This window comes from Alligator mississippiensis, chromosome 5 (genome assembly GCF_030867095.1).
Source record: "Alligator mississippiensis isolate rAllMis1 chromosome 5, rAllMis1, whole genome shotgun sequence".
In the NCBI taxonomy this organism is placed as follows: domain Eukaryota; kingdom Metazoa; phylum Chordata; order Crocodylia; family Alligatoridae; genus Alligator; species Alligator mississippiensis.
The window spans coordinates 145,127,396-145,271,574 of record NC_081828.1 but is presented as its reverse complement, the minus strand read 5'-3'; the positions used below and the strand labels follow the sequence as shown (position 1 = coordinate 145,271,574).

Here is a 144,179-nt window from a genome sequence, read left to right as displayed (position 1 = left end):
TTTTACATGATTTACTTCACTCTTTGAAAGCACTTCTGCATTATGCATGTGCAATTCAGCATGTCTTCTTACATCAGGTGTCCTCAAGAGGAAGACTATTTCCTTCTAGCAGCCCTGATCAGCAGATTGGAGAAAGTATCTTTTAATCTAGAGTCACATAGGAAAGAAGGTACTTGTACTCTGGGGGCTATGTAGCAATTGCACAAACAGTCATGTGTCTATTTCTTCCCTCTACCACTGCCTATTTCTGGGATCTAGTTCTTCCCCAAGAAGACTCCAGTAGCTTTCATTGACTTCAGAAATATGGCCTCTAATGGGTTTTTTTGTGCTTGTTTCCTGTTATGACCCATGTCTTGGGCTGGACACAGATATGCCAGTGTAATTTACACAAATCGCACACCACTGGTTATGACGTATCACCCATCCCTTGAACCTGTACAGAAAATCCTCAAAAAATTGCAACCTATATTAGAAAGAGACCCTATTCTTAAAAAGATCTTCCCAGAGCCACCCATCCTAGCCTTCAGACAAGCACCGAACCTCGCCAACCTCATCACCAGAAGCAAACTTCCTCAGCCCCAGAACACACTAAAAGGATCCAGACCGTGCCATGACAAGAAATGCAAAACCTGCCAACACATCTCCACCATCCTCACTATTACTACACCCCACAACAGAGCCATCTGCATCCCAGGATCTTACAGCTGCACCTCCAGAAATGTGATATACCTCATCCAATGCACCAAATGCCCTGATGGAAGATATGTAGGAGAGACCAGACAACAACTGCGCACCAGAATGAATGCACACTGGAAATCTATCAAAGACAGAAACACTCAATTACCGGTGGGGACACATTTCTCACAGGAGGGCCACTCTCTCTCCAATCTCTCAGTCCTGATCCTCAAGGGAAACTTACACAACACTTCCCAGAGATGAGCCTATGAGCTCCATTTCATCAACCTGCTGGATACTAGAGATCAGGGACTAAACATAGACATTGAATTTTTGATACATTACAATCTGCCTGGCAACTGACTCCCCAGCCCAGCCCAGCCCCTGGCTTGTTTACTTTTCATTCCATCCAGGAAGAGCACACACCAACTGCTGAAGCTTCCTTAGCCTGACGAAGGGTTTTTGAACCCGAAAGCTTGCTTAATAACTATTCTCCAACCATTTGGGTTGGTCTAATAAAAGATATCAAATTTACCCAAGCAACCTTGTCTGTAATTTACATTGAATTTGTACACTAATGTAAATTATACCAGTATCCAAGAGCGGACAGATGCCCAGCTATTCCAGGTTAACTGCTTGCAATAGGTGCTATTATAATACCTTATCACTAGGTGTCAGGAGAGGCTGTTTTCCTGTAGCAAATGGCTATTTTGGGATAATTCCAGACTCATGAAACTTACAGTAATGTAAGTTTTACACCTGATTTTTCCTAGACAATTCTACACTGGATCCAAGCATGTTATTAGCTAGCATAGGGTTAAAGGCAGGGTAAGGTGGCACCTTAGAAACTTTAGAGAGGAGAGAGGCATAAGCTTTCATAGTTATCAACCTACTTTGCCAGATGCAACAACTTCTTCAGATACAGCCTTAGACTGTAGGCCATGTGTCCACTTCTTGTTAAAGGCTGATTACATAAACATAAACATGCTATATGTCCAAGCCTTCCTACTGCCATAGCAATCTTCTAATTCGAGTTCTTCTGAAAGCCAAATTTTCAGAAGCGCTTAGTGTTGGCCTTCATTTCCTGCCCTGAAATCAATAAGGGTTTTACAGATGACTTCAGTGGAAAATCAGTTATGTCAACGAGTGCCTTGGAAAATCTCTCTGAATCTGTTGTGTTTTTGTGTTCTGTCTCTGTCTCTTTGTTGCCTCTCCTCTTGAAACATGCGAGATAGCAAGAGTCAATGGATGAACAGTGAGTGCACCAAAAAAAACGTGAACTCTTTGCTCCACCCATTTTAAAATCACTTTTCTCATCAATGCTGCAGCATGTTGCTGATGATTTTTGTTGCTTGGAGTTCCAGTGATTTTTGTTTCAAGCACCATATTTACCCTTTTGCATTGCTCTTCTATTTGTGGCATTACTTAACATGGAATGGAATAGTTCTAATGGGTTCTTGATTTTAAAAAAAATCTGTCTTTTTATACTCTCCCTATTCAGACAAGGGATACAGTGAGACATATAATAGAAGAAAATGTTCCTTTCCTATTTCAGGAATACTTGTCACATTTTATCTTGGTATCATCTACTGTGTGTACACTGGTTTCTAGATATCTGCAATATAAGAGATAAGAGGTGCTTTAGTTAATATATTAATTTATCCTTTTTCCCATGCACTCTCATTAATCCTTTTCAAATGGTCCTCATCCCGGCTTTTTCCACATCAAAAAAAAAGAAAGAAACAAACAAAAACAGAATGAAAGTAAAAGATGAAAACCTGGTCTGAATTATGCCATTGACTTTAATTTAGCCATGATTTCACCAATTTTACAGTAGTGTAAGAGTGATGTTGTAGCCATGGCGGTGAGACCTGATGAAGAGTGTCTTGCAGAACGCTTGTCCGACTATATCCCAACTGCATAGTTGGTCCAATAAAAGATATCACGAAGTATTCATACATATATGCACATACAAATCTAATTAGCTAACTAACTCTTATCCAAGGTTCTCATCTGCTTCAGTGTCACAATAGTGTCTGAGGGCCTCACAATAACCACATGACTGGATACTTGTAATGAGAAAAAGAAAATTAAATTATGATATTATAGCTAAGGGGCAATGTGGTCTTTGTTCCATAGGAGCTTTCTGGGCTAGTCTTTCACTGACAGTAGTGTACCCTCCTCCTCTTACCAAGTGCTTGCCTCTTTGATAATTCTGACCATATAAGTAAGATTTAGAACAAGAATGAGGAATACAGCAAATTGTGAGCTTACAGTTGTGAGCTTCTATGAATAATTCAGTCTCTTAAAGACTCTGTATTCGAACCTTGACCTTGCACTCTCTCTTTGGTTGTGCTAAGCTATTTTTAGTTCCTTTGGCTGAACTGATACCAGCAAAAAGTGTCATTTCCTCTCCTGCCATTCAAGGAAATGAGGAAATAACATGCTTTGTCAATTTTTTTGTTATTCAAACATGCTTTTGTACAAGACAGAGAAGGAAAAGACTGGAGTCCCTGATATCAGCTCACTAGAAAGCCTGTTATCAGAATGGTCTAAAGCACTGTAGCTTACAACAGTATTACTTATAAAGGACACTAGCTTCCACCTTGGGGGGGGAAAAAAACTTGCATCACACTTATAGGCTCAGTAATGCTACACTTGCTAGCACCATGACTGAAAGAGACTTGGGGGTCATGATTGACCACGAGATGAACATGAGCCACCAATGTAATACTGCATCTGACAAAGAGAACAAAACCCTGGATTGCATCTACTGATGCATCTCAAGCAAGATCCAGGATGTCATCCTCCGGCTGTACTCGGCCTTGATGAAGCCACAGCTGGAGTACTGCATCCAATTCTGGGCTCCACAATTCAGGAAGGATGTGGAGACTCTTGAAAGAGTCCAGAGGAGAGTCACATGCATGATCAGAGGGCAAGAGAACAGGCCTTATGAAGAGAGGCTGCAGGCTCAGGGGTGAATGGTGGCAGCCTATAAGTACATAAGGGGTGTGCATCAGGATCTGGTGGAACACCTGTTCACCAGAGCACCCCAAGGGATTACAAGGTCCAGTGGTTACAAACTCCTGCAAGACCGTTTTAGGCTGGACATAAGGAAAAACTTCTTTAATGTCTGAGCCCCTAAGGCTTGGAACAGACTCCGTCAGAGGTGGTGCAAGTACCTACTCTGGACACTTTTAAGAAACATTTGGATACTTATCTTGCTGCAGTCCTTTGACCCTAGCTGACTTCCTGGCCCTTGGGCAGGAAGCTAGACCCAATGATCTTACGAGGTCCCTTTCAGCCCTAATGTCTATGAAATTTATAAAATCTTAAGGCTATCACATTTTCTTGTGAACAAGTTAGAGTCTCCTTTTCAGAGATTTTCCCTTCTGTTCCCTCATTTTCTGAGATCTTGTCTGCCCCCTACCTTTCTGTTCCTGATGCTTCAGTTGCTGTTGGGGGGGGGGGGGGGGGGGGGGTTGAGAGCACTGTTTTTTGCAGTCTTTATTTTGTTTTGTTTTTTTCCTACATTAGCATAAGCTTTGGGGCATTCTTAAAAGACATGCCCCTATTTTCCACACTGATTGCACCACCACTCTAGCTCACAGTCCCTGGCTTCATGTCCTTTTTCCTTGTCCATGGCACAGATTTTGGTTGTCCATTGTGCAATCAGGTGTCACTCCTCCCCACATTTCCTGCAGACCTGATAGAGGATGAAACCCCTATGGCAGTGCTTCCTAAACTTTTCCTCAATGTGATCCCATTCATGACCCAATGTCTTCAGCATGACCCCTCACTCCCAACCTGCAGCCTCCACAACCCCAGGTCTCAGAACAGAGTGCAGAACCCCTTCCCCCACGGGCAGTGCTGCCAGCACAGAGGCCATGGGGCAAGGAGGATGTGGGCTGTTCACTGCAGGATTAGGGCTCCCCACCCTCCTGCCCTCCTCCCAGGGACTCTGCAGCCCAGCCACCATGGCTGCCAAGCTGAGGCACCCCCTGCTCATGTAGCTGCTGTGTTGGCACAACTGTGTGCTGCTGCCGTGACTCACCTTGGCAGCCATGGTGGTGAAGCACTCCCTCCCACAATGCATCCCACCTGCTAGGTCACAGAGGCAGCTCCTGCCCAGCTGCAGCCCCGCACCCCACTGGGGGTGCAGAAAGTTCAGGGAGCTTGTTTATTGTGACCCCATCTGCTGATATTGTGACCCCATTTGGGGTCGCAACCCACAGTTTGGGAACTGCTTCTCTAGTTGAAACTAGGCTAACAGTTAGTAGTTCATGGTGGTCCTCAGCATAAAGGTGCTTGTAACTGATCTTCATGGATGGATCTAATTTTCTAGAACTCACTTGGCAAAGGAAGAAATAAATTTGGGAGAGAATCACACACGCAAGATAAATCCTGCCTAAAAGGAGTGTAATTTATAGAATGGTTTTATGAAACAGTTCTCAGAAAACAATCCTGTACATGTTATCCAATGAAGCCCTCACAATAAAATAAAACCTATCTAGTCTGAAGAGATGTTCAAGTAGTCAGGTTCTAGTGTTTTTCATTACATTTCTTTAATATTTTCCTATTTCCTTTATTTGTTCCTCAGGTCTTTCCTAAACTTGAGTTCAAGTTAAGTAGAACAGGATACAAACTTTATAAGTTTAGGCAGAGTAGCCTCTAAATGGGCAGAAATGCCTCTTCTGTAACTCATTACTATTAATCATTTACTATAAGTGCATATGGGAGACGCAGACGGCAAAGTCCCACCGTTCACGCAGGTTTCTAACCTGTGTACAGGACCTCCACCTGACACAGAAGGTACACAGTCCCACTAGGGGGAATGCCATACTGGATCTGGTATTGGCAATGGGGGATGACATGGTAGGGGACCTACAGATCGGTAGCCATCTGGGGGACAGTGATCACCTAATAATAGAATTCACCATAAGACGTCGAGTGGGTAAGGTAACTAGTAGGGTGAAAGTGCTAGACTTTAGGAAAGCTGATTTCAATGAACTCAGGTGATTAGTCAAGGATGCACTGCGGAGTAGGAGTTTTGAAGTGATGGGAGCCCAAGAACGGTGGCTGTGCCTTAAGGAAACGATCCTTTGGGCACAAAGCGAGACGATCCTGATGCGAGGAAAAAGAGGGAAAGGGGCCAGGAGGCTTCTTGTCCTAGTGGACTCCAAGATGAACATGAGTCGGCAGTGTGACGAAGCCATCAGAAAAGCCAATGGCACTTTATCGTGCATCAGCAGATGCATGACGAATAGGTCCAAGGAGGTGATACTTCCCCTCTATCGGGCACTGCTCAGACCGCAGTTGGAGTACTGCGTGCAATTCTGGGCGCCGCACTTCAAGAGGAATGCAGATAACCTGGAGAGGGACCAGAGAAGGGCCACTAGTATGGTTAAGGGCCTGCAGACCAAGCCCTACGAGGAGAGACTAGAGAAACTGGACCTTTTCAGCCTCCTCAAGAGAAGGTTAAGAGGCGACCTTGTGGCTGCCTATAAGTTCATCACGGGGGCACAGAAGGGAATTGGTGAGGTTTTATTCACCAAGGTGCCCCCGGGGGTTACAAGAAATAATGGCCACAAGCTAGCAGAGAGCAGATTTAGACTGGACATTAGGAAAAACTTCACAGTTAGAGTGGCCAACGTCTGGAACGGGCTCCCAAGGGAGGTGGTGCTCTCCCCTACCCTGGGGGTCTTCAAGAGGAGGTTAGACGAGTATCTAGCTGGGGTCATCTAGACCCAGCACTCTTTCCTGCCTATGCAGGGGGTCAGACTCGATGATCTATTGAGGTCCCTTCCGACCCTAACATCTATGAATCTATGATCATTTGTAGAAGTACAGAATATCATAGGAAGATCTGTGATACATGTTCATATGGTTGTATACAAAACATTGCAAATCCAGTGGGCTGATTTATTTTTGTTTCATCACATTCCTGATATACTTGCTAGATGTAAGATAATCTATATTAGTGTATACCAGACTCTCATGCTTCTTAATTACTTTAAATATGAATATATTTAGAATATATTTAAGAATAAGTAGCAACCATTTTCACACATAACATACAGTGACCAAAATAATTCTGATTATTCATGTAAAGATACTCAAGCACTGAGGCTGCTGCTTAAAAGCAGGTAGCCCAGCCCAGCAGGCGATTGGAGCCAGGTTGGGGTAGTTAGGACCCTGACAACCAAGCTAACTCAGGTAAGTAGAGCCAGCTGGTGGCAATCTGGCTAGCCTGTCCCTGGCACCTGGCACAATGTATTGTCACTGATCAAAAACTGGCAAGAAAAGCAAAAAGCAGGATTAAAGCAGCAATTTTCATCATGGTAAAGGTTAGCAAAGAGTTACTCCCAGCTTTTGCACCACATCTCATTTTGTTTATGATATGTATTAATAGTCTGAAAAGGAATCTAGTAATGAGAAAGTAAAATTAGCCAATGATACTTTAGCTTGTCAAGACTAGAGGACGGACAGACCTAACAAGCTATGTGAATGGGCAATATAATAGCTATTGAAGTCCTATACTGTTAAACACAAATAACATACATTAATTCACCTGCCAATCTGTATATTTTACAAAGTTCTAATGTGTTATGGTTCAATTGCAATGTTTGGCTTCAATATGGGTTGCTAGGATTGAGGTTATTATTTTGCCCATTGCAAACTGACACTGTTTAATGATTTCTTATAAACAAAGAAAGAAAGAAAAAAATTACTAACAGTCCTGCCCTGACATGGAAGCTCTAGCCAAAAGCAAAGGAATTATATCTATTCATTCTTACTCATCCACAGGTCCCCACCTTCTAAAATAAGTAACTTGCATGCTGTTAAATGCTTAGAAAATCTGAAGGTTAAAGGGAAAACCACACACATTTACACTGGCAACTTTATTTTGTGAAAAGCTAGAAGTCTAGGCAGAGTCTGAAGTCTATTTACACTTGAAGCAACAGAACAATTGGTTTGGAAAACAGAGCCTAATGTGTGATCTGGCAGCTGGCCAAGAACCCCAGAAAGATGTTCATTTTCTCTGCTTGCAGATTTCCTTGTCTCTTCCTGCAGGTCATTGTTTAATAGCACAGCAAAGGGCTGCTCAATCTTACCTCTCACCAGGTGAGGCTATTTGTGTTAGGAAACTGTCTTCAGCTGAGGCTTGCAGGTTAAGGTATATGCTTTGTTTTGATTCCAATATCATCTGTTCCTGAGTTGTGGGGATAAATTAGCTGTGAAGCTGAATGTACATATCAGTTTTGCCTTCACTCTTCCAGATATCATCTTTTTTTTAACTTCACTTGCTTTCTTTACCCCTTACCCAAGTGCTTCCTTTTCTCTATCAACCTTTCCTTTCCTAGGCATATTATTTCTGACAACATTTGATTAGGATTTTAAATCTGATATTGTCTGTCATTTTCCTTTAACAGTTAACCTGATGTGTGACCTCAGCTTTCCTAACTCCTATTCCTATGAATTTATAATGTGTTCACATTATAGTGCAATTTCAGAGTGTTGGTAAAACCATTTGTCATACATATTATTATATGTACACCTCTTCTGACAATACAGCATCAAATTAACCTCCACTTTTACACCATAACTTTTATGTCCCAATGAATTGTTTATAACTGTATCCTAGTCTAGAGAGAGGTAGTTAGCCATATTAGCCTGAAGTCATGCAGAAGGCAAGGTAGAGTAACACCTTGCAGACTAACTAAATCAGAGATGCACAAGCTTTCGTAAGCAACAGCTCACTTTATCAGATGCTGTGAAGGGACTGCAGGAAACAAAGCTTTTAAATAGAAGCAGTGATTTGAATACAAAGGAAGGTGAAGTATCTTCATCCCTGTGAAGTTAAACTACATGATATTCCAAGAGAATTGGCTACCAATGAATATGGATTAAAACACTGGCTGAAGTTGCCTCTTTGAAGATGTTAGCATTCCAGTTTATGTGAACTGGGTAGCCAGATCAGAATCTGATATAGCAGCTATAGGGAGCAAAGAACTATCATGTGCCTTCATATAGAACAAGTGTCCATTTAAACACTAGCTTATCTATTAACTCCAGTGGCACCTTTTTACCAAAAATAACTAGTAAGGTTGTATGTGTTAGAACATTTCCCTCCTGTTATTTCATCTCATCTTTGTTTTACATTCTCCAAGTCATGATTTTCTTCTTTCTATTCAGTAAGCCAATGTTCAAGGGGAAGAACTTGGAGAAGGGGGAGTATAGCAAAGAAAGGACTTGGGTCAGTTCATTCATATTAAGAACATGTAAATATATCAAAGAAAGTGGGGAAGGTTTTATGCCCCACTCTGTTCAGGGCTGCCCAGACAGCAAAGACTGAGGCCACTGACAAACATGTAAATAAAGACACCAAGGGATGATATGTACAATGTTCACAATCACACTTCCTGCCATGCCTATCACAGCTTATTGCTGGTGCAAGGGGAGCCAAGGATCATGATCCCGGGCTTCACCTGCAGCAGCAAGCAGCAAGCTTCCACAGGTGGGATCTCTGTCAACTGATGGGGCTTTCCCTGTCTGGGAGCCCCAGCCTGGCCACTCTTTCAATTAATAGCATCATAGGAACCTTATTACACATTTTTTGTATAATAATTTTGTGGCTTATTCCTTGTTTTATCACACCATTAATTGACTGAACATGTGGCTAGGTAACAACATCTTAAGTATGTGTGCCAGGGGCCCATCAGTACATTTTCTTCTAATAAGCACTCCTCCATAGGCAATAGATCCAGTGGAGACAGTTCCTACACCTTGTCTTCTGTATACTACAGCATAAAAGATGCAGGAAAGCAGGGCCGGTCCAACCATTAGGTGAACTAGTCAGTCTCCTAGGGCACCAAAAGTTGGGGAACTCTAAAATTATATGCAGAACAAAATAATAGGAACATCATTCTAAATAACAGCCCTGGCCGGCTATGGCTCCTCCTTGGTGTAAGACCTTTGGTTCAGTAAGGGAAGAAAGACTTCTGAAAACATCTCAGAGGTAAAAGTTTATTCTAGAGTTCTTACTTTACTCTATTTTAGAAATGGTGGGGGTGCCAAGGTACAAAGTTCGCCTAGGGTGCCAATTACCCTTGGACCAACAGGACAGGAGGAACTGTCATCATATAATGCAGTTGGAAAATCCATAGCTATTGGTAAGTTCTTTCAGACTGCTCCCCCCAGCCTGCTCAGACATGAATCCAGGGGTAAAGGACACAGTTCAGTGGGGAGGGGCATAGCATGCCAGGCAGGCAGGCAGGCACTGGTGCTGCTGTATGGAAGCAAGGCAGGAGGACTGGAGCAGGTGCCACCCCACCTACACATGCCTGGGCCGACTCTTCCTGAGGAGTGGCTGGAGGTGGCGGGTTGGCTAGGCACCACTCCTCCTATCTGTGGTAAGGATCATTTGGGGCGGGGCAGGGCAGGGTGGGGAAAGAGTGCTGCTGTGAGTATGGGCTGCTCTCGTGTGTGTGTGTGCGTGTGTGTGTGTTTGGTGCTCCCCTGACCACTGTGCCCTGGGTGGTAGCTCATGTCACCCACCCCTAAGGCTGGCTCTCAATTTACATTCCCCTGTTGGGAAATGATTACAACAATTTGAAAATGGCGCATCATCAGTAAAACTGGCCAAAAAGATTTTTTTCCTTTCTGGTACTAGAAAACTTTGCTCAACATTCCTTCCTCGATGTGAGATGTGAGTTGCATCTTACTAATTCACAGTTGGCCTTTTTGCAGAAATAGGAGATAGAGACACATTAGGAAATAAATTGCACCTTTGTGTACCGTCATTGCCATCATATCATTTGTCTAAAAAAGTGATTTTCACAAGATATGTAATAAGACTAATGAAGAAAACCAAAAAAGAACCAAAACAGTTGCCCCATATATTGCTAATACATACTGCATTATCATGTCAAACTTATGTACATTTTTCTTTTGGTGCTGTGAGAAACCAAGAAGAACCCTTTAAATGATCACTTAGCTGTTTGAGAGAGTATAGCATTAGCTCTATAACAGGTAAGTTGGTCATTGTTCCACTATTTTAACATCTCTTTATGATGGGGGATTTAAATTTGGCCATTTTCAGCTTTTATTCAGGGGTATTACCTACACCAGTGGGTTTAACATCAGTACAGCTTCACCAATGTAGTTGTGCTTATAAATACTTCTAATTTAGAAACAATTGCACCAGGGTAAATCAATCTGAAAACATGGTCCAAACGTGCAAGTCACTTTTTACAATAATGCAACATGACCATACTAAGGGCTTGCATTAGTAAAACTGTATTGGAGGAAATACACCAGAAGCTAAAAATGTAATGTAGACAAGATCTGAATCTTAAGCCTGAGTAGCTAGCATCCAACAAGAGTCTTGAACTCTGCCTAGGAAAATGACAGCCAAGTTTCTGAAGTACTCTAGAATGGAAGAATCAAAATACTCTCTACTAGTATTTGGTTGTGTGATTACAAAAATTCTCCTAATTTCTCCTTCATGTAGGCCAGTTATTAGAAGTATATTCCTTTATCAGGTAGAAATAGATTAAGACTCAGGAGGAATGAAGACCTAGGTATCCAGATGAGAGAATCCCAGGAAAAATCAGCAATTCACAATATTGAAACATGGACAATTGATCTTAGGCTTAGTATTATACAACAACAAATCTTCTTTATCTGCACTGGGCTCCATCTAGAGTTAAAAAATATACTTCCACATTCCTCAATGTGGATACACATTGGAGATGTTATGCATTGGAGGCAATGCTTAATACCATGTTCTGTCAATCTCTACTTTTATTTTGGAAGTAAGATAGAACTCGTTTTGAATACAGCACCTTTGGCAAATATGTATGTTCTTGGGCATATCCCTAAGGAATTCAAATTGAATCCTGCCCAAATTTCACTTAGATTAGGCCTTATTAGAGATACATAGGATTATATTATTACATTAGAAAAGCAGGACATCTCCAAAGGTCATAATCTGGTATAGTGAGACAGCACAGCTGGGATCTATAAAGGAAGTCATGTTTTGCAGGCTTAACTGCTTCGAAAAGTTTGATGTAGTTAGGAAAGCATTCTTATAATATTTTGGTAAAAAATATTACTCTTTACACTTTTTCTATTCCTCCCTCTTCTGTCCTTTTTGGTTTTCTTTTTCCTTTTATTACTTTTTTTTGGACAGATATGCGCATAAATCAGGGTGTATCATCATTTGTGAAACTGTGGCCAAAATATATATATTTTTCTCTCTGGTATTGGAAACCTTTGTCCAATATTTCCTCCTCAATGTGAGAGGGAAGTACATTTGGCATATATATGTTTCTGATTTTTATGTTGCATTAAAAAAAATCAACAAAAATATATTTTTTAAAAGGATTGCCTTAATGCTAAACAATAAGCTTTGTTTATAATATTTTGACACAAAGGGGGAAAAAAACAACACACCAGACCCTCTTTTTAATTTTTTCCCCCCATTATCCAACTGTGTCTACTAAACAATGACTAAACTAAAAGAAAAAGGCGGGATTCTATTTTTGCTTGAATATTTTTAGGATGAGAAAAAAGGGTCCACATATTCTACTCTTGTGGCACTATTTAAAGATAAAATATCATTTGCTTGTGCCAAGAAATATTTAATTTGATAAGCTGCTTTTTCTAGGTTTGACTTTCCAATGGATTTTTCTACAAACCACTGGTCTTTATCAAGAAATTCAAGAAGAACAGCTATCCAGTGGTGTATCTAGGAAATAGGTGCACTATAAGAACCTAGATTCAGTGGCTGCCTATAAAATGTTTGCAAAAGATATGCTATTCAGAGAAGGGGAAATATGAGAAAAAAAAAATGTAAAATCATTCAAATTGGTGAAAGCTTTCAATGTAACCACTGTAGATTACTTTGACTAGACTAGATTACTGGAGAGAGATGATACCTGGATAGGTGGTGGCCATTCATCCCAATATTAAAATAATAATTTAATCTCTGTTGGGAATTGGAACTGGCTGCTTCTTTAAAACACAACATACTATCATATGCTTCCTTCATTCTACTGAAAGGTAATATGAGCATATCTCTTGGAAAAGTATGTCATGACAAATGTGCATAAGATAAGAAGGCACAACAAGTGCGCACACTTTATTTTGCATCCGACCTAGTTACCATGAATCTTTCTTCTGAATTCTAACTTGTATGAACTCAAGTAGTGTCAGAGGCAGTAGAAAAATGTCACATTGATCTATAACAATACAAGGGCATGGAGTGTAGACTCTGAACAGTGCAAATATGAACTTTAAGCCACCTTTTTCACACAGCCTCTTAGACTCATATTCTCTATATTTTGATTATACTCAAGAGTCTTGCCCAAGCAATTATAGAGTCCCTTCTCTTTTTAGTTGATCAAATTTTAGCTTCTTGACTTTTGTAACTGCACAGTTTTCAACTCAACACAAAATCTTCCATGACAGACAAGACCTGAATATCAAATGTGGGATAAAAATTAACTGACCACTTCTCATGTTTCCCTTCAGCGATAGTTAAGAAACAGAAAAGGGCACAAACCCATTTTATCTTTTATAGCTCACCTTTAATGCTACTTTCTGGCTACTGTAGTGAGGAAACCAGGGTGATAACTACAAGTTTTTTAAAGAAAAATAATTTCTTTCCTTATATCCTTATGCTGGTATGGTATAAGGGTAAAACACATGACCTGGGGATTATAACAAGAAATTCAATTTTATCCATGCATTGGTTGCTTCAAAATATTTTCTGTTTACAATGCTTTGTGATTGAGCCTGGGATCGTGTCTACATGCACATTCCCTTAATGCACATTAAAAATGGCAAATTTAGGCTATTTGTGTGCCAATTTGATTCCTGCAAATGCAGGTATCAAATTTAGACACAAATAGTTAAAGTGCATTAACAAATGTGTACAAGTGTTGAAGTGCATTAACACTGTTTGTGTGGGCAAGTGACTAACTAACTTTAGTCCCAAGTCAGTCCACACACAGCAGTAATGCACTTTAACACCTGCACATGTAGATGCCTGCCCTGAGTCCAGTGACCTGACATATTTACGCCAGTCTAAAGGTAATTCTAGTAGAACTAGGCCTCTATGTGGCAACAAACTAAAGTATATGCTCAAGTAAATGGAAAATCCATTTTAAATGCATTTAAATATTCATTTCTTAGAGAAAAGCAAGTGGTTTACTAAATTAGAGTCTTGGTGCAAATTAATAACTTTCCTTCCATTTTATCTCATGTTCCAGTTTTCACTTTAATCACCCACAAAGCCAGGATGAGACATCAATTTCAGTGAAGACCCACAACACTGCTATGTCCACCCTTTATTCATCAGAAGATTGTTTAAACATGTCTCCTAAAGATCTATTGATGTGATGTTCCACAAACTGTCCAGAAATAACACCATGCTTGCATCATAGCCCTGTGCTATCAAAAGCTCCTACCAACCTAGGAACAATACCTCAGTTCCACCATGCAGGAAGCTCTGGGGTGGGTGCCCGTTGAGTGCACTCTGATTTTACAAACTGTCATATGGCGAGATAGTGGTGGGTTTCAATGCTGTCACCTATTCAGTCAGCCCAGATGAACTAGAATCACCATTTCAGTTATATCATAGCTTGGGGCGAGAACATGTCACCCTCTTTATTTCCAGCTCAGAACAAGCTGCTTAGGCAGATGCTAACTGTGGTCCTCCCTGCCATGTTCTGTAGAGTGGCCTTTGTCTGGGTTAATTGAGCCCCCACTCTATTTAATAGGCTGTTGAAGTCTTATTGAAACAGAGCTAGTGCCGCAGGTTAAATACATTGCAGTGCTCTTGTTAATCCCCTCATTAATGGAGCTGTAAAGCTTGTTGAGAGCTGTGAGTTTGCATATATTAACAGAGAGTTCTTCACTCAAGTGCTATCAATAAAATGACAAAGCCAGTTTGCAAATAGTGAAATCAACAGTGACACAAAGCTAGATACCTTAAAAAAATAAACAGCTTAATAACTGATAAATCTTATTTTCACACTAAGAGGATAAAAAAAATAGGTTGGAGAAGCTGTCTTTTATTGGGTGAACTTAAAACATGAATTATACAAATGTGATTTTTTTTTGAGGAGAGAGCAACTGAGAAACTTATCACCTCTTTAGCAGAGGCTACTAGCTGAGGCTTGGCTGTAGCTGTTTTAGAAATGATTTAATGAGCCATGCAAGCTAGTCTGCACTTATCAGAACCAAAAAAAACCAAATGAGTGGAAAATAGAAAATAAGATGTAAATTTAGATATAAAATACAATGGCTTCTATAAAGAGAGTGTATTATGGTCTCCAAGTAAAATAAAGCAAAGTGGGCTGGGTAAAAGAAAGGTGGGTGGTAATAGAAAGGCATTCAGCTAAGTTATAGATGTAACATGCCAGCGTGGATGGGGACATAAGAAAAATTATAGATGCCTGGCTCCTATGAAATAAGCAAATAGGAAAGGGGAACCCGAAGTGTAGTCCAAGAGGAAAATATACTGCATGGAGCCTCTTACTAAAGCAATGAAAGGGCAAAGCAATTTTGCAGTCAACCCTCCTCCAGTTAAGACCAAAGAGAGTTTTAGTGCTAATTTTAACTCAAGCCAAGGTATGCTCTCAGTTGCAGGTTTTATTGCTGCTGAAGTCAAATAGGAAGCAATCTTCTATTCCTACAGCAACTTTGAGAAGATATTTGGTTGTGTGAATTTATTTTTTATTTTAAATCTGTATGTGAATTTGAATGCATGTTAGGTGCGACTCCTAGAAGCTCAGAAAAAGATGAGGAATGCCCTAAAGAAACCCATGAATAAAATCAAAACTAAATTGCCCTCCCCACAAGTCAGAAAATTTGGAGGCATGGTGTGGGAAATCAGCAGAAATTTCCCTCTCCATGGTTGAGTAATATCATTATGTTGCATCTTCTCCACCCTCTCATTTCTTTCTCACCTTGCTTTTCTTAAGAAACAAAAACAGAATAAGATATTGAAAGGTTAAAGTGAAAAAGTCACTGCATAAGGGATTGTTCACCCAGAACATTCAGCCTTGATAAGAAATTAAATAAAAAAACCACTTTGGATGGGAAATTGCAGAACAAGAAGTTTCCCATGGAATGGATTGTGTCATCCACGGAGTGGATGGTGTTAAGTATGGTTTAAACTATGGACCACAGCTTCTTATCCTGTTACTTGTATTAGCTTTTGTGACCTCTTTGTTCCTATTGGTTCTTCACTTGTAAGACTCCCCCAGCACTATCCACCCTTCCCCTTTCCTCTCCTTCTTCCTTTCCCACCTTTTATATTCAAATATTTAATTCCACTTTATACGCTGCTCTATGTTGTTCTTTCACAGCACCTGATGAAGTGAGCTAGAGTTCACGAAAGCTTATGTTCTCTCTATATATCTTATTTAGTTAGTCTATAAGGTGCATACCTACCCTGCCTTCTCCAAGAAATATAATTCTCATTGGTTTTCTCTTACTGAAAAATTGGAGCATTTGAACTGGAAGGGACACCTAGTCTGGACAATAATTCTTTTAATTTCCCACAAATCAGCTCTAATAGGCACTCTAATAGGCTCAAGGAATCTCCAGTGGGGACAATTCATAAACCTAATAGTTCCTTTGTAGAAGCATACAAACTTAGTTTTTCTAGTGTCTAACTATAACTTGAGTTTTCCCTACTGACACTTAAGTCTACTTCTTCTTGCTCTGTCCTTATTGGCTTATTAGAAGAATTACTATGATCTTTTCATAACTTCCTTTAAGTGTGTGTATTGTTACTTCTCTGTCCAGTCCTTCTGCCTTCATGTGTTATTTCCTAACTTCTCATAACTCATTTTCTAAACCATTGCTCATTTTTGTGGCTGCTCCCAGCCTGTTTTTTTTTAAATGATATACTCCAGTTGAACCAAGAGAAGATGGCTTGACTGAAGTTAATACTTCAGACTTAGAGGCCATCTATGTACCTTGTTTTTCAACTTTATGTATTACAGTTCTCAAACTAAACTATCCAGATATGTGCAACTTACTGAGACACCATCTTACCTATTGATGTGAACTTTTTTTTCCTCCCTATTCCTGTTTTAGACTGTACAGCATCACATCACATTTAAGCTTTGATTATACTAGTAATCTGTTATGCTTACAGACATCAGTGGTCAGTCAGTGATTTAGCTGTACTTTTGAAGCTGCCAGTGTCTGGATATAAGTGGTTGTACTTGAAGCAAATCTACATTATAGACAAGACCTTAGATTAGTGGCTGGCAGCCAATAGTCCATGGACTAGATCCAGCTCTCCAAGATGAGAAGTCGCAGTGATTCAGTGGCAGATCAGCACAGTAGGGGGAGAACAATGGGAATCGACTTGCGTGGGGGACAGCAGCCAAGGTGTCACTGTGGTCAGAGGTGAACCAAGCAGGGTGTGGGGCCTGGGACAAATCAGGCTGTGCAGGGCCCTGCCCCCAGATGCGAAGAAACCAGCATTGGATTCAGTGGCGGGGGGGGGACACGATGACAAAGAGCAGCTGGAGGCGGTGGATTTGGCGGCAGATTCGGTGGCAGGGGGAGAGCCGAGCAGCCGGATGTGAAGTGAATCCAGGGGCAGTGTGAAGACATTGCGGCTGCTCCTCCTGGCTCTGCAGGGCTCCCCAAAGCGTGGGGCCTGGGGCAGTCGTCCTGATTCACCCCCCCTTAGGGACGACCCTATCTGTGGTAGCAGCCAGGTTGAAAGCAGTATCCCACCTTTGTTAAAGCAGCCCACTGCTCCTAAAAGCTTTCTGACACCCATCTTACACCATATGTTCTTCAAGGCAGGTTTATATTTGCAATTGAAATGAGTAGATTGTTTCTGGGCACTTAAAGTACAGTACAATTAATAGAGAAATAAAGTATATTTCTGTAGAATTATTCCAAGGTTTTCAAAAGTTAATAGTGATTTTGGGTGCTCCACTTCACAGGTACATAACATGATGCACCTGATTTCGAAGGTGTTGGAGTCTGCACCCTGAAATCCATTCTTAAGATGGATACCAAGATCTGAAACCCTTCAAATCACAATTCACTCTTGGAAATCTTACCATGACAGCTTTTCTGAAGCCAGGGCCCTGGGAAAAGGAATTCCTCTTGAGCACACTTGTAGCTAAATGAGGCTTTTATACAGTTAGTTTATTGTAACTTGAGTTTGAAGTTTTTATGTTTGAAAACCACCAAAAAGTATTTTTCTGGAAAATGTGAAGTAAACTTTTTGGCTTTTTTTAGTTGCTCTCATTATAGCAGTGGTTATAAGCCTACAGTTATCTTATACAGTTACAATATATACAATGTACCATGCTGTATCCAGGGAAGGGCACCAAGTGGTTTCTTTAGCTATTTCTATTTCAGTTCTTCCCTCTTGACTGCCACAGATTGTCTTGTCTGTGGTATCAGCTATTTTTGTTATCGCTCAAGGTACAGCAGTGTGGAAATCTGATTGCGAATACTTGAGGGTAGGAGTTAGCAGATGCTTTTTTTTTTTTTTTTACTTTTATCATGATACATACCAGAGCTAGACAATGCTCAGTTTAAACTAAGGCTAGTTTGTCTGCCTAAGATTTCTCTACTCGGGCCTGGGTTCAAGCCCACTGAACTCAATGGAAAGATTCCCATTGACTTCAGTGGACTTAATTCAAGCCTGTAAGGTAAAAGAAGTTTAATATATTTAATGACTTGTATTTCCTCACAGGCAGCTCCTAATGGAGCTAATGAATATAAAGAGGAATTTTTCTAAAATATTAGTTGTTAGGGGTGTGCAAAGTGGGCCCTATTCGATTCAGATCTGGATTTGGCCTGAATCAGGGACAGTGATTTGATTCATTGATTCGGATCACTGTCCCTAATTTGATTTGGCTGAATCCAAATCTGAAGATTCGATGCTGATTCGGGGAATCAGAGATTCAGATATAGAGATAGCTTTAAATGTTTTTTCTACATACCTCAAGGTACCAGGCACAGCTTGTGAATGCTGCAATGCTGGGGTGAAAGGAGCATCCCAGAGGAGCATGGCCCCCCCCCCCCCCCGCATGCTTGGCAGCAAACCCAGAAGTGGACTGGAAGTACTTCCGATCTACTTCCAGGTCCACTGGGGAGTGCACAGCTCCCCCCCCAGTGCCCCACCAGCTTGGCAATTGGCTGCATGGGGACACCAGGTGCCCCCCAAGACCCAGGAGGCACCAGTCACTGAGCTGTGGGGTGCAGGGGGGGGGCAGGCACTCCCCAGTGGATGCAGAAGGGGACCAGAAGTGCTTCTGGTCCACTTCTGGGTCTGCTTCTCAGCATGCTGGGGAGCCCCCTACCCTCTTGTGGGACACTCCATCCACCCCAGCATCGCAGCATTCATGAGCCACCTGCTACCTAGAGAAAAAAACATTTAAAGCTGTGTCTATGTCTGAATCGCCAAATCTTACTGACTCTCTCTAAATCAATTCAGAGGGTTCCAATTCGATTTGGATAGATTCAAGGGTCCTCTGATTTGATTCAGATTTGGAGATTCAGCCACTGAATCGGGCCGAATCTCCGCCGAATTGAATCAGGGACTGAAGCTTTGCACAGCTCTATTAGTTATATGTAGCATAAATTGTGTGCGAGTTTCTCAATCAAAAAGTTGCCTTCCCTGCAGAAGCCCCTCTCTCACCTGGATATAGAATTTTGATGCTGATGCCTTAGTTAGTTAACTGCTTTTCTTAATTGTAGGTACCATTTCTTGTACATGCATAGCTTGAGGGGCAGTCTAGTGTAATGCTTTTCTTTTTAGATTCCCAAGACTTTGTAAAGAAAAGTCTGCTACATGCCCATCTCACAAAGCAGCTTAAAAATCATATTTCACTTTGTAACATCTTGTTTTTTCACTTGTAGCAAAACCAAAAGTAGTCATTTTCCTTCACCATGCCCTACTCTGAGGTTAGAGTCCTCCTCTGCTGTTTATCATATTCACTGTGTCATAACTGAAATTTAGAATATCAGCTTTTAAGGCAGGGAGCAGGTTTTTGCTGAAGTACTTAGGAGACTTTTAAGGTCAACAAGATAATCAATTGTAATATAATCTTTTTTGGGAAGGAACCTGCCTTTCTGTTATATAAATGTATATTATGTCATGCAATAGCACCCTGCTATCTGACTAAGACCGAAAGAATCCAGTGTTGTTTTAACATCAAGTGCACTGCTCTTTATTATAAAAAAGAACCAGTACTCTGTTTATTCATTGCATCCCTTTTCTTTGCCTGTTATTCGTCTGCCTGTTTAGTTTGTAGGCACTTTGGAGTCAGCACCATTCACTTGTCCATAAACTCCCTTTCATGGTATATTACAAATGATCAGACTATCATTAGGAAAACTAATACAGGGCACATCTACACAAGATGCTATGGCGCCATAGTGTCCATTGACCAGGACCATGATGCCATCGATACATCGCCGCATTGATGCGCTCCCTCATTAAAGAGCATCACTACAGCAACATAGTGGCCAAAAATAACCATGCATGGCCAGCACAGCACAGTACAGGCTGTTACTGCACTATCATTTAGTACTTTCGAAAGGAAGCACTAAACGATAGCACAGTAACAAAGGCACCATACAGCCATGTGTAAATGCACTCACAGAAGATCATCAATAGTTTAGTCTTACCACCCCAAAACCACATAAAGGCACTTCACAGAAACAACATCCATTAATTTCTGCTCTATCAACCCCCAAAAATAAAGAACATTTAATTTCCCAATCCATTCATGGTTCATCAACATCATGATTGACATTATTGCTATACTATATGCTAGTAGCATGCTACTATTATGTATAATGCTATGATGTATAGTATACTACATATGTATAGTACATATGTACTATATAGTACTCTGTTCTAGGACCATGCTACCGCTTATGCTGCAATATAAATAGCAAAGTCCAGTGATCCTCAGCTGGGGTGATGTAGAACCCTGAAATCCTGTAAGATCCCTTTAAGAGTGCTGTGCCACCCAGCCTGTGTGAGGAGGTAAATTGTCTCCTCCTCCATCTGATGCCCTGTATCTGCTGCAGCTACTCCAACAGCACCTGCAGCTTCTCTGAAAAATGTTGCCACTGCTGCCGTCCCCCAACCTAGAGGCAGCCTCTGTGCCAGCTGCCCCCACACTCCCAGCAGCATGCTCTACTGCAGGTGGCTGGGTGGATGCATGGATAAATCCCTGCTGCGCAGCCTGGCTTATTCCCTCCACTCCTCCCATGCTCCCGAGGACAGCAAATGAGACACTGCAGGATGAGTCTCAGCAGTGGGCACCACCCTTGCCTTCTCAGGAACAGACCAGGGGTATGGAAGGGAGCTGACAATTGGAAGAACAGTGTTAAATCCTGCCCACACTGCTCTTACCTGGCACTAGCTAGATCAGTGTTCCTCAACCTTCTGAGCCTCAAGTCCCCCTCCCTAACTGTTTGAATGTATATTCTAGCTCAGTAATTCTCAACTGGGGTAACAAAATATTCATAAAAGTTATGGAGGGATACTCTGATGCAAAAAAGGTTGCGAACTACTAATGTAGTATATAAGAATATGACTTACAGCATATATATGTGCTTGTACAGCATAAAGCTTAATCTAGTTTATATAGACTCTCTACAGCTTGGGTTAAAAAAACAGGCTCCATAGCTGAGAGCTGTAACAGACTCACAATGGGATTTAGCACAGACGGGAACATGTAGCACACAATGACCTCTGGGTTACATGTGCACTGAGTGTTTCTATATCAGGCAGCATGCCAACTGCAGACAGTGTTAATATAAGAATCAGCCTCAGATGCAGCAGCTTGTCTGTCTGGCTGTATTAATGTTGCAGCAAGCTCTGTTGCATTTAAGGCTGATTATCATTTACACAGAGGTACCTTTACCTTGGTTAGGGAAAGAGCATGAACTTTATGTCACCTTTGCTATTACAGAAATTACACAGAATTAATCTGGCCAATATTATAATTGCTATATTAATTATTCAACTGGCAAAAGAGGCACTCCTACTAGTGTACATGAGGCCCTGCTAAATTAGACCTGAGAGATATACAACTATAGTAGCAAGAACTCCAATAACTGATGGTCTTTAGCTTCCCACAGATACCACCAGAACAGTCTCCACAAACTAAGTCGCCACACAACTGGTGTCTAGCTCTAGGCAAGGGCTGGAGAAAATAAAAAGGATTTTTTGGTTGATGTAAGAAAGGTTTTCTTAATATTTTGGTAAACTGCCATAAGCGGTCTCCAAAGATAATTTCCTTTGGAGGTTTAGAAACTCAAGATTGGCCTGGAGAAATCAAGTTTTTTAAGGCAAAAGTAGATCACTGTGATCATCTAGGCTGGACCTCCTTCATAACACAGGCCCTTATGAAAGAAAGTCAGTATTTCTTTTATTAAACAAAACCAGCTTCTGACTCCCCAGAATACCAGCCAGAACTCTCCATACTTGATTAAAATGGGACTTCTGGAAGACATGGGAGACCATTCTATTCCTCCAATTTCCCTTTTCCTTCTTCCAACTGCGGTGGAAGTTTAAAATCTTCTGTTAGACATCCTATTTTCTTAGCTCTTCCAAACCTCAAACCATCTAGGCAGGTAATGGATATATCGGTAATGGTATATTTCAAGGTTAACTAGGGACCAATGGAAACATGAACTAGTGTCCATATTTATCTGCATACACCCTGTTTTTCCCTTGTAAACTAGAAGCTGTCAAGTCATATACAGGAGGAGTTTTATGTCTGACTGTTGATCCAAAACGGAGGGGTTTCCTGTTTCTGGAAGTCTTTGGCTAATCATGATCTTCAGAAAAGGAAAATCAAAGCAGAAGCAGTTTATTAGCCTGGTATTTGAAATACTTATTCAGGTAAGATTTTGGGCAAAGCAGTCTTTCTAATCATATTTTACTCACTACCTGACAAAATGACCTGGGATTTTATCCAATGAGGCACATGTCTAGTAGTAATCAATAAAGCAGTTTGTGAGTATTTCAGAACAACTCTTTCTACCAGCAGCTTCTCAGTGCAGCTCTGGCAAGCAAATAACACTGTCCCTTCAGCTTTATCTAAACTGCATTAACTTTCTGATCTAGAGAAACCCATGTGAGATGATTTCTCTTCAGTGTTGTGTTCTGCTGTTACACACTGATGGTTATTGCTCAGATTCTACTCATTCACTGAGTTAATATCCAATTTGCCATTCCACATAGTTTCCATAACTTCACAGATAGACAGTACAGCTACCTGCACCTCAGGGGCTGTCAGCTCATTTACTAAGCAACAGGAGGCATGCTGTTAGCTGGGTAAATGCTATGTCATCCTTTCTGGTTTCAGTCACGGACATCAGTAAGACTCAATACCAAGTGAAACCTCTTCTAGGAACAGTATAACTGCAGTAGAATAGGCCAACACTTTATTCTGTAGTTCCTGAATATAACATTTTTAGCTTTTTTATGCAGTTCCTTTTTTGGTAATTCCCCCAACATCATAATGAATGCATTTGCCAAGCTAGTCCTTATCATTCACTCATTTGACTCCAAAGTTATCTGAGTCACTGCAAAGTCTATAGGAAAAAAAACAAATGTCTCCCCTATGGCATGCAAAGAACATATTTCAGGAAATGCAGTTTTTCAACTACATTTTCCCTCAACATTTCTAAATAAGAAAACTGGTAGATATGATTAGCAAACCATTTTCTGGTGGCAGACACACAAACTCCTCTAAATCTTTGTCCAGGATGAAGAGACAATGCCCAGAAGGAGAGCCATTCGCTAACAAACTCTGCACTTAGACTGAGGCTCCCATGCTAATTGTTTCTCCCTAAAGTCAACAGAGAGATTTCTTTGGCTAAATGTAGAAAGCGAACAGCTGGAAATAAAACAATGAGAAGAGAATCAGTGAGACACTAGCTCTTCGCTTTTGATACACTATTTGCTGGCTCTGAAAAAAAAGCTATGTTCACCTTATGCGCAGGAGGAGATCGTGGCAAATTATTTTCCTTGTCACTTCTTGCAGAAGCCATAAAATGGTCTGTATTGATTGCAGTAAACCAAAAAAGGGATAATAGAGTTGGGATTCTAGCTGACAAGCCCGGGTTTCTCCCCCTCTGTTAAGAGCTACCACTGACTATGTGGCTTGACGGTTCTAATTGCCCATGGCCAGGTTCCACTTCAGAAGCCCAGGGCCCCAGCAGACCCCATTGCATCGGCTCGATGCACAACATGACAAGGCCTTGACTCCTCATCTCTCCATTTCACTTGAGCAAATGTGTTAATAGGTCTAACGCCATCTTATTTTCTCACTTTGATTCGATAGAAGGTGACCAGGCATGAGTGTGAGGCTGCTTTGGAATGAGGAGGATTACTGAGGTGAGGGTCACTGAAGAGGCAAGGTGCAGAAGTTCAGGAGCTCGCCTGCTGGGAAAACTGAAGTTCACACTCTGGTTTGTACATTTTGATGGGTTTCTACTACTGAGATGTGTCTCCCTTTTTCAGAGCCATCCATCTTCCCTTTTAGCTACCCACTCTCCTTAGTCTGATGCACAGTAGTAGAGTTTTCCTTTATAGGAAGACCACAGTTTGTATCAATATTCTTAATTATGTTCAGTGCTGGCAGAAACTTATGATGCAGGTGCCCAATGTTACCAGTGTTGTTTCTAATTTAAACACAAGGACCAGATTCTTGGCTGCAGCTGAGTGCTTGTTACAGCTGAGGAGACATTATCAAGACCCTTGGATTTTCTATTCTGAGCTGATTTCCTGTCTTGAGTTAGAGCCACTTGAATTTGCTCTACTTACAGCCCCATAGGAACTGTTACAGAAGCTGGAGATCTACCGGATACATATAAAATAAGCCTCCCTAAGCCAGCAGCTTAATGTGGAGTAGCACAAACGATAGAACAGTTTTGTGCCATGCAGGAGCAGAACCTACTTGCTTTAGAGTGACATTTCAACAGTGAAGAAGTTCTATTTAGCCACGGACTGAAACCATGAACTAACAAACAACCAGCCCTCTGCATAAGGCTGCTTTTTCACTACATTCCCAACAGTTTTACTGAATACTCTTTTGCCCATTATTTGCATATATCCTCAAGTCCAGTGTGCACCTCTGTGGCATGATGGTAGCAGTTCTTCCTTGTCTTCTATATGGAAGAGATCTACAGCCCCCCAATCCCACCCTAGCTGAGTTAACTTAACTGGAGTTAATCAGTGTAGTTCCAGTAAAGTCAAGTCAAAGGAGCTTCACCAATTTGGCCATTTGCAAGCATCATCTCTAAAACCTTATTGCAGGGAAGGATGATATAACAGCTGAGGTCCTCAGTCATCATCCATGTACAAATATCTTGCTATCCCATACACAAGAGCAGCAGAGAACCACCTCCCACTTTGTGAAAATGGAAGTGCCAGAGAAGCAGAAGATCAGAACCTCAAATGCTGTAAACCAGTCAAACTATATATCAACATCTGAATCCTGTTGATTTACGCTAACCAAGGATTTCTCACAGAAAGTTGATTCCTTGCAACAAAGAGTACATGGAATTTCCTATGATCTTTGCTGGATGCAAAGACGCACACACTGAGAAGCTACAGAAGAGACACTGGTGATATTGACTAGGGCTGTCCAACTTCAGTGCAGCCAGGGTCACACATTATGCAAGGCATACACTGAGACATCCTCCTCCATGTGGGCAGTGCTGACAGCCTATACTCTCCCGGGGTACCCCCACTGCACAGGCAATACCAATGGTATCCATCCTGCTCATGGATGTCTTGTGAAACACCACCCACTACTGTGCAAGCTGCACTCACAGTGAGTGGTCTCTCAGTGCATGGGCAGTGCTGGCATTGTGCAGCTCCTCCCTGGGCTCCCTTTCACCACCCAGCAGTAGGAGACATGGCTGCAGGGGTTCCTGGACAGCCAACTGGACAGCTCTGATATAGACTAAACAAAGCACTGTGTGCATCTACATGTTCATTAGTGCACAGTAGTTACTGAACATTTAATTTAGTACTTGCTTAATGAAGTACTAACTAAATGCACAGTAGCTAGAGTTACTGCATAGTAGTGCCAGCGCACAGGTTTTTAGTGATGCTTATTGTACAGTAGCCTAATACTACTGCACAGTAACATATTAGCACAGTTCTTGCCTGGCACGCTACTGCACAGTGTTATTAGGCTACTGTGCATTAAGCATCTCATGTAGACATGCCCACGGTATTTAAGTGGATCAGAGCCCTGCTGGAAATAAAGAATTATGAAAACTACTAGGGTATCATGGTTTGTGCAGATTCTCTGCTGGGGTAATTTTTGGCCTATGATTAAAGTTATGCCAGCACAAAACTTGAGCCCAAGTTCTTCTATTCTTGTAGCTACTAGTAGCCTAAGCACAATTCAGCTGTTATAAAACAATACAATATGGCTACAGGGGTGAATCTAGGGAGGAATGCACCCCCATCACTGCTGTGGCACCTGCACACGTCAGCACAGCTCCTAAGAGCTCCTCAGGTCCAGAGTGATCACTGCTGCCACTCATCCCCTCCCACTCATCCCCCGCCCTTTTCCCCTGACACTGAATTCAGTGGGAAGAGAGGAAAGAGGGCAAATAGTGGCAGTGTTCACCCCCTGGGCTTCTGAGCTATGTAAAAACTCACATTGTGAGCTCAGAAAGTTCACTGCACACATGGAGTTCCAGCAGGAGCTGTACTAACAGGCTGGTGATCTCAGAGACCTCAGTGTACATGTGCCATAGAGCTGCAGAAGGTATGACTATACCTCCCTCCTGGGTCCACCCATGGGCGTAAAAGAGAGGAGTATGTGAGAATCATAAGAAAGGAGTATACTTTTCAGTACCAAGATATACATTAGCTGTCCACAGTGATGTCCATTGTGTTGATGCAGTTGATAGAGAGTTGATATAGCTAGTTTAAAAAACAGCACAGTAACTGAGCAGTTCAGATTATTCCCTCAAATGTGCACTACTTTGCATTTGTCAGCATTCCATTTCACCTGCCATCATTTTGTCCATTCCCTTACCTTGTTTAAATCTCTCTGAAGATCCTCTCTGTTTTGTCTTGCCTCACCTCTCTACTCTCTACTCTTTGTTTACTGGTTCTCCACTAGTTTCTGATCCCCATGAGAATTGTGTACTTCATTCCCTGACGACTTAGTCTCTCTAGCAGCAGGTAGTAAGAGACCTGGACAAAGACATTTTGAAAGTCTAAATAAATTATGCCACTTGTTTCTATTTTATCTACTATTTTAATGACACACTGTAAAATGTTAACAGATTAGCAAGGTTTGATTTTTCCTTGCAGAAGCCTGGATGATTAGACCTTTATATAGCATGATCTTTTATTTGTAGACAGTGGAGAAAAGTCCTTTGCTCAATATGCAGCAGTGGTGGAAAAACAAATGAAATATAAGGATGCATAAGAAATTGGATGGATGAAAGGTCAGAAAATATTATAATTTTATTATTTAAATAAATGTAATGTCCTTACCTGTAACTGTGTGCAATTATAATAATCAAAAAGGGTGTAGCAGAATTAAAAGAAGCTTGTAGAAGGGTGAGTAGAATGATTAGGAGCATTAAAAATGACAGTAGAATGGTTAGGAATATGCTCACCCAAAAGAAAAGAGGAATAAGAAGGGTCATAATAAAAGAATTCACCTAACATATGGCAAAATTTTCACAGTAAAAGAACAAGGATTCCATTAAACTGAAATTGAATGGCAATTTCTAAAGTGATATCAGGAAGTACTTTTTTTTTTTTTATACAACATAAAATTAGCTTGTGGAAATCACTGCCAAGATATATCATTGTAGCCAGCACCTTAGCAGGATTAAATAAGTGTTAGCTATTTATATGGATAACAAGAATATACAGAATTATAACAGTAAACATTAAACATAAAGTGGTTTAGAAACATAAACCAATCTCTAAAACATTGCATTTAGACAGAAATCCTTCTCTAGGTGGAGGTTATTACCTACAGGCCAACTGCAAAGCTCCTCTCATTGTTTTTCAAGTATCTGGTACTACAGGTAGGATAATGGAATAGAATGACCTCAAGTTGTTGGGTGCTGACAGATGCAGAGCTCCCCACTGTAACTCATGGCGCTTCACAGAAAGTGCCATGATTTACAGTGCTCCCTGACCACAGACATTTGTTGTTGGGTTGTGGAGGGTAGGAGGGAGGGGATCAAGCTCCACTTTGGAGCTGATTCAGGAGGAGCTACATGTCTGCAGCCTTTCTCTCCTAATCACGCCCTCTCCCCCCAGCTTTGGTGCTGTCTCCAGAATGAGAGGGCAAGAAGGGATGGAAGGGAGCTCCAGTTTGAGGTTTGCCTAGCTTGCACTGGAGTGGGGGGTGCAGGTAGACTGGAGCCCTCTACCTCAGGGGGTCTCCAATCTACCCACCCCCCTTCAGTGGGGTTTGGCAGGCTGGCCAAACTCCAGACCGGAGCTCCCTTCCCTCCCTTCTCCCCCTACCATCCTGCAGACAGCTCTGGGGGTGGAGAAGGGGGTTAGGGGAGAGAGGCTGGAGACATGTAGCTCATGTGCAGTGACAAACAGAGGTTAATGAAGGCAATTGACTTTGGAGTACCTTCTTCTGAACCCTCATTAAATGAGGGTTAATTTGTTGTGTGATCAGGCACTTTTAAAGTGCCCTGTAATTATGCAATTCTGCCAGGGCATGGCTGGAGAGCACTTGCAAGGGGCTGATTGTGTGACAAACATCACTTCTGCCAGTGCCCACAATGGCAATTCCTATGTCCAATCACTGAAATAATGATGTAATGATTGTTAGTGCTGTAATTACATAATGTAAATATGTATATAATTAATTCTCTCTCATTAGCTAGTAGGGCTGTGTGAAACTTCGGTTGCCGCTTCGGTGAAGATTTGGCCCAATTTGGCAGCCGAATCTCTGAATCCAAATCAAATCAGGAGACACTTTAATCTCACTGAACTGAATCGGAACCCTCCGAATCGATTCGGAGAGATTTGACAATTCGGACACAGACAGCTTTAACTGTTTTTTCTACATACCTCAAGGTACCAGGTGGCTTGTGAATGCTGAGATGCTGGAGCAGATAGAGTATCCCGCAGGAGTGTAGGGAAGCCCCAGTGCATTCAGCACAAGAGCCAGAAGTGAACCAAAAGCACATCCAGTCCACTTCCGGGTCTGCCAGGGGGCGTGCTGGGGGGCGCACCCACACTCGCTCAGCTCAGCAACTGGTGCCTCCTGGTTCTGGGGAGGCACCCAGGGTCTACCCGCGGCCAATTGCCAAGCTGGGGGGTTGTAAGGGGGGACTCCTGCACTCCGGTGGGATGTTCCATCCGTGCCACCATCACAGCATTCATGAGCCATGCCTGGTACCTTGAGGTATGTAGAAAAAACATTTAAATCTGTGTCTACGGCTGAATCACTGATTCTCTGAATCAGCATTGAAATTTCAGATTCAGATTTGGCTGAATCCAAATTGGGACAGTGATCCAAACTGAATCACTGTCCTCGATTTGGGCTGAATCCAAATCGAATATGGCCCATTTCACACACCCCTATTAGCTAAGTACTAAAAGATTGTAAAGTGCTTTAATAATTCTATCTAGCTCTGTCTAACTATTCCTTATATGAAATGATGATACTCAGAGGAGTAACCTGAATTCCAAGCATCCAGGGCAACAGAGACTCAGGAGGCAGTGTCAACAGAGACTCAGTGGCTGTGTTTCTGACAGGATGCTGGCGGCAGGCAGCTGGTACAACTGCTTCAATTTTTCCGTGCCCCTCTCCCCAGTTTTGTTACAAAAATGAAACCAGTCTCAAGATTCCAGTGGGGGAGGAGGAGGACAAAAAGTTGTACAACATTAGCAGAACAATTGTGCAGCTATAAGCTTCCCTGTGCCCATGCAATTTTGAGGATACACAAGTATCAGGCCAGCAGATTAAATCTTCCCTAAGGTACTCAAAAACTATGAGGAAGAGAAGATACCATATTTACTTGAATATTAGATGATCCTGATTATAAGATTAACCCCCCACCAATAATTAGATTCTATATATGGAAAATTTATAAATTTGTTATAATTTTCCAGGTATAGAATCTAATTGTTGGAGGTTTGCCTGGAATTTGTCCCCCTCCCACTGCTACAGCAGGGAAAATAAATGGGGGAGGGGTCAAGTGGTCCCCTTGCCCTCTGCACACCCTTCTTCTCCTCCTTACTGTCACACCCAGCTCTCTCTGAGTCACGGAAGTAAGGGGCAAATTTGAAAACACTGATTTGAAAAAAAAACATGAAGGTAGTAATTTGCATGCAGGCAAATTACTATGCACACCCATAGACTTAATTCATCCAAAATTAATGCATTTTACCTTTTTGGAAACTGCTAGAAGTTTAGCACAAGTACTCCATAAACACACTATTAACTAGTACTTTGGCTCCCCCTTATATACAGTAGAAACTTTAAAAAAAAAATGGTTTCAAGGGCCAAATCAGTTCCAGATTCAATTGGGCAAAGCGCAATAGTCAAGTTCCAAAATTTGACTGAGCAGAGCTCAACCATCAAGTTTGTGTAGCTCTATCATCAGATAAGTATTCTTCCTCTGAGAACCATTGGTCTGGGCCATCAGATATTCCCCAAATCCAGGAAGGAATCCTACATGCAAGCCCCAGGCCCAGAGACATGGCGGTTCAGATGCCCCAAAGAAGCTATGCATGATATTAGTTCAAAGTCAGAAGGCTCAAGATTTACCATAAAAGTCAGGGGCGGGCAATTATTTTGAGTGGAGGGCCGCTTATCGAGTTTTGGCAAGCTGTCAAGGGACACATGGGTAGCCCCATCCCTTGACAGGTGCCCTGCCCCCTGGTCACCATCTTGGGCCCAGAAGTCCCACCCTGTCACCCCCAACCTTTGTCACCAGAAGTCCCTTCCCTTGCCCCCAGAAATGCTCCTTTCAGCAAGGGGTTTTGCCATCTCAGAACCAGAAAAATACCAAATTATATTCTAAAAATCAAACATTTACATTCATTAATTTGATTAAAAAATTTTTTTTCCTGATTTACATGTGTTTGTGTAGTGCACACAAAGCTGATTGCACAATAGCTTAAAATGAAATCTTACTCTTGTATACTGTGGAGGGGTTGAGGGCATGGGGGGGTGGGTATCAGTTTGTGGGGGACTGTGGGTGTGTGGGTATGTGGGGTGTGGGAGTGTGGGGGGGTTTGTGGGGATGGATAGGTGTGGGGGGTGCAGGTGTGGGAGCATGTGGGTGTGACGGGGAGGGTGGTTAGGGTATGTAAGGCAGTGCGAGGTGGGTATGGGTGCATGTGTATGGTGGAGTGTCCATGTGGGACTCACCCTATGAGTGCATGCACACACGCACACACACACACTGTGCCTCCCTCACCACACACACACACACTCTCTCTCTCTCCTTCCCACATTGCTCTCTTTGTCTTTTGCTCCCCCACCCTCATTGCATGGATTCACACACACAGACACATACACCCTCCTGCTCCTAGCACTGGCGTACCGGTGCGACCTCATGCTCCCACAGTCCGGCAACACAGCCTGAGGCCATGTGGTTTTGGAGTGGGCATGCAGGGAAGCAGTGAAAGCCAGCGCAGGCAGAGGCTTCTGTTTGGTGGGGGCCAGCCTGGTCTCTCTCCTGAGTCTTGCTGGCTTCCCCTGGGTCCTGCTGCCCCTGGCTCCTGTCATCTTCGACAGGCAGTCAGCAGCATATAAATATTAAATTTTCTAAACATTTTAGGTGTCCCATGGGCTGAACAGAATGGCCTGGTGGACTGGATCTGGCCTGGAGGCTGTATTTTGCCTACTCCTGATATAGGTCATTTGACTGGGCCCCACCAGAGTCACCAGTGTTGAAAGTCATGCTGACCCCACAACTCAGCTCTGCTCAGTATATGTGCTAATTAGCTTTCTATGTGTGCATTATCTCCCCACTGATGACTGGAACAGGGTGTACATGTCACAAGTCCTGGGTTCCTCCAAAAATTTATATATGAGGTGCAGGGCAACCTGGTTTGGTTCCAGCTCATGGAGGGTGGGGCCAAACTAATCATGTGTGCAGGCTGAGAGAGGGGGCAACAGAGGGTTTCTGGGTGAACTGTTTGGGGCCACATTTGGTGATGTTTGCCAGACATTTAAGGCTGGTGAAGAAACAGGAATAAGTGTAAATGGGAAAGAAAGGCACAGTACAACTATAGAAGTGAAAAGGAAGTTGAAAGATATTCTATTTAGTGGCTCACATTGACTTGAAAATGAGTCAGTGCTGAGAGGGACTGAGCACAATGGGTACTACTACATATCTTATTTAGATGGGCTGCACTAACCTATCCTTGTTAGGCCTATTCTTGGCCATTTGGGTCTCATCATGTCTATTTCTTATTAGTTCAGATAGTGTGACTTGACTTACCTCTGTGCTTGTGGAGGAGGGAACCCCAATTCCAGGAGTCCCAGGACCCTGAGTCAGGAGCCAAAGCAAAACATGGCAGTGAGAAGAAAAACCTACCCAGTGAGGTTCCAGGTGAAGTCTGGATACCTACACCCAGGAAAGACGCCAGATAGAATGGCGAGAGAGTACTTTGCACTCAAGATCATGAGAAACCCGATTAAGGTAGAGATGAAGAATTTGCATTATCTAATTTGCATGCTGAGTGGATCAGAACAGCAACTGAGTTTCAGGAATCCAGAAAGCAGATCCAGTAATGCCAACTCTTGCAGAAAAAAGTTACAAGACTCCTGACTTCCAAGTCAAACTAACTATCTATCTCATGATCACTGGATAGAGAGATCAAACCTTCAGATTTTTCCTTCTGACATGTGTAGAGCAGCACCATGCTGCTAAGTCTATGGTGGGAGCAGGGGGCGCAGATCAAGGATCCACAGTGTGGGAGGGAGTGGGGCAGTGGCTGGGATGAATGGGGCCCCAGAGCCATGGTGGCTTGTGCAATGGAGCCAGAGGTGGCTCGTCCAGGTGCACAGGGTGGGGGGGCATGGTTCTCTGCTGCTGTATGCACCCCCAGAGGAAGGGGCATGTGGCCCCTAGATTTGTGCACAGGGCAGAGGTGGGCTGCCTTTGCTTTGGGAGTCATATGCTGGCTGCACCATGCCCCCTGCCCACCCAGCAGCATCACACAGCTCCTGGAGCAAAGGCAGCCCCAGCCTAAAGCCTTCCTCTGCCCCATACACAAATCTGGGGGGCATATGCCCCCCATGCCTCCCCTGGGGGTGCATGCAGCAGCAGGGAGCCATGCCCTGCCCTGCACTCCTAGACAAGCTGCCTGCAGCTCCACCTCATGACCCACCCCAGCTGGTCTGCGTGTGTGTCTGAGTCTGTGGCTGCCCCTCACTCCCAAGCCACAGCCCCCCATCATTGCTGCTGCCCCTCACTCCTGACCCACAGTACCCCACATCCTGCCAGGGTGTACAGGAACCCCACCCCTTCCCCAGGCTCTAGCCCCCCCCCACATACACTCACAGCCCCCCCTCCACACACACAAACACACACACTTCAAAAATAGCATCTCATGATTTACATTCCAAATCTCTTGATTTTTAAGAGTTTGTCTCATGATTTTTGACATGGTGGGGCTGGTAATACTGCAACTCAGATTTCTGGCAACTGCTTAAATTGGTTAGGGGAGATCCCCAAATGGAAGCTTTTGAATTTGCTAGGGGGAAAGGATGGGAATGATCTAAATTTTACTGGTGAGATAGGAGAGGAGGACATGCAATATTTGGCTCCAAAGACACTGTAAGGAAATGGGGAGAGTGGAGGAAGTTTTAAACAAAGTGGGAGCTTGGAAGGTTAAAGTAATGCTGAAAAGCAAACCTGAAAACACAGGCATGCTGCAACACCTCCCCTCCAATGATCTCCCTGGACCCCCACAGGGGCTTTGTTTACTATCAAGGGAAGCACAAGCTCTGCTGCAAATGTGGGGACCAGGGGCATCTGGTAGTAGTAGCGACACATAGGGGGCTCATGGGGGTGCACCTGCACCCCCTGAGAGTTCTGGTGCACCTCCTGAAAGCCAATGTTTCCAGATGGGAGGGGGCAAGTGAGCACACTGAAGCCCCGCCCCCCCCGAGAGCACTGGCTGGGGAGCAGGGGCACCAGGAGAAGCAGTCCCCCAACAGTCGATCCCACTGATCCAGAAGTGCCAGTGGCACACCCAGAAGTGCTAGCAGTGCTCTGCTACTAATTGTGGGTTGGCAGGATCAGCCGCGGTGGACCCCCCCCCGCCAGTCACTGACTGTCCGCTGGGAGGGCAAGTGCCCCCCTGACTCAGGAGGCACCAGTTGCCCATGTCTGGTAGCAAAATGCAAAGCAAAACTATGCATCAAATGCAAGGACAAAGGATATGTGGCTGAGGAATGTGAGAAAGCATGGCACTGAAACCTGTGCAGGGAGGAAGGACTCTTTAAAGAATGCCCCAAAGCTACATGAACAAGGCAAAAAGAAAAAAAGAGGAGAGTGCAGCAGGCCCAGTGCCTCCTCTGCCCCCCCACCCCCATCCACCTGGCAGTAACAGAGAGCAAGGGGGAAGAAGGAGATTGCAAAGGGAAAGAAACAGGAAGTGGAAATGCCTCAGAAGAGAAAGGCTTGTCCCCCTCCCAAGACTGCAAAGAAAACCTGAAATGTTTGCAGCAAATGACCAAAGACCTGGCAAGTCCAATGATGGAGCAAGGTAAGGAAAAAGGGGATTTCAACTGTATTATCAATGAGGGAGACAGAAGAAGCAGAACCCAAAAGATAGGCTTGGGCAGGTCTCTCCAGGCTGCTGAAGCAGCTCATCAATGACCACAGTCTGGTAGATGTGGGCAAAGGAGCCCAGGGCCCTGGGGTAAACTTCATCCAGGTAGAGCCCGCTGGGAACACAGAATCACAGATAGATTTTGTTTTCCTCCCTGAAGGGTGGAAGGTGGTGAAAGCAAAATCTACACCCATCTACTTCTTGGACCACTGCTTCCTAACAGTACAGGCAGAGATAAGGGGGGGGGGGGGGGGGCAGCCCAAGAGGGGCAAAGAAGTCTGGAAACTAAATACCAGCCACCTGGAAAATAAAAAGACCCAGCAGAACTTCAAGCAGTGCTACACAAGATGGAAGCCAGGCACTGGAACCACATACAGTGGTGGGCCAGCATCAAGGAGAGAATTAGGACCTTCTTCCAGCAGGCCAGGAAGAGGTGAGGCTAGTTCCAGAGGAGGTACCACAAATGTGTAAACCACAAGTTATAGAGCCTGTGCAAACAGGTGGCTAAGAGATGGGACATGAGGAAAGCCATATGGGAGGTAAGACTCAGATCAGAGCCTGTTATAAGAAGCAGGCCAGGAAGAAGATCTTTCGGGCCTGTGTCCCCTGGGTGAAGGAGGATGAGGAGTGGGAGGAGTAGTCTGCTTACTTTAGCAGGTTGAAGGAGACCAAAAGGGAGGCCATGAACAGCTTGATAGATGGATGGCTGCGGAGCACCAATCGAATAAGGGATGCTAGAAGTGACAGTGGTCTTCTACTGAGAGCCCAGAAGCCCTGAGGGGCATGCAGGAATGTGTGCAGAAGCTCACCTGGGCCCTCAGAGAGAATGAGACAGAAACTGGTGAAGGAGTAGATGCTGGAGGAGATCTGCAACACCCTCCACAGTTTCAAGAGCCATAAGACTCCTGGAGCAGACTGATTGCCCAAGGGGTTCTATGTCACCTTCTGGAGGTCTTTAGGGACCAACTGTGGAAGGACCATCTAGGGGTGGGCATGGGCCAGGGCATCACAACCTTTTTTTTTACATGAAGGGGCTAAGGGAAGACCTAAAAAACTGGAGGTCCATACTACTCCTAAACATCAGTTCTAAGCTGCTGGCCAAGGTCTTTGCCAAGTGTTTCAAATCTGTCATAAGGACAGTAATCCATGAGGACCAGTCACACACAGTGCCCGGGCAACAGATTCATGGAGCCCTGTTACAGCTACGAAATGTGCTATAATAACTTGACCTAGAAAAGACTGAGTATTCCACTGCTTCCTGATCAAGGTGCTGAAGAAGATGGGGGTCCTCCCAACTTTCATTGCCTGGATAAAGACACTGTCCACTGATGTTAGCAGCAAGGTACTACTGAATGGGTTCCTGACTGTGCCAATCACAATGGAGTCTGGCATCTAGCAGGACTGCTCTCTCTCCTTGATCCTGTTCATTTGCGCAATGGAACCACTCGCCCAGTGGCTCGGGCAGAATCTTGGGATTAGCAGAGTGCCAATTCCTGAGAGCAACGAAGATGACACAAGAACCCTGGCCTACATGGATTACCTCAATGCCATGAGCAGGGACAAGTGGTCAGTCAAAAGAGTGTTGAAACACACTCAGGTATACAAAGCGGCAGCAGGGTCCAAGCTCAACATGAGAAAAAGCACCTAGATGTCAAGATCCTCAAAGTAGAGTTCAACCCAGAGCTGACCAGACAGAGAGTGTGGGAAAAGGCAGAGGCCAAAGTGAAACAGAGACTGGGACTGTGGTACATGCACCATCTGTCAACTGGGGGCCCGTGGCAGTCATGAGGGTGGTGCTGTTACCAGTACTTCTGTATACCACACTGGGCTCTCCTCCCCCTCCATCAGAGGTGATAGTCCACAGAATTCAAAGGGACATGTCTGTCTTCTTCTGAGGCTCCAGATAGGAGAAGGTCTTGAGGAAAACCTTGTACAGAACAAAATGGATTGGGGGAAAAGGAATGCTAGACAGCCTGCTGTTCCTCTGGGCCAAGTTGAGCCAGATCTGCAAACTGCAAACCAAAGCAGAGTCCAAAACAGCCTGCTTCATAAAGTTCTACACAGGGTATCTGATGTGATGCTGGTAGCTGTACACACTATCCAAAGGGAGACCATGAACCACAGAACAGCTGTGGTTCTACAAGGTCCTAGAATATTTCCAGAACAAATACAAACTGCACAATGAGGCCCCAGTGACCATGACCAACCACTGGAAGATACGGGAGGCCACAAAGGCAAGAGACAGCCTGATGACTGTGGACTTACTACCTAGTGATGACTGCCAAGCTGTGTGGACACAGATCTCCAAAGACCTGAAGAAGCAGCACAGAAACATGAACTGGCAAGCAGCCTACCAGGCACTCCCTGTGCAGGCACCAAGATGCAAAAGGGGCAGAGAAGCCAATCAAACTGCCCCAGGGAAACCCACCCAAGGAAGGCAGAAATAATCAACCACCTCCTTTGTTACTGCCCATATGCCTAGGAGGAAGGTAATCCTACTCCTCATGATGGTGATGGAGTCAAAACCATGACCAGAGAGGTGGCACTGTACAGACACCTGAGCAGGCAGCAGGGTACCCCAACCATTTTGTCTGGTCCTGTAGAAGACCAGGAACCTGCTCATGTACAGGCACACATCTGTTGAGGATTGTGTCCGGATGGGACTGCATGAGCTGTAACTGTACTACAAAAAGTCAGTATAGGATAACAGGGAGGAGATGGCAGACATCATATAGGAAAGAGGTGAGCAGCCCTCAGTGGCAAAAGAACAGGTTAGGAACTACTTAGAAAAGCTGGACGTGTACAAGTCCATCCACCATCTTTGAAAACTCATGGCAGCAGGACATAGCCCCCACTCCCAGCAGTGCTGCACCCCTCGCCCCGTGCTGCCCTGTGCCAACTGGGCAAGCGGTGGCAGCACCCACCCTCCTACGCCAGCTAGGCAAGCAGCAGCAGGGCAGAGCCCCCACTCCTGGCACTAACGTAGGCACGGCCACTTGCTCAGCCAGGGTGGTGAGGGGAAAGATGCAGGTGCAGCAGCACTGGGAGCGGGGGCTATGCCCAGCTGCTGCTTGCCCCCTTCCACCCGGAGTGATCTGTGCCTGCATTGCATCCCCTGCCCCAACCTTAGCTGTGCAATCACCAGCAGTGCATAGCCCCCGCTCCTGGGGCTGCCATGCCCGCATCCTGAGCCCCACCGCCCCCCTTCCTGAGTCCCGTGCTCCCCGCTCCAGCTGGGCAGCTTGTCCCAGCCCCAGCCCCAATCCCTCCCTCCCCTCCCACCTCCACCCACTATGTGGCCACCGGGTCTCGAACACTCAGTCACGTGCAGCCTTGGCTCAAGCACTGGGTGGTGTACGCCTTGCAGCTTCCTGCAAACTGCCGAGTAGATATTCCCTCCGCGGGTAGTCTTTCCCTATCTCTCCTGCCACGACTTTGAATGTTCCTCAGTGGAGGGGTGACTACCTGGGGACCTTCTGCAGTACGCGATCTGCCCGATGGTCACTAACGGGGCTCCACCATCCCTACACCCAGTCCTCACACCATCTCGATGGATTGCTCAATCTTCGTGGCCATGTACCCCTTCTTACACTACTAAGGAGCCCCTCGAGTTCCTTCCTGTCCTGAATATCAGCACCCGAGGCTGATTTGCTTACTCTGCCTTGGGTTGTCCACGTTTGGAGGTTTTGATCATGGAACCTGTACTCACCTAGGGTGAACTCTTGCCTTAAGGCCTTGATCCAATACGAAGCCCTATGGGCCCTACACCATCTATTCTATTTCTATAAGACCCTCCTGTCTCTCAACCCCTTCACACAGGGAAACACAAAAGAAAAACATAAAAGGAAAGCACAAGACAACACGTCTGATGTATCACTAGGAATCTGGGTAACTCCCTCCCCTGGTCCCTTGTGTCAGGGTACCAGGTGCCGCATTCCCTACGGTCTAGCTAAGCGCTGACCTCCGTTTGGGGTCGTGTACTCGTGGCCTCCTGCTTGGGTTGTCCCTTCGCCCCTTTCCATTTCCTCAGTGTGCCCAGTGTTGCCCCACTTCTCTCCCTTCCAGAGCATCCCAATCTGCATGCCTCGCAGTTCCCCCGGCGTGTGGCTGGCTATTTTCTGCGTTCGGGGTCAGTGCCCCACTTCTCCATGGCCCTTCCTGCTGCTCCTGTCAGGACTCTCCCAGTGGGGAGAATTCCTCCTCCTCCCCACTGTTCCCACTACTCCCACCTATTATGTTGAGGGTCTCCGCATGCCCTTCACAGCCTCTCCTGATGCTGCTGCCCTCACAGACTGCAGGGGCTGCTTCTGGCTCGTCTCCAGTGTTGGCAATTTGTTCCCTGCCACTATTGCCATGGCTGGCATCAGGAGCCTCCTCTGGCTCCTCATCCAATGCGTCTTCCTCCCTGAGATAATCCCGGAGTGGGTCCAGCATCCCCACACTCCCCGGGTCTGTTCTCCCTCTCCCCCTTCCTCCTCTGCCAGCCATTTTTATTGCTGCTGGTCGGTGATTGCCAGTGACATCATCGGCCAGTCTCAACTGAATAAAGACATGGCTAACGAGCCGCGCAGGTTTCTCTCTCTGCTCCTGCTGTGTTGCGGCTCCTGCTGAGGGTAAGTAGTTTTTCCTTGTTTTAACTTCTATGTTTGTTTGTTTCTCTTTCTCCTGTCCCTTCTGTCTCCTGTAACTTTCCTTTCTTGTCCCCCGTTCTCTTCCAGGTTTGGTGTGTCCCCCATTCTGTCCCGGGACACACCACAACAGACTTACCAGCTGGAAGCAGCTGTGTCCAGCGTGGTGAGGATTGCTGCCTGTTTAGTCTAGGACGACTCTCCAAATCAGCCAAATCTTTTCCGAATCAATTAGGAGGCCTCTGATTCGATTCAGAGTTTTTAATTGGTCTCCCAATTCAATTCAGATTCGGAGATTCAGTCATCGAATCGGGCCAAATCTCCTCTGAATTGAACCTGCTGCCAAAGCTTCACACAGCCTTAATGTGTATATGTGAGCACCCCCAAATAGTGCAAGCTTTCTCAATATATTTCAAGATTATGCTTTTAATGTCTTTAAATGCTCATCTGACATATTTTAAATGACGGTTAGAAAATTAAAGACGAAATCTTAGAGAACATACTTTTGAGTCTTTTCCTCTATCTTCCATTCCCACCATATTATGACTTTGTTTTTCGCTTTTCTTTTTTCTTTTTAATTCCTGTTCAAAAACTGGAAAGATAAGTACAAGAAATCAAACCATAAATACATACTTTGCCTTCACTAGTGGCTGCTACTGTGCTCCAGACATAAATCTTTAAAAGCAAATTAAAAAAAAAAAAATCAACCATAGTAGAAAATCCAGCACCTAGTAGAAATGTATTTTGATATTGCTAAAAAAATGCTTCAAACTTTCTACTTTGGCTAAAATTTGTCTTCATATCTCTGCTAACATGGAGGTCAGAAATCTGAGCTCACTAATTGCGAGTCATTTAAATTTTTTCCCCTCTAATTCCATTTAAGTCTTTTATTTCATATTACACCCAGAAAAATCAGAACAAACAGACATTTTCTTATGCCTGCTTTGCTGATTTTAATCAGCTCTGCATACAGGTCACTTTGAATATGGGCAAAATTCAAGGAGTGAAAAAATGTCACATTTAATCAGGATTCCCAGCAAAGCAGTACTGGGGGTGGGAGGCGCACTGTTCAGAAGCTCTTGGAACAAAATTATACAATGCACATTGCTTAAAAAGGCTAGAGTCTGGTCTCAGTTAACCTGGCATAAATTTGCAGTGACTTCCTTGATTTTATAAATTCAGAAAAAACAGAATCAAGATCTGCCCCAGAGTTCTTTCATTTTTTAATTTGCTAGGGGAGAATGGTTACAATTAGCTGTCTAGTGCAAGAGTAATTCTATTAGCTTCAGTAGAGTTATGCATGTTATACATCTATGCAAACTGGTTTAGAATCCTGTCTTCACTATTACAAGCATATCTACCAAATCTCTTTTCTCATAAGTGAAGTAGATGAATGATGCAGTGAGGGCAGATTGCAATTTCTATTGCAGAGGTATAAATTTGGACTAACTTTGCTGAAGTCAGAGTTATTCTGAATTTTGAGACCAGAAGAAAAGAACACATTTACACTTAACTGGTTATATAGGAGAATCCTCCAGTGGTGAAAGTTTGGAAATATAACAACTAAACACAGAACAGACCCATGTGCAAGGAACATGTTTGGGGCATCTCCATTAGGGCTGTGTGAAGCTTCAGTAGCTGAAAAAGCCCTGCACTCACCGGCTGCAGGAGGAGATTTGGCCTGATTTGGGGACCGAATCTCCAAATCTGAATCGAATCGGGAGACCAAGTAAAAATTCCAAATCCATTCGAAGCATCCAAATCGATTCGGAAAAGCTTTGGAAAAAGACTCGGCTGATTCAGAGTTTGGGCCATAGACTAAACAGGCAGCTGACAGCTCCCTCCAGCTGGTAAATCTGTTGGGGTTGGGGGAGGGGAGAGGGAAGGAGCATGGGGGAGGGAGGGATTGGGGCTGGGACAAGCTGCCCAGTCAGGTTTGGTGGGCGCGTTACTTGGGGAGCGGGGTGTGGGATGCAGGCGCGGCAGCACTGGAAGCAGAGGCTCTTCCCTGCTGCTACTTGTCCAGGTGAGTCAGTGGGGAGGGCAGGATGTGGGTGCAGCTTGCTCCAGGCAAAAGGGGGCAAAAACAGCAGGGCAGAGCCCCAACTCCCAGCACTGCTGCGCCCACATTCTGTGCCCTCTGTTGCAGCTAGCAAGCGGCAACAGGGCATAGCCCCCGTGGCTCCCCCCACTGGGACAGAGGGAGGCACAGCCAGAGGAGCCATGGGAGAAGCCCCCACGGCTGCTCTGCCCTGCCCAGCCCCATCCTTTGCCTGGGTCAGCCTCCCAGCACTTGAATAATAAAAAAAAAGCCCCACACACACTGGCTGCAGGAGCAGTGATTGGGGCCTCTGGGCACTCATAGCAGAGCTCCCCCATGCTGTACAGGGCAGTGGGGGCAGCAGGGATCACCCGCCTGCCTGGCACCCATGTGGCAGCTGCCCCATGATGTGGGTGCAGTGTGGCTCGGCAGGGTGCTGCGCACTGTCTGGGAGCTGGGGCCACTGCAATCCCTGCTTCCCCTCACTGCCCAGCGCTTCATGGGGAGGCTCTGCCACCAGCGCTCACAGGCCCCAATCGCCACTCCTGCAGTTGGTGAATGTAGTATTTTTTGGGTTTTTTTTAAAGTGCTGGGAGGCTGGGCCTGGTGGGGGATGGGACTGGGCAGGGCAGCCATGGGGGCTTTTCCCATGGCTCCCCCCACTAGGGGAGATGCAGGCACAGTCAGAGGAGCCGCAGGAGAACCTGAAACTGCCAGACTGTGCCTGCCTCTCCCCAGCTGATCTGAATCTCCAAATCAGCGCCGAATCTTTCAAAGCCGATTTGATCAAATCGAATGGGGGCACTGATTCGAACCACCAAATCGAATCACTGTCCCCCGAATCGGCCAATCTGAATCCAAATCTGAACCAAATACTTCCCTATTTGTACAGGCCTAATCTCCATTCACAAAAAGTTGATAATTAGGATCCTTAAGAATATTTTGAAGGTGATATAAAAGTTAATGGCAGAGGATACTCCCATGCAGAGCAACTTATTTCAAAACTGCTATCCAAAACTTTCCTTTGAAGCATAACTAAAATACAGGTTGATAAATCTGCCCATATACCTCTTTAGAACCCCACTGAAAATACCCTGGTTAATACAGCACAGGTAACAAAATATTTCATTCTCCCACACTTTACTTCACTTTATTATGGGGAAAATACTTTAAAACAAAGTTGTTGAGTACAAACATTAGACTTCTATTCTACTGTAACAAAACCCCCCATTTTTCTTTTTTTTTTCTTTTAAAATTCATTCCCCCTCCCCTTCCCAAACCATTTCTGAATTTTTCTTTGCCTCTCTATTCCCTACAGATAAGTATAAGTGAGCTAAGACATAGGATAAGCTTCAGCATTTTATTTTGGTAGCAAGTTGTATTTGTTGTTTTTTCTCCTTCTTTATATTGTATAATTATTATGTTTATATTGATTTTTACTGTTCTATATTACTGTTTTACTGGTACTATATGATTTAGACCTACATATGTAAGTTAGCATAAGTCATGTCAAGTTTCCATTTTGTTTGTCAAGTCTCCATCCTATCCCCATACCTGGTTGTGTAACCCATGACTCACACCTACTCCTCCTATGTAACTTGGTTCCTGAATGAATGGGGATGAATGACGGTGCTTGAGAGACAATGGCAGTAGGTCTAAAAATAGCTCCTTCTGAATGACTGAACCATCAACACCAATACCTGGACCAATGACCCAGCCCTTGGAACCACCCTCAGCATTCAAGAACCAAAAGATGAGGCAACCCACCATTGTGCCAGGCTGCACATGCTCAGTAAGAACACCTGGAGCCCTCTGGGACAGGACGGACCTTGCCTGGACAGGACCTCCCCATAGGAGATCAGAGGTAGTCTGCCCCATAAAAGGGGTAGTGAAGACTGATTCCTTGGGATGCCCTCTCCATCTGGACCAGCACCATGCCACACCACCTATCCACCCAGAGGCCCTGCCGGCAACCCCCCTCTGGACAACACCTACTGGACAAGGACCCCTTTCCAGCCTGGATAGGTAGCTATCACCCCCCACCCCCTCTTCAACCAAGGACTTGGACTCTGCTTCTCTTCCCTACCCGGACTCCAGCCCTTCCACTGAGTCTCTTTCTCCTGCTGCCATTGTGAGTGCTTGTGTGTATGTGTAGGTGGGCTGTATGTGTGTGAACTGGTGAGTATGTGTGTGTATATATATGTCATTGTGTTCATGATATATGAATTAGTGATCTGTGTCTAATTTTTAGTGTGTAGTGTATATGTGCTTGAATTGGTGATAGGTATGCATGTGCATAGGCTGGTTTGGATGTGTATGTGCCTGAGCTGGTTGTGTGTTTGTATATGGGCAATTGTGTCACACCCTCCTGTCTAACAGCGCAATTTTGACATCCTGAGAGTTGGCCTGACCCCACAGGGCAACACTACCTTTATTTTACTTTCACTGACACCATAGATTTAATGACTAACAAACTTTGGTTGCCTATGTTTGCCTTATTTGCATCTTTTGGCTTACTGTCCAGCTACATGAAAACTGTACTATTACTAGTTGCCTCTTACCTTTTATTAGGATGCAATCAGTTATACATTATAAGTTCACTAGAATATTACCAAATCAAAAACCCAACAGAGAAATAGAGTCCCAAATGACTCAAGCCTTATGTTTTAAACAACAACAGAACAAATGCATCTATTGTATAATATTTCTCTAAATTCTATTAATATAATCTCTTTCCTAGAAAAGTGAAGCTTTTCTTCATTTATGGAAAAGAAATTTGGTAGATATGCCAACTGTGAGGGCAGAATTCTAATCCAATGTACATAGGTGTAAACCATGAATAACTCCACTGAATCTAACAGAAGTTATTCTAACTATAGACAATGAATTGTAATCATTCTCCCCCTGCTTAAAAGAGAAGTTTTTAATAGTCTTTTTGCCTGACACCTAACAGATTTTTAAAACTTTAATCCTATTTTGATTTAAAACACCATCAGTGATTGTTATTATTGATGTTATCAGCATCTTTCCTATTCTTCACTTTGAGGTTTAGAGCATTTCATCACATTTCTAAAATCTCCAGGGCATTTCTATATAATTTATGAGTAATCTCATCCATTAGGTCCTGGAGCTGACACAGAGCCTGTTCTGCTCACCACATTTGGAATTCCTATCCATGTGGATTGTTTTGCAGGAAAATCACACTGACATCTGTGGTCTACATCTGGGTTGTGAGTTTGATTTTCTCTGCTTTTTATATTCTCTCCAGGGTATTTCTGTTTCTGTATCAGTTTTTTCTTCCCTTAAATATTTTAACAAAGTTCTCCTTTACCAGGGAAAGGAAAGCACAGGTCCCGTTCTTCTTTTTATCCCCTTCAATGCACTCTTAAGGATTTTAAACTGTGATATCAACAGCATGAGCTCATAAATGTGGTAGTTAGACATCTTGACCTTTATTCCACCCTCTGATCCACCCTCACCAACAGGTGCCAATGTAATATTGCTGCTTTTGTTAATCATCTTTTACATAATAAAAGATTATGTAACTATATTATGTGGTGTATTTGTGAATTGGTGTACAGTATACCCTAATTGAATTGTTTTTCATTTTGACTAACTAGAAAGTCCCTCCTGTGACATTTAAATTGTCTTCTAAACTATGTCACATGTTCAAATCAAGGTCTTGGTCTGCTTTTATTACCACAAAAATAAAAGCCTCACGAATAATTTTTAAAACATAAAGAGCTAAGAATTTTTGTTTGTTTTAACATTAGGATCAGATTTAATATATTACCAGTTACTTATTTAAAACCAAATCATAAATAATAAATACAATTTTGGAGTCTGTTTTTCCTTTGACACCCACCTTCTAAAATCACTTACCACATGCAAAATAAAGAGACTTAAAATTCTCCAAGTTTCATGTGCAAGACTGATAGAGGCAACAAAATTCCTCTTTGTTTACAACAACACAATGGACAATGATCTTGACAAGCTGACTTCCACAATCATTTGGCCTTGGTATTGGGTCACTGAGGTACAAGCCTTTCTTCTTTATTTCATTTGTGAACCATGGTGACCTGTGTAGACTCCATTAGTAGATAAAATATTTGGAGGCCGCTATATTTATAGGGGCAGAGAAATGATCATCAAGAACAGCATGACCATTAGCTACCAAGCAACAGAAAGACAGACCTAGACTGTCTTTAAATAGGAATTGTTGATTAGATGGGTTACACTGCTGTGCTGCATTTATATTACCCAAGAACACATTTTTTAAATTATCTTTATTTTTATAATCTTTGGAATGGAAAAAGCAACTATGTATCTCACCTCCGTGTAAGAAACTACTTTTCTAAGATTTCATTTTTGCTTATGCTATGATTGAGATTTGCCAGAAGTTTCCTAGACAAAATTTCTTGTAAAAGAAAAATTTTTACTTTCAACAAATGAAGTGCATCATCCCAATTACAGTGGTTGATAAATCATCCTGATAGTCAGATGAAACTTAATGACAACACTCCAACATTCTCACTGGAGTTGCTTTATTTTTTCTGAGTCATCCATTGTGGGCGAAGCTTTGCATATAAAAGTACATACCATTTCACAAGACAATCCACAAAATGAAACTTACAAATACACAGTATACACCATTCCCTCCATAATACTCCCTGGTTAATTTTTACAGGAAGCATGTTGGTTTATACCAGTCACTGTTAATCTCTTTAGACTCAAGGCAGCCTTTGGAAAAGTCCAGCTCTTAGCTTTCACTTTTGTTTTGGCTATGGAAAAATAATAAAACAATTCTTCTGTTACAAAGAACTCAGAAAGACCCCAAGTCAGAATGTTTGTGACACTATGGATTTCCATTTGAAGTCTCTTGTGAATCTTGTGTAGGTGTTTGAACACCTAACTATGCGAATATTGAGCAGCACTCCACAGCACTCTTAAAAGGATTTTATGGCACCCCATGACATGCTAGTTGAGAATCACTGGCCTATATATAAGAAACTGAGTTAATAACAAGCTTGGTAATTTCACAGTGATTTAGCATAATTATAAAATGACAGTCTGTTTCAGTGGCCCTGAAGTTTTTTATATTTTTTTTCTTTCCCTTGCTTTCTATCAGGATTTGTACTAGATCACATCCTTTTATAAACATAACAATGCTAAAGAACATGGATACAGCTCCACACCTATTTATCCCTATAGCATGCAATAGGTAGTAAAATTAAGGAGATAAAAAAAAAATAAAAACCATTTCCCCTGAGCCCTGGTTATAAGGCTCTTCTAATTCAGAAGGCCATGCAGGAATTCAGAAGAACTGACTGCATTTGAATTGAAATAATATGTGTGTTAAAAATGAGTGACTTTCATGTTTCCCTGCTACAAATAATTTTATGTTTGTATTCAGCTTGTAGTATGGCTGCCTCTAATATGACTGTTCATATCTGTACACATGTGAAATGCATGGTTCTTAATTATAGGGATTTACCCTGCATCATAAACATATTTTCTGAGAGAAAGTCATAAATAAGTTCCAACTCTCATAATCTAGTCAAAAACTTCCTTCGTCCTCAGATAGGGGGGATTTCAGGAAGAGTGCTTAGTACCTACAACAGATCTGGAGCCTCACCTTTCCATGGTTCATCAACCCATACCAAAAAGATGCATACTAACATATCAGATCCATATCTTTTTAGGCACCATTTTATATTACAATGTTTCCCAGGAGCATTTCCAGGTTGTTCTAGTCAATCAAAGACAAGAGTTAATAAACTCAGACAGAGCAATACTCTAAACAACCAACATAACTCCATGCCTGTAAATATCTACATAGTTATGGACTCTGAGACTGTCATGAAAAATCCTTAAATTAAGTGGCATAGTATTAGAAAGGGTTTTGGAAACAGCCAGTGTTACATGGGTCAGCAGCAGCAGTTGAAAACAGCCTAAGTTAGTCCAGATTTCCCAAGAATGCATGAGTACAAAAAGCGCAATATGTCATGAAAGGTGTAGAAAGGCTTGCACAGCTAACATGAAGTACCTCAGAACCCAGGTATAATAAACAGGATTCCATATGTATTGTAGACACTAGCAGAGAAAAAAAAAATCAGAGAAAAACACATTTTCAAATAAGTGGTGGGCTGCAGCTAGGAAGTCCTAATTTTTAACTGCAACATCTGAAATTCTGGCCCCACTGACTTCAAATGAAGCCTATGTTATCTCTCACTTGAAACTTTGCCTCTGTTCTTCAAGAAGTTAGACCTCTTCGTGAGAAGAGCTGCAGCTGAAGCATGCAACTGGCAGTCACACACTGCAGTTTCTCACTCTGTTCCACTGACAATCTAAAGAGACCAATTCAATAAAACATTGCTCACCAATTACATAGGTTTCTAAGGAATTTACTTGGAAAAGGTGTGAACTGCACAAACAACAAGTCAAGTCTATGGTTTTGCCATACACAAAGGTATCTTTTTCCCTGTAGTAGCACTTATTCTAGATTGCATTAGGAAAAAACCCCAAAACACTTCATTGCACTGTTTTCTAAATATAAATTTATCTTGCATCTTTTAGTTTTAATTCTTCTGTGGATCTTACACTATATAGTCAGGGAAAGCAGTTAGACTGACATACAAAGTTCTTTTCCCATTTCCAAGGTGAACATAAGTAGTAGGGGTGTGCAAAGCAGGCCCTATTCAATTTGAATTGGGCCCAAATCAGGGACAATGATTTGATTTGTTGACTCAGATCACTGTCCCTCATTCGATTTGGCTGAATCCAAAGATTTGATGCCAACTCAGAGAATCAGCGATTCAGCCACAGACATACCTTTAAATGTTTTTGCTACATACTTTGAGGTACCAGGTGCAGCTCGTGAACACTGAGATGCTGGGATGGATGGAGCATCCCACAGGAGCATGGAGGAGCCCTCCACTTGCTCAGCTGTGAACCCAGAAGTGGACTGGAAGTACTTCCAGTCCACTTCTGGGTCCGCAGGGGGACCCTGGGTACCCCCCAGACCCAGGAGGCACCAGCGGGGGAGACACCCCATGTGCTCCCCGGCAGACTCAGAAGTGGAATGGAAGTGGTTTTGGTCCATTTCTGAGTCTGCTGCTGAGCGTGCTGGAGAGCCCTCCCGTGTTCCTGTGGGACACTCCATGAGCCCCAGCATCACAGCATTCATGAGCTGCCTGCTACCTAGAGGTATGTAGAAAAAGACATTTAAACTTGTGTCTATGTCCGAATCGCCAAATCTTTCCGAATCAATTTGAAGGGTTTCAATTCGATTCAGAGAGATTAAAAGGTCCTCTGATTTGATTTGGATTTGGAGATTTGGCCACCGAATTGGGCCAAATCTCTGCCAAATAGAATCAGAGACCAAAGCTTCACACGGCCCTAATAAGTATGCAGTTTGCTGATATTCGCTATACTCTAAAGAGTGATAGTCAGCCATGCTTGTATGAAGTCAGGCAAAAAGGAGGGCAGGTGGCATCTTGGACAACTTAGTCTCCAGTGTGCTACCCTGCCCTGCATTTTACTTTAGAGACACACATGGGGCTCTAACATTCACTAAAAAACTGCATTACAGAAGTGTTGTTTTTTAGTATTCAATCTTCATCTGTGTGCTTTCGCTAGTTGGCCCTTGCAATATATATTTTTTTAATTCAGTGATTTCTTGTGTGCCTTACAAATAAAATTGGTGCTGGTTTTAATTAGTCTGTGTTAATTATGGTGCCTCCATCATAATAATTAACAATTATGTTGTAATTATACTGCAGTTATACTCCAACTGTTAGTTTCCAAGAGCTATACAAGCATTACTTTGGTTTGGATGTGTATCAGATTTTACAAGGTGACCAATGGCATTCCTGGTCAGTACTTAGATGGGAAATCCCATAAAGAAGCCCAAAGGTGACAGAAAATTATTTTGGTGAGTCAGGAGATGCTACCAGTCAAACAAAAGGAAAGTAAATTTAATAACATTCTGAATTTTTTTAAATGTGGAGGAATTAAAATGGGCCAATCCTTGCAACATTTTTGTCAAAATAATTTTCATAAAATTTAGGTTGCAGAAAACTGGTATGTCAGTAAATGAAAAAATGTAACAAGTACTACAAAAACAAAATTTGGTAATAATATAGGCAATGGAAAATATTTTTGTTGTCCGTATTATTACAAAAATTGTTCTTGTTGTACTTAATACATTTTTTCATTTATTCAACAAAATCAACAATCTGGGAAAAAATGATTAAGGCAATATTTCACAGGATTTTTTTTAAATACAAAACATGTTGAGTTCTTAGCACTATTTCCTCTCAATCAGTAATAAGCTGGAACTATACTGATGGAGTCTCCTCCCAGTGCCAACTCTTACATGAGACACAAAACCAACTTCCCAGTCACTTACAGATCCCATTGCATTTTTTTAGGTAATACTGATTTGAGTATCTATTTTGGTACCTTTTGCCTATCTTCATTCTACTGAAATGTCAAATGGATACATCCACAGGTGGAATAAAAGTAGTAGCCCATTCATTAAAAGGCTATGCTGAACTTACACCAGATAAAAAGTGATCTTCTAAAGTTGCTCAGCTCTTCTTAATGAATAATTCATACCTTACAGTAATTCATCCTTCAGTTTCCTACAATCACTGCATACAGTGACATGTGTTGATCATCATACATACCTAATATCATATGTTCTGTTCAACAACAAAATACTCAATAAGACTTACAATTAGCTTTTATCATTAGACTTCAATGTTAATACAATTGAAATTAACAGGGTCAGCTCACTGCAAACCAACCTATTTCAGTTCTCAGATAAAGTAATTTAAAATTCTTTTCTAGTGTTGCTATATACTAGATGTGTCTACACATGCAAATAATTTGAATGACTAAACTCTGATACAGTTTGTGCTGGAGTTTATTACTCCTGGGCACTATGTTTGAACGTGTGCCTGGGACTGCAGCACATTAACCTGGGTCTGAGCAGCCCCAACTGGCAGGGGTCCCAGGAGGTCAAGCCTGCCAGCCCAGGGCTGCTCTGACCAGGCTCAACATGCTGCAGAGAAGCTAGCTGGGGCATGAGGGTACTCTAGTGTGGGGCTAGGCAGCAAGCAGTCCCCACACTGATACACCCCCATACCTATAACATGGACCATGCTTTGCAGTTAAATTCACAGTATTAAAACAAAACATAGATAAAAGAATGCACTTTACCACTTTTGAAAGTTTGAAATAAGAAGTAGAAAATCCTGAAAATCTTATTCAGTTGCTAGCTACCCATTCAAAATCCTCAAAATGTAATTTGTGTTTTGCTTCAAAAAGACAGATTTGTCCAACTCACTTTCAGTCATTAAGTTTCCCAGAGATCCAGGTCGGAGAACTAAAGTGCTTTTAACAGTTGTGTCCCGAGCTCAGAACACAGGTCTCTGCATACCATGTGAGCCCTGAGCAGGGAAGCAGGGACTTCAGCATTTTGGCTACATCTTTCATTGTTTGCCTTTTACTGTCACGGCGACTGCTGTTGCTAAGGATGACATGTGACATTGACATCCGACATAGGGGAGATGGAACAGACTTTCAATATCTGTGTTCAGTCAGTGGGAGAAAAAGCAGTAACATGAACCATCACAAAATGAGATAAATCAACCTTCTTCCTTTCCAAACAATGCAAATGTGTAAAGAAGGGCACTTGATTCAGTACTTGAAGGAGGTTGTAATTCTTTAATATTCTACTTTAGATAAGTACCTCTTCAAACATAACTGGCTAGGCAAGAAAATAATTTCTATTCTGTGAGAGGTCATGTCTATGTAGTTCTGTTTAGGTTAGCAGCTGAGACATACAGGTTGTAACTGCAGTTTCTCATTTTGCCACTAAAAAGCTGATGCATTAACAGCATACAGTGATGACTCGTAAATTCTTGTTGGTGTTAACCAAGTTAAAGCTTATTACCTTGTGCAATCTGACACTACTTACAGAAAATGCCTTGAATACAGAAATTATCCATCTCAACCTTACTAAGGGCTTGACTCTGCAGTCATTACTTGTTTTCGAAAGTGCCTACTTTCATAAGTAGCCCAAATGAAGGAAATGGAGCTACTAATGTAAACAGTGCTCAACTTAAGGTTTGATCAGATTCAGAAGCCTTTAAAGCCCTTAATTATTCAATGGGAACTACAATTTTAAAAGTGTAACTGTTATAAAATGCCCACTCAAATCTACAAATAAATATAATTTTTGTATTATTTAGTGTTAAAATGATAAAACAATGACTATTCAAGCCTTTCTGTGTTCTAACACCTCAAAAAGTACCAAACCAGTACTATATCTGCATTACATAGGTAATCTTTTCATCATCTGACATGAACACCTGGAGTCAGTTATTCACTTCCACCACAGGTTTAAGAGCTATCACCTCTCAATCAAATTCTCTCCAGACTACTTCTACGCTAATATCAGCTTTCTAGATACCACAATCCACAACTGGGATGGCATCCTACAAACCACTATATACAACCCACAGACCATTATGCTTACATCTGCAAAACCAGCAACCATCCCAAACACACCAAAAAAGCTATAATCTACAGTCAGGACCTCAGATTCCACTGCATCTGGTAAGTGGAGAACACTCATGAGACCCATATCACCAACCTGAAACCTGCCTTTATATAACAAGAGGCAGACAAGGTTCTTTGGGTAAATGTGGCATCTTGTATAAGACCAACTAAATAGCTGGAAAAAAATGTATTTGCAAGTTTTTGAGTACAAACACCCTTCTTCAGGCAGAGCTCATATTGTGCTCTCCTAGGGTACTTGTATACGTGACAAGGGTTTAGTCTTCAGGGTTTTATTCTATGCTCCCTAAATTGAAATGGTGGGTTTTTAATTCAAAACCACCATTTCAATTTTTCCATCATGTTATGACAAGGGGCCTGATCTTTTTTTTATTTATTTTTTTTGTCAGAGCCAGAGCCTGCCCACGGCTGTGGGGGGTGGAAGAGAGGTGAGCTCTTGGCGGGCTGAGAGGCCCCTGACCTGCAGGAGCCCCAGTCCTTCCTTCTGTGGTGGCAGTGTCCCCCAGGGCTGCCAGGTGGGCTGCTAACGGGTTGGGTGCTGTCCCAGCTTGGAGACAGCACCCAGCCCAATCCAACTATTCCCCAAACCCACCTGGGGAGCAGTGCCCTGATGCCTTCCCTCAGGCAGCTTGAGGAAGAATTGCATCAGGCCAGATGCTGTCTCTGAGCTGGGACAACACCCAGCCCACTAGCAGCCTGCCTGAGCAGCCCCAGGAGGCACTGCCACCACAGAGGGAAGGACTGCTCCCCCCCCCCACCTTCACACAGAGCTCAGGGGCTGCTTGGCCCACCAGTACTGTGCCCTCCAGTCACAGGAGAGGTGGGCAGGCTCTGCCAAAAAAAAAAAAAAAAAGGATCAGACCCTCACTGCTTCTGCCTTCAGCAGATACCTGCTGAAAGCAGAAGTGGCAAGGGACCCAATCCTTTTGTTCTAAACATATGTAGTTTAGTTTGCAATGATGCAGGCTCATCTAAAACCCCCAAACTGGCACACATGTAATGTGTGATGCCATAAAGCCACACAAATGACATTTTCATCACATGTACATTGTGACAACTTTCACGTGTACAAACACCCCTAGATAGGATAGAAGTCAGTATGCGGGAATGCAGGTCAGTGAAAATGCAAATGTCTGGCAGTAAGGAATCAGAGGGAGTGAAAGACAATAGGCAAGAGTCAGGTGAAGGGATAAAAGGGAAAATGGTGACCTGGTGATGGAATGTAGCTGACAAATTATAGAGAGTTTACCTGGGGTTATCAGATGGTAGGTAGGTTATAATGTGCCATGAATCCAATGTCTGTATTTAGTCCAAGATTTTTTGTATCCAGTAGATCAGGGGTGGGTAAGATGCGTCCCGCCAGGCCATGCTATCTGGCCCATGGGGCCACTAGAAAATTTAAAAGTTAATATTTATCTGCCCCGGCTGCCTGTCATGCAGTCCTCAATGGCTTGCCAAAACTCAGTAAGTGGCCCTCCACCCAAAATAATTGCCCACCCCAGCAATAGATTGATGAAGTGAAGTTCGTAGGCTTGTCTGCAAAAGATGTTTTGTAAATTCCCTTTGGGGATTAGAACTGAGAGACTGGAGAAAGAGTGGCTTTTTTTTGTGAGAAATGTGCACCCACAGGTAATTGGGTATTTTAGTCTTTGATAGATTTTCATCATGCATTCATTCTGGTACACATTTGTTGTTTGGTCTCTCCTACATATTCTCCATCAGGGCATTTAGTGCACTGGATGAGACATATTACATTTCTGGAGGTGCAGATATAAGATCCAGGAATGGTGATGGTTCTGTTGTGGGGTGTAGTTATTGTGGGAGTGGTGGAGATAGGTTGCCAGGTTTTACATTTCTTGTCCTGGCATGGTCTTGATCCATTTGGTGTGTTTTGGGCCATAGGCAGTTTGCTTCAGGTGATGAGGTTGGTGAGGCTCAGTGCTAATAGGATGGATTTGATGGATTCTCAACTTCAAGAAAAACTACAGAACTTGATCCCCTCACTACCTAACCCAGGGACTTTTTACATGCTCCCTAAAATCCACAAACAAGGGAACCCAGGCAGATCTATCATATCTAACCATGGAGCTCTAACTGAGGAAATATCAGATTTCATTGAATCCATCCTAAAACCTCTTATCACCCAAACAGTGAGTTTGGTTTATCCTCTCTACAATTTACCAGTTACATTCCATTACCAGGTCATCATTCCCCCTTTTCCCGCCTTGACCTCTCTCTCATCTATTCTCTCTCATCCACTGTGATTCCTCACTGCCAGGCATTTGCATTTTCACTGACATACATTCCTGCATACTGGCTTCTAGCCTATCCAGGAGAGCCCAATACAACTGCAGACTCTCCCTCTGCCTGAAGAAGGGTGTTTGTACCCAAAAGCTTGCAAAGAACAATTTCTCCAACTATTTAGTTGGCCTAATAAAAGATATCACATTTACCCAAGGAAGCTTGTCTGCCTATGACCTTAAACCAACATGGCTACAACCAATACTCCGTTATACAACAAGGACGCTCCAGCAGAGAAATAGCCTGTATCTTTGAAAGAGTCACCAAATACCCCCCACCACAGCAACTTGCTACAATACTGAAATAACCCCTCCCTACCACACACATTCGTGTTGGTAATTTAGCAGCCCACATTTGAGCCAATAAGAAGAAAAATCAAACTACTCATACTCAATAAAGACCAACCTGCTCCTCATTGATTAAAAAACATCAAATGGGATGCAACTTTGCTTTAACAATAAATGGAAAACCTGTCAATTTATCTCCACTACAATGATCAATGATAAATATCCTCCACAATAAAACCATCATAATCCATGGATCCTAAACATTTCTATCCCAGATGCAGTATATCTCCTTCATTACACCAAATGCCTTCATGGAAAATATGTGGGTGAAACTAGACTAATGCACTAGAATGAACAATCACAGCTAAAAAATTAAGGAAGGTGACACATGAATGGAAGTTGAAAAATATGTTTCCCAGAATACTCATTTTCTGACCTCACATTCTTTGTGCTTAAAGGAAATTTATACAATACTTTCAAAAGGTGAGCCAGGAAACAAAAATTCATATGTTGGCTAGACACTAAGAACCAAGGACTGAACACAGACGTTGGCTTTGTGGATCATTATAATCTACCCAATTCCCGCTAATCCCTGCCCTCCACAGGTGTTAATAACCCCCTTCCCTTTTTACCAGTTTTGCTCTTCCACTAATCAAGCTACCCTTTCTAACAGACAAGAAAATTGCAAAAATCTGCAAAGAAGAGAGACATTACCAGGAAGAGCTGTTTCTATCTCTGGCTGTGTTTGCTTTTTTCCTCACACTGGAAGAAGAATGCCATGCAGTCAAAAGATTGTCTAAAACTATTCAAACCCTACATTTGGTCCAATAAAATCTCTCATAAAAATTCCTGCCTTTCACATATTCAGTATAATGAAATCCCAGCAGTACTACAATTATTGTTCCATTGGGAACTAAGACAACTGCCCACAAAAACTCCTTTCCATCCCTTTATCATCAGAGGAAGCCTACTTTCAGTCCTATTCAAAACCCTTTGTGTAAGCTTTTAGGCAAGGCTAAAAATGCTGGATGTCATGATAAGTGCTGAGATTTTATGTAGTTTTACTGGATTTCAAAGTTACATCAGTGGGACTCAGAGACTGGCATAGGTGAAGTTTTTATGAAACTAAACAGAAACAATCAAGCAAAATAACTATATCACTAATTTAAAATGCATCTGTTTTTTCTATCTTCATAAAGGATGGGGAGAATTTCAGTGCCAGACAAAGTCTTAGGTCAGGTCAGATTTTATTCAATCAATTAACAAATCCCTAGTCAACAGTAGCACATACATTGTTGCACAAAGCTGGTAACCCAAAGTAATGTGAAGCTTCCTAGGCAGCCAATGCAATTTTTTTTTTCTGAACAGAAAGAACAGAAATGAAGTGGGGGTCCCTTTACAATTGATACAGTGTGTGAGGTACTCTTATCACTTTCACCTTCCCACTCCTACTCTGATCAGCCAAATATGAGTCATAACAGCAAGCCTAACCTTCTGTACACCTGAGTGGGTGGTTATTTTGGTTAGAGTTAAGGCACAGATTCTATATGACACATAGCACCTTTATGGTGACACATACATGTCCTTTTTGGCTATGTTTACAACATTTTTATTTTATCTTATCTAATAACAGAGGAAGACAAGAGACCTAGCCTTGTGTTATTCAATATTTATAGTGTCATAACAATGAGAAAGAGAAGACTCAACCCAAACTTCTAGCCTTTCCTTGTGATGATCCTAGATTCCACCCTGCCCCCGTATATGTTGTCCTGCTCCACACATTACTTAAAATATTATAAACAAGGTCTCAGATGCAGATGCAGGGTCTTCTATTTTGAGATACTTGAATCCTATATTCAACATCTTCATTAATGATGTGGACCTTGGAGTCAGAAGCAGACTGGCCAAGTTCATTGATGATACCAAACTCTGGGGTAAAGCATCCACACCTGAGGATAGGAAGGCAATCCAGGCTGACCTTGACAGGCTCAAGAAATGGGCAGACAAGAACCTGATGGTGTTTAACACCAAAAAATGCAAGGTTCTCCACCTTGGGAGGAAAAACCTGCAGCATCCTTATAGGCTCGGCAGTGCTATGCTGGTTAGCACTACAGATGAAAGGGACTTGGGGGTCATGATTGATCACAAGATGAATATGAACCTTCAGTGTAATGCTGCAGACAGTAAAGCAAGCAAAACCCTGGCTTGCATCCATAGATGCTTCTCAAGCAAATACCAGGACATCATCCTCCCGTTGTACTCAGCCTTGATGAGGCCACAGCTGGAGTACTGCGTCTAGTTTTGGGGTCCTCAATTCAAAAAGGATGTGGAGAAGCTTGAGAGAGTCCAGAGAAGAGCCACACGCATGATCAGAGGTCAGGGAAGCAGACCTTATGATGACAGGCTGAGAGCTATGGGACTCTTTAGACTGGAAAAGTGCAGGCTCAGGTGTGATTTGATGGCCACCTATAAGTTTATCAGGGGTGTTCACCAGGATCTGGGGGAATGATTGTTCACTACAGAGCCCCAAGGGATGACAAGGTCGAATGGTTATAAACTCCAGCAAGACCATTTCAGGCTGGACATAAGGAAGAATTTCTTCACTGTCTGAGCCCTCAAGGTCTGGAATAGCCTGCCACCAGAGGTGGTTCAAGCACCTACATTGAACGCTTTCAAGAGAAATTTGGATGTTTATCTTGCTGGAATCCTATGACCCCAGCTGACTTCCTGCCCCTTGGCCAGGGGGCTGGACTTGACGATCTTCCGACGTCCCTTCCAGCCCTAATGTCTATGAAATCTATATGAAGACTATGTAATATTACAGCTGCAGCCTACTAGCAAATGGAATCATTTTGATCCCACCTGGATATTAAAGGTGTCAGAGCTACAAGGGGGGTCTTGCAGGGAAAAACCTGGGAGAAGCCAAGATTGTGAGAAAAGCATAGGATGAAGCTGAGACTTAAGTTTGCCTGTTATTTAATTCAGGAGTAAAGACAACATTCAGGATTTTAGATGAATTACAATGTGCATATGTTCTGTTCAGAGGAGGTTGTGAATGACACCTGTAGATTTCAACCTAGGAAAAAAAATGGACAATTTATCCTTCACATATCCATTAACATTACTTCTTTCCACACAGGTAGTGAACTGCTTAGCCAAACAGTTCTGAACCTCTGATTAGGTTCAGTTCAAGGAGTGGGGAAAAGAGATCTTATTTTTCCAAAACAGAATATCCACAGTTCTGAATAAGACCCTAGGCAGGGTAAAACAAAAGAGATTATTCCACATGATTTTGTTCTACCTTCTCATTTACGGAGAATTGGTCATTAACTAATTGGCAGATCTTCTAACACAGCTGCTATTTTTAACTTTCTTTGGAATCAGTACCAACAATCCTCTTGAAAATAGTTCACACCTGGTTTGTTAGCTAATGTACCAAGCATAGACCAATTATGGCTTGTGTAGCTATCTATTAAATACACTAGTTTATATTAAAACATAATCCTAAAATTAAGTTTCCTAAACCCAAGAATTTAGATATAGTGTTTGCTTTTTACTCACATCATGGCAAAGCAAGCGCAACATTTGTAACTTGAGTAATTAGCACCAGGGCTGTTCTTTCTAAATTGCAAGTATCTCTGTGCCGTCCTTTTTCTTTGCATCCAATTAATGCTAATGCGTATGTCCTACAAGAATTTGCAAGCTGTACCGAGAAATAATGCAGTGTTAGTTTTGTAATTTAGTGCACAAAGCACATTTGCGCAAAAGCTTTGTAAACTGGGCCCGTGGTCAAAAGGAGCAATTAGCACTTTGTTAGTATGCAATGATGTACTAATCTGCACAGTCCCCAAAAGCAATTGTCTATTCCATTTTGCCCTCATGTGCAAATTTTCTACAGTATGTACAGCACTGCTCTCAAAATAGCCCGTCATGGTTCAGTGTTATAAACTGAGTTCCCTGTGATTAGTACCTACATCTCAATTAGAAATTATTTATTGGAAAAACTCACACTGTACTATTAACTTCTTTGAGTGGTTTTCTGAAAAATCACAAGAAACTGTAATTCTCCTGGCGGAATTTTCAGTAGTAAGGGTTAAATTTAAATGATATAACATTGCTTTCTCTTTATCGCCCCTCATAGGTACCTACTAACTAAATTTAAGACTAGATGCTTGCAAGGAGTGCCTTCCAAAGAAATATGAGAGTGTCTTATTACTTGGATACTTCTCAGGCCCGGAGTTAAATGTAGGCTTGTGGTAAAAACTGAAGGGTTCACCACTACAATAGTTGTGAGAAACAGCACATGTTTAAACCTATTATTCAGTGAGTATTATACATCCCCCTCTAGTGGCTGACATACTAAGAATGTGAGATCATACAGCTACCAGCTGAAAGGGTTATTTCTTTACTGGATAGTCCTTTGTGTCCAGCCTTTTTGCCTTATGGGCCAGATAGATGGTGCAAGGTCAGTCCACAGGCCAGACTGGGTTTATGGGTCCAATTCTTCAGCATGGGGGCAGCACAGCTGGGGCCCAATCTCTTTGCACATTACCAGTGCAACTGAGGCTAATCTATCCATGTGCTGCTTGGAAATTTTGCAGTGGGGGAGTGGTGGCTGTGCTAATTGTGACCATTCCCCTGCTGCCAAATTTCTGGACCGTGAGGAGCCCTGTGGACCAGACAACATAGTGCTGTGGGCCAGATCTAGCCCTCAGGCCAGGGGTGAGCATTCCCGAGATAGTCTATAAGGTACATATCTACCCTGGTTTTTTTCTGACTTCAGACTAACATGGCTAACTATCTCTTGTCAGCAGTTGGAGCTTTCAGGGCTGGTAGTCTTGGAGTTATGCCCAGTGATGGCCCACAAAAAAAGTTGTTATGCAAATGATAAGAGAGGGACACAGTTAACCATATCGGTGAGATTTTCAAAAGTGGCAGGACTTCAACAGTTTCTGAAAATTTAGCTCCTTAAAAGCTATGGTGAGCTATGGCTCACTTTGAGAGCCCAACAATGGAGGGACTCCCTATCATTCACAATTTTTAAAAATCTTGACAATAGGACCAGCTTGTGGTTGGCTGTTTTGCACCCACCCGTAGAGAGAGGGAAGACAGAAAGAATTCTCTCCTATGTTACCTGCCTAGGAGCCAATCATAACAGCAGATCTCCTAGCTGAGGATATATATTGCCCAGGTAGTGATGACTGCCTAGAATCTGGGTATTCTGCTTCCTCAATAAGTACCTTAAAAACATTCAGCTATTGGAGCTGACACACAATAAATCCATCCTCCTTCTTCCCAACCCCATCCTGAGTTTTTGCCCTCCTTCAGTTTCACAACTTATTCACACACATTGGGCGCACATATATATCCAGTGCATAACCCACTGAACATTGGTAGTATATGGGTGTATCCTTGCATATCTACATTGCCTATAAATTGTAGGTAAAGGCAAAAAGGCCACCTATGTACCTGGGTAATTTTCATTTAAGTTCCCTATCGTGCATGGCGAACTTTGAATAGAAATACTATCGTGTATTATCATTGCCCACATAACTATTGTCTCTAATAACAGCAAGTCAAATACCCAGACACCATGAGGGCACAGATGGAATGTATGCTTTAGCTACAAAACCTTGGGAAAATGAAAGAATGTGCGTATCCTAGTACAAAATTAACAATAGCAAGTGGCCTTCTCTCCTCCAATTTACAAGTGCTGTTGGTACAGTAAGTGGTTATGTCCTTAGTGCAGTGGGTAGATATAAATATTCAAGTGGGTGGAAAACAGTGAATCAATAAGGCATAATCTCCCTTTCAACTAGAGCTGGTTGAAATGTGGAGAGTGTCTCCCTTCATTAAATTTCACTAGAAGTGGTTGCAGGGGCTTGAACCAAGGATGAATATGGACAGGAATATTGGGATCTAAGGTTAATGCATCAGGTAAACACTCCCTAATAGATTCATTACTATAAATTTCTCTATGGTCAATGAAGCACAGCAATATGGGAATTTATAGACATGCTCCAAGAGTCAGGAGGGAGGGGATGCTTCAATTAGACCATCTCTGAGGGCCGCTCTAATTAAAGCACCCAGAGTGTCATGTGTATCAGCAGCCCTGCACTGAAAAATGGTGATGGGAGTGCTTTAACTAAAGCCCATTGAATGAGCTTTAGTTAAAGCGCCCCACCACCATTTTTCAGCATGGGGATGCTGATACACATGATGCTGGAGTTCAGTAATTACCTCACTTAATTGTGTCTGCTCCGACGCATTGTAATTACAACACATAGGAGCAGCCTCTCTGCACGTGTATAGACACCTTACAGTCTATAGAGGCAATATCATTGGATACTTGATTCAGTTGCTTGCATCCATCTGTCTTTCCAGTTTCCCTATTCATTTATCCAGGGCAACATATTTTGCAGAGGATGCATAAAAAAAATTTCTGGAAAGAAAATAGAGTTGCTTGGATGCTATCCAAAATGGCAAAACACAGAGTATTTGAAAGCTTACTTGCCTGGTTTGTATTTAGCTTGGAATAAGGTTTCTATAGCTGTCTTAAGCATTTGTAGAGATATTCACTTACCTCTCAGATACTTCATTTAGCTTTAATTATCAATGAATTTTGTACACAGAGCTGTGGTAGGTGAGTAGTGGGTAACATATTAACAGGAAGGCTGTTCTGTCCCTTGTTAGTGTTAGCACCTGCCATTTGGGAATGCCTCCAAAATTTGTTTTCTGTTCTAGTGAATATGAAAAAAGTGACCAAGAGATTTCATGATAATTCTAGGTTTACTGGTCTGTGCTTACATTTCGGGGCTTTGCAAATCAATAAAAACAATACAATTACAACCTATAAAATGTTCAGATACATTATCCAAAAATCAACAGAAGCAGACTGCTCAAATGCTAAATCTTTCAGCAATTTTTCCATATTTGCATATGGAAATAGGAATTAAATCAAAAGGTTTTGTTCTAAAAATATTTTAAACTACTGCTTAATTGAAAATGATGCATTACTTATCTGTCTAAACAGACTTATATATGCTAAAATAACATATTTTTACTATATGTCACTACTATGTTTTTATAAACACTGGAAATGATTATCACTGGAAGAGTATTCACACTTTCAACTGTTTCTCCATCTGTGCTGTTTGTTTATTTTTCAAATTTCACTCAGCTTGGACATGGAAAATACATTAGTTTGTTCCTCTTGCTCTTGTGCAGTAGCTTCTATGATGCAGTGTTTCTGCTGCAAACATGGAGGAACATATACATATAATTACATCCCCAAATTCAACTTTCAATGATTTTTTTAAAACTTAAGCTTTCTTTTTAAAGTCAAATGTAAACAACTTGACCTTATTAAAATTATTGGGTACTGATTCTATCATCTCAGTTTTAGAATGTAATTACTTCCCTGGCCATATCATTTGTATGTATCTTATTACATTTGAAAACTTAGGGTCTTTCAACCAACACATGTAGGTCACCATTAGTAAATTAGTAAGACAAGCAGTTCTGGTGTTGGTAAGTAACACAAGCATGCATAAGATGCCTGAAACGCATTCATGAGATACATTTATCTTTGTGTAATGCGCTATTTGCTACTTTTATGCTGTGAATGAGGAACCTTTTATAAGACTTCCTCAAGCAGAAAGTTTTGCCTACTTGACTCTAAATTTAGAAACCCCAGAATCTTAAAGCCACTAAAGATGAACAGAGGTGTTGATTCTTTCCCATTTTTTGTTTTTCAGGAGAGACCTGTAGTTGGACATATCCCAAGCTCAATTAATCCCTTAGAATTTAATGCCTTAGAGTCAGGGAACTCCCTATTGAGTCAATCAGATTAGAGCATCAATACCAAAGAGAAATCTGCTTGATTAGCTTTAACAGACACTTCATTTGTTCCATGGAGGGTACCTTTAGGAGCACTACACAAGGAACTAAACTAGGACTTGGTATAATTTGAAGGTCTGAGTAAATCCTAGACATCCCCTACAGAGGAGGGTTTTAGATAATGTTCATATGAGCATCATATGTATTGGCTCCAGAGCCAAATCTAAAACTCTGGTAGTCTTCCAATCCAATGGAAATGATAGCTTATCTCTGGTCCTCAGCTGTCGCCTCTCAGAAAACATCCTTCAAATTAAGAAAGACTTCAACTGAGTTTTTCTTTAGATCTCCTTACCCCCTGCTTTCTGTCTCCATTCAGGACAATCCATGTTCTAGGCCAGAACTCCTTTGATGCTCACTCGCACTCTCTGTGGAATTGATATTTAAGGACAAGTAAACTTTTCACTGTATTGTGAAATAGGTAAAATTACAGTTTTAATGTCCATTTCTTTTTTAGCAATCTGTCCTCTGAAAAGCATAGTGGCTTGTGAATAAGAGGCACCAGGGAAATGAAAGAAAGGTAGGGAGGACATGAGAAAATTAGTAAAAGCAGCAGTTCTGATGTTAGTAAGTAACACAAGCATGCATTAAAGATGGAAAATAGAAATTCATTAATATAGAACAAAGTTCCATCTTTATAGGTATATAAAGCTGTCTCAGAAAGCTGTCACTATGACATGAGTGGGGAAAAAAGGGCACAGAAAGAAAACAGCTGAGGAGCAGAGGAAGGGGGAAAGCAAATGAAAGAGGAAAAGATAGCGAACAGAAAAAAGTAAGGCTTAGAAGTGAAACTGAAACCATAGACATGAGGAATGTTTTAATGTCTCAGAAAAATGAAATACATAAACAGAATTTATCCAAAATATACTCATGAGCAATTTTGTTTTTTTATTTGTCAAAACTGTAAACTGCTCAGGATGTGAGAAGTTCTGACATGAAGTACATGACAGTCAGCTTCAATTAGAATTCTTTATGCTTATTTTCTCAAGTAAAAAAATGTCACACTCAGAGACGTAATTTCTTTATTCATTTTCTCAAAGGGGATTAAAATGTTAAGTCCTTTATTCCTTACCTTTGAGTCAGGAAAGGACTGCAAATGCGATATTGCAAATTGGCAGGAAAAAAAAATCATATTTTGCCTGAATTTTTCCATCAGCCACTCTCGAAGAAACTAATCAAACCTGTCACTCTTATGAAGACTGACATGGCCAACAAGTGTGCTGCTGAACCACAACCTGCCAGACTGAGAGACTCTTGCCATAAAAGCATTTGAAAATCTGGATTATGTATTGATCCCAACTTGGCTTTGCTTTTCAATGACTTATTTGCTGGACTACATCAATACTCCTTTCAGAAAGGTTACACTGCATGTGTCGATCATGTCCAATTTGCAGACATGCTAAAGTGACAATAAGTGGCTTGTTTGAAAGTTTATTGCTGAACAATGGTAAGCGATGCATTTGCAGAGGCAGAGTTCTGTAAATGCTCGTGTACAAATAAAAGTAGGGGCAATTTATCTATCTTTCTGCAACAACCTTTGAATAATATTTTCATTTATATCAGACAGACTCTTACACTCAAATGTAAAGAGTGCATGGTCTGCCTCAAAGTTTGATAATAGATATTTTTAAAAACAATGATTTAATATATTGAAAGTTAATTATTGCAAAATGGATGTTTTTTCTTTGTCTCAGTAGGGAATACTTGTAATCCCATCCAACCCTGACAGTAGCCAACACATTGCAGCTGATGTGATCTGAGATGAAACACAATCAGAAATTGGTTTCACCTAATCTTTCTTTTGGGCTGATTTCCTTCTTGTAAACCCCTTGTTCTTTCTATGAATAACTCACTCTTCTACCACACTATTCAGTGAGACTGATTCCTGCCCAGGACATGGTTGGTCATTTGCATTCTATGAGGATGGTTTTCTTCCTGATCCCTCCATCTGGAATGAAGGGTGGGATTTTTGAAGGAACTTGAAAGAATTAAGACAATGATATCCCTTTTAATTCCAATGGCGTTTGGGTACCTAACTCCCTCAGCTTTCTCTTAAAAAAATCCTAGCTACAAGGCAAAATCCTAACCTATGGCAGAACTTCTGTTGGCTTGACTGGGAGTTTTGGTTCAGGACTGAGGCTTTAAAGTTTCAGCCTTAAGTGCAAGTGGTGTTGCTCAAAGGGCTTGTTTTTCACTTCCCACTTTTCATACATAGCTAAAAGAGGACAAAGGCAGAAAAAGGTGCACAAGCTGAACACATTATAAAGGAATAGTGTGGCCCGTGAAATGTCTTTGGGTATGAGGGCTATAATAATAAATATTAAAAAGCTGAAGGTTTTGAATCAGTCCAGTCAAGTGCCTCTAAAAACCAAAAAAACCTCTTTTTTTTTCCCTCAGCTGTGGCGCAGCACCTGCCATTAGCTGTGGTGGTTCCTATTTTCATATTGTCTGACAGTAGCAGTTGGACAGAGCCAGAGCCAGTGAGGCTGAGAGGCAGACTCCCTGCTTCCACAAAGCTGAATTTAATAAGATGAGAACAGTATGCCAAGATGGTGAACTCCCTCCCTAGCACTTATCATGACACTAGTCACTCAGCAGGGCCCTTATTGCAGCAGTAATCTGGGTGAGCCTGGCAGAGCGTCCTGCTTACAAGTTCAATATAATAGAACAGCAGGGCACTGGAGGCCTGGCAGAAAAGCTTAGCAAAGTTAAAGCCTATTACTCTATGCTTGAAAAAAAATGGCTCTCAAAATATTCTATGCCGAGTAAAAACCTAGACATGCCAAGTGCAGTGACGTGCTAAGCCTTGTCCATAATGGTGCATTCATTACACAAGCAATGTGGATTTAAATGTCCATAACTCTGGTAGAAATCTATATACAAATGTGTCGTGTTCTTTTGCTCACTGTGACTATAATAGGCAATACTACATTCTAATGCAAAAGTAGTTAAAAGGAAATACCTTTAATTTGTTTGGAGTTCCACGAGCATGGTGAGAGGTTAGGAACTCTGTCACCTAACAGTTTACTTCTCTGTCCCCTCTACTTTTGCAAATAACAAAAAAATCAATTGGAAAACTTGCATGGCTGACTCTTCCTTACCTGTACGTGAATATAATAATCTAAGCCAGCTCTTGACAAGACTTGTGTCTGGAAAATTAAAACAGTTACACCCATAAATAGAAAATGTTAAAGTCAAAGAAATGCAGAGTTTAATCATGATCAGTACGTAGTGACACTGCAAGTAAGGGCTGGGTTTTTATATGGATAACTAGTTAGCTGGATCAAACTTTTTAAAACTTTCTCTTCCCTTGCTATGTTTTCCTTCACCAGTATCATACACCCCGGTTTTGAGGATGCTACCAGATCCTTAAAACAGCATCATTGCCTTAACCAGCAACTTCCAGTTGATGAGGGCCACTGTCAGCAAAGCTTTTCCCTATTTCACTGGGAAACAATGATGTTCTATTTCCTTAAAGATTCTCATAAAGATTAGCTAACCAATGAAACAGAAGAAAAAAGATAGAGTAATCTTCCCTGTTTCATTGAGTATGCTACACATATGATATGAATAGATGCCACCTGGATGAATTCCAGAGTCAGTGTCTGATTGGATAACTCAGGACTGCTTTTTTGTCCAAGTTTATTTCTGATCCCCTCCTTTTGGTCTGTAGTATTTCAGTGACAATCTCAGTGAGAGTAATTGCAATCTACACATTACATTTTCCTATTTTCTTTTCTCGGTGGATTCGCCAAATAAGGACTAATATTGATATTTACTTAATTCTCAGAACAAAGCCTTTTAAGGTCATTGCTCCCCCCCACCCCCAAAAGGCAAAAACTGCTATAGTTGTGTCAAACTTAGCAAAAGGGAATACTGATAAAAATAAACAAGGCCTAGTATAGTCTATAGCGGAGAGCTACGGAGGTTAATGTGACAACTTACTGGAAACTTATATTAAAGGTTTAATCTTTAATTGTGTGTTAGCTTGTTTCTATGAGTTTGACTTATAATCACATACAGGGCCAAATTCTACTATAATTAAGCTCCTATTCAATTCCATAAACTACAGAAATAAGCCCTATACAGTCACATGGGACAGATCCTGATCACAATGTTGGGGCATAAATGCAGGGAAGATGGAAAAAATAAGAGAAAGTGAACTTCTAACCTACAACATAACTTTGTAGCAGAGGAAGGATAGTCCTGTGACTAAAAATGTAAACCTGGGAAAAATGAGATTACTCTTATGCTGCCCTGGCTCTGAAACCATCATTGGCAAGCATCTTAACTCCTTGCTCTGAATTTCTCATATGTAAAAAGGTAACAAAACACAGATACCTCAGAGAGGTTATGCAAGGCTTAAATTATTACCATTTGTGAAGCAATTTGAAATGAAGACCCTTATAGAAGTATAAAATACTAATAATATTATTACTTATTGAGGCATTGGAGGTGTAGAAAATTAAGCTGATCCTCCTCAAAGTAACTCATATTCAGTCTGAATTTCAAGCTTCTGTCCCGATTCATATTTTACCTAGTTCAGGTCATCAGCCTGATGCTGATATAACATGAAACTGTATTGAAGAAAAATTGGACAAACTGGTAACACATTTCACCAACCAACTTGCAAAAAGATCAAGGGCTTACTACAGTTGTACTGAAACAGCTACGTGTTTTCACAATATTGCAGGATCTGATAAATAACTTCGCAGATTATGTTGGCTGTAATATACACTAACAATGTCGACTCCCTAATAGATCTATCCTACCGTCACCAATCAGTAGAATATGGATGTCTGAGTCTTGTTAAATCCTCCTACTATTAATCTAATCATTGTCTTTTTTGGAGACCTGCCATAACAAGTGTGGAAATGTGAATATCATTGAAAAATACTATTAAATCTATAGATCCAATGCAGAATACCTCTTTTAGCAGAAAATACTTTTCAGATTTTGGAAACCTGAAGTTCAGATCTGATTTAGGCAGAATTAAGGTTTTAGACTAGCCAAATCGCACTTCCCCCCACCAAAAAACCCAAAGAAGCCTAAGCAATTTTAGTGAAATAAAGTACTGAAAAGCATAGAGCACTATTCTTATACCATAATCTACAACCTAAATATAGGCACTACTTCTGGTCCAGAAGGAAAAAAATATACAAAATGCTAGTGTGAATATTATAAAATATGTGATGAGAGAAACCTAAAAAGTGTTAATTGTGTGCCTTTAAATCCCATTATCAGGCCTCATTGGAGTTGGTAACATTTAAGCATTTTAAAATACGAATATACTTCTATCAGACTATTATACCATTGCTAGTTCAGCAGCACCAAGGGGTCTTTCCTAGTTGACATGCTGCAATAAAATACCACTGGTGGGAGTGTACATTTGGTGTTATAAAAATAATGATAAAAATTAGTTACTTCACTTAGGGGCTCAGAGACCCCAATTTTCACTGATTTTTGTCACACAAGTAGAAACATCCTCAAACTGAGGTCTGTATGGAGAACTGTAAAGAACTGAGATGAAAGGGGGAAAGGCTTGCAAAATTCTGCCAATTAATAAAAAAAGGGACAGGGGAAGAACACCTCTCCAAAGTGTTGAGATTAAAATGTCATAAGTCTAGCTCTGCCTACATTAGTTTCACTATGTGAAAACTTTTGGCAGCTAGTTAATTCTGCAAGACCAAAACTATTTGTGAATTGGGGTCAGTTTTCTTTCTCAAAATATAAATGGGGAAATATTTTGTGGGTTTTTTTAAAGGAAGTTTAAACTTCATTCTGAAAAAAAATGTTTTGTAATAGTTTTTCTTCTTTTTAAGGGACAAGTAAAAAGATTAAATTATCCAAAAACCTATCAAATGTTTTAGGTTAATCTAAAACAAAAAATATTTGAGGGTGGATGTGGGTAGCAGAGTTCATTAAAAGAAAAGGCTAAAAAAATCCACTTAGGGATACCCAGACTATTTATTTTTCAATTTTTTTCATTTGATTTGAAAATGGTGTCTATATCTCAGACTTAACGTGACTGGCCAAACCATGTTATAAACCCATTCAGACGTGAAAATCCTAGAGTGCAGAACATCAGCCCATATAACACAACACATTTTTCTCCAGTTAAAGAAAACCTAGAAGCTTTACTAATATGTTAGGGGCTAGAGGTACATTATTCAGCTTAAGATCAAAGCAGAAACAAATATAACTATTGGAATGTGCACTAAATTTGCTAGATAATGCATTAGGTTTTTAAAAAAACACTGTAAACTAGGCAAAATAATTAAAATAGTAAAAAAAATATTGTCATTAGTCCTGTAGTGATTACAGTTAAATGTACATCTCCTATTCAAATTCACAAACCAAAATCTAGCCTTCTTAAGCATCTTGACAGCACTTCTAATACTTCACTGTCTGTCATTTCTACACCCTAGTTGAGGTTTTTAGCTAGAGCTAAAAAAAGTACGGCTGTGAAATAGAAGAGACACATTACTAGGAATGGCTAACAGATAGCAAAGTTGCAGAAGAAAGGATAATTTGAATAGTGAAACATCAAGACCATTAAAATGGACAGAATGTCTTTAACATCTGTGTAGTGGAGAGGGATTAGCAGGAATCCAGGAGATGATAATAAGCCATGAAGTCAATAGACTCTCTGAGGGCTGCCTGAATAGAAATGCTGCTTCCCCTCCCAGGCAGTTGGTTTTAAAGTTTTGGTGGAGCTGGAATCAAAGGAGATGCAACTGCACCACTATACCTCCCAGGATGGGGGCACAGGTCAGGAGGCACAGGCACTGTAGGGGGGCCAGGCAGTATGGGTGGGAAAGGGTGGAGGTGACAGGCAGCAGGAGGGTAAGGGATGAGGGTCAGGCTACTTGAATCCCTGCTCCTGGCAGCTCCATTGCCTCCCTCCCTACTGTTGCAGTGGTGAAGGGAATGAATTTGAGATGACCCTGCAATAATTAGAGTCTAAACATGGAATATTATACCACATTTTTAATTATCTATGTATAGAATCTAATTATTGGGGTGGTCATCTTTAATTTGAAGTCATCTTGAATTTGTGTAACAGTAGTATTAGAGTCAAAGGGAAGCTTTCTATTGACTTTGATTGGCCTATACAATGCATTACAATAAAGAGCTCTACAAACAGGAAATAGAAGTTCTTTGGAGGAGGAACAATAATTTTGATAAATATTTATTCAGTGCTTAACAATGAGGTTCTGGCTAGGACTAATATTTCTATGAACTGTCATAATGTAAATAAACAATTATTCAGTCAATTATGTCAGCCAGTACAGGTTTCCCTTGCTTTATGTTGTATGCATTCCTGGAAAACGGTGCATAACTCAAATTTGCATAAAGGGAACCCACTTTACAATGTACCAAATAGGGATATGTTGCAAGACCTTGACTGTACTGACCCCCAAACCCACTTCTACCATTTTTACAAGACAATTTTGGTACTCGCCACAGCAGACAGTACACACAAGTACAGGGCACTATCGTAATGGGGACAGCAACTACAGAAACATGTGTCAGGCAATGAGCAAAGAGCACAGATCTACACAGGAGACTATATTTTGGTGCACATCACTCACACAATGCACTTCACAAAGCAGGTGACTGTGGGCTTCCACCACACTGACTGCATAAGAGTGAATTTACCTTGTGTATAATGAATATTTGATATAAAAAGGTCATTGCATAAGAGCAAATTCGCATATACAGAACCCACATAAAGTGAGGGAAACCTGTATATGAGGATGCTGGAATGTGGATGCTCACATACTTAGGATCAGCTGGGGAAATAAAAATAAAGGAATGAGTAAACCAGCAACAGTACTGGCCAAAAGTTAATGACAACAGGCAACTTTAGTGAACTGATATATACTCACTTGCATGCATCTTATCAGTTTGTACCAACATTTAGCATTAAAAAATGCAAAAGTTCTTCTGGCAGAGTTAAAATTCATCTCTGTTGAAATTTAATTCTCAAAAAGGAGTTTCCTCAGGTTGCTGTCTCAGTTAGGGTGGACAGACTTTGAAACTGAAACCATAATTGTGAAAGTTACAAGTTTATTCTTCCCTTCTCATTGCATGCAGTAGTAACTGAAACCCAAACACCAACAAACAAATTGGCAGCTGGCACTTTAGATGATGTGAGGTGTTAGCCACCTGGTTCCCAAAGAATAAAACATTTGATTTTCCAAAGTGTCCAAGTTAGCACAACATTTTGACAAGAGGGCTTCAGCTTCTAGGATGCATGTACACCATTTTTAAAGGAAATTCATCCCATAACAATGTTTTGCCATTCGTGTCTTTGCTAAACCAGATGGAAGGTTAGAAAAAAAAATCGTCTTCAGAAATTCCCATAAGATTGAATCACTTGTAACAGTTGCTGCATCCAAGTGCTCAGCTTTATATAACGTGATCTACACTGTGTTTTTTATCATGGGGGTTTATTAACTTTTCCTCTTCTGTCAACCATTTCATTGGTCCCAGCACCAAAAGCAATGTGCTTCCAAAATAATTTCATTTTTCATTAAATATACCAATTACATTAGTAATACTAATAACTCCTGTAATGCTGTTGTGAACTCTTCCCTCCCTGCTTTAAGATATTATTTGCAAAGCTTGCTACTGCGAATTTTGGCTTCAGCTGTGCAAGAATTTGCAGGTTCAAGTTTGTTTGTTCATCAACAAGTTTGTTGTTCATCAACTGTTGGTAAATGCGGGAGACTGCCTATTACATGCCCCCAATGCCAGGGAGCGCTGTCTGCAGCTCCAACCTTCCCTACACCACAGCCCATGTCTTGCAGATGGCATCCACATGTAATCATACTCTGTACCACGACTGGTGCTCCTGGGTCTCACAGGGACTCTCCCTCCCTCCCTGGAGCAGCAGGTAGTTGTGCTCAACTACCAGTGTTACTTTTGTTCCACACACAGCCTCCTTGCAGCAGACTTACTGGGGTCAGGACTCACCCCTAACGCTCTGGCTGAGCCCTCTACTCAGCCTCTGGCCCAAACTACAGCCTCAGGCATTCACAACCATGCCTTGGCCTCTTCCCCACACATGGGGTTCCTACTACGCCCCCTCTAGGGTCTCTACACCACACCCCACCCTGGAATCTTCTCATCTTCATGATCAGCTATTTATGGGGCTGGCCCTTGCACTGCCCTTCAGGGTTACTCCCAGTTTGGTTCTACTCAACATTTCCCTGGGCTGCCTGGACTTCAGGCCTACACCCGTTCAGCCCTACTTTGTGCAGGGCCACACACTACATGCCTCATGCTACCTACTCTGGGGTCTCCAGGACCTCACATCCCTGCTGGGCTCAGGTGGCACTCCGCTTGCCATGCCTGGCCCCACTATTCCCACAACTGCCTCCAAAGCGCACCCAAAGATTAGGGCTGGGGTTAAGGCACCCCTCCTCACCTTTTACTGGGGAGGTAACTGGTCTGGCATTTCCTGGGGACTCCTGCACCACCAGGAGCCCTACCAGGCCACCCTTTCCCAGCAGGGTGCAGTTTTAGGTCATGCCCAGGACCAAGAGCCTCTAGCTCCTGCCTGCTAGATATTCCATGCAGCTCAGCCAAATGATGTTTCTGCCTGCCCTGCCAGCAGCAATCTGCTCTGTTTATATAAGCAGCCAGTGTCTCAAAATGGCTGCCACAATCAAGCACCTGCTGGCTGCTTGGCTCAGGCCTTAAAGTGGCAGGCACCAAAAATGCCTTGCCACACTGCTCTTTTTTGGAACATGCCATTTGTCCTATAAGCCATTCCTGTCAGGCAACACCTATAGAAAATTATTCAAAGATAAGATATTGATTTTAGCACTTGTTTCATCTAGTTGGGTAAAACTGACAACCTTTAATTTATCCCTGTTCCTTGTCTCACTCAGCTGTTGAGAGGCTTGATGGATGATGTCAATAGGCTTTCTAGAGCCAAATATTTAACCAAGAACAATAGCAAGGACTTAACACTTCATTTCATTAGTTTGTAGTGGGTTTTGTTGAGCATAAGGCCAGCCAATTTGCTCATAACAGGACTTGGAGAGGTTTGACAAACCTTTATTTTGTCTCTGTGATTGTCATGATAGTTTTGCCTGACAGTATTAAATGTATACCCTGACACTACAAAGGAGCTAGGATGGGGTGACACAGAATGCGCACTACAGCAGCAGAGGGTTCTCCTGGGCTGAGGGAATCAATCAACTTTCCAGGCCATATTGCACCTATACATGTGCTCTGTGGTAAGGGGGAGAGGGGGCATTTAATTAAAACGTCCACAGCGTCTCATGTATTCAGCATCCTGCACTTCAAAATGATGGCAGGGGAACTTCAACTAAAACTTGTTCAACAAGCTTTAGTAAAACACCCCCACCATCATTTGGAAATGTGGGGATGCTGAATACACATGATGGTGAGGCTGCTGGAGCATTCTTAGAGAAGCACGTGACACCACGACTCCCCACCACCACCCAGCTCATGTGTGAATATATTTCACCATCATGATAGGCAAAATATGACCATCACCCCCAACTCACAAATGCACTAATTTCTTTAGGAATCAATTGTATTTTAGAAGTATAAACATGCCAATGCTGTAACTATATCATACATTTTTTCCATGTTTGCTGTGTGGACAAAGGTACGGTTATTTACTTGCCTAAACTGTGTAGCAGTAGTGTAACTAGGGGTGGGTAAGTGGGGTACCCACTTTTATCCCCATTCCCCTCACCTGAGACAAAAAAGTTCAGAAAGAACCCAATGGCATATTTTTTGCATATGTTCCGGGGATGGGGAGGAGCACCTTAATTAAAGTGGCCCTGAGAGCCATGCTAAGGCAGCCACAGCGTCTTGTGTATCAGCATCCTCACGCTTCAAAATGGTGATGAGCATTTTAACTAAAGCTCAATGAATGAGCTTTAGTTAAATAATCCACATTACCATTTTGATGTGCAGGGAAGCTAATACACAAGATGTGGAGGCTGTCTGGGGTACGCCAGTTAGAACCCTCCAGCAGACTCAAGTCTGCTCTGGTGTGCTATAATTACAGCATGTCAAAGCAGCCTCCCAGCACCTTTACAGGCACCCCAATTGTCCCCAATTCCTTTGCCAATACAGAATACCAGAGTACTGCATAGAAGTAGAGAAGTAATATGGGCTGTAGAATCTCTCTCAAATAACCACAGCTATTGTCAAATGAATAATCATGCCTTCTTGTGTCATTGTGAAGAGTGTCCTTGTTAAAAAGTAGGTAAGTGAGAACCACCACAGGGCTTGGGTCTTCCATAGCCTTTAAGTTGATAGTAGGTGTGTTTACACATGTGCACTGACTGCGCAGTAACTTAAATTACTGTGCAGTATGGGATGCATGTGCACACCCATGCTGCACAGTAAATATGATGACTTATGCCAACTTGAGCATAAATTTAATACCTGCATCACGCAGGTATCAAATTTATGCCCGATTACTTACTGCACAGTACCACACATATAGACGCATTACTGCACAGTGACACAGTCTGTGTGGATTGACTTGGGACTAACTTTAGTACCAAATCAATCCACACAGCGTTAATGCACTTGTAACACCTGCACGTGTAGGTACTGGCCTATTCCTGCTTACTGTGTAGAAAAATTAAGCCGGCGTAAATTCACGTGTAGACACACCCATAATGGACATTGAAAGAGTGATATATGGAACTCGTTGTTAAAGCATAAAAAGTTGCTAGCACTACTAATACTTTAATAAAGTTATAAGAAGGAGGGGGCACCAATATGAATATGATGTTATGGGTGGTAGCAATATAACAAGTCTCTGGATAGAAGAGCAGAACAGGTTTCCCTCACTTTATGTGGGTATATGCAAATTTGCTCTTATGTGATGACCCTTTTTATACACAAAATTCATTATATGCAAGGTAAATTCACTCTTATATGATTGGCAGCAGGTGGGGAGGGGAAAGGGCTGTGGTGGAGGGATAGATCAAGGCCTCAGCGAGGCTACAGGAGGGGGCTGCAACCACCCCAAAATTCACTGTACCCTCCCAACTCCTCTCCTAGAACCACCACTGCCCACCCCAAATGCAGTACTGCCCAAGTCCCCCCACTGGAAGAACCTGGCATGGCCCCTGGCCCCAGCAGTAGCCTATAGTAGCAGGAGCCATGCCTGCCATCCTGTACCCCTTCCCCTTCCCCAGCCCCACTCCCACTCTGTCCCTCACCACCTATGGGGGAACCCAGATTGAAGCCCCAATCACCCCAGCACCTGGGGCCAGGCTCTTCCCAGTGGGGGGGTGGGGTTGGTTCGTACTGCACTCAAAGTGGGTGGTGTCAGTGCTGGGAGGGAGGTTGGTGGGACTACAGTGAATTTTGGGGAGGCTGTAGCCCCCTCATAGTCCTCAGTTCCACTACCACCTGCCTCGAGCTCAACCCGACCCAGCCCCGCACTGGGAAGAGCCTGGCACTGCCCCGGCCCCAGCAGACTTACCTGCTGCTGATGCAGTTGAGGTCTTGGACCATATCCCTATTCGTTACCTTGTAAAGTAGGTTCTCTTTATGCAAATTCGAGTTATGTGCAAGTTTTTCAGGAACACATCTATTGCATAAAGTGAGGGAAACCTGTATATAGATGGGGTGCTAAATATACTCCTATGGAGTTGACAGATAGTCAAGAATAGCAGCAACAGGACTTCCTAAGGGATAAGTGATGTAGTGGAAAACTTCTATTTTGCTCCCCAGAAGCAGAGTAAATTATCCTTCTAATTATATTGTGTTGCTGTTATTAGACGGCTACCAGTACCAGAGCTAGCTAGTATAAAGTTTATTTGGGTACAGTATCTGCACTATGTTGCAATGATTTAATCTTATTTTTATGTTATGTACCAAAGTGTTCTGGACTGAAGCTGTTTAGCTAATATCAGTGGCATTTAACCAGCAGCCACCTGGGCTGTCAGATGAAATGATGTTGGATCTGACCTCCATTTTGCAATATCATATTGAGTGAAAAGGTAGTGACCAAAGTCTGTATTGACTGGCTCAGCAAGTCTTACCAGAACAGTTTGGGGCACTTGAGCTACTATGATGATCACTAAGGCTAAATCTTATTTGAGTTTCCTTTGGACTTTAAGAATTAACAGGACTGATAGGTAGGTTTAAATGAGCCTTGATGGTCATGAAATTAGGAAGGTGTCCAAAAAGAGGCCCAGGTACAAACCCTTCCTAGAGCACTAAAGAATGCATTTTGTGTGCTGGCATGTAACAAATAAGTTTATTTTTGGACATCTCCACACTATAAAAAGTACACAACAAGAATGAAACTTTTATAATACACTAAGACAGTGGAAAGTTCTCAGACATTTCCATGGCAAGGTTGGAGTTCCAGGCTCATGACATGTTTAAAAAATGATCAATAATAAGGAAATTAGAAAATCCAATTTCCAATTCTAGGGATCAATCTATAATATATGTGCAAGATTCACGGCTAGAACCTGTCTGTTTAAAAGAAGAAAGCGATTGAAAAAGAGGCAGCAATTTCTCAAAGTGTCTCAAAGATTCTCTAAGTAATGCATGTCTCAAAAAGTACACCATTGGCTACTAAGGCTGTGTGAAATGGGCCATATTCAATTTGGATTTGGCCCAAATTGGGGATAGTGATACGATTAGTTGATTTGAATCATTGTCCCCGATTCAATCTGGCCGAATCCGAATCTGAAGATTTGATGCTGTTTCAGTGAATCAGCAATTCGGCCACAGAGGCAGCTTTCAATGTTTTTTCTACATACTTTGAGGTACCAGGTGTGGCTTGTGAATGCTGTGATGCTGGGGCAGATAGAGTGTCTCACAGGAACGTGGGACTGTCCCCCGCGTGCTCAGCTGTGAACCCGGAAGTGGACCGGAATGACTTCCAAGTGCACAGGGCCCCCTGTCCCCCCCCCCCAATGCTCCCCTCCAGCTCAGCAATCAGCCTTGGGGGGGCCCCAGGTGCCCCCCCCAGACCCAGGAGTCACCAGTTGCTGACCCAAGGGGCACGGGGGAGCCACCCTGTGCACTCCCCGGTCGACTCAGACGTGCTTCTGGTCCACTTCTGGGTCTGCTGCCAGCTGCACTGGGGAGCCCCCCATGCTTCAGTGGGACACTCCATCCACCCCACCATCTCAGCGTTCACGAGCCACCTGGTACCTTGAGGTAAATAGAAAAAACATTTAAAGCTGTGTTTATATCTGAATCATCAAAACTTTCTGAATCTCTCCAAATCAAATCAGAATCCTCTGAATTGATTCAGAGAGATTAAAGGGTCTCCTGATTCAATTTGGATTCAGAGATTTAGCCACCAAATTGGGCTGAATCTCCACCAAATTGAATTATAAATAATAATAAATAAGGACAGAATTTGACCCTTAAGCACGTATATTGAGTATATATAATGTTGTATAATTGTATCTATGCATCTCCAGTGCCCTAATATTCATCTATATCATCCCTAACTTTCATTTCAGAGATTTAAGATGAAGGTCTGCATGAACTGTATGTCCTATATTGTATGTAAATAGCTAAGGGCTGTCAGTGGAATTTCTAACAGTTCATAAGTACTTGGGACTACAGCAGCTGCCTGAGTTAATATACTCATTTACTCATTCTTTAACATACCAGTATTCTGTTGGAAGAGCTCTTAAGTAAAAGCTTCAGATATCCAGGCTGTAGCCATATTGGTCTAGAGGCAAAAGGAATCAGAACTTGTGGCAGAGGTGATTTCTCTTATTAGACCAACTAGATATTTGGAAAAAAAAAAAATCTTTATTTGCAAGCTTTTGAGCACAGGCACCCTTCTTCAGGCACAGGAGAGTACAAAAACTTTATACTTAAAGAAAACAGTATTCAGATGATTTCCATGTACACCTACTCACTCTTGCATCTACATGAATGGCTGATGAGTATGAAAAGCTTGCTGTTGACAGCTGGTGGCGGGGGGGGGGGGGGGAGGAAACAAGGACAAATGCAGACCCTAAAATGACTTATCATGAAAATTTATTACAAATTTAAAATTATGCTTTTAGAATGAAAAATACTGAATATTTAATAACTCAAAAAAGTAGTTATGTAGGAATATGCCTGAGGGCTCTCTCACTATTCTGGATGGATTTAATTGAATTTAAAAGGGCTTACAAAAATATACTTTTTTCCAGGTTTTCAACCAGAAAAATGCAAAATGGATGGTGATTAACTGGTCTTAGAAAAATTTAAGCATACTTTAAGTGCAGCTGAACTACAAAAAATGCTGAGATATTTAATAAAACAAACAAAGCCAAGTTAATCTCCTTAGTTTAAAAGGACCTAGCCATATATTTTTTTATGCCTACTCAAGTTAGTAGGTATCATTCTCACTATCTTGATCTTAATATACCCATGAAAGGAGAAGAAAACAATAATAAACAATCTGTCATCTTTTTTACTCCGCTTATTTTGTGTGTTTTTTACCTTTAACATAAATACAACTACAAAACATGACTTAAGGATTTCATGGGAGCACAGTCAGCATAGAAGTTTTCCACAAACCAACCATTTTAACCCAAACTGTATCATTTTAAATAACAAGTGTGGTCGATCTTGACACGATCAGAGAAAGTGCAAATGCCATTTGGACAGCAATAATGTACTTGAACAAAACATCTAGGCTAGGGCTGTGTGAAGCTTTGGGTGGCAATTCGATTCAGAGGAGATTCGGCCTGATTTGGTGGCTGAATCTCCCAATCTGAATAGAATCAGGGGACCAATTAAAAGGTCTGAATCGATTAAAATTTCTCTGAATCTTCAGAAAAGATTCAGAGAGCTTCGATGATTCGGGCAGTCCCCACCTGCTGCAGCAGGGAGCTGGAACCAGACTCAGAGCTGGTAAGTAGGGGGCGGGGGCAGGGGACCATGGGGAACACCTTCCAGGCCCCATTCCCTACATCCTCCTCCAGCCCCCCTGGCCCCCGCCCACTCCCCCATCCCCCTCATTGCTGCCCTGCCTGCCTCAGCTCCGGCCCTTTAAGAAAAAATAAACCGAGAAAAACCCCAGGACTCGCTACTCCTGCAGCAGCATTGGGGCTTCAGGGGACTCATGCAGAGCCCCCCACATGGTAGGGGGCAGCAGGGATCGGTGAGGCTGGGGTTTTTCCTTGAGGTTTTTATTCCTCCAAGGGACAGAGCCATGGTGGGTGGGGCCATCATGGGGGGGACCTGGGAGGGACGGGGGGCTCATGCAGAGCTCCCCATGCAGTGGGGGGCAGCAGGGATCGCCCCTCTGCCTGGCAGCACCCGGTGAGCCAAAGCTTCTCTCCCCCCCCCCCCAAGTGCCGGGAGCTGGGGCGGGCAGGGGACGGGCCTGGCCTGGGCAATTCCAAGATTCGGCAGCAGCCAAATCTCCGAATCAGATTCAGCTAAAATCGATTTGGTGATTCGAATCACCGTCCCCTGAATTGGCCGAATCCGAAGTGAATACTAACTGCTTTGCACAGGCCCAAGCTAGGTCAGTGATTCTCAATATTTTTGACACAAGGCACCCCTCAGAAAATGCAAACAGCTTTCACTTTTTTTTATTATGGCAAAGCAGTAGAGCTATTCTACTGTTACAAACAACACAAGAAGACCACAAGTCAGAATGCTTTGTGGATTCCTATTTGAAATCTTTGTGTTTTCTTTGTGAATCATGTATAGGTGTTTGCATACCTATGCATGCTAATATTGCATGCCAATCTGTACCTCCCTTAAAAGGATCTCAGGGCACCCAGATTGAGAATCATTGGTCTAAGCTACAGAATTAATTTAAAATGTTCTTTTTTAACAAAACTCTGGAAAAAAAAATTCAACACCTGCAGATCATCAAATATTGGTTATATGCTCCACATATGCATTGTGAAATAATACACTGGTGAGACTTGTGCTAAATCCAAGGAGCACATCCAGCAACTGTTGATGTAAAAATTATAATATAATGTTATTTGCCCTAGCCCCAAAGTTTCATAGTACTTCAGACCCCAACGTATACATTTAAAGAGTTTTTTATTACCAACAAATTTGTTTCCTTGTGGCCCATTCTGTGCAGTACATATGGAGTTAAATAGCTTCTCTGAGATGCTGGGAATTTAGTAACCAGTCAGTTAACTCCATTTAGCCTTTTTGTTTCATTATTCCATCAGTCAAGCACAAGGTTTAGACTTATCTTGACCCACAGGGATGTTGTGAAATATGCGTTGAATAGTGTCTTACAAATAAGGAGTCAAGTGCTAAGATAAAATTTATAAAAACTAACAGAATGTGCAATGTTAGCATTGAAGCATCAAACTATTCTGTGAATCTATACTAAGTTTTTTATTGTTTACTTGTATTATAGCTGTAGAGCCATAATAGGTAGTTAGAGTAGCATACTAATACCTATCTTTTGTAACTCCAACAACCTTAGTGAGACAAAGAAATTACCACTTTAAAATACTATTTCTAAGTACATTTTAGATATCTTTGTTTTTCCTTTTTATATGGCTGATTTTCCCAAGTCCTACAATATCTTTTGTTTGTATCCATGTTTCAATGTATACAATTAGGTACAGACACTATTATGATTAATTTCCTAAGGCTTGACTCATAAACAGGGCTTACATGCATGCAAATGAAATACTGTACATTCCCTTTTGTTGTATGGTATAGACAGACCCTTGGGCATTTTTCTCTAGATTCACAATGAAACTTTGTTCTGGAAGTGAATTGCGTATATGATTTGAATGGGCTTGAGGCAGATGCTTGGATTTATTCTGAAAACATAAAAAGGCTTCGGGGAAACATCATCCCTTGGTGATCATAAAAGCACCTTTTGCATTTTTTTCCCTATAGAACATCCTTAGAATCTTGCTTACAGATGCAGAGAGTACCAAGAAGCAATCTTAGTGATTCTGGTATTCAAAGGATTTCTGAGACAATAGGAATAGCCACAAAGGCAAGATTCTCTATGCCACTGACAGTCTTCAGAATTTGGGAATTCTCAGTTTGCAGGTTTCAGTCTAGTCCATTATAAATTTTATATGGATGATTACTGAAATTCAGATCTGGATTTGCATTCTAAAAGCTCTAATTTGGATGTATGTAAATCAAGGACTCTAATTGCGACTCATCTCTAATTATGAGCCATATATGCTTTAGATAAAAACAAATGCATTGATCTAAACAATAAAAGGCTATTTTATTTATAAATGGGGTAGCTGATGTAATGGACTGTTAGGCCTGTAGATTTGGAACATTCTGAGAGTTTGTTGCTGTTTTGTGGGGGGAAAAACGTGCTTGACAAAATCATGTCTAATAGTAAACTTACCACTCTCACCACTGTCAATACAGAATGTATTAAACACAGGGTAATATAACTTGCCTGGCTTATTTTTTTTGTTTTCTGGGGCAATATCAGAGTGGAGAATTCCTGACAAATTTTGTTGGTGTCCCTAGTACAGTGGTCTCCAACCTTTAAGTAGGAGATCACCTTTGGCATTTAAAATCAACCCAAGATCTACAATATGTCGCAGCCACCCACCTCTCCCCCCCCCCCCACCGCCCAGCAGATAAGTCTGTGGGGAGGGAAGGTGGGTGGCAGATTGAGGCAGAGGGAGAAAAAATTATTTGGGGCATGTCTTCCAAACAGGTAAGTCCCACCCTGCTGGGGCCCCACTCAGCTTACCCCTGCTCTTGCCTCTGCGGCACTGTCCCTCACCGTGGGGGGCTTGATCTAGCTTCCGCCCCTTCCTTCCCCCACGGACTGACCTGCTGGGCTGGGGCACATGCATGCATGCACATGGGCACTCAGCCCCTCACCCCAGCCTCAGATGGACTCCAAGATCTACTGCAAGAGGCTCCGAGATCTATTGGTGGATTGAGATCCACTGGTTGGTGACCACTGCCCTAGTACCTCATCTCTCAGCCCATTTATTGTCTTTATTTCTCGAGGCCCAGCTCATAGCTTCTCTGAGCTTTCTTGTATCCTACCCCAACAGTGCTAAGCAATTTAAATCCAACTAAATACATTCTACTATTTACAACCATTATATGAAGTCCCTATTTTCCTTGTTGTGCTTATCTGTGACCCTTTAAAAATGTTTTCCATAGAGCTTCCTTATTGTCTATTGCTTTAGCTCTACCTCTTGAGTTTTTTCCCTCTTGACATTTTTTTCCTATAGGTGTATAACATGTTTCAGTACTTAATATTATTTCCCCCCTGTCTGCCCATCTGCTTATTTTAGCTGCTTCTTCCTCTCTGTTGGATTTTGTATAGACTTCCCATCCCTCTGTCCACTCCTTTAAACTCTCCCCCATAGCTCTGTCTATCCTCTCAGTCAGTGCATTTGTGACCCTTCTGTTCAGATGGAACTTATCCCACCTATATAGGCTCCATCTGTTCTGAAATGTCCCACAAACCCAAAACAGGGACAGAGGAAGTTCTCCTCTGCAGAATTGACGTCACTAGGTGGAATTCTCCTGGGGTTTTGGCCCTGAAGTATCAGTAGTGTTTAAGAACAATAAAAGACATGTCACTGAAAGGAATTCCAGTGAATAATTTTACCAGAATATCTATCTACTTTTGTGTACAGTCTTTGGGACCTGATCCAGAGCCCATTTCAGTCAATGGGAAGCATCTACAGAAGCAGTATTGAGGGAACAGATTTAAAAATGAGGAACCTCTTGCAGACAGCCATTTGATAATTCTGAAGCAATTTTGTTTATTCAAAGAACACATCGTCCTAGGAAATAAAAAACATTTTATAGACACTTCGATATTAAATAACTATGAAAACATCATGCTTGATGGGATGCAATAGAAAGAAATACTTTAAAATATGATATAGCCTTTTCCTATAGAAGCGTTTTGGTTTTTGTTTTCATTCTCAGAATGTATGTTAAGATTGACAGAATTTAAAGGAACAAAATCCGTTTGTGATTTTCCTCCAGGGACAAGAAAAGACAGAAGCAAATAAAGCAGAACACTCCCTAAAATGAGACCTACTTTCTGCTTTGAGAAAAACCTCTAGTCTTGGATGTTTTTTTCTTTTTATCGTGTAAGGAGAAAAGTTATATTAGTTTATTGAGTGAGGCAAATCTTTTGCTATGGGAAAAAGTGGCTGCTACATATAATTTATATTTTAAATCTCACTGAACAAACATAAAAATAGGGAAGGAAAAGGTTAAAGTCAATTATTCCTCTTAAATGTCTGAAATGACAATACAAAATTAAAATGCTGAAAATATGATTACAGAATAGTTGAATACTTTATTTTTAAGTAAAGCTCCTTGCTAGGATGATCTTGTTCAGCTTTTTGCAAGGTACAGTAGCTGCAGCTTTGTTTATCTGGCCCCTACACAATATTGTCAGGATGCATTTCCATTTTCCAAGTGACTGCTGCCACTGTGCCACAATCTGTGCTCATTTCTCGAGCAGCTAAACCCTTTGACACTGTGGTTTTTAATTAAAATTACATTAAAGTTAATCAGCCAGAAAGAGGCTGCTGTAGAAGGCAGGTTTGATTGCAACCTGCAAAGGGCACTGGGGCTGCCAACTCGCTAAAGATGTGCCGGCAGATGCCAAGCTGCTTGTGTGAGCCCCTTGGTTACAGAAATGCTAGAAGAGGTCAACTCTGTCTTCACTTTTCCTAACACTGTCACAAAACTACAATGCGTGATAACTGTTGATGAGGCTCAAAAAAGAGAAACACAGTTTTAATGCACTGAATGCATTTTTAAAAAATCACTGAGTATTGCAAAAGAGATGCTTTTGTCTGATGCCTCATTCTGTGAAACAGAATGGGACTACCCACACGTTTAAAGATCAAGACTTGAGTGAAGTTTTGTAAGAGTAGGCCTTGTGGCTTTAGCCCATTATGTCTTCAGGCATTCCCCTAACATTATTTCTTCCCCCTATGCCTCAATATTTTTTTTTTTACTAGAGTAAGAAAAGAACAAATGGAGTATATACATGTTTACTTATGTCTATATGATCAATTTACTGTTCCCATGAGTGGTGCCCTCAGATGTAATGGCTTGCTACTTGAAACTCTCAGTCTAAACTCACAAAATGGCTTACTGTATATATTTTGGGGGTAGAAGGGGTTCTGGTTTAATTTTCCCACCACCCACAGTGGAACAAAGCAGATCTGCCACTTCAAGAGGCCATGGGGAAGTGCTGCAAACTACATGGAAATGCACCACCCACCTAAAGCTACGTAGATGAGGAGGTGAAGAAAGGAGTGTTCCACAGCTTTTCTCACTTTCTGGTCCTTTAAGGACTGTGTTTCAAGCAATCATCTCTGTAACAGGGAACCCTAGCCCTGTTACTAGGAGGCAGGGCAGCCCCTTTAAGATCAGAGTCTTTAGGAACACCAAGTACCAGGAGGGCAGGGGCTAAAAGCCCAACCTCACAGGCTGATCAGCTGACTGGAAGGAAATAGGGCTGTGGGCACATATAAACCCCAGGTCTAAGGCTGGCAGGAGTTAGTTCTCTGGCAAGCTGCCAGGGGAAGGAGCTCTTGCAGGGAAGAACTGCCCAGGAACACTATGGTTGCCAGAAAGACTGTTTATATGGCTAATGAGGCTCCAGGAGTCTATAAGGTACCCAGGGCTGGAAGGCACTCAATACTCAAGAAGCAGTTTGGGGTTTTAAAGAGGCAGAGTGTGTCTTGCATGACTCATATTATGTTATAGTCCAGGAGCTCATATTTGTGTTGTTGTTTTAACCAGTGGACCAGGCTGAGGCTATTGGGGAGGAGGAGCCCTCATAGGGGGGCACACTACTGTGTAGAGCCCCAGTGCCAGACACGGCACAGAGACAGGGCTGCAGTGAGCCCTATGCTGCTCAAGGTGAAGTCAGAATTAAAAGTGCTAGTCTTTACACATCATCTTTGAGGCATGGGCCACCATGTAGGAGAGGTTTGGAGCAGTGGATAGAGACCCCTGGTATCAAGGTAGTAAATGGGAAGCCTCCTGCCTGAGTAACATCATAATTATTGTTCCATCAAGGTGTGGCAGGCGAGAAAGGTGGCTGGTTAGCCCAGAAACAGAGGGTCAGGCCAATGTTGGACAGGCCCAGAGATGGCCCCCCATCACAAATCTCCAAAACCCTGAGGAAGAAAAGCAAAAAACCATGCAAGAAGCCTGCACAAAAGAAAGTTATCATAGAATCATATGAAAGTAGGACTGGAAGGGACCTTATGAGGTCATCCAGTTCAGCTGCTTCCTCAAAGCAGGATCATCTCTGACTATACTATGCCACACACACACAAGGGTCTGTCTAACATGATCTTGAAAATTTTCTAAATTGTTTTGCTCTTCCACTTACTAGGTTGGCTACCTGAAATTTTGTCTTATAACCTATTTTAATTCATGTACAGAGTTTTACATAAGCCTCGTTCCATCTGTTACGTAGGTCTGCTATGTCTGCTTCCTTCCCAGAGACTTGAGGAAGGTATCCAATAATTTGTTTTAGTCTATCATAACCATGAAGTTGATCAAAATAAAAGATAATCACCCACAAAAATCCTTGCCTCATACATTTCCTGGACCATCACAGCTACATTATTTTAGTGCTATTTTTGTAAGTTTAGGTAAAAATATTAAAGATGGAACAAAGAGCTCTACAGCTAGGGTATGTATGTACTGCTCTACATGCAGTATCATTGCACACAAATAATTGGAGTGTGTAGTATGAGAGCCCATCCTTCTCCCCACTCCCTCTTCTCCCCCAGGAGAAATGAGGTAGGGTAGTATGATATGTACTATATGATGGGATAAAGATGGCATGCATGGATAAGGGGAATTTCTACCTCTTGCATAATTAGGATATCTGAGAGGTGTGATTAAATGAAGACAGAGGTGATGGATATAAAAAATGATGGCTTCTTAAACTAATGTGTAGGGAACCCTGCCAGGAATGGTTCATGTCTAGCTTTAGTTAACCAATGATCAGACAGTAGAAGCAAATTAGACTTAAGCCCCTGGGGGTCAAATGACCATAATATGATTAAATTTATTCTAATGTAGAAACCAAAACCTATTAAAACAAATATAAAAAGTATGACTTTCGACTGGCCATGTATCCATTGCAGAAGGCGTGGTAGTTCAGAAAAAATGACATGAACCTACAGCAATGTTCAGAGTATGCAAGCCAAAGCCATAGTTTGTACTCTTTAAATATAAACTTGTCAGTACTACAAAAGTGGGATAATTTTATTAATTTTAGGAACTAACAGCCCCACCAATATTACATCTATTGCATCAATAAAAGAATAGAAGATCTGTAGATGAAGGCAAAAGCTAATATGCACATTAATCACCTGCATTGTAAAGAGGTGGAAGACAACAAAATGTTTCAGATTTGGTGGATAAAATATAAAGATGTAATTCAGTTGAATTAAGGCTCCAAGAAGAAAATGGCATCAAACTTCACCTGCAGAGCACAAGCAATGCTGTAAATGCAACGGAGGCACAGTGTATATATACATGGCACACAGAAACGCCATGTGACAGAGTCATTTATATGGGACCCAAAGGGATATTTTGGGGTGGGTACCTACAGTGACTCAAGCCTCTGGGGCAAGAATAAAAAAAGGGCATAGCTGTTTCTGGGCTTTACCCATTACCTGATGAAGAGAGAGGGAAGAGCATCTTCGCAGACAGGCTTGCTAATCTAGTGAGGAGGGCTTTAAACTAGGTTCAATAGGAGATGGAAACCAAAGCCCTGAGAAGTGGGAAAGTGGGAGACCTGGCAGAAGAACAAGCAGGTGGGGGTAACAGGGGAGGCGCTCTCATACTTCCGGAGAAATCAGAACAATCAGTTAGTTACCTCAGGTGCCTGTACACAAATGCACTGGGAAAAAAGCAGGAAGAACTGGAAGTCCTCATACAGTCACAGAACTATGATGTGACTGAAATAACAGATTTGGTGGGATAGCTTGCGTGACTGGAGCACTGTCCAGGACAGGCAGGAGAGAAGAGAAGGAGGAGATGCACTTGATGTAAAAAAGATATACGATTGCTCAGAGCTCCAGTATGAAGCTGGAGATAGGCCTGTTGAGAGTCTCTGGGTTAGGGTCAGAGGGGAAAGCAACAAGGGTGATGTTGTGGTGGGGGTCTGCTATAGATGATCAGACCAAGAGGAAGTGGTGGATGATGCTTTCTTCAAACAGCTAGCCAAAGTTTCCCAATCACAGGCCCTGGTTCTCATGGGGACTTTAAATCACCCTGACATCTGCTGGGAAGGCAATACAGCAGTGCACAGGCAATACAGGAAGTTTTTGGAGAATGTTGGGGACAACTTCCTGATGCAAGTGGTGGAGCAGCCAAATAGGGCCCATGCTCTTTTTGACCTGCTGCTCACAAACAGCGAAGAAGAATTGGTGGGGAATGTAGTAGGGGATGTCAACTTGGGCAGCAGTGACCACAAGATAATCGAGTTCAGGATCCTGAGGAAAGGAAGGATGGAGAACAGCAGCAGAGTAAGGATCCTGGAGACTTCAGAAAACAGACTTCAACTCACTCAGGGAACTCATGGGCAGGATCCCCTGGGAAGCCAGACTGAGGGGGAGAGCTCAGTGCAGGAGAGATGACTGTACTTCAAAGATTGTACTTCAAAGAAGCCTTACTGAGTGCAGGAACAAACCATCCTAATGTGCAGGAAGACTAGCAAGTATGGCAGAAGACTAGCTTGGCTTAGCAGGGAACTCTTGAGTAAACTAAAATCACAAAAAGAAAGCTTATAAGTGGAAGCTTGGACAAATAACTAGGGAGGAGTATAAAAGCATTGCTCAGGCATGCAGAGATAAAGTCAGGAAGGCCAAAGCACAATTGGAGTTGCAGCTAGCAGTGAATATAACAAGAATATAAGAGCATTGCTGGGCTATGCATAAATCAAGTCAGGAAGGCCAAAGTGCAACTGGAGTTTCAGCTAGCAAGGGATGTGAAGGGTAACAAGAAGGGTTACATATCTCAGCTAGTTTGCTACCTGCAAGTATGTGGGTAGCAAGAGGAGGATCAGAGAAAGCGTGGGTCCCTTACTGAATGAGGGAACCTTGTGACGGAGGATGCAGAAAAGGCTGATGTGTTCAATGCCTTTTTTTCCCCCATTCTGTCTTCACAGGCAAGGTCAGCTCAAAGACTACTGCACTGGGCAGCACATTTTGGAGAGGAGGTGAGCAGCCTTCAGTGGTGAAAGACCAAGTTAGGGATTACTTAGAAAAGCTGGATGTGTACAAGTCCATGGGGCCAGAGGGGATGCACCTGAGGGTCCTGAGGGAGTTGGTTGATGTGACTGCAGAGCCATTAGCCATCATCTTTGAAAATTCATGGCAAACAGGAGAGGTCCCAAATGATTGGAAATGGGCAAACTTAGTGCCCATATTTAAGAAAGGGAAAAAGGAAGATCCAGGGAACTACAGACCAGTCACCCTCACCTCAGTCCCTGGAAAAAATCATGGAGAAGATCCTCACGGAATCCATTTCCAAGCACTTGGAGGAGAAAAAGGTGATTAGGAACAGCCAGCATGGATTCACCAGGGGCAAGTCATGTCTGACCAACCTGATTGCCTCCTATGATGAGATGACTGGCTCTGTGGATGCAGGTAGACCAATAGATGCAGGGAGTACCTTGATTTTATCAAGGCTTTTGATATGGTCTCCCACAACATTTTCATAGGCAAGCTAAGGAAGTATGGGCTAAATAAATGGATTCTAAAGGTGGATGGAAAACTGCCTGGAGCATCAGCCTCAGAAAGTAGTCATCAATGGCTCAATGTCTAGTTGTCAGCCAGTATCAAGTGAACTGCCCCAGGGGTTAGTCCTGGGGCTGGTTTTGTTCACCGTCTGTCTTCATCACCGACCTGAAAGATGGCATAGAGTGCACCCTCAGCCAGTTTTCAGAGGACACCAAGCTGGGGGGAGTAGTAGATTTGCTGGAGGATAGGGCTAGGATTCAGAGTGACCAAGACAAATTGGAGGATTGGGCCAAAAGGAATCTCATGAGGTTCAATAAGGACAAGTGCAAAGTCCTGCACTTAGGACAGAACAATCCGATGCACCAGTACAGGCTGAGGGGCTGACTAGCTGGGCAGCAGCTGTGCAGAAAAGGACCTGGGTGTTGCAGCGGACAATAAGCTGAATATGAGCCAGCAGTGTACCCTTGTTGCCAAGAAGGCTAATGGTTGCATTGGTAGATGTGCTGCCAGTAGGTCAAGGGAAGTGATTATTCCCCTCTATTCAACACTGGTGAGGCCACACCTGGAGTGTTCAGCTGGAGTACTGTAGTACATCTGGAGTACTGTACTGGTCCCCCCCACTACAGAAAGGATGTGGACAAATTGGAAAGAGTACAGTGGAGGGTGTAACAGGAGGGACGGCAGGGTCGCCGTGCTATCCCCTGTCGCCTCCTCTACTGTGCCAAGCTTCTGACTTGCACCCTCCTATTCTCGTCCACCACGACTTTGATGATCTGTGTTTTTATAGGAAGGCTACCTCTCTTTCACTGGGCCACAGTGCTCCTGCTCTGGGTGTTCTGTGTATCTAAGCCTTGTGGGCCTTCTCTGTATGCCGCCCTTCTCACTGGGGCCTTCTCTGCAATGCTGCCCCTCTCACTGGGGCTCTCCACACCCACCCTGGGCCTTCTCTGTAGTGCTGCCCTTCTCACTGGGGCCTTCTCTGGAGTTGGGGTCTGTACACCGCGAACTCCGTGCCCTCGCTGGGGCCCTCACTCTACCGTGAGTCCCCTATGAGGCCTCCTCCATCCCCTTATAGCCTCACCCAAACCACCGGTGATAAACAAACAGCAACATAAACACAAGCCCCTGGGCTACAAAGCAAACATAAGCCTCCAGCCAAACTGCGCTCAGGCCTACCAGGGTTCTCTGTCACCCTGTGGTGACCAACACTGCTCTAGCATCCCGGCTTGGCTTCTCTTTCCCCTCTGGCAGGGAGCTCCTTGTGCCTTGGTTGCTGGTAGGGAACTGCCACCTAGCCTCCTGCCTGTGGTTTATATAGGAGCCAGGCCCTGCCCCTTCTTGTCAGCTGGCTAGGCAGGTGCGGATCATTAGCTCCCTCTAGTTGCCTCAGCAACCAGCACCTGAGGAGTCTTCCTGGCTCCCTCAGTAGCAGGCACCTTAGTGTCCTGCTACAGTGGGCAACAAAAATGGTGAGGGGGCTGGGAGACATGACTTATAAGGAAAAACTGAAGGAACTGGGCTTACTTAGTCTAGAGAAGAGGAGACTGAGAGGGGACCTAATAGCAGCCTTCAACTACCTTAAGAGGGGTTTGAAAGAGGATGGAGCTAGACTGTTCTGTGGTGGCAGATGGCAGAACAAAGAGCAACTGTCCTAAATTGCAGCAAGGGAAATTTAGGTTAGATATTAGGAGGAATTTTCTCACTAGGAGGTTAGTAAAACATTGGAACAGGTTACCTTGACAGGTAGTGGAATCTCTATCCTTGGAGGTTTTCAAAACCTGGCTCCACAAAGCTTTGGCTGGGATGATCTAGTTGGGGATGGTCCTGCTTTGAGCAGGGAGTTGGTCTGGATGACATCCTGAGGTCCCTTCCAACCCTAATTTTCCATGATTCTATGATATGCTATTTTCAGGTCCATCTAAATCATATAGATGTCTAATGCCCTATGTTCAGGTTCATACAGGAATTTTTATATCCAAGATCGCTATCTTTACAGAAGAAACCAGGATTGGGCACTGAAGCAAAGTTTAAATAGGGAAGAATCATGATGGATGAGAAAATAAAGAACACCTGAACATCTGGGATCCAGCAATATAACTTAAAATGTGCTAACTTCATGGTCATCATCATCTTCTCATATCGCTACACCACATTTGACCATTTTGTTATGCATGCTCATTTATTGTACTTTGTGAGATCTTTCATTGTACATGTGCCTTCAAGCAGCAGGCACTGCAACAGGTGTTGTATAGTCTGAACCTCTATACTGTAGTCACAGGTGGCTGGTTGATGGTTTTATGGTTACTAATGGTATAGCTGATGGATTTGATCCCATACAGTCAAGCTGTGGACATGTTCTGTTCACACTGGTATAATTTACACTCATTTTATAAACTGGTATAAATTACACTGAATTCAAAAGAAGCAAATGAACAGCTTATCCCAGAGTAACAGACTGTGGACCACTATTTCAGAACATCACTACTAGATGGTAGTAGAAAGGGCAATACCTTGTACAAGTGGTTACCCTGGAATAGACAGTTGAAAATGAATGGAAGTGCAGACACATAACATGTACATCAGTTTAACTTACACTCATGCATACTTCAGTTTTTCATGGGTATAATTATAGATTTCATAGACGTTAGGGTTGGAAGGGGCCTTGCAAGTCAACAGGGGTCAAATGGTCCCAGCAAGATAGGCATCCAAGTGTTTCTTAAAGGAATCCAGAGTAGGTGCCTGCATCACCTATTCCAGGCCTTGGGGACACGGACAGTGAAGTTTTTCCTTATGTCCAGCCTAAAATGGTCTTCAAAGGGTTTGTGACCATTGGACCTAGTTTTACCATGGGATGCCCTGGTGAACAAATGTTCTCCCAGTTCCCAGTGCACAACCCTTATATACTTATAGGCTGCCACCAAGTCACCTCTGAGCCTACATTTTTCCAGGTTGAAGAGTCATGTCCCAGGCTCTCCTCATAAGGCCTGCTCTCTTGTCTTCTAATCATTCACATGGTTCTCCTCTGGACTCTCTTGAGCTTCTCTACATACTTTCTGAATTGCAGAGCCCATAACTGGACACAGTATTCCAGTTGTGGTCTCACCAAGGCTGTGTAAAGTGGGAGGATGACCTCCTGGGATTTGTTTGAGATGCATGAGAAGAAGCAGGCCAGAGTTTTGTTTGCTTTGCTGGTTGCAACATCTCACAGATGGTTCATGTTCATCCTGTGGTCAATCATGACCCCCAAGTCTCTTTCAGACATGGTGTTAACTAGTGTAGCACTGCCGAGCCTATAAGTGTGGTGTGGGTTCTCTCTCACAAGATGGAGCACCTTGCATTTCTCAGTGTTGAATGCCATCAGGTTTTGATTCGCCCACCTTGTAAGCTTGTCAAGGTCAGCCTGGATTGCCAGCCTATCTTCTAGGGTGACTGTACTTCCCCACATTTTGGTGTCAGCAAACTTAGCCGGTCCACTTATAACACCTGAGTCTAGATCATTTATAAACGTGTTGTCCGAGAATGTACACACATTGTACAAGTCTGAGAATGGAGCCCTGGGGAATGCCACTGGTTACAGTGCACCAAGTTGATTTGGTCCCATCAACTATCACTCACTGGGTATGTCCATGAAGCCCATTCCACAGCCATCAGACCGTGAAATTGTCTAGGCTGCAATTCCCCAGTTTTTCCATGAGGTCATCATAGGACACCGAGTCAAAGGCTTTCTTGAAGTCCAGAAATATGATATCCACTTCTTCTCCTTTGTCCAGGTGATGCATCACCTGGTCATAGAAGTAAATCAGCTTGGTCAGACAAGATCTACCCATCATGAAGCCGTGTTGGCTAGCTCTCAGAATATTACCTTCTGTTAGGATGTTGGTAATGGTTTCCTTGATGATTTTTTCCAACATCTTTCCAGGGATTGTGGTCAAGCTAATTGGCCTGTAGTTCCCTAGATCTTCCCTTCTCCCTTCCTTGAAGATGGGCATCACATTGGCCCTCTTCCAATCATCAGGCACCTTGCCCAAATGCCACGAGTTTTCAGATATCCTTGCCATAGGCCATGCTATAATGTCAGCTAGTTCCTTTAGCACTCTTGGGTGCATTCCATCCAGGCCGGCTGATTTGTGGATGTCCAGCACTCTCACGGTGTTCCTTCACAAGGTCTATGGAAATGATGGGTGCAAGTTTGCCCTCCCCCTGGTGATCCTGCCTCGTCAGGCACAGTGATCCCACTGGGCTGATGGAAGACCGAGGTGAAGTAGTCGTTAAGGAGATTGGCTTTTTCCTGGGTGTTGGTTATCAGCTGCCCCGATTGGTTTAGTAAGTGTCCATTGTTACCCTTGTTCTATTTCTGACTTCCCACATATTTGAAGGACTTTTTATTGTCCTTGATTTGAATGGCCAGTTTGAGCTCCATTTCAGTCTTGGCTTTCCTGGTTTGTTCCCTACAGGTGCGGGTTAGTGACGAGTACTCCTCCTTAGTGGTGTTTCCTGTCTTCCATCCTTTATAAGCTTTGTTGGTTTTTTTTTAGGTGCAGGAGTTCATTGAGATCCCTATTGAGCCAAGGGGGTCCTCCAGCCCTTTTGCTATTTTTTCTGTGGGTTGGAATGGACTTCCCTTGTGCTTTAAGGATTGCATCCTTGAGGAGCGACCATTCATCACGGACATCCCTGCCTGCCAGACTGTAGTTTCTCAGGGCCTGAACAACTAGCCTCCTAAGCTTGTGAAAGTCGGCCTTCCTAAAGTCAAGGACTTCCATATTGCTGACTGACTTGCCAGCTTTGTGGTGGATAGAGAAAGTGATCAACTTGTGGCCACCGTCTCCCATCTTCCCTTCGATTCTCAGGTTGCTGACTAAATCATCCCCTTTGGCCAATACCAGGTCTAGCAGTGCCTTGCCCCTTGTCAGTCTATAGACTTCTTGAGACAGATAAAGCTCTGTCAATGGTTGTGAGGAAGCATTGCAGCTGATCAGATTTGGCTGAGTGCTCTTCCCATGAGATGTCAGGGTAGTTAAAGTCGCCCATGACAACCATACAATGAGAGCGTTCAGCCTCAGCCAGTTCCCTGGCGAACTCATAGCCAAGTTCTTGCTCTTGATGAGGAGGTCTGTAGTAGACTCCTCCTGTTATAGTCTTTTCACCACGTTCCCCCCTTATTCTTACCCAGAGGGTCTCAAGTTGTCCTTCTTGGTTGCCAGTTTCTGCCTGTAGGGAAGCGTATTGCTCTTTCACAAGAAAGCTACAGCCCTGCCCTTTCTTGTAACACGATATCTCCTGTCCAGGGTAGAGCCATCTATACCTGTGGTCTAATCATAGGTGGAGTCCCACTGTGTCTTGGTTATCCCTATGAGATCATAATCATTACTGTTTAGGAGTAGGGCCACCTCCTCCTGTTTGTTGCCCAGGCTCCTGGCATCTGTGTAAAAGCAAGTGAGCTTGCCATCAGAGGTCCCAGGTTTCCCAGCACTCCATGAAAAACTTACTTCAGTTCAAGAGTAGAACTACTTAAACTGATATAAAGCTATACATCAGGAGTCAGCTCCACTGATGTAAAGGCAGACTGCAGCAGTATAAATGTGCTGTGTATCCACACTGAATAACCTGAATTTTAAGTTGCGGTTCAAAAATTCTTGGGACAGTTTATTAAAATGAGGCAATTCCCTTTAGTATTTTTTTGGTATTTTTTTCTGAGATTTTCATTGGAGGAACCAACCTTCACAGTTTACCATCCCAATTTACAGTGATTAGTACCTTATTAGATTAATAATTTCAATCTGATTTTGCCTCAAACAGCATCTGACAAAGTAGGCTGTTGCCTCTGAGAGGTTATGCCTATGAATCAATTTATTTCCAAGTGACTACCTGAACCTCCAGTAATTTCAATGGAATTAGACCTGGGTTAACATACTGCTTAGTGCCAGTAAGGGAAGCAGAACATGGGCTAAAATACCAAAGTACTAATGCTTTCTTCTGTTGTGGTCACGTTAAAAAAGTCTTTCCAAAACAATAGAAAGGCAGGGAAGAATGGTGCCATAAAGTTCTTTCTGTACACACACCTGGGTAGATTCTTATTTCTTACTGTACCTTAAAGCAAAAGTTTTGATGTAAAAATTTAAAGCATTATCCTGACAAAAAAAAATCCTACCTGGAAATAAACAAAAGCTGTTTAGTGCCACAAAAGACACTAAATAAACAGATAATCCAAAAAAGTACAGAGAACACACCGATAACAGTTTAGCATGTTTTCTAACTTATTTGAAAATATATTCTCACTTGACATAAAGGTTATAAGATCTTTCATTTGAAGCTAGTAAGATCCATGGACTTGGGCATTACGTACCACATAGGCTATACCACAGAAAATGTATTTTGAGGTCTAGTGCTAATGTAGAAAATAGTGAACGGAGTCTAATAAAAAACAAAAGAAGCATCAACTTAGTACTAAAATACATTTCTGTAATCAACTGGGATTTATTTTCAAGTTGTTCCAATTTCTTTTTTTGGCTGCTTTTTCTGCTTTATCATATTTTTTACACACTTTAAGCAGCTATAACTGTGCACTTAAAATGTTGTGTTTAATCTTTTAAATGCTCAGAGACATCTTTCACATTCAACAAAGAAACACGTTTGGGCTCATGACTGTACTCTTTATATCATCATTGATTAGGAAGTGCGAGGGTCTATCTTACCAGACATGCTTCTGATTTCAATGAGTTACTTCACTCAAAGGGTTAACTAATGGATTTTAATGTATTTATCTTGGTAAAGAGTTTCAGGGCTGAAAAATACTTCCCCTCCTATTAATACTTGGTTAATTAGCAACCTTTAGGCCAGAGCTATGTGTGTATATTCTCTTGTGATCCTGTCAGCATTCCTTACTTATTCACCAGTAATAGTCCCGTGACTAACCCTTTTTTGGCCACGGTAGCTGGAAGACCAGCTTCTGATTCCTCACAGTAACTCTCCTATAGGCAATAAAACAGCAGTTATATCACAGCTGCTCAAATGGCAAATGTGAAGTGACTGCTCAAGTATAAGATGCCATCTGAAAAAAAAAAGATGGGGATAGCTCATTTGACAGAGCTGTTCACAGTTTTTCTGCACAGCTGAGAGACATTAGCTTGATTTCCCAAGATTGGTGTGTTTTCCAGCACAGTGAGTTAAAAAAAACTCAACAGCCTTCAAGATAAGCTGGGGTTCTATCATACATATTTTGAAGCTCGCTCACCAAAACCTACTCAAAAACTTACCGAAAGCTGGATATTTTTTGTGAGGTCAATAGTTCAATTCAAGCAAACCAAGGAAAAGAAAAACTCCAGCAGTCTTTTACAGTCCACTTTTCCATTAAAATGTGCCTCTCCGACTAAGGATTCAAGGCACTGTCTTAAAGATTTCATAGACATTAAGAGTGGACTAAATTCATTTCTTGTATATTTCCAGGAAAAATCAATTAAACTCCACAAAGCATGAAGAAGCCTTTTATGTCCATTTACAGGAGTTCGGAATCCAGGAATACACTTCTTCCTTTTTAATGTTTTTTAAATGTGTTAAAACTGCCCTCCTACATTTTTATTTAGATACCTGAAAACTGGTGGCCTAATTTTAAAAAATGTTCAGTACCTGGCAGTGCCACTGAATAGGTTTATGTAGAGCAGTTTTCTAAAACAGGTCCTTTATTTGGGTGCCTAAATACAGATTTGAGATCCTAGTCTCAGATAGCTATTTTTGTTTGGAATCTTGGCCAAGGAGTTTTAGAGGGAAAAAATATTTTTAGTAAACTTCATTCTATCAAGTTAGTACATAATCCTTGTTAAACTAGAATAAACTAAAGAAATCCTGGATTTTTCCAGTAGCATCAAAGATATATAAAAATAACACATTCATCTGAATTTCAGTCCATTTATTTGGCATATTATACAAGTTTACAAAATTTTAGTCACTCTCAAAGAGGATAGAAAGCGGAAAGAGTGTTTGGTTGGGAAGACTGTTAGACTGTGGATTTGGGCTTCCTTTTTGGGACATAGGAGGTTATGAGTTCTCCTTTTTACTTTGGCTACAAACAGACATCACATTTGTCCTAAAATAACCTGTTCCATCTCAGGACACATAGTAGTTGTTTGGACATCTATGTCTGCTATCCCAGGATAAATCCTATAAAGGTCCATGTGATAAGAAGTACTTGCAGTTTATACTAGAACTTTGCAAAGTACTTCTGAACAGTTATTCTGGGATTGCACCAATGGCAAAAAGCAGCAGTGTATTCAGTCACTCCCTAAACCCTGTGTAGAAGGATGATTGATGTGTGTATATGCCAATCCTGGGGTATTTCTGTTTTGGGACAAATGTGGGCACAGCTCGCCCTGGGATAAATGCAACATCTGTTCCTAGGGTTTGAGACTTACAGGTAGGGCTTTGTTTTGGCCCCTTGTGCAGTCTGTAAATCTGTTTAATTTAGAGATGCATTGTTTTTCATGTGTTATCTCCTTGTACTGCAGCTACTCATTTATACTGTAGCGGCCTAATATTTGGTGATGGAGAATGCAAAGTTGAAAAAGGTTTCCCAGAAATATGTTGATTTGCTAGCTGTTTATCTGACCGTGACACTTTTAGTTCTAAGTAGACAAGCTGTCCCCTGATTCATGCTACCCTATGGTTTAGTACTGTCTGGAGTTTTTTTTTCTCTGAAGGCATCTTTACCACTTGGCTGCTATAAAGTATATATCGGCATGAGGCCTGAGGATCTTTTGAAATGACATGTTGGAGTCTGTTCAAGTTTTATTTATTTAAAACTTTGGCTCAGCAAGAGGATCTCACGAGATATAACACCTCATTCCCCTGATGGGCCTAGGGGAGAGCAGGCATTTCATACACAGTAAATATCATTTACACTATTTTACCACATTTGTAGCAGTCTGTACTCCCAAACAAACCCTACCCATAGATTAAATCAATATTTTGAAATTATTAAAGCCAGCAGAAGGTTCTGATGATTTAATAAACTTCACAGATCTGAATTCATACTTAACCGATGGATCTCACCTAAATGTTTAATTATTGTTCTATTGAATACGTAAAAAGAAAGAAATACAGACCGTTCATAAATAAACATGTAACTGGCCTCTTAAATCAGTATCTCCCTGTGAATATTAGCAACAAGCAGTGTGCTCTAGCACAAATGTCCACACTGAAGAGCTTCCTCCAGGCCAGACGCCAAACTCAGGGAGGGAAAATAGTGATGTCATTATAGATGCCCAAACATGAAAGCAGCATATTCTGAGTCTGAAAACGGTAGAATCTTAAACTGAAGAAAGGATCTTAATTCTGTCTAGTAAAGGCAGAGATGTATGTTGTAATATGTGAAAACTGTCATTGCTGACCAGTTTTCTTATGCCATATTATCATTTTTGTCCAAATTAAGGTCCTGATTTACTAGAATGCTCAGACATATGCCTAAATGTAAGCGTGTGAGCAGCCCTATTAAAATCAGCAGAACTGCTTGTGAGCTTACAGTTCAGTATGTGATTAATTACCAAGCTGAATCAGGGCCTAAAGTATTGTGATAAAGCAGCAATATGGGAAAAGGTAATTCTGTTAAACAGCAAATAAAAATGTGTAGCCCCACTTTGTCTCTCATTGGAGATATCCCACTGCAAATATTAGCATTTGAGAATATTATGAAGGATTTCAATTTCTATGAAATCACTGAGTTGCACAGATACTATACCAGTAGATTAATTATTATGTAAATTTGTGCATGGTCTAACAATGTTTTCTCTCCTAAGTGACATCATCATAGACTTCAATGAAGTCAGTGTTCATTGCTATTACATCTTTGTTATTCTCATGGCATCACAGCCACTGTATCTTTCAAGTTAATATAATGGCACAATGTTAAGAACGCTGAAAAGATTTTCTTACTAATACATTTCAGCTAGCAGTAATTGTTTTTCTTTAAGGACAGTGTAAGTTATAATGGCTATATGGTTTGTAAGACAGACTCTGTTCTCATTTACACCAGTAAAAAACTAAAGTAGCTCCAGAGAAGCTACTTCTGACCTGCAGTGTTAGAAGAAAGCAAACTGGATCATGCTTTCCAATTTCAGCACTCAAAAGTCAACAGGGTTGAAGCAATTTAACAGTGACTATTATGGCCTAAAATTTATTTATGACTTCACTTGGCTGCGCTTACATTGGTTTGACAAAGTAAGGAGGCAAAAGCATGACCTAGAGTGAGTTAGAAAATTAGAATTGCTATTTACTGTCCATCTTCCCCAGTATCTTGTGTCATATAGTGGTAGACAGTGGATGCTGGAAAGGAGAATGAACCAGGTTTTTTTTTTTCCACTGTTCCTCTCTCATTTTCAGTCTCCAACATTTATGGTCTAGGAGAGTGCATCTACACATGCAATTAGCATGGAGAAATAAACTGTGGCACAGTTCGTGCCAGTCAGAGTCTCCCAGGTACAACGTATACATGTATGCCGGGAAGCACAGCAGTTAGAGCTCAGGTGGAGTAGCCCTGGGCTGGCAGCAGGCTCGGGGGGGTCAGCCCTGGGCTCCAAGTCATGGTGTCAGGTGGCAAAGGAGCCAGCTGGGACATGAGGGTGCTACAATGCAGGGGTAGCCAGCAGCAGGCAGCCCTCATACCGTATAACTATCATGCCCCAGCCAGTCCCGGTCACCATCTGTGCATTGAGGCAGTGTAACTTACTCCCCTGTAGGATAGTACTTGTCCCAGTCAGTACTATCCTACAGCAGAGTTAATTCATTTACTGCACCCTAATATGGCACACGTGTAGACGGTGACCCTTTACTGCACAGCTAATTAGTCCACTCTGCAGTAAAGCACATGTGTAGATGAACCTAGAAGGTCTAATGCAGAGGTTGTAGCCCTAACTCCCATACTCAATAGCCACTGATGACCCTTTCCTCCAAGAATTTGTCCAATCCCTTTTTGAATCTAGCTGAATGGTCAGCTTCCACAACATCTGGGGGCAATGAGTTCCATACCTTAGTTATGCACTGCATGAAAATAACTCTCTTTTGTTATTTTTAAACTATCTACTAATTTCATTTTGTGACTGTTAGAGTTCCTGGTTTTGTGATCCTCAGTTGCAAACATATTGCATAATATAGATCTCAACAATATTTTAAAAATAAAGTCAAAATGTTAGTGTTTGCAATAGAAGGGGGACATTAGACATTTTTTTCCCCAGAAAAGTAATTTTACTTTCCTTTTACCAAGACAAAAACACAGACACACAAACTTAGGTGCAAATTCTGACTTGTATAATAATCGCACTGCCTTCCCTGCAATCCATAAATATCACTGAGGGCAAAGTTTGGCTTGTAATATTGTATACGTTATGCTCCACATATTGTTTATGTCAAACAAAAAATATCATTGATTCACAATTTTATTGTTTTGGTCTAAGCATAACTGATACTCTATAGCTTCTATTTTCCCTACATTTAGAAGACAGTAAATTATTTGTTTGTCTGCATTGTAACACATTTTGTTTGTTAGACACAACTTTAAAACCTACCACCTATGGAAAATGGTTGGACAAGAACAGGAGAATTCCAAATCAGCCTTATCCTTTGTTTTAGAAATAGAAGTTGACTACATGCATATATTGGATACTTTACTTGAGTGCTTTAAAAATAGATATGCACAAACATACAGGGGTAAAAAATCAATTTTGTCAATAAGAGATCCATGCTTTTATACATTGCAGGTGCTTGTTTTAAATCAACTTTTTTATGGTCAGAAACCCTTCACTGAATGCTGATACCAAGTCAGCAACAAGGATGATCACAGCAGGAAGTAAGTTTAATAAAGAAACAACAATGAAACTCCCCACCTGAATCAATACAGCCAATAATGCAGGCCTATACTTTTTCATATTGACTGAAAGCACTGAACATGTTGACCCAAGTCTGAACCCAATACCCTGCCATCTATATGTATCATTTACTCAGAAAGCTAATTAGTTTATGGACTTGCGCATGGAGGCGTGAAAAACTGTAATGCTCAGTCACAGCAGGATAAGACCATAAGAAGACATTCCCAGTGACAGAGGAAGATGATGACATGGGAAGAAGGGTGAAGTAATGCGTGTTCCTTGTAAGCACAAGGGACAAAGAGACCAAACAAGCAAGAGCCATTTACCCAGTTCTGCTACAAAGAAGCAGAGAGTCTTCATACAATAGATTTTTCCACATGCCAATATCAAAATCATGCTCCATTTCCTATTTTATCACAGGAAATATGGACCATGCCAATTGTATGGCTTGGTATTTCATATCACAGCACAATAGAAATGCCCCCGAGACAGCAATCATATCACCTTGTGAAAGGTTCTGCTATTTATCATACGATTCCATGTTTTCAGCACTGCCTCCTGAACCAGTGTAGCCACATTTATCCAGTCAGTACTGCAATTGGGCTAATCAGCATGGTCTTTTAGCAGAGCTAATTAATTATCTCAAATCCAGGCAGATGCATCTACTTGGCTACCATTTCAGGACATAGCCACACAGAGCTATAAGGTATGCTTCTGAGTGCTACTGCAAGGCATGGTACATTTACTGTGAAGATATGCCCAGTATACTGAAATTCTCTTGTAGAAAATTCTTGTTCTTTCCACCCTCAGAATACATTTATCATAAACAGAGATTTACTGTAATGGGAATGGCAATGTGCACAATGAAAAAAATCAGGACCTTCATTCTACTTTAAAAGTTTGCAGCCAGAATGCTATCTCCTTCAGTTGACAGTATACATTCCACAACTGGTCCCTTCAAATTTAAGAGCCCTTACAGATTCTTCACTGACTCTAACTCTCTACCCAAGTTTTACTGGTGAAGAAACTGTTCCATTCCGATGAACAATGACCTGGCTTCAACTATCCACATCTTAGGTCACAACATGGGGAGACTACAGCGATTCTATATAAGTGGATATGAAGTCTAGTGCACTTCAGAAACTTAAGCTAACATTAAATAATGAAGGACATGTCACGAGTAGTAGTAGCTACCCCCATCACATAAAACCAGTCTTCTTCTCCTATACTATCTTCTCATAGAATAGCAAGGACAATATTATGCTAAAAGTCTTAGGCCTTAATCTTCAGGATTAGACTGTTGTCAACAACTTCTCTCCCCTGGCTCAATGGAGTTTTCTACAATAAGAGGACATGACATCTGTGCAAGATGCACAACTGTTTTTGGGAGTTGCTCCAAGACTATAAAATTAACTACCCAAGAAACTAAAGACCATCACAAACCTCACACTATTACCTAACAGGAGCAAAGTACATATTTCTGACATTGCCTCTTTAACATAAACCTGTAGCAACATGTCTATATGTATGAATGCATATATATTTCATAATAAACACTCTCCGGCATGCACTTCTTCCTCTACAGAGATTATGAGAGAATAAATGTGATAGGTGTTGCATAGTGCATAATTCACTAGTAGAAGGCACTTGAACTAAAAGGTGATGAAGGCAGTATAAGGGCATACATTGAGTTTTACTACCAATTTACTGAAGCAGATTAACCCAGTAGACTGTGAGAATAAACAAAATTCAAACTACCAGCTGATAAAAGACAACCATTAAATAAAAGGTACTGATAGCTCCTGTAAAGTTTGTGAACCACACACAGTCATTAACAATGATAGAATCCAATAAAAAGACAAATGCAAAGCTCTTATGAAAGTGGTAAACAACCAAAACCAACCACACACATGAGATTTCCTGATTTACTTTAAAAATAAATGAGTAATGTGAACTAGAAAAAGCTTCTACAAAGATGGATCCCAGTTACAGAAAGCTAAGTAAGTGTGGCAATCACGTGGCACTCCATGAATTCCAAGGACTTCTACTAAGAGAATGGACTATTTAAATTGAACAATATTGAAAATGAACAGAATAATTTAAAATACTCCAGTGAAAGCTACTGAGTATTAAGGACTGTAGACTTTATGTAAAGATATGAGTTCAAGTTAATAGTCACATTTGATGCAATTCTAAGAACAATGACACCTCCTTCGAATATGTGCCCAGTTAATGCAATGAGATTTTTTTTTCTGGTTGACTGGAATGTTAACTACATTTAGAATCAAGAGTCTTCTGTGGAATTACATTTGAGTTGTGCTGTTACACTGCTTAACCCCTAACACAGAGAAACCAATCAGGGATGGGCTAGGAGTAATACAGAGGAAACTTCTCCAGTTCTGAACAGGACACCTCATCTAGTATTCCTCCTAGGTCTATGGGAAAAGAGGCATATATGGGTTCCACTATGGGACCCACACAGACCTTAACAGTTAAGGAAGAGCACAGCAGTATGAACCCTGAAGTAAGAGGAGGAAATATTGTGCATCATAGGTAATAGAAGGCATTCTCCACTGAGATATTATTGGTAAGGGGGATATTTTAGTACTCACAAGCCTCACATCTCAGAAGGAGGGAGGCTGGCACCCAAATTGGTAGGGAAAAAGTGTTAAAGACTACCCACTGGTACAATCATTTCCAGTATTGCATGATATTTTAACACCACAGTTCTGCTGGCAGCCATTTCAGCTGGTGTCTGGCTGAGAGAAAAGCAACTTCTGTATGACCTTAGGTAGAAAAAAGAACAATAAACACATTGCAAAAACAAAAGTTGGCAAAACTGCATCATGAAATTAAAACGATTAATTTTTACAAGAGAATTGGAGATTGCATAAAGGACTTTCTTCCAAATGCTGCAATTAAATGGCTGCTTTGAGAGAAGCACTTCCAAAAGAGGGAAAAGGAAACAGAAAAGTGACACATTAACAGCAACACAAGACCCCAATGGAGTCATTTATTTTGTTGCAGAATTAGAAGATCCTATAATTTTGTGGCTATTTGAGGCTCATCACAATATAATCTTCAAGGCCAGGTACTTATTGTTATGTCACCTATTTCTTCATTGATATTTTTAAAAGCATGTTGTATTGCTTTCTAAAAAAAAATAAATAAATCAACACTGAGATTTAATTTCACTGCTTCATACCTAAACTACCTGAACTAGGTAACACATAAAAGCCAAAACACTTACCAATATCTAACTCTGCAATTTGATATGCTGACATTTATATTCTCTCTCTCATTGCCATAGGCTACAAACAAATCTCACTCCCCAAAATGTATATAATTAAAGCATGGGAAATTACAACAAACATAGAAAGTTCTTTACAGCCCCAGACAGAACATTATCCCTCACTTCCTACCCTATAGTGTTTTGTAATGTTAGTGTGAATGGTTTCAACACAAGGATTTCAGAGATGCATTTTAGTTGTGGGTAGAAAGCTTTTTGTACACATGCACTGTGCTATGGCAAGGGGGGGGGGGGGGGGCAAGTGGGTGACTGCCCTGAGTGCTGAAGCAAAGGGTCACCAACAGGTGCTGCCCAGCTGGGGCAGGAACAGAGCTGCAAGTGGATTGGTTAGGGGGGGCATGAGAACAGGGGGAGGGCAGCTCCTGCTGCTGCATGAACTCCTGGGCAAGGAAGGGGGGGCATGTACCCCCTAGATCTGTGTGCAGGGTAAGGGCAGGCTTTGACCCACAGGGTGGGCTTTGCCCCAAGTGCCAAGCTTCCTTGCCACACCACTGCATATGCAGTGAGATTTTCAAATACAAGGATGTGCAAAGATGAATGCAATAGTGTAGCTGAATGAGCAGAGCTAAACTGTGTGTACTTCTACCCAGTTGTATCTACACAGTCAGATACACATATAGTTATACGCAGTTGAGGCACTCAAAAGTATGCATATATTTTTTCTAATTTGTGCTAAAAACAGGCTTATTTTTATAGGATATATTGGCCTTTTTAGGCAAAGATGGCACTGTATGCATCTAAGATATACAATTCTTATGTTTTATCATTAACTTAATGCTTCCACTTGCATAGGACCTCATCAACCAAGCCCCAGATAAAGAAAATTGTCTATATCTCCTTTGTTGCTTTTTTTGCTTATTAATAAAGGTCTGTTGCCTAGTCAAACACCTCCAGTCTAATAGCATTGGGTTAATAGATGGGGCTAAAAGTTTGTCTCACAAGTGAGGTTAATTGACATGTTTGACTGCTTGCAAGATACGATCCACAGTCTGCTAAACTAAGAAAACATACCACTTAACACTAATGATCCATCACCTCTTCCTCCTTCACTTACAGAACCATAGAAAAGTAGGGCTGGAAACTACCTCCAGAGGTCATTTGCTTTAACACCCTGCTCAAGGAAGGATCATCCCTGTCTAAGCCATCTCAGAAAAGTGTTTGTATAACCTTTTCTTAAAGTCTTTGTGAACAACCCTTACACACGACTACAAGGCATAACGTTTGAAACATCAAAAATACTTTTTGCTTTGCCACTCATAAAGCATAGGGATAAGGGCACTGCCAATGACACTCTATAGATCCATGGGAAAGGACCAGACACCTCACTACAGAGGAAGGCAAAAATCCCCCCAAACTGACCGTGGGGTAAAATTCCTTCCTGAACCTAAACATGATGATTGGTCTGATTGGTTATGCCATGCAGTTATTCCTGCCTTGAGCATGTTGCTCCTGAACAGAGGAGCAACATGCTCAAGGCAGGAATAACTGCATGGCATAACCAGACACCCTCCATTCTGCACTGCTACCTGGGGACATCAAACTACTCCACACATCACATACCCTGACTGCAGAGCCAGAACCCCTATCCTATTCCCTCCGTAAACTTAAACTTAATCCTACTCCTTTAATCTTTCAAAACCAAGATGGTTGTAGAGCTCTGCGCTTCATTCATTGATACCTCTAAAGATCACTGAGCAGGTCCTCAAGGAATCTACTTCAAAGCATCTGGAGGAGAACAAAGTGATCAAGTACAGCCAGCATGGATTCACCAATGACAAGTCATGTCTGACTGATTTGGATTTCCTTCTATGATAAGGTGACAGGCTCTGTGGATTGGGGGGTGGGGGGGGAAGCAATCGATTTGATGTACTTTGACTTTACCAAGGTTTTTGACAGTGCTCCCACATCATTCCCATAATTAAAGTGAGGAAGGTAAAGGCTAAATAAAAATACTGAAAATGGATATAAAACTGGTTGGATCATTGTGACATAAAGGACACAAAAGGCAATAAAAAAGGATTCTACAAGCATGTCAAAAATAAGAGGAAGATCAGAAAAACTATGGAATACAGAAGGCAATCTAGTTATGGATACCACAGAGAAAGCTGAAGTATTTAATGCCTTTTTTTACTTCAGTCTTCATAAATAAGGGCAGCTACCAGATGATGAGTGCAGCTGGCAGCAAAGATAGGGAATGAGACAAGCAGCCTAGAGTAGCAGAAGGACAGGTTAGGTATTATTTAGAAAAGCTAGAAGCTTTCAAGTCAGCAGGTTTGGATGAAATGCATCCTAGAGTACTGAAGAAATTGGCTGAGGTAATTTGTGGAAATAGGGTGAAGTACTAGAGGATTAGAAGAGGGGAAATATAGTGCCCACCTTTATGAAATGGAAGGAGAAGGATCTGGGGAACTACAGACCAGTCAGCCTGACCTTTATATCTGGAAAATCATGGAGCAGGTCCTCAAGGAATCCATTGTGAAGAACCAGGGGAGAACAAGGTAATCAGGAAAAGCCAGCTTGGATTCCCCAGGAGCAAATCATGCCTGACCAACCTCATTTTCCTCTACAATGAGGTGACAGGTTCTGTGGATGGAGTAAGGGCAGCAGTGGATATGATATAACTTGATTTTAGCAAGACTTTTGACACTGTCTCCTGTGATGCTCATTAAGAAGCTAAGGAAACACAGGCTAAAGTACTGTAGGTAGATATAACTGTTTGAATCATCATGCTCAATAAGTAGTTATCAACGGCTCAATGTCTAGCTGGGAGGAGGTATCAAGTGGGGTTCCCTAGGGGTCTGGTGTTGTTCAACATCTTGATTAATGTTTTGGATGACAGGACTGAGTCACACTTCACAAATTTGTGGATACCAAGTTGGATGGAGTTGCTGCCACTCCAGAAGACAGGGCTAGGGTCCAGAGTGACCTGGACAGAATGGAAAAAATGGCCTGCAATCAATCAGATGAGATTCAATGTCAATAAGTGCAAAGCTCTGCACTTGGGATAGAATAATTGCTCATATGGATAGAGATAAGGAATAGCTGGCTAGACTGCAGTACTGCAGAGAAGGATCTGGGGGCTATAGTAGACCATAAACTGAATATGAAACAACAATGTGTTCTTGTTGCAAAGGAACAAACAAACACATGAACATATTGGGTTGCATTAACAGGGGTGTCACTTGCATATCAAAGGCAGTGATTCTTTTCAATTCAGCATTGGTAAGGCCTCACTTGGAGTCCCCATCTCCAGTTTTGGGCCCCACACATCAAGACGGATGTGTACATATTGGAAAGAGTCCAGTGGACAGCAGCAAATATGCTTAGGAGCGTGGTGGGAAAGATGCTTTATGTGGATAGGCTGAAAGTAGTAGTATTATTGTATTTCCTTATATACACTACACGCCTTCCCCCCTACCCCCCCAATCAACTGTTGTATATTGGGGTGCATATTGCAAGTAAGGAAATAAGTGAAATATGTGTGTTGTCCTATAAATATGAATTCATAGTATTAGACACTATTAGACCACATTTCAATACTAATTTCCATATGTGAACAGTTTTCCCCAAATAATTGTTCTATTAAAACTACTATAGCTTAAAACTGTATTATAATTCATAAATTATTTAAGCAGACAATGTTAGCTGATGTCCAATCATCTGATTAGAACGTATGACTTTCAGCAGTGCCATAATATTTAGTCATCATTGATAAGTTAAAGATAAAGGAATGTCAGTAATTCAAAAGACAGGAAACATTCCAGTATATTAAAAGTTATTAATATTGGGTATCCATCAGCTCACCTGAGAAATTAACATGGTTTGATTTCCCTAAAATTAAATTCTCTTAAAAAATAAATACCAAAACACGATGATTTCTCAAGTGAACTGGCAAATATTTTTAAATATGTATTGAGGCATTTGCTATTGTTCACTTATTCCTATAACCCATTTTTTGCATAGCAAATATAGAGTCATTATATTAAATAATTGTTAAACTCAATCATATCTTTGAGCATGCAGTCTTCAATAAACAGACCAATTTGCAAAAAAAAAAAAAAAAAAAAAATGGTTATTTCACTGGGAACTTTTTCTACTAGCATATAAGATATTTATGCTCTTATTTGTTCTCCTTGAGCTCAGAAGTCTGGTTAGGTAGGATCTTAGGGCCACCTAAGCAGTGCCTCATGGAGATTTCCCCTTGCCTAATGGAACAAATCACTGGTGGATGTGGAAAGCTTAAATTTGAGAGCTTGTCTAACTTCATCCCAGCTACATAGTTGCTCCAATAAAAGACATCACCCTATGAAATTCTTGCCTTGCATAATTTCTAAACCATCACAGTTACAACATCACTTTTATATCAAGCTAAGACCTGACATTTTCTGAGGAAAGCCTTGAATCTGCAAAGATTAAGTAAGAACTACTGCTCTAGAGGTAGACATTCAAACAGAGGGAAGTTTATGTTAATTTTTGCCGTTCTCTCTTAAGTCCAGCTGCAATTCAGGTATACTGGAAAAACAGATGTCGAGCGTTTAAATAAGATGGCAATATCTCAAATTGGTGAACACCTGGAAGCTTCTCTTGACCTCACTGTTCTCTTCCCATATTTACTAGTGTTTAATCACATTCCTTTAAAGGCAATTAAATTGTGTATTTTGATTAGTCCTCTATATTAGTCTGTTCACAAACAGCTGTTTAAATTTTTTTTAAAGGGTTTTTCCTAAATTAAGCAAAAAATCATTTTGTAGAAATGTGTACTTTAGTGCAATAGCCCTTAGGGGCTTTGAGAAGCACAAGTCTATTTTCTAAGGGTTGCACATAATTAGTAGTGTCATACATAAAATGTCCCAAGATTGAACTGAGAACACAAATAGATATGATCTTTTTGGCCATTTTTTTAATCCATTATTTCACAAAAAGTTCAAAGTCAAAAACATACAATGTTACATTATAAAACGTGTGTGTTATTTATTAGACTGGTTTCAACTAGGGTTGCACTGATGGAGATTTTGGGGGCCGATACTGATAGGCAATTTTTAAAGTGGCATGCTAGCCAATACCAATCTGATTTCCAATACACCTGCATCCAGCTGGTAAGTCTGTTCTGGTGGAAGGGATGGGGGGAAGGAACAGACATGGTGGGGGAAGATCAATGCCCCCTGCAGTGAGGGAGGGAGTGGGAATGGCTCCGACTGCTGCATGCACCCTGAGAGGGCACAGGGGAGCATGTGCCCCCCTGATCTGTGCAGGGCATGGGTGGGGTGGGCTACAGCTGTTGGCTGGGGTTGCACCAGGCTCTTCCTGGTGCATGGGGGGGTTGGAGGACTACGGGAGGACTATGGTGACATTTGGGGTGGCTGCAGCCCGCCCACAGTCCCCTCCCAGCACCGCTGCTGCCCACCCTGAGCGCAGCCCCTGCCCAACCCCCGCACCAGGAAGAATCTGGCGCAGCCCCAGCCAGAGTCTGCTGCTTCAGCCCACACTGTCCATGCCCCACGCAGATAAGGAGGGCACATGCCCTCCTCCCCACCCTGTGCCCTCCCAGGGTGCGCACAGTGGTGGAAGCCACCTCCCCCTCCCCACAGCCCCTGGACAAGCAGTGGCTCCATCTTGCGCCCTGCTCTGCCCCAGTTGGGCAGTGCCTGCCCCAATCCCAGCCCCACTCCCTCTCTCACCACGGAAGGGTGTTGATCTGCTTCCCCCCTCTCTCCCCTTCCACCACAACAGACTTACCAGCTGGATGGAGCTCTTGAAGCTGCTGGGATGCGCTCCTCAATGCCTACGTGCTGTGCTGAGGCTGTGCACATGCACAGGCATTTATCAGCCAAATTATCGGCCACATCAGGCTGATTTTTGATACGGTTAATTTTCTTTATGTTGGTGCCAATCTGATATTAGTATGTCCGATGTATCAGTGCACCTCTAGTTCCAACTACTATTTAGTGTTTTAGATTGTTCTGAGCATCTTACACCTTGCTGACTTACAAAATATGGTGCATTCCTCAGGGCACATAGTCAACATTCGTATTCAACTTTCATATCTTTCAGTCAAGTGATCTCACAAATTAGAACCCAAATCCAGAAAAAAAAACCTCAGATGTGTATAACTTTGAGCATATGAGTATGCCCATTAAAGCCACTACTTACATTCCCAAAGTTTGAGATAGTTTGGGACTATTTCTACTAGCTACAGGTAGAAGGACAGTTTTACTGATGTACACTGAAAGTTTCATCTCAGGGTACCTCTACACATGCAGGTAAAGGCACGGGATGGGATCTAATGTGTGCCACACGCACATGGCAGGAGATGCAATTGTGTGGATGGGACCTTATCCTATTGTGCCTTTTGCCAGTGAAAGGGGAGCTGCATTCTGGGGCAACAGCTGGGAGATCTCAACTGTGGTGGTCTCTCAGCTGTGGGGGCCATCCTATGGCTGGGAGCCCCCAGGCTCAGGGGTGCACAAGGGCTCCCGCGGATTGGAACGCTGATCAGCTGACAGGGCTCCTAGCCACAGGGGCCCCTGGCCACACATTCAATTAATGGTGCAAAAGGAAGCAGCTACAAGGTTATTATGCATATTGTATGGAATAACTTTGAAGCTTATTCCTCTTTTCATCACACGATTAATTGATTGAATGTGTAGCTGGGTGACCACTTAAGGCATGATTAACTGATGTATGGAATTAAAGATTTAACAAGAGAAAGTAGCACAGGTAACCTCGAAAGACTGGAGCTTCCCAAAGCATTAGGACACAAGTTCTAAAGATAGTTTCAACAATGGTAGAAGCTAACAGTGCTACTCTGAATTTTATATTAGACAAAGGAGCACCAATTAATAGACCAGAGAGTTTCATCTACACTGAGATCCTAAAAGCAAACTAATGTAAAAATCAGCCAAAAGGAGAGCACTATCTAAGATGCTAGGATCAACAAACAAAAGCATGAGGAAATTAGGATCTATCAACTCCTCCTATTTTCTCTACTGTCCAGACAACTAGAAATCATATTCTTTACTGACATCCGTAAAATGTATTTCTGTTTTGTCTTACTGTGTGAAATTCAAAACGAGTGGAGTCCCAAGAGAGAAGTCTACATAAAAATGCACAAATGTTGACTTACTGTAGTAGAGAAAATTGATAGCTTTGTTCTACTGAAGAACAGAGACAAGTTTTGCAGGGCTGTTTTGGGAATTGCTTTCTATGGGCAACACGAAGATGGGCTTTACCTACTTAAAGCAGCTGTAGCCACCTTATACATTGGAAACCATTTTGAAAAATATTTTTGTCCCAAAACAAACCAGGGACAGATTAGAGTTGCTATTAACTTACAAACAGGCAGTTGTTTTTTAATTCTTTTAAAAAATAATTCATCATACGCCCCAGAACAAAGTACTTCATTATTTGTGCATAGTCTAATCTAAGACAAGCAAACTGATGCCGCTACAACTGCTGCACATGTTCATTTGTTTCCACAAAAAACAAAACAAATCATCACAGACCAGGATTATTTTTAAAAAAGGTTGGTGGGGGTGGAACTGATTGACTTCTTTAATGCAAATTAAAAGCAGTCAGGAAATAAGTTGGGTAGTCGTGCAAACTAAGTAAATCAGATTCCTCCATGAATACAGTCCTGCCTTCTACATCTCTCTCCTTATTGACTACAGGTATCTGAGCTGAAATAGAGTATACCTTTATTCCTCTGAGGGGTGTTGTTGTGCTGCATTACACCAGGTACTGCCACCTTGTCAGCTGAGATGAAGGAAGGGAACAAGACATGATGTGACACAAGACAGACTACAACACAGCATAAAATGTAAGGCAGCATAGCTTGTCAGGACTTCAATGGAATAGATCACAATTAAATATTCAGCTTCAGCAGTGGATGTAACTGCTGTAAAGGGACATGTTTCAAATTGTCTGAGGACAACATAGGTAACTGACCACATTTTCATTTTGTGATCCATTTACTGCATGACTTGCATCAGTTTCCAGCAATTAAGTTGCATACTACTGATATACTGTACCAGAATGCATCTTTGCTAAAAAGACTATACAATGACAGGAGGAGAAGGGGAGACCAGACTGACATATTCCATCATCTTGAAGAAAGGGGGCTCAAAATAATAATTGATCCTAGCCCAACCTTCCATGCATCTACCAATCTTTACTCTGAGAAACATGACTGAGACAAAAACTATAGTGAAGCAACAAGACAAAACTGTAGAGCAAAAAAGTCAACAGCCTGGCTTGGATTTTAAGTTATCTAACTTAAAATGGATCAGAAAAGGAAACAAGCACTTAGTTCATTTGACATTTCTCAGTTTCCCTATTCAGTTACCATTATTTCACCCCCTACCAACTAGGACACACAAACATCAGCTCCTTTAACCTGATCACTCAGCCATAATTCAGCTCCAACTGTCAGTATCAAAGTTAGGTGTGTATAAATATTTACAGTATCAGGGTAGAGATAGTTGGAAAACTTTTATGAATATCAAATTCTGAAAAAGAACAAAAAAAGACAGCAACTTTTCTGAAAAGTCTTTGTTTTTGCTTTTCTGACAACAGAAGTAGCTAATGGTTCTGAGCAATTCCATTAGTTAGTTTTGGCAAAACTCAAGTAGATTATGATGACAAGGATAGCTTTGAAATTTCAGAAGCTTCCTGTGACCAAGACGCTGTTAGAGTGTGGTGAAGCAGGTTGTTTAGATAAGTTAACTCAAGTTTATGTGAGGAATATGTACAACATTTCAATAAGTATAGTTTTATATTTTCCCTTCCTAGAGTTGGTAAATATTTTTCTTAAGATGTTACAAAGCAAATCCAGTCATCATCTGAAAATTTATTGCACCAAACTTTAAGACTAAACCCCATCATAAAAGTGTAAAATAGAAGGACTACAGTCTTGTTTTAAGTGCAAATCTCAATACAGTGTTATTAAGGTGTTACTACTGATGCCTCACTGATGTTGAAGGTATTATACTGAGACAAAGAAATGCCTGTCTTACAAGTAAAGCAGATTTCATAACAAACTACATTGGAGAAGAGGGAAATAAAATACTGTTACCATCTCTGCTGCAACTACAGTTGATTTAAGTTGTATTCAGAGTGTACTGTTCATCAAAAATGGTCCTGAAAACCAGCAAAACGTCTGAGCCAATGGCCTGAAAAAACAAACAATACTAACGAAAACTATCAAGGAACTTAGTCCTCTAAATTCGTTAATATACTGTGAAAAAATGTAGAACTCTTACAGAGAAACCAAAAGACTGCATTACTTGAACGAGATACATTAAGCCATTTGGTATTGTGGTATTCTAGATGTTCATCTATCAAGAATAAGAATAGTAAATCAGATTAAAAGGGAAAGAGAGCAAGAGAGGTGGCTATAGGCCAAGCATGGAGCCTGTTGTGAAAAATTAGTGCCAAGAGATTACTCTCCTGTGTGTAGGACACCTGTGGGTGAATCCTTCACCACACAAAGCTGATGGCTAGTTGGCAGTCAAGTTGAAACACCTGAGCACTAGATATATGTGTATTTTGCTGGTCCATCTGCAGTATATGATAAGTGCCAGCTGCTTTGCTTAAGGTGAATATGAAAGAAACTAAGTAAAATGTGCAGTAAATATAGAAAATATGTTTTTCACAGAGACAAACTAAGCATTTTATCATGTCTTATTCCTGTCAAAATGAACTTCTGTGTGCAGAAAGCACAAAGAGACTATGATTATGAATGTGGTTATGAACTAGGATACTTAAAAGCTTATGAAATTTCATAACACATTGTAGCATGAGGGAAAAAGACTGATTTGTGATATCACCATATGTGTGAACTAGCAGTCAGGAGTAAAGTATATGCCCATTACTGTCCACAAGATGTTCCAGTTTGATAGTCTCATAAAAGCCATCAAGACACAGAGAACCCAAAACTAAAAAAGCTCAACCTGCTAAGGAAACTAGTAAAAATGGAGAATGGCCCAGCCCCATTTCTCTAGCTGCCTATTTTTTAATTATTTTTCTTTGTACATGGGTAAGTTGTTAGCTTTGGAAGTCATGTTGTATTGCTGTTTGGTTTTGGTTGACAAGGATCTACGAAGGGATGTTCAAGCAGTAGCAGAGTTTGCTGCCTGCCTTTGTCTCTGATTAGAGTCACATCTTGACACCGACATGCTTCCTAAGAACTCGGCACTGGTGCTAGGTGAACCCTAGAAAGAAGGGATTGCTTTTATGCCTTGTTTTAAGGCTGGGTTAACTATGTAAATAAAGTTTCATTCTGAACGTGTTCAGGATCCACAAAAAGAAACTTCTCCACTTGGAAGCTAAGCTCAAGGTCCCCAGTGTATTACTTTTCCACTGAGCACTGAAGCTAGTGTCAGATGGCACAGACGGCTAGTGTTGGAAGGGGTAACAAGATGTTGACAGAATTTTGTAGGTTATAAGGTTAACTCAGGCACATAGGGGGAACCCCCCCCCCCAAACTTTGAGTCTCAAAAGTGTATGTTGAGGGAACACAAGCCAAAACAAAAAACAAAACAAAAACCCACTGATCAAAGGTAAAGGTCCTACAAGAGAATGCTCCATAAAGAAGTGCCTCTGAACAGAGAGTAGCTGCATCCAACATATTTCTAGAAATTGAAAAAAAGCTGTATATGAAACAAAATCATAACCATTGAATAGTGTCATAACTCCAGAACAGAATAGCTTTTCCTCAGTAATAGTAGTGTTCATACTGTAGAGTCAGAGCAATACCAAGCTGTAAGATTGCAACAAGCATCACAGAAAACCCTCTAATGAATTAAGGATTGACAAATGGACTGTATTCAGCACAGGTATTGGAAAAAAAAGTGTTAGGTTAGCCCCTTACTGCCTACATCAGTCATAGCAGTCTTGGGTTTCTAAACAAACAAACTTTCTAAACAATGGCCTGTAGCCAAGTCATTTGTAGCCCATGCAAGCTACTTGACAAATGGAGGGTAAGAAGGGGATCCAGTATATGGTTGGAGAGAAAATGTATAACATAGTTAAAAACTAAAGCTCATCTCAAAAAGAGCCCAAGGTGGAAGTGCTCTAAGTATCACACTTTACTCAAAGTGCTCTAAATTTGATTGGAAATCAACATAATAAATGCGTTGCTCGGTGGGTTGGATTTGGAGCTTGCCTGTACTGGATGAGGCCAGCAGCTTGCAGAAGCTCTTGCACACCTCCCAGCATACTCCACAGATTCCCCAAGCTGCTAGCAACTCCCAAGCACAGCCAAATGGGCAAGGCATCCCCTATTATGATCAGCTACTTGCACAGCAAGCCATACAAGGAAAGGCTGAAGGACCTCGGACTCTTCAGCCTGAAAAAGAGAAGGCTGAGAAGGGACTTGGTAGCAGCTTACTGCTACATCAGGGGAGTACATCAAGGGCTCAGTGAACAACGGTTCACCAGGACACCCTTGAGGAAAACCAGGAGTAATGGCCACAAACTCCTGGAAGACCATTTCAGGCTCCACATTAAGAAAAACTACTTCACAACTAGGGTGTCCAGACTGTGGAATAAGCTCCCTCTGGATGTGGTGCAATGACCTACCCTGGAAATCTTCAAGAAGAGACTGGATGGTCACCTTGCTGGGGTCACCTGATCCCCAGCTGGTGCAGGGGGCTGGACCCAATGATCTTCCAAGATCCCTTCTGGCCTTACAATCTATAAATCTATGAATTAGCTGGCTGGCACAGGGAAGCAGTCCCCCCTTGCTGCTCTGCCAATGACAGAAATGAGAGAACCATAGAGAAGCAGGGCTGGAAAGGATATCCACACTGGACTGGGGACACCTGGTGCCAGGGGCCAGGTTGGGGAGTCTGCCTTTCAAGTGCCAGTGTGGGCAGGCTGGGCACTAGCATCTTGCCAGAGCTGTGATGCAGGCTGCGGGTGCTTGTTCTCCTGAGTCTGCCATGGATCAGAGGTGGGGAGGGGTGGATCAGGTCAAAAATCTATGTTGTATTTTTACTATCCTTTCAGCTCTGTTTCTTTTGTACCTCCTTATCCCTTACAAGAGCAGTACTGAAAGCTGAAACGGACAATGCTTAGCAGTCGGTCATTCTGAGATAATTAGATTGAGTCTCAAAACACCTGACCTGCATATCTTTGGATATGAATTAGATCAGACTGCCCAATTACCAAGGAGTATTAGGGGGAAGGGCTGGAAGCTGGGAAAAAGATTTGGCTCTGGAAGTCTTACCTGGTTGATGCCATACATGCCTTTTTCCCCCACTACAGCTTTCAAGACCCAAAGAGAGATCAAAGGTCAAACCCTGTCTGGGCCACCATACACTGTGAACAATTTCTTCAAACTGCCTCAGATCTTTGACCTTTAGAAAGTCTGCAGCATTCATAATTATATCTAAAGCAGATCTGATGGGGCTCTTCTCTATAATGGATTCAGAGATATGAATACAACGCCTTAATTTTCAAGTATTTCTTTTTTAAATTAATATTTGAAAGGAAAAAAGAAGGCTATCTTGTTAAGCAGGAGAGTTTTTATGGCTCTAGCTCTTGCATAGGAGGATACAGTTTGGCAGCCTCTCTTGTTAAAAATGTTCTAGTACCCATCTGATGTCCACTTATTTATGGATTTTAGACTAAAAGCTCTTTTTTGCCAGTTTTCTTCACAAGCACTTATCTCAACATCCTCATTAGGTGGTTTTTCTCTTTTCTTTTTTTCAAGGCCTATCCATGCCCTTGGTACTTTCTTTTGTTCCATTCTGCAAAAGGAATGGCTTTAAAGGATCTCTCTCCACCAGCTCCAACTTTTTTCCCTTCTGTAATTAGCCTTATTTTAGAAGTAGGAAAGTAGAAGACCAGAAAGAAATAATAATAATAAAAAATCCCTCTGAACAAAGGAGAAGATGCTCTTTACATCAGCTATACACTGTGCAGCCTTGGGTCAGAAAACTTGCATATCTGCTTTTAAAAATTATTTTGAAAAAAAAGCTGATTCACACAATAGTCAGAGATGTAAATGGAACAGAGGAAATTTCATAGCTAAAAGGAGAGAAATACTTTAAACAGGTAATAGTTACTCTGAAATTATATCATAGTTTTAATTAAAGAACATTTTAGATAATGATTCTCAATTACAGAACTTGCCTTGGAAAATAAGACAGATTTTTTAACAGCTCCTATGAAAGAAAATATTAACAGTGTGTTCTGATGTGTGTGTAAATAGTCACATATACACATCAGCAGGAAAAAGAAAGCATACTATCTGGGTGAGATAGCACCAAGATATGTTTTGCATCCACAGAATTCAGAATTACCTAATACTATTACTCTGAAAAGAAGTTGAATCTCTCTATTTTAGTATTTAATTTTAAATTAGGATTAAAACCCAAGCGAATGTTGCAGTTTCTGGAGGAAGCCATCTGATGGTCTAATTCATAAACATGTAATCTGAAATTGAGCACATTCAAAAAGTTGCTTTAAAGATGAATTACAAACGAAGGAAAATGAAACAGTGATCTAGTTATAATGGTTCAGGAATTACACAAGAAGCAATCATTTCTTAGGGTGATATCTTTTATTGGACCAACTATGCAGTTGGGATGAAGCTAGACAAGCTTTCAGACTCAAGAAGAATGTCTTGCTTTCAAAAGCTTATCTAACTTTATCCCAATCATAGTTAGTTCAATAAAAGATATCACCCCAAGAAATCTAAGCCTCAAACAGGAAAATATATATTTTTTTTCTTTCCTACTTTTTATTCATAAAGAATGCTGGGGAATTTTTTGTTTGTTTGTTTTTTTGGCTTGTTTGGCAATTCTCCCCCCCCCCCCCTTACTAATATCAGATATATTGAGTTTTGCCTTTTTGTGTTCAGTACGGGACTGCTTAGAGTAGGTAACATTTACTATCTTGGCTTAAAGGCACCTAAACCTTTAGCAGCGCTTTTCTTCCATTTTTTTCAAGGAAAATTAAACTGGAACTGAATATGACAGCTATTTTATTATCTTGTCAAATGTGTACTGTGGAGGCAAACCTACATATATATTATGTTTGAGACAACTGAGTTTGTGTTTACCTCCATCTGTGGTTATAGGTTACAAAAGTTAAGAAATTTAACAAATATTGACAGGGCTATGTACTTCTTATCCTGTTCATGTAAAATACTATATGGAAAAAGCCTTTCTTCCACTTCCCATTCTGACCAGATGCAGAAAGAAAAATGCGGACAGAAGTGCAGCTCCCCACTGTAACTGAGGACACTTCGCAGGAAGTGTTCTAAATTACAACAGTCTGGAACAAATAGAAGTTACTGTCCATTCCAGGGGGGAGAGGAATCTAGCTGCGGGCTGCAGCTAGTTTTCTCTAGCAAGGGCCCCATCTCTCTCTCAGCCTGTCTCAGTTTCAGAATGGGAGGGGGAAAGGGATCAGAGGGAGCTCATTCTAGGGTTTCCTCACTGGGCTGGGTGTATTGGAGCCCCTCTACCTCAGAGGGGCTCCAATATTCCTGCCCCACTCTCCAGCAGGTGCTGGAAACCCCCAAGACTGAACTCCTTCAGGTCCTTGTCTCCCCTCCCACTCTGAAAACAGCAACAAGCTGAGACAGAGCACAGGTAGAAATTACAGACTAAGCTCTGTTTTGTAACATCTTCATCTGACTTCTTATACAATGAAGGGTCAGATTTTCACCGTGTTTGCCCATTTTTTAAGTTGTCTGCAGCCATGCACTTGTGTTTGATTATGGCTATAGACTGCTTTCTGTGGTCAGATCAGGAGGAAATTGTAATTTCTGTCTCTGCCCTGGAAGTAAATTGAACTTCCTTCTAGGTACTTTTTGGATCACAGAATCATAAAAATTAAAGGCTGGAAGGGACCTTGAAAGATCATCGAGTCCAAATCCCCCTGCTCTGGACAGCAATACTGCCGAGATCAAATGATCCCAGCAAGGTGTTTGTCCAGTCTCCTCTTGAAGACTTCCAAGGTTGGAGACTGCACCACTTTCTTGGGAAGTCTATTCCAGATTCTGGTCACTCTTACCATGAAGAAGTTCTTTACATCAAACCTGAAACCATCCTCTAACAGTTTATGACCACTGTTCCTTGTCCTCCCCTGGGGCATCCTGATGAACAGTTTTTCTCCCAGCTCCCAATATTCACCCCTTACATACTTGTAGATGGCCACCAAATCCTCCCTCAGTCTTGTCTTCCCCAGGATGGACAGTCCCAGATCCCTTAGTCTTTCCTCAAAAGGTTTGTCCTCTAGGCCCTTCCTCATACTTGTGGCCCCTCTATGGACCCTTTCAAGATTCTCCACATCTTTTTTGAAGTGCAGCACCCAGAACTGGACACACTACACCAGCTGGGGTCTCACCAACACTGAGTAGAGGGGAAGTATCACTTCCTTAACCCTGCTCACCACACATTGCCTAATGCATCCCAGTATGCTATTAGTTCTGTTGACTACAGTGTTGCACTGGCAGCCCACATTTATCCTGTGAAAAACCATAATCCTGAGGTCATTTTCAGCCATCGTGCTGGCCAAGACATTTCCTCCTAACCTATATTCATGCCACTGGTTACTTCTCCCTAGATGAAGCACTCTGCATTTATCCTTATTGAACTACATCTGGTTCTACCCCGCCCACCTTTCCAGCTTGTCCAGGTCTGCTTGGATCCGCATCCTATCCCCTAGCTTTTCTCCATAACTTAGTATCGTCCACAAACTTGGCAAGCGTGCTTTTCACATCCTCATCTAAATCAATAATAAAGATGTTGAACAGCATGGGGCCAAGAAACAAACCCTGCGGAATACCATTGGCCACCTCCTCCCAGGACTATACAGACCCATCCACTAACACTCTCTGGGTTGGACCCTTTAGCCTCTTTCCAACCCACCTAACTGGGCTCTGAGCATCATAGGAGACCATACTGAAGGACTTTTTAAATTCCAAGTATATGACATCAACTGTGTCTCCCACATCTAAGTGGTTCATTACCTGCTCATAGACAGAAATGAGGTTGGTCAGACATGACCTGCCCACAATGAAAGCCATGTTGGCTATTGTTTAGCATCATGCCTTCTGCCAGTCTCTCACAAATGGACTTCTTGATAATTTTTTCCAAAATTTTACCCAGTATTAAGGTCAAACTCAAATATAATTGGTTTAAGCCTATTTGAATTCTGAGCAAAGTTTTCAGGCATTTCTTACACTATCTGAATAGTATCTGCCTTCCCCACTTTTCAAACCCATCGATTTTATACCCATCCCAAGTATGTAGTTTCATACTTTGAAATGTGGGCTAACATATCAGCTTGCCTGCTGTTTTACACAAAGTCTAAGTGGCTAAAAATCACCTAATTTTATCTCTGCATATAATCAGACATCTTGCTGTGGTCTCTGCTCATTTACAGAATTGTTTGTTTCAGTTAACATAAATACATTATATAATCCATATTCCCACACAGACTATCAGATTTAGAAGAGTTTGTGGCTTGTATTGTTTAAAATATTAGATGCATTTCAGTGCTTTAGTTAGAACAAATACATATTTATCAAGTGCTTTTCAGTATAATCCAAAAATCATAGACATTTTTACAGTTGTGAAGAGCCCCACCAAAAATAAAAGATTCATAAATTAAAGAGACCCTCAGGAATGTAAAAGAAAAAGCTTTCTAAAAAAGCAGAGCTCTTCAGATCTCAGAAAATCTAGCTTGTGCAATTGAAGTTTTGATAACATTAGATACAAAATAACTCTTCAAGAAAAAGTTTTAATATAAAAAATAAAATTTAAACCAGAGGTTTGGGGTTTTTTTTAATTACAGCAATTTTGCTTCATTGGGTTAGTACAAAAGGAAGTTATGTGAGTGAAGAGTGATGTTCAAAGTCAACATCATAATGCAAGATTTTTGTTGCATGGGTCATATATGTAAGACACTAAGCTTGTGAAACAAAACCTCTGGAATGACTATGACAGAACAAATCATTAACTAATGCTAGATGCTTAATACACTTAATGGAAGAATATTACCACAAAGCATTTTTTACTAACAATATGCATCAAATGAGGAATTATCATTATTTTTATTCATAATCATATGTGCTTCTATGTGTGTGTTCAATTTTGTACTGTTTTTTATCTGCATTCAGTGGGCTACTTCAGATCCAAGGTGCATTCCAGATGTCTGTGAAAAGTTCAGACATTTACTTCAGATAAAGCCCAATCACCATAAGTGTTTTTACATGTGCTCCAGGGTGGGAGGGGGAGGTACTTTAATAAGAGCGGCTCCAAGAGCCACTCTAATTAAAGCACCTGTGGCAGCTTGTGTACCAGCATCCCCACACTGTTAAATAGTGGTGGGGGTGCTATAACTAAGGCTCATTCAACAAGCTTTAGTGAAAGCACCCCCGCTGTCATTTTGAAGCACAGGGACACCGATACATGAGAAACAGAGGCTGGCTGGAGCATGCTAATTAGTGCACTCCAACAGGCTTGATTAATCGAGTGTATTCCAATGCACTATAATTACCGCACATTGGAGCAGCCTCCCAGCATGTATACAATCACCCCATATTCTAAACACCATGCACATTTGAATTCCTTTGAAGTGTCACTGCCCACTAAGGTCCTTCTGACAATTCCAGGGGTGGGAGAAGACCTTCCTTAGGCACAGAAATAAACTGGTTTTGCCCAGAGTGAATATGAGAAGCTGGAGAAGAGACATTTGGAGAAAAATCAGAAGCCAAGGCTAAATGTGGGCCACTGGCACACAGAAGTAAGGAGTACTCAAAGCAACACAGAGAGCATGCTGCAGGTGGGCAGCTGACTTTCCCACCCAAAGGTAGGAGTAATGTATCCGAGTGAAATCAAACTGTCAAAGAAAAATTATGATTTAAGGAAGGAAAAATATGGCTAAAAACCATTATTGACTTAACTTTTTGTTCTGTACACCTTGTACATTTGGGTGAACACATAACATTTTGAAGTTGCAGTAATCATCTTCTTGATGTTGTAGAATCACAGAGGAAAAGGGTTTAAGATGCTAAACTCAGGCAGGTCTGTCAGGTTAACACAGTAGGGCTAGCCCTTAGAAACCTAATGTAATAGCAGGAGGACCATCCAATTCCAGCAGAAAGGGTAAAGGGAGCAAAAGAGAACTAAAAGGGATATAAAAGTCTAGTTCTCTCTGCAATCGTGATGCACTAATAGAGGCTTCATACAGACATTCAGTTTCTCTTGGGAGAGTCACTAGTCTTTCAACAGAAAACACAAATGTGAAGATGTTCAAGCTCTTTCTCTTAGAGTAAATACAGCCACTCCAGAAGAAAAATAACCTGGGGACAACCCAAGTTAAATCACTCTCCTGAGAGTTTCTCCTAGGACAGCCAATGTCTATACATACCATAGCTTTTCTCAAAAGAGAACCGCACTCCTCCAGCTTCTCCCTCTGGCCCCCATAGAGATAATGCATTGCTCACTGAACTGTGCTGCTTCAGAAAACTCCTCCTTCACAATAACCACATTGCCCACTGTAGGGAAATGCAGTTTGACTATGGGCAGTCTCAGTCAGCCAATAAGGGATGCTCTATACATTGCTGCAATCTGTCACCAGGCAGACTAAGGAAGCCCGCACAACACACTGAGATGTGTGCAAAAAACCCACCCCATAGCTGTACAGTGTCAGCACTTAAAGCTCTCTACTCTTCAAGGCTTTAGCATTCAAATATCTGTTCATATGAACAGATGGCTCTGGGTAAGTTTCTTTACCTGGAGAGCAAGCCTGGGAGAATTCCTCTAGGTTATTTGAATTTGTGTATGCAGCCAGTTTTCCTCAGAAACATAAGATTTAACTAGATCTTGTAATTTTATTCTTTTAGTGGAAATGTAACAGGATATGGCAAGGACATGGCCATATAATTATTTCATATCTACTCAGTTATATGCTACCATAACTTATTGTGTGACAATGAGTTCTACAAATTAAATAAGTTGCATGTAAAGACATTTTTTCACCCATGTCCTGCCCTGCTGCTTGTTTACAGTTTGAAAAAGGAGAAATACAAATACTTGATCAACTTTTTACACGTGTCTCATTATACTTACGTATAATCATGTTATTCTAACTCATCCCTTTCCAAACTCTAGTTCCAGTCTTTCATTATATTATGTTGAGGGGAAAGAACAAAGACAAAATGATAACAAAAATCAATTCCTTGATAAAACTACTACACTCCAAGGTATGAAAAAAAAAAAATCAAAGTTACATGGGAAAAAGATTTAAGAGAAAGCATTGTTCCATCAGGCACACTATGTCAATCTGTGCACAGCACATGCATGAGCCATATAAAAGCATTCAGAGGTTATAGTATACATCTGCTAAGAAACAAAGACTAGAGTCTATAAATAACCTAAACTGTCCGCAATGTAGCATGATTAAATGCACACTATTGGACACAATAGTGGATTTGGTTGATAAGAAATAGTTCAGCAAGCTCCATATTTGAAATATTGAAAGGTTTAATGATGTCATGCTAAAAACTAGTGTCGGTTGAGAAAGTTATACTTTTCAGTCAGGAAATGCAGAGTTAAAGTTGAAAGTACAACCTTAATTCTTTCCAACTGTATTTTAAACTTACCTGTCATATTTTATCTTGTATTCTACTACCAGTGATACAGACTTCAGAGGAAGGCAACTCTTTCCACACCCCATGAAAGTTTCATCTTTCCAATTGTGTAATGCAACACACTAGGAATAAGACAGTTCCTTCCTAATCCCTAACACAGTTCCTTCCTAATCCCTAACACAGTCAGCTGATGACAAGATGCTTGCGGTCTTAACAGGCACCAATTCATATATAATTACAAACATTCTAAATGATCAAACTGGAAAATACAGACATTTTGTAAAACACAGGTCTGATTTATGCATGTTACCAGTTTATGAGGAATAGGAATCAATATATTAAGCAATTGCTTGACAGAATATCTGTCCAAACATTAGAAGTGGTTGTTATATATGTCATTGAAATAAAACTCCTTTATTTCTATTCAAACCATCAGGCTGGAGAAAACATCTCCATTCCCTCTCTGGGACCCAAGGGATCTTAGGGCATTTATATACGTGCTTTGGGAATGGAGGTGGGGGGAGCACTTTAATTACAGCAGCTCTGAGAGCCACTGTAATTAAAGCCCCTGGGATGTTTTGTGTATCAGCGTCCCTGTGCTGAAAAATGGTGGTGGGGGCACTTTAATAAAGCACATTGAACAAGCTTTAGTTAAAGAACCCCCACCACTGTTTTTCAGTGCAAGGACACTGATGCACAAGATGCTGGAGTGCAGTAATGACCATGCTTCAGCAGTCTCAATTAATCAAGTCTGCTCCAACACACTGTAACACATCGGAGCAGCCTCACTGCTCATGTATAGGAACCCTTTGAAATGTAATAGTAACACTGAGATAGGTATCTCGAAGATACCTACCTAGAATTGCTGTATCTGCAATACAGATGTACCTAATGATCATGTAACTGGAAGATACCTCCGATTCATTAGGTACATCTGTATTGCATCTCCAGCACTCCTTGGGAAGGCCAATCATACCCTCATATACCTGCTTGCAAATCCAGAAGCAAGGCAGGGAAGTCATTTTGAGTACATCTCCACCCCTAGTTTCATAGTAGCTAGGGTCAGGAGGGACCTGAACAGATCATCTAGCCTGACCCCCTGCCACAGGCAGGAATGAATGCTGGGTTCACAAGACCCCAGACAGGTGATCGTCCAACCTCCTCTTGAATTTGCCCAAGGTAGGGGCGAGGACCACCTCCCTGGGAAGTTGGTTCCAGACCAGACCTCCCTGGGAAGTTGGTTCCCTGCTCTCAAACATACCAGACAGAGAGAACTCAAGGGTGGCAGCATGGAAGTTCTCACAGAACAGCCTCATTCCCTCATTTCCAGTTGTGGCATATGACAGCAGAAGCAAGTGGGCAAGATATTTTCAAGTGTTACCCACTCTTGAGAACACTGGGAATACAGTGTGGGCATACTCATTGGGTTCAGACCCCCATTATGCCATCCTATAACCTTGTTCATAAACTGATCATGCTCCATCTTAGAACAAGTTAGGCGTCTTAACCTCAACTAATCCTACTGGAAAACTGTTCCAGAACCTCTCCCCATCTTTTACTGTCTTTTAATTACCAGCCTAAAAATGCATGCATGACCAGATTATGTCCCATTTCTGTTTGTGGAAATGTGCTAACTTTGTCCTTCCACTTAAATAGTTTTATTCTCTCATTCTTCTTTGAAGAGCTCTTATATGTGAAACCATGGGTCAAACACTGAGGAGAAGCTTTTCTTCTTGAAGAACTCTAAATTACTTTTATTTCAATATAACAGACACAAAAATTATTCACAGTGCCTTGCCAATATTTTTAAAGATTGCAAAGACATAATGCAGACACCTTTCATGTTATAACCAGCTGCAGAACATGATCAAATACTTAACAAATCAGCCACATGTTCTTTGTTTTTACTGTATACAATAAGAGAAGTAAGAACCATCAACCAGTAGAGTAAACAAGAATTCCGCTTCTCAGATTTGGGATCAGGATGGCCTATAGCCCGTGACTAGGTTTCAATGGCAACCCTTGGCATGTCCACATGAGACATTTACTGCACAGTTGACTAATTAACCGCACAGTAAATGTCTCCGCATCTACATTATTAGGGTGCATGAAACTCAAACTCTACAGCATGGTAGTCCTACCCTGCTACAGAGTTTTTTTCATGCACAGCAGCACATGTGCAGACATTGAACCAGCTGCCTGGAACATGAGGGTGCTTCAGTGTGAGGGTTGCCTGCCACGTAGCTCCATGCTGAAGCATCCTCAGGCCCCAGCCAGTCCCTCAGCAGCATGTTGAGCCCACTTGGAGAAGCTGGTAGGCTGATGCCCTGGACCCTTTGCCAGCCAAGGCTGCTGCAACCTGGCTTAATGTGCTGCCGTCTGGGCACACATGTAAACCGTGAACACTAATGGCACGTGTAGATGCACCCCCCCATGTACTAGATACAATTGATTGTAGAATTCTATGTTGCAGAGACATACTTAATGCTTGTTGCTTTGATGTTCCTGAGAAACTGAAATAAAGAAACCATTTACAAAAAGGATTGGGATGAAGACAGCCAGTATACCAATTTTGATTTATCCTTACTACAGAAATGTTGTAGACACCTAAAAGGCTTAGCTTGAACTTTCCTCTGAGTAAATAAAATATTCTTTAAAAGGCTTTTGGGGATCCTTAGGGCATTCCAGTATTGCTAGTTAGATGTTTCATATTACCTAGTAGAGAAATACATAACAATGTTCTTTAAAAATTAAAAATTTAAAAGCATATGAATATTTGCCCCCTGTCAATCCTCTAGGTTGGCATCATGTTATTCTTGAGTGCAGCATCAGAGAGAATTAATTTTGAAATGTCTACATAGCCTGTGGAAAAGTTGTTTTTTTGTGTACAAGGCACAGCATATAATGAAGATTACACTTGCTTTAGGTTTGTTCTGAGGAAGATACAGTAATTCTGGGTAGGTATCTTAGAGATACCTATCTCAGTATTACTAATGGAAATTAGAATATGTGGCTAAGTAACTGATGAGTTCATCCTCTACTCAAAACCTAGAATACAAATTTGACGTAAAGGGACACTGTTAAAAGTAAGGTAAGCCTAGCCTTCTCTTTCCATAAAAATATATTTTTGAACTTGGCCTTCAGATAAAGGAAAAACAAAACAAAAAAATAGTGGCATATAACAACATTTAGCCAATATTTAGCTGAAAGGTAGCAGATACCCTAAGCCACTCAGGAATGGACCAGGAAGACAAAAAAAAAAGAAAGGCTAGCATATCTTGTATGTATTTTATATCTCTTCATTATGGGCATGTTTGGAATGATTTTCAGAAGCTAATAACTTAGGCATCTATTTCTATCAGTGGAAATTTCTGAGATATTTCTGCCACTAGAAATTGTTAAGGGACAGGGAGCAGTACAGACATTCAAGCCTGTAGAACCCCTTTCTCGTGCCTTCCCCAGACCAGGGATCAGCTGCTCCACCTCTCCCAGTCCCAGTAGGTAATGGAATAGGGGCAAAGCCCTATCTGCTTCCCAGACTGGAGACCGTAGTTTGGGGAACCATCAAACCATCAAAGTTTGGGGAACCATCAAAGAAAGTTTTTCCTTCACAGGGAGGTAAAGTAGCTGGGTTGCAAGTGCTGGCTTTGACTTTGTCATATGCCCCTGGCAGCAAAGCAGAGGGAACAGTGGAGCAAAACACTTAGCCTGTTCCCCAGGCCAGGCACTCTCTGGTCTGGGAAAGAGGCAGGGAGCATTGCCCCATTGTTCCCCTTCCAGACCACAGAAAATAATTGCATGAATTATTTATGCAATTATTTATGTTTGGCAAAATAAAATCAACTTTTATGAGTTGTCAAACACCTTAACTATAAGCATTGTTATCGGTTCAACCTTTTCATTATCATAGGCTGGGGGCTTCTCCACACTGCTGCCATATAAATAAAATGATAACAAACTAGGTAACTTCAAAAGACCAAACAAATAATACTACAATTAAATTCAGCATAAAAAATGAAACTGTCACACCTGGGGATACGAATGTATTTGGTTACCTTAATTTACACATTCTATCAGGTCCATTTCCTTTTCCTCCAATTTGGTCATAGTCTCCCAATGAAGATATTTCATGAATTTTTTCCCAGAAGCAACATAACTTTAAATTTTCAAAGATTCACATAGATTAATTGATTTTAAGGCCAGAAAGGATCATTCTGATCACTAAAGGAGACTTCCTGAATAACACAGACCACAATATCTGCTTGAGCTAAAGTAAACTGGGCAGAATGACATCCAATTTTGATTTAAGGACTAAGTGACAGAGAATCTGCCATTTAATTTAGTAACTTGGTCCATTGGTTAATTATCCTAATTTTAAAATTTGAACCTTATTTGCCCTTTGAATTGTCTCACTTCAGCTTATGAATGTTGGACCTCATAAGGTATTTGCTAAATTACCAAGCCCTCTGGCATCAAGTATTTTCTCTTCATTTGACACTCAGGGGCTAATGATCATGCCACCTCTTAAATCTCTTCCTGATGAGCTAAATAGATTGAACTATCTTAAAACATGATCTCAGATCATTCCTGTGGATCTGCTTTGCACCTTCTCCCATTTTTCAACCTCCTTTTAACAGCACTGGCACCAGAACTGGACACAGAATGTGATACAACTTCCCTACCGCTACTCAATGTTCACTCAAAAATACATCATCCAGGATTGGTCTTACTCATAGTATCACACTGGAAACTCACATTTAAAATACTTATCCACCACGATCTGTAAGTTTGTCAGAGATACAGAAATAAGGACTGCTGGCTTAATTGGGGTCGGACTTGATGATCTGTTCAGGTCTCTTCCAACCCTACCAACTATGAAACTATGAAACTATAAATTCTAGAGTGATTGCTACAATAGCATTTCAGTTAGTACCGGAGCAGATTCTGGCACATACTTTGCCACTATATAGTCACTCTGGTTTTAAAATGAAGTTGGGGAAATGTAACTTATGAAATTCCTTCCATTAATATATTACCAGCCTACTCTATTTCATGCTGTCATGTTTTGCTTCTTCCTGCTCTTTGATTTTTTTTTAGCAAAGAGTAGGAAGATAACTCGGCACAAGCCTGACTAAAGGTCAAAATATCCCCGCAGATATTAAGGCAGCAGTCTGACTGTATATTCTATGCCTCCTTCAGAAACAAAACTTTTTGGGAGACATTTTGTTTCATAAGATGCTTTGACATCAGAATCAGAAGCAACACTCAAGGATTGGTATGAGTATTATAGAGGGTTTTAGAAGACAGGTTATAAACATTAAAAAAATTTTAAGTGCAAGAGGTGTTGAACAAAGATTTTTTTATATCAGTCTTCAACCCAGAGCTTTAACATCTTGGTGTTGCTACTTGCAATGTAAATACTACTTCTATATGAGTGCCACTGCCAAATTGAGGGGTAGGGAGAAGAGAGGAAGAAAGAATGACTTATGGGTGCATCTACATGTGCAATTTAGTGCACCTCAAACTACAGCACAGTTCGCGCAGTCATCAGTTGCTCCTGGGCACAGCGTCTTCATGTGTGCCCAGGACCGCAGCAGTTTGAGCCAGGGCAGAGCAGCCCTGGGTTGGCAGCAGGCTCAGGGGGTCAGTCCCAGGCTCTGGGTGGCAGCGTTGGGCAGCAAAGGGGCTGGCTGGTGCATGAGGGTGCTGAAACTGCGGAGCCATGTGGCTGATCCCCTGAGCCTGCCGCCAGCCCAGGGCTGCTCTGCCCCAGCTCAAGCTGCTGTGGTCTTGGTCACTGTCCACATATTTTCTCCATAGTAAATGCCTCTGCCATAAGATAGTACTGTCTCTAGTGTTGGCATACATGTAAATGGTGGCGCTTTACATCAGAGCTAATTAGTCAACTCCACAGTAAAGAGCATATGTAGATGCACCAGCTATGGCCCAAATCATTCCTTCTGCTTTTGTGAGCAGAGGCAACAAAAAAAAAAAGTTTGCAACGAAGTATGAAACAACAACATTCCCATCTTCTCCTCGAGTTCATGGAAACAACTCGGCAAGGTGGCACTCTTCATGAGTGCCAAACAACAACATCAGTATCTTATACCCACAAACCCAGCAAAGAAAACCTATTAACGATGCCTGAAACAGTGTTTAGCCTTTTTCATGTCCTGTTTTCCATCTTTCTAGGGATATAGCTCTAATATAGCAGCTGATGTGAAAAGATAACAGTTCTATCATACTAGTGTCACTGGGGTGCTGGGAGATACTCTCTGCAGAAGCACAATGCATCTACTGCGCAGCCCTATTTTTACCACACACATTCTCCTGGTTTTGGTTTGCCTGCAAGGTATGTAATCCAAAAGTCACTATCTACAGCAAAGCCTATCGGCCTGATTCTGATGTCACTTTCAACACCAGAATTGACTTCAGTGGAGTATCTCCTGGTTCACACTAGGTAAAAGCAGAACCAGGCCTATGTGATCAAGTATTAGGAGATACACACATACCTCACACATCACATAACCAGGAACTTTAAGAGGACTATATGGCCGCATCCACACATGGTGTGGACGTTTGCCTCCCCGGGGACAACTAGCAGCAGTGCACCTTGCACCACCGCAATTATCCCCAGGGAATGGCCATGTCATGCATGCTTTGGCACGTGACAAGTTACCCCAGGAGTGGTAGGACAGGCTGGGGCCAGCACTTGACTTGAGGTCCTGAGGGCCTCCCAGGGCTGCAGCACCAGCAATTCTGCCACTCAGGGCCTGGCTTAGTGAGGCTCCGGCTGGCCTAGCTATACTTTTGAGTGGCACACACTGCCCATCCGTGCACTGCTCTGGTGTTTTTTTCTGCTCAAAAAACCCCCTCCGTGCTGCTCTATTGCAGTGCAGAGAACATCTGAACATGAACTATGTGGCCTATGAGTCCAAGACACAATGTTATTACCTTGTAGGATGAAAGTGAAACATGAGAAAAGATCTCAGAATTTAAGGCCGTTTTCAGAAAGCACTTAAACACATGTTTACTTTTAACTATCTTTAGGCTGCTTGTGTGCTGACACCACTGCCTATCATACTTACCAATATCTTCTCATTGTTTCTACTCCCCTTTCTATGTGCATCCATCTATTGTTCCTTGTTTTGTAGCCACAGTCTGCTGGGGCAAGAACCATTCTTTTTGCTTTATGTTTGTATGGTACCTAGCACAATAGGTCCTGGTCCATGACTAGGACTCTAGTAGAGTACAAACAATAATTAATATCAACAGGGCTTAAATACATGATAATTTATTTCCTAAGTAGGAATGTTTTTTTCATTACTGCCTATGTTCATAACAGCAAGAGCATAAGTTGACAAAAATAGAAGATCTACAATAAAATTAGGCAAAACTATGATGTGTTTAAAAAAAAAACCCAGACATCAAATGCAGTTTAATGATCCAAGTTGTTCAACTGAAAATTAGAAAACTACACTGATGTGGCATGAGGCAGAAAAAAAATGGATACAAGACTTCTTCCTAAGCTTACAGAAAGTGAAGCTGTTAAGGTCTGATTTTAAACTACACCTGTATACTTTAGCAGATTTGAGGACAGGTCTTGACAAACTAGAGTATTTATCCAGACTAAAATAGCTACTCATCTGTGCTTTAGTGCCATTTTCTGTCACATCAGCATGACAGCACTAAGTGTTTAGTTCAAATAAGTGGTTCCATGTCCTTTGATAATACAACATGGTTCCAGCATTCTGTTCACTACAATTTCAGCTCCATCAGGGGTGGCACAAGACAGCTCAGTATTCCCAGAGATTTTCAAACCATGGTGCATGTGTTCTATTATGCACTCAGCCCGTCTGGTCCATTTGGACTGGATTCACCAGGGAATACAATTAGCTGGCCATTTTATTTACACACTATAGCTTGCCAATTTCTTTTGAGCCTCAATTATTTTGATTTTTTTCCCCCTACTTTCTGTGATTTAAAATTATTTCTAATTTGGTAACTAACTATCTGCAGCCTGGATTTTTTGTACTTAGCACTAGCATGCAATACAACCACGTTGAACACTCAAACTGGGACAGTTAGTTACTTCAATTATTATTATTAAAAGCTATTTGTTTATTGAACAAACAAAAACATATTCTTATTATGAATGAACTATCAAATAGGGTTTCCATATAAAAATCATGTAGTACAAATCCTAATGAATATAGAACAACAACAACAACAACATTGAAAACTATAAGGACAGATTCTGTTTTCAGTACATCAAGACAACTCGCACAGAAACAATGTGAGTGGTGCAAACTGAAGTTTTACTAGAAAGATCAGAATTTGACTAAAGGTATTCATCATTGAAAGGAAAAGCTAATGTTTCAGAAAAACAGTTCAGGAGATCAGTTGTCTCCCAAGAGTTACCATCTCTTATGGTAACATTCACCCTGAATTGCAGAATCAAACTACAAATTCCAAAGTTTAGATTGACAAGGTCCTTTGGCTAAATTTGATATCTTTTGTTAGAGCAACTCAAATAGTTGGAAAAATTCTTCTTTGCAAGCTTTTGGGTGCACATAGTCAAACTACTTAGTGACAAAGACTCTATGTGCTCATAGCCATATGACATGCCCTTGATAAATTCCAAACATTTCATAGTATAAACTAAACAACAGCATGTTTGTCAAGTAATTAATCACAAATATAATTGGTCTTACCATGTAAGATATTTCCTTTCGCTATTTATCTTTGCTGTTTGTGCTATGCCTTCAATTTTTTTTCTTTATTTTTCCCAGTAAAATTTCTCAGTCTCAGCCTCACTGTCTACAAAGAGATGCTTTCTGCCTGGATTTCATCCCTAGTTTACATAGGCCAAATAAAGTGCCTTCGAAAGTCTCCTATGGAAGGCACACTTTAGAAAGATAAAGGCAAATCTTTTTATACAAGTAGTAGGACCTATATCCAAAAAAAAAAAATCAAAGTTCTTGTAAGAGACACTGCTTTTATTTCATGCTGCTTTCAACATAAGGAGCCTGGTTTATTAATAATCATCCCAATTACCCTGATTGTATCCAAAAACATGCTACCTCTGGGCAAGCCCATAAAATAACTACCCTCTTGCCAAAAATCTCTCCAGCAAGCTTTATTAGTTACTTATCCATTTTTATAATGGCACTTAATTAAAGCCTCTACAATGGCACCCTGACACTTTGGGCCATTTGACAATAAGAAATACAAATTATAATTCGTACTAAAGTACATTGCAAAAAAGAAAGGGCTAATCAAATTGCACTATATCCTTCATAACCTGGAGTATTTCAGTCAAGAGCCCTGTAACTCTTCCCATTTCCTAGTTAAATAATACAAACTTTGAAAAACTTTTACTATATTTAAATTAAGTTATATCTTTGACAAATTGTATTCCTGGATCTTTACTATCTCAAATATCTCTTTCTTATGGTAGGACAATCAAAGTCAAAGTCATCCATGGTATTATAAATTAAGACATCCTTTGACCCAACATACAACCAAAGAAATTCCTATATAGACTAAGATTAGTCCAACATCCATGCATATAGTCCAACATTCCATCTCCATCATTGATCTATACCAGTGGCTCTCTACCTCTGCCTGGATTTTTAGGAAAAAAGTTTCAATCAAACATTCACTGGTATCATTCACTTTACCATGTACAAATTTAGCTAAATTATGAAATCTGAATGATCTCAGTTCACACATGCTCATTTGGGACTTGTCAGAGTCTGGCAACTAAATTCTCCAGAGATTCCAACCACATTGAGTATGCTCCTTCCAAGGACTGAAGAAGTTAAATAGGTCTTGCCTTGAAATTGCTTCTTCTAGCAGCCAGCACAGGAACTGAATGGTCTTCTCCCAGTGTCCAGGCATCATGAATGAGATAAAATAAGACAAATGATTTGGCAGACAGAGGTGAGAGGGAGCCAGAGGATGGAAAGCACAAGTGGAATAAACCATTTAGGGAGAGGAAGCAGAGACATAAAGGGTTCAACTCCAAAGGCCTTGTCTCACATTCATTTGCAACAACTGTACATCATTAGAATGCTGTGATTTTATTAAAGTTAGTATGTGTTGGGTGATAACACTTCCCTGAAAGGGAACCACTTTGCAATGCCATGAGGGCCTTTAACATGAGCTAAACTTCTTGAACATGTACGTGCTTGCATTTTAACTGCATTTAGTAGGTACAGGTTTCCCTTGCTTTATGCTGTACATGCATTCCTGGAAAATGGTGCATAACTGAATTCACATAAAGGGAATGCACTTTACAATATAATAAATAGGGATACGTTCCAATACCATGACTGTACTGACCCCCAGACTCATTTCTACCACTTTTACAAGACACTTTTGGTACTCACTAACAGCGGACAGTACACGCAAGCACAGGGTGGTGGTGAATGTTACCATAACAGGGATGGCAACTACATACAGAAACACATCACAGACAACGAGCGAGGAGCACAGATTCACACAGGAGACTATATTTTGATGTACATCACTTGCGCAATGCACTGTACAAAGCAGCTGACTGAGGGCTTCCACCACACCAATCATAAGAGTGAATTTACCTCACATATAACGCATTTATATGCTAATTCACACATACAGAACCCACATAAAGCTAAGGAAACCTGTCTTAAGTTGAACATGTGACTCTACCCAGACAGCTTAGCAAGATTCAAAAGATGGGCCACTTTTAAGGGTACCAGGAATGTGCAGTCATATAAAGATTGTTAAATATTATAGGTTTGGGCAGAAGCTGGTCTCTCACTAGAAGGGGTTACGAAGAAACATGAAGGTTTCTTTCATGCTCCTGTGGGGAAAAAAAGGCACAGGAGATTTTGCCAAGTTGTGTGTTACTGAAGTCAGGGTCTTATAAAGGAAAGTGATGGACAACCTTAATTACAAGGAGAATGCCCAGTTCTTATATTCGTAGAGGCTGGCAATTTTACTTCTATCTCAAATTTTACCATTATGACATGGATGCTGGCAGATCAGAATCTTTGTATTAGTCTTAGAGGAAGGGCATCTGAGTCTTTTTTTTGCAGAACTTAAGTATCTACCACAACAAGCCAATTGAAAAGAAAACTCAAGAGTGGATGAGGTTGATAGCTCATGAAAATCACCTGATGCTGCAGGCATACACTAACCAAATACACACCATGGAGCAGTGCTTCTAGGTCTGTGAAATAAACATCATATAGTGAAAATGGATCATAATGAAATCCAAGATGACTAGCAATAGCTCTGGAGCTTTTGCACATAGATGCCACATTCCTGAAGTCATTTGCTAAGCCTACTCCAACCCTCCAGTAGAGAGACACCAAAATAAGAAGTGTTTTGACAGAATAGACACAGGTGACAATTGCACTGTGGCAGCTTCCAATCCTAATATAGTTCTTGAAAATCCATGGTAGAAGCAGTTTATATCTAGGTGTGGAAGACCATTAAGTCCTGTGCTGCACAAGATTGTGGCTTTGGGAAACATTCAGGAAAGAGAAATTTGATGCACTTGGATTCCTAAACTGTTTTAGGACAAAAACAATATGGTACACATCTCTACTTGTTGCCCCTACACATGGTTTGTAAGTACAGTTTTGTCATGGTTATGCAAGTGTTGGCAGACAGCTAGGGACATTTGAATGACATTAAACAGTGTGTGTTTAAAGAATAAGCAGGAAGCTAACATCTTTAGGAACAGAGGATATTTGGAAAAGCTGTAAACAGGGACTATTACCCCTGCACACTGGTGAAGCTTCATTGATAGTGTTTATCAGGATCACAGCCTACCCTTTGTTTAGCTGGCTCATGAAGCCATATTCCCGACACCTGGACAGCAGCAGGGAAAGATTAATCATCAACTGAACAGGTACAGGTTGAGTGCTAAAAAGACATATGGTAGCCTGACAAGGCTCTGGAGACACCTAATGATTAGGCTGGGTCTCACACAGCCAGATATTCCAGTTGTTGTTGTTATATGTGTGTTTTTCATGTTTGGGAAGCAAAGTGGGAAAAATTACCATGAGAGTGTTGGGAGGAAGGTGGGAACAGAAACTGCTGATTTTGAACAGATAGACACAAGAGCAATTACAAGATTGCACTGGCCATATTTGTACTGCCTCCCTAGTGAGTGCAAGATAATATCTTAAGGTTATACCATTTGATACCACTGATATACAGAGAGACAGAAATACTTCTGGATTTCAGGGGTTATAGTTAGGAGCTTTTTCATTTAGCTTTTCACATTAAAAGTTTCATAATATTATCAAGTGATCAGAATTGTTTCAGGGCACTGAACTTGCTGAAATGGTGAATAAGCCTGTTGTTCTATAACAACAAGTGAAAGACAGGAGACCTTCCTAAAATGCAGGCACAGCTTACAGAACTCATCTGTGTGAACTTTGATCTTCTGGCCCAACCTTGTTCAAAGGATTTCTGGCCCAAGATCAGCCTTAAGCTCTACCAGTAGAGCAGGGGTAGGCAACATTTTTTGACCAGAGTGCTGAAAAAACCACAATGTCTACCTTGGAAGGTGCCGGAATGCCGACATGCTGGAGCTCAGAGCAGCTGTTTGCAGCCACCCAACTGCAGCCAGCCCACAGCCTGGTCTGCTTGCAGCAGGGCTTGCAGCCTCCCAGCCGTCTGCTGGGAGCAGCCTGGGCTCTGTGGCTGGCAACAGCTGCTCAGAGCCCTGATTGGCAGTGGTGTGCTGAGCAAAATGGCCTTGCGTGCCATGCTTGGCATGTGTGCCAGGGGTTGCTGACCCTTGAAGTAGAGGATAGCGGCTCTAACTGCCCACTGCTGGAAGTCAATTCATAGCCAAACTGGATGAGCCAGCAATAGTAGTAGGGCTCTATCTCCTCCCTAGCCCTGAATCTAAGCAATTCTCAGATGGGAAAAGTCAATGCATTTTTATTTATTTATTTATTTATTTTTTTTATGGTTTGGTGTTTTGTTTTTTTTCCAGTCATAAAAATTGTATCAGCTGAGTGACCAGGTACTGAATTGCTTTCATTTCCAGGTATTTTATTTGACTGCTCCAGTGTTGGTTCCAGCACATTTTTGTTAGCAATACACTGACTGACCTGCAAGTAATTTTAACTACTGGCTCTACCAAAAATAGTGGCTTTGCAAATGGTTTTGGATTGCTTTCAGAATTGTCTCTCTTTTCAGTGCACCTTTGCCTGCACCTAGGCATGGGTGCTTGTTTAAATAAACAAGGTACTTCAGAAGGCATTCCTTTGGCCCCTGTCCCCACATACTTGTCCCCTATTTTGAGAGAAAAAGAATGAGAAGGAATGGAATGAAGTGGAAGGCCGGGGAAGGACAAACATATAGCAATACATCCTCCTTGCTTTGTAGCTTCTGTTTCTGGGCTCAGATAGATAGGGCTCAGATGGCTTTGATAGGGCCTAACTCCTTGGACCTCCTTTTTTTACTGAGTAGGTACATGGTCTGCTTCTGACTATGGAAGTATATACACTGTTACTTATGGCATGATAGCAGGGTTTCCACCCAGTGTTTATAACATTAAGCTCTGCATAATAGCAGCAAGTGCCAAGGGACAAATAAAGTTTCTGTTGCCCCTTCCTGTCTCTTGGTAGAGCTACCCTAGGGACACGTCCCCACCAGTCCTCATCAGCCAATATTGCTGCTCATACATCTTGTACCCCTTGGCTGATGCATATGCTTTGCAGCATCCGATTCAACATTTTTAAACAGCAGGCCTTGTATTGCCCCTTTCCCCTACAGGCTGCCAAAGTCCAGGACTTCTTTCTTAGATCAACCATGGATTTTTCTTAGCTACAGCTTTAACTGGTGCAATACCTATGCATGAGATAGCAGAGATGTGTCCACAAAGGCAAGTTAAGAGAAGTATCACCAAAAAAGTGCCGGCTACTTTGAAATAGAGGGTAGACTCCCATATTGTCAATATGGGGGGTGTCCAGGCTTCTAGCTACTGTTGTGGCCTGGCTACTAGTACCACTGCACTTTCTGCAACATCTACATAAGCACAAAGATAGTGGAACAGTGTGAATAACATAGTTATGCTACCAAAATACTTGTTACCTTGATCCAGAAGAACTTTCAACTCTGAAAGTAAGTGAATAAAATACAAGGGTGTGCTGATCTAAAGCACCTTTACTGATAAAATATCTTAGTATAGACAAGACCCAGAATTCTTAAACGCTGCATTTTTAAATCTGGCTGGAGCATTTTACAGTTCCCAATAGCTTCTACTAATAAAGATGTTGCAAAAGCTTTTTAAAAAAAGTTAAAACATATTGCAATTAGAGCAATTTTTAGAGACCAAGGTCCTAGTAGTCTTACCAAACAGGGTCAGGTCACACATCAGGAAACACATTCAGAACCAAAAAAGAGCCAAAAAAACATAATGCAGGAGCCAGGAACTGAAACAATAATAATAATTAAAAAAAAAAATCAAGATCTAGAAGCCATAGTCAAAACCTATTATCCAATGACAAGAATCCAAAGCCATAAACAAAAACCATCATAGGAGTTAAGAACTAACCAAACACAGGAACCAGAAATTAGCTTGAAAGTAGAAACCTAGAAGTAGCTACATGCTGGTTAAGCAACCAAAATTCAACTGAGAGTAGGGGGCTTATGCCCTGGCTGCTTGCAACTAATAGGACAATAATCCGCACCTGGACTCAATTAGGTGGATCCCAACAAGTCTTAAGCCCTTGGTGCAAGCTCTTGGCAATAACCAGGGGAATGTTGCTTTCTAGTTGTATTAGGACTACAAGTATTTCAGGGGGAAAAAAATGTATGCTTACTATAATTGTGTTAGCCTATTGTAACAAGGTCTAGAAGAGAAGGGATATTTTTCCTAAGCATTCTGCATAATTTTTCAAAGATTTTCATATTACTTAAAAATTGCTCTAATTGCAATTAGTTTTATATATTTCCCTGTAGATATGTTGTGTGAATGAAGGACTTTTTTCCCCATGAATATTGTATTTTTTATTTTGACTTCCTTGTTTGTCTGACATGGGCGATCTTAATCCTGAAGTCTAGGAGTCCACCTAATCTATTCCTTATTGTAATAGTAAAGGAAACATCATCTCTGGTGTGCTTCCTTCAGAAATGTCAAAGGAAAAGAACTTGAATTAACTAAATGAACTTAACAAACACTTTCTTTCAATACTGTGATATTAGCAAATTAAAGTAAGAGGGGCTGTCCATTGTCTCGGGTACTTTATAGTGAGACGAACACAAATAAAATTATTTAAGTTTGTCCTATCAAAATCAAAGTATAGCTTGACCCTTAGTTCATTACCAATGCTAACATAAGAGACTACAAAAGTGGCAATCACAGAAAGAATGTTGGATAATCCACCACAAAAATCAATAAGTTCAGTGACCTGCTTTCACATGAAAAGCCCAAAAAAGATTCTTTCCCAGGGACCCAAAACTCTTATGTGGTCTCTTGACTAAGTATCAAAATACCAGGAAAATGTAGAAGCTTTATATATGCTGTAGAATAGAATGAACTTAAGGCATTTATTGTAAACAAGCACTGTGAAACAATGCTTGTATACCACAAAACTGTCACCTCAGAAGATGATTCAAGTTCAGAAGTTTGTTGAAGTGAAGAGAAAGAGCTAGGAACATAAAACAGTGGGGAGAAATGCTCATGCCACAGCACCTTTGCCAAAGCAATACAACAGTTGTGCTACTATAAGGCTGGGTTTTTCAGTCAGAAAAGACTACCAGTATATGAGGTAGGGATGGCGGAAGGGAAGGGAGGGGGTGGGTTTTGATGTAGACCAAAGGAACTAAAGTAAGACCACAATGTTTTCTCTCTCGCTCACTCTCTATCTTTCTGGTTCCCTAACCAGTGTATGGGTCTACAGAAATAAGACAATTGTGTCATTTCTCTTCTCCTGTCAAAGACCTTGCTGACCTTTTCAACTTCAACGTGTTTTACAGCAACACAACATTTGCCCCGTTGCAACCCATGACAAATAGACAGGTCTAAAATAAAGATTATTCTTTCCTGTTTCCTTGTCACTGCAAACTAAAAGGCTGTTAACCTGAGTCAGAATGAATGAAGCTATCTAAAATGAAAACCACTGTCTCATTATACCCTTCCTTTCCCAATTTATAATTTTTTTTCCTGTGAGTTTTAAGCAAATACTATAAACAAGCTTTACTTAGAATAAAAATTACTTTCCTGCAGTAACTTCTGTCCATCACCATCTTGGGTTATTTTTCATTGAGAATCCACATGGAAAAATCCTGAAAAGCATCAGTGTCACTGCCATCTTGCTTCTCTGAAAATATCAGCATTGCTGGTTTTTAAAATAAATTTGATAGTTTTTACTTAAGAGCACTATAATTCTCTAACATATTGATAGGAGGAGCCAGTAAGGTTTGTTTTTAATTACTGTATTCTTCTGTTCTCTTTGCAGGACTTGAATGACAGGAAGTTCATTTTTCCCCTATTGAGCATCTGATGAAAGTAGCCCATGCTTTACCCCCCTTAGGGAGCCATTCTGTCAAGAAGCAAAGCCGCTGCGGTGGCAATAGTAGTGGTGGTGGCAACTGTCATTGTATATCCAACAGCTGCTCTGTTACACATTCCCTAACTTGGCAAGAACACTGCTTCTGAGAATCTGCCATTTTTAACAAAAGCTCCTACAGTCTTCCACTGAACCATGCTGCTGCCATAGCACCATACCTCCAGCTGAGCAGGCTGGCGAGCACTGCTTTCTGCAGCTGCTTCCTAAGGTGGGTTCATGGTCCAAGCAGAAGAGATGCCTTTAATGTACCATTTGTGGCCCTGTTTGGTAACCAAAAGTGTCACCTCCATGATGGTACTGGATCCTCCTGTTTAGAAGCTTTTAGTGGCCTAATTTGGTTTAAACTCAGTAATTCCCAAGTGTGCTGCACTGATGCTATGCCTATGATGCCCAAGTATTAGCTTCATAGTTTTGGTAAAAATATGATGCTTTAAGAATTGTCTATGAACATTACTACTTTTAAATTATTTAGAATCAAAGAAGGGTGTTAAACTTTGTTTCTTACAATACTTAACAGAAGTCAATTGACTAGTTTACATTTCATTGGTAGAAAAACAATTTATACCTGAAAATTCATCATTTTTAGTTGAGTTTAAGCCAACCGGATTTAAAGCAATACAAGATCTCATTAGATGAAAATAGCACTTCTTGTTTGTAGTACAGTGGAATCGCATCTTATGCGGGGGTTAGGTTTTGAAGTCAGCGCGTAAGGTGAAAATCACATAAGGTGAAAATCGGCGACTATACACGGGGTGGGAGGGGGGGCGGAGCTTGAGTTTGCATGTGGCGCTGTGCTTAGTGCTGTGTGGCCAGCAGCAGCAGCGCAGTGGGGGGGATGGCTGCATGCTGCCCTGCCACCACCACACTGCCACTGCTGCCTGGCAGTTGGCCACACAGCTCCAGGCATGGCTCCATGGCAACAGCAAGAGGTTTTGGAGGCAGTGGCCGTCACTGCCATAATGGGCCTCCAGGTAAGCAGCAGCACTGTGTGCAAACCCAAGCCTCGCCCCCCTCCCACCCTGTGTATAGTTGAATTCACACAAGTTAAATGCGCGTAAGATGCGACACGCCTGTACTTTTCTTTGAATGGAAATGTTAGTAGAAAAAGACACTGTGTTAATTATAACTATTATTTATTCCATGGATAACTGATAAATAACCAGATACTAGACATTTTGGTTTGCAGACATATCTTTAATCTGTTTACTTTTATTGAAGATATGGGAGTAGATAAAGGGGCCTTGACATTAATTTTCATTGTAGCAGTTAGTTATATATTTTATAACAATTACAGGCTTCCTTTTCCTGTAAGCTGGTTTTAGTTACGGATGGTGTAGCTCTGTACCCCATGAATATTTTTTCTGAAATCAATGGAACACTGTGGAGTATGGTGCTACCCACATGCACAGAAATATCAGCATCTATCTTTAAACACGACATTTTAAATAACTAATTAATATTCTTATTGCATAAAAACAGTAGAGGTGGTTACAAAATTGAAAAAGAAAATCTTGAAGTTACATGACAATGTTCCCCATTTTTGGAAATAAAAAAATTCCAACTAGCTCCAGGAATAAAACAACTGTTTTTATACAGGGGTTTCATTAGGACAAATATTTGCATCACTGGTTATAACTGTCCAGATTCTTGTTTTATTTATGTACAATTAAAATACACTGGTATGTTGGGATTTTTTAGTGTAGTAAAAACAATGCTAGGTGATAAATGTTAAATGTGCAAATGAGAAAGCAAGTCAATGTGAAAGGGAAAGGTTGAACATGTGCTGGACCAAAATTTCAAATGTGATTATGAAAAAGTGCATATTCAGAAACTCCAATGCACTTGCACAACCTAATTTACATGTGTGCATCATTACATACTAATGCAGGGACTATGACCATGGGATCATGTTCAGAGTGTATATAAATTGTGAAGTTTTTGATGTTAATAAATCAGTCAGATCTACATACCATAAGATTGAAAGGTAGAGAGAAGCAGGAAAAGTAATATCTGAGAGGTTGTAATAAAGCCTAAGATAAAGTATTGTTGGACATTCAATAGAGAGCGAAGTAAGAAATGGGAAGTTTTGGTGAAACAATAAATAGTGGCAAGATAGTCCACAAAATTGTAATATAATATCTGCAAAATATAAAAATCCTGAGCATAAAAAGGGCTATCTTAGAAGGGATAACAACATTTGTTAAGACCCCCGAATATTCCTTTAAATTTGTTTTGAACTGTGATTCTGTAAAGGCAAAATTGTTCCTCCAAAAGGATTGAATGTTTTCCATCATTTTTGCCATGATCTCTATAGTTTGAGACACCACTGCTAAGCCACACTACTTTTCAAACCCCTGCAACCTTACTTCATTGTCATGTATACACAGTACATGTTCTCAGAACAGAATCGTGACTCCCAAATTTTTAAAGCAGTGATGAATTAGGGGATTTGCATTAAAGTGAAAGGGAGTTGCCTGGCTGAAATACTAAAAGCCACTTAAAAAAAATACGGGTTAAAATCTAAGAGTTGCCCATAGTTTGCTGTTACATATCAGACAAAAATGAAACTCTGATATCAGTTTCCTCATTCTTCAGTAGCTTAGGTCTCACCAAGGGAATTGATTCATCATACTGCAATCAATCTTCTGGTACTTATCTGAATACAAATTAAGATACTGAAAGAGATATGTATGTTTGTGTTGTAAAATGTATACTCAGGAAAAGTGGATTTATACAGTGCGATGGATTTAGTTCTCATACAGGTTTTTTTTAAAGGCAAACCAATAAATTTTTTTAAATTGGGTTTGTGTTTTTTTATTTTTTTATGATACATAGGCATGCTTGAATGTTGTGATTTTTCTTCAGTGTTGTTTTCTGCTTGTATTTTCCCCCTTTATTTTGCCTTTCAGTTATCAGGAATGTCAGCCCTAGCATCCACTAATTTTGCTGAAGAACTTCTGGACAGCTCAGGAATATTGTTATTAGCTCTAATACCTCCATTGGAGGAATGAGGGTATTAATCTTTTCCTTCCTGTAAAACGTTAATTAGTCACCCAAATCCAATTTATGTTAAGAAAGATAAACAAGAAACAAAGAGATTTAAATAGTCTGACCAAAAATTCCTTCCCCTTTGAATTGTTCTCTTTTATATTGTACCCCCTATATATATATATATCTCAAAAACAAGGTCTTCGATATATATCAAGAAAGATCAAAAAAAGGGAGAATGCTCAGATATTCTTTTCTTTTCATAGAATCATAGAATCATAGAAGTAGGGTCGGAAGGGACCTTGTAGATCTTCAAGCCCAACCCCCTGCCTGGGCAGGAGGAAAACTGGGCTCAACTGACCCCAGTCAGGTAGGCATCAAGCCACTTCTTAAAGACCCCCAGGGTAGGAGCCAGCACCACTTCCCTTGGAAGTTGGTTCCAGATCCTAGCCACCCTTACTGTGGAGTAGTTCTTATGGATGTCTAATCTAAACCTACTCTCCAACAACTTGTGGCCGTTATTCCTTGCTATCCCTTTTCTATGATGCTTTAAAAAGACAACATATTTGATCCTATGCTCCTTTCCATTCTGTGTCATGGAGAAGAAAGAGGAGGATTACACTTATCTCTACAATACACACACATATGTATATGCAAGGCTAGGGACAAAAGTTACACATAAACCATTTTAAGTGATTAGAAACCAGTGACCACAAACAGAACAGAAGTTCAGTGCATTTAAACCACTTTCAAAACGGCCCAAAGTGGTTTAAGATAAACTTGGTTGGATGTAGTATCAGACTTAACTGATTTAGGACAAACCAGTTTATGGAACTTCTGTCCCAGATACCCTCCCAGTTCAAATTCACTCACAATCCCCCAGCATCCCAGGATGCTTTGCAGCACTGGGCTTTGCAGTCTACTCAAGAGTAGGATCTGCTCCACCCCTCTGGTCCCTAGCTGGAGCACTATAACTGCTCCAGCTGGCAGAGAAGGGGGTAGGGAAACCCCAGCACCAGATCCCAGGCCACAGCCAGGGTCTGCTTGGCAGGGGGAGGGGAAGAGAGAAGACCCAGGAAAGCTTTTCCCCAGTCTCTGCTCAAGCAGAGAGGGGGGACATGGCCAGGCCTCAGCCCAGCCAGGCCAGCTGAGGACAATGGGGTGGTGTGGGGTGGGGAGCTTAAACCCCCACCCTGGCCTCCATTGGACCCCAGCTGGGATCTGCCTGGTAGGGCAGTGGAGGAAGGAAGCTCCAGTTGGCTTTTTCCCCCTCCCGGTTTGAGTGGAGAGGGAGGTGTGTGGTCAACCCCTGGCTCAGCTGGGCTGGCTGAGGACAATGGGGGAAGCGGGGTGGGGGGGTTTAAACCCCCACCTTAGGCAGCACCATACCTCATCCAGGGTCCACCTGGCAGAGAGGAGGGGAGGAAGGAAGCAGGGGTCTGGTACAGGCCAAGGTAGGAATTTAAAAAATGCCTCCATTGTCTTCAGATGGCCCAGCTGGGACAGGACCTGGCCATGCCCCGCCTCTACTAGAGCAGGGATGGGGGGAAAGTCTCTCAGGTCTTCCCTCCCCCCTTGCCCCTGCCAGGCAGACCCCAGCTGGGGTCCAGTGTGGGCCAGGGTGGGAGTTTATCTCCCCCATCCTCAGCTGGCCCGTACCTCCACTATCTGCTCAAGCAGGGAGTGGGGAAAAGCCTCCTGGGTCTTTCCTCCCCCCCTCACCCCACCAGGCAGGCCCCATCTGGGGTCTGGTGCAGGCCAGGGTGAAGTTTTAAAACCCCACCGTCCTAAGCCAGCCTACAGCCCCCCCCTCCTCCACTCGAGTGGTAAGAGGGAAAAAGCCTCTGAGGGCCTCCCTCC

At 41.7% G+C, this 144,179-nt stretch overlaps 1 long non-coding RNA gene across 4 annotated transcripts; it reads right to left on the bottom strand.

Annotated features, from left to right (window-relative positions):
• Window positions 1-61,146: 61,146 nt before the first annotated feature.
• LOC132250664 (uncharacterized) lies at window positions 61,147-137,384 on the bottom strand. 4 transcript variants are annotated; one of them, XR_009462265.1, is made up of 4 exons: window positions 137,315-137,384; window positions 137,113-137,192; window positions 62,549-62,621; window positions 61,147-61,609 (listed from the first exon to the last, which is right to left on the bottom strand). It is a non-coding gene; the product is annotated as an uncharacterized LOC132250664 (long non-coding RNA). The 4 variants fall into 4 exon arrangements; XR_009462266.1 differs by lacking the exon at window positions 137,113-137,192; XR_009462264.1 differs by lacking the exon at window positions 137,315-137,384 and having other exon boundaries at window positions 137,113-137,308.
• Between the last annotated feature and the right edge of the window lie 6,795 nt (window positions 137,385-144,179).